At 40.6% G+C, this 144,179-nt stretch overlaps 1 long non-coding RNA gene across 1 annotated transcript; it reads left to right on the top strand.

Moving 5' to 3' along the window:
• LOC110259460 lies at nt 28,290-139,757 on the top strand. The gene is made up of 3 exons (XR_002341879.1): nt 28,290-28,582; nt 102,441-102,485; nt 138,431-139,757. It is a non-coding gene; the product is annotated as an uncharacterized LOC110259460 (long non-coding RNA).

Genomic DNA, 144,179 nt, shown 5'->3' with positions numbered 1-144,179 from the left:
TCAGTACAAAAGCTCTGTTTTCTAGAGATTATCATTTCAATATGTTTATGGAAACTTTATCAAAAAGTGTTAGTTTGATCCTGGAAAGTGGAATTCATCATGCTCAGGAAAAAGTTTTTTCCAGGTCTTAAACTAATGCAAAAACTCTTTTTTAGTTACTAAATCCTCCTTTAACCTTTGCCTTATTTTATTAGTAATAGCTAGCTCAGTTAAGCATCGTATGGCTGAGTTGTATGTATGTGCCTAAAGTATATAATTTTTAAAAATGCCTAATAAATATCTCTATAAAGTAAATACTAAAGCTATCCTCATTTTACAGATTAGGGTTAGGGTTAGGGTTAGGGAAATGATGTCTTTTCCAAGGACACACAGCTCAGTAGTGGCAGACTTGGGATTAGAATACCTATCTGCCTAAGCTCAGGGCAATGCTTTCTTCCACTACTCTTCCTGCCTCACTCTGAAGAAACTGACAAAAATATTGGACATTTAAGAATTGAATGGTCAAACAGAGTAGAAACCTATAATGAATGACTTTGGGTTCCAGATGTAATTGTTGATTTGATGGATTTCTATGTTAGGGTATGAAAGTGTATATACTTGGCAATGACAAAACTAGTGACAGGAAACCACTTCTTTTATGTGAAGAGATTTAGACAAATTTCTGCTTTATTTTACTACTAATAATACTACAATTATTATTGCTTCCTTTGTGTTCCATTTTAATTTTTTATTTTTTTATTAAAGTATAGTTGACAGACTATTTTAAATAGTAAAAGCATATTGTGATATATAGATTTCTCTAGTCACTAAACATAGATCAGGCTTTCATTCACCTGTTTCTTATTTGTGAAAAACTAATTTTCAGTCAGATGAGGTGCTTGTAACCATGCATCTGCTTAATGGTAAAGTCAGGATTGGAATGCTAGTTTCCCTGTGCCAACTCTAGTGATTTTGGCAACACATTTATGCTTTCCTTGTAAAGCAGTTTTGATGTAGCACATAATAATTTGGGGTCAATGTAGGCTTAATGGTCACCTCTTTTTTTTTTTTTAACTTGGAAATATGGTGATTTTAGAAGTACAGTTCATGTAAATCTCAATCTGTTGCAGGTTCTGCTAGGACAGTTCTCATTTTTTTTCTTCTGTAAAGGAATTTTTTCTGGAGCTATAGCTCTTGGTTGCTGGGATAATAAATATATTATTTATGAAAGTGAAGAATAATTTAGTTTTTCCAGAAACAGGCTTTTATGTCACTTTCCCAAGTCATCTTTTATCATCTCATTTGAATTTAATATTACCTACCCCCATGATTGCACACAAATTCGTGTCTCCCTAGGGGTGGCTGCACTATATTTCCTGTGCAAGACAGGCTAATGCACAGGTAAAAATTTCTTCTTGTAAGTTTAGAGGGAATGTGCCTAAACTTAAATTACTGTCCTAAAGAGCAAAGTAAAGGAATTTGGCAAAACTTATCCTGAGGCTAAATTATACCCTGACTAGTTCTTCAGAAACACTGGGCTGAAGAAAGTAATGTGAATACCAATGACCTAAATGGGCCTATTAAGCATCAGGAAAAATAAATACAAATTAAACAGTAACTACTTATTACTGGTTTATGTTATTATCCTATGTTATTTTTCCAACTTTAAAAAAAACTTGCCTTCAGCTTTTCTCTTTCACTATTCAAGTATGTGTGGAATCAATAGATCCAGTTGAATCTAGTAAAGCATACTTCTGACTCAAGGCACAAAGACCTTTCTCACATGTACCAGTAATATGGAGCCTATAAAAACATAGCTTCATAGGTTGTGATCATGACATGCTGGGGAAAAATTGCAATGATAAAGGCAATAGAAAGTGAAATGGACTGTATAAAGATCAAATTCAAGAGTGAATTGGAAATTCTAGTGGTGTGTCTAGAAATCAGATTAATTAATTAGTTAATATAGTTGTTTGTTTATAAACTGCCTACTGCAGGCAAGCTATGCTACATATAACACACCTGCAGTGGTGCTAAGAATATTTTGGATTTGGCAGCTATCTCATTCTTCCTATCCAATTCTGTGAGCTTCTCTTAAGTTGCACAGGAGGATAGAAAAGGAAGTATCTCCTAAACATTCCATAGCCCTGAGCTTACCCTCCCTCTGTGACCTGTCTATCTTTGGTGTTGGGGGTCACAGATGCTCTAGAATGCGTTTCTCTGCAGAAGGAGCTACAATCAGGAAATGTCAGCGTCCTGATGTCCTCCTGTATGATGGCAAAGACTGAATGGGTTAATGATCTGCAACTAGTAACTAGCTCTTTTAATTCTTATTGGCAAGAAAGGCAATAATCAAATGCCTCCTATGGGAATGAATTATAATGATGTTAGCAACAAGCCTTCAAGTGAATTGTACTAATTAATTTCTGTAGGTCAGCATTATCCATCACCTCCATCATAAAAGACGAGGAAGCCTCAATCCAGAAAAACAAAGTTGCATTTCAAAAGCTTTTTGGAGTGGGCATCCGGGGATTGGAATTTGGAGCTTTGAATTCCAAAGGGATATTGAGTTGAGAGAGCCAGGATTGTGCCCAGGGGTGGGGGGTGGTGAGAGTGGGGTTAACCTTCTTTCTTTGATATAGAGGTTGTGCACAGGGAAGATGAGGAGCAAGTATTTGGAGGACTCAGTAGGGATGCTCTTAGTGCCGTCTTGGCAGTGCTTGTGCTGCAAATAAACAAACTTCAGCCCCAAAGACTCTCCAGTGTGTAACTCTGAAGGCATGAAATGCACACACACGCAATGGTGATTCAATAGCCTACTGCCCAGTAGGACTTCTCTTTAAAAATTAAAATAAGATTGAGTTTTCTATAAGAGGAAGCAGCTCTGCCCTAGAAATTGGCTCTATTTGGCTCTCCGAATAAGAGCTAATGTAAGTCTTTTTTGTGGCTATATTTTCTGGAATGTACTCTTACGTTAGTGCAAATGAGTAGAAAAGCAGACTGCCTAGGAGAAGAAAATGAGAGAGTTTGTTCTTAAAGTGGTAAAACATCAACCATTCAGTGCTTGCTAATTCAAGACAGAATGTACAGCCACCATAACAACTTTTCTGCCATTTTAAAGGGCATACATGCTAATGAATATTATTTGAACAAGATGGAAAATTGTTAATGCTTGAAGACTTTTATGTCACATTAGCCCAGGAATTCAACTTCCAGCTATGCTGGGTCTATCACAGGTATACTTGCGACCACAACAGTGTAATGTATTTAAAATGTTGCACAATTTCCAAACTGGAGGAAGCTATGTTTTGATTTTTTTTTTTTTATACCAAGTGCATTTGTGAAACACTTTGCTATGAATAGTGTAAGTGTACATGTTGAAATCTTGTTCCTTGCTGCTAGGCATTCTAAGCTTTTGGAGTTTGGTAGCATTTTATAGTTTCTTCAGTGAGTGTCAGCTTTATGTGGAGAATAATACATGATGTCACAACTTACAATCAATTATAAGGAAAAGGCAGCTAATTCATGACTAAGTCAACTCTCCATTGTGATAATATGGCTCATGTGGACAGGTGGCATGAACTTTTACATATTCTATTCAGATTGAAACAGGTATTTCCTTTTAGGTAAAACTTTCATCAACTATCTGAGGCATTGATCAATTTTAGCATGTTTCTGTCTCTTTAGAACTGTAGTATTTTTGGACTGCTGCCAAAGTTGGCTCTACTGCAATCCTAGGAGCTGTATTCAGGGTCATGTGACTGTTTACTGCTTCAATAAAATGCATCTTATAAATACAAAATGCTATTCACTATTTATTCATCTCATGTATTCATGTGATGCTTGTTGGCTTGCTGTGGTGGCTGCTTGATATGTATTCTACAGCATACCTTCTATTTCTGCAAAATTGCGTATTATATCATTTTTGCATCCGACACTGACTTTGTTCTAGAGGGGTGCTCTAATAACAAAGGGCAAAAGAAAATAGCCCAGTGAGGATCTATCCAACCCTTGCAGATTTGCCTAACTTGCTGAAAAGGCAGGGAGATTTTAGAGGGCACACTGACCTTGCATTCATGAGCAATTCCGCAGTGAAAGGTGTTAAACTACAGTTCATTCCCGGATCTTATCAGTGTACTTCCTAGTTTGCTTGTTTAAGTTCCTTATGATCCAACAGAGAGATGTCATGGTTTACATGAAACCCTAAACAATCTCATGCGGAAACCCAACATATTTATTCTGCTTTCCATCATGAGGAATTGAGAACAATGATTTTAAGATTACTTCCTTCTCTTCTCTTTGGAAGACTTTGGATTTGAAGTTTAAATGGTGAGGTCTCTAAATTCAACAGTTTTAGAACTGCATTTGGGACCGTTTTGCTCCTTTATTCACATAATCGAACTGCATAGATTTGAAGCTCTTATCTTAACCCAAGTTTCAGTCTAAAATTTGGGACAAACCAGATCTTGGTTTGAGTCAGGCTCCCCCGACTCCTGAGTTCTATGAAGTTAACAAATCATTATCCTCTGTAAATATATTTCCTCAACTGTGAAATGCAGATAAAAATGCCCACCTTGAAAGTTTGCTGTCTGACTTTGTGTGTGTGTGTATATACATATGTAAGTTTGCTGTCTATGTGTATATATCTGTATATGACAGAGATTCATTAAATGGTGGTTCTCTATGCATTTTGCTCTTAGGATAAAGTAACTTTTTTTTTTTTTTAATGTTCACTCACATCTTTAAAGTAGAGTTAGTTGTAATGATGTCTGTTGAAAGTATTAGGTAGAAAAGTAATGATAGTATCTTTTTCCAAAATTAATGACAGTCCACCCAGTGGTCACATTCAACAGACATAACGTATCCTGAAGTATGTTGACTCCAGGAGACCAAAACTCTAGGACTTAGGTCCTTCCCACTTTAACAGGCTGACTTTAACCTCTCCAAGTTTTAATTTCCTTCACCATAAAATTGAGATTATAAGAAGAAAAATTCTAGTAACAACACCCATGAGAGTTGTAAAGATCAAATGAGGTAATGTGGCTATCGAGGATTGGAATGTTTTGCACACAGCAGGGGCTCAACCACACTCTCTACAGAGTGTACCTAGAAGATTCAAGGCCAGGGTCCTCTGTTGGATTACAGCCTTGAAGTTCACACTCAGAGACTCAGCCATTCAGTCACACGGTCGCAGTGTTGATAAAGATGTGGCCAAGGCCAGCAGTGGCTTTAGTTAGCATTTTTCCTTAAGTTTATGCCACTTTTGTTTTTAATACAACCTCCCTGCTTGAGGATATATGATGGAGACCATGACATCAGTCTGGGTGGCTCTACTTAATGCTTAATGAACCTAAACTAAAATTATTCTTAGTGTTCTCAGAGTGAGGGCATAAGATTTGTTTTCTCTATCAATTGCTCGAAGATGAAACACAGTTTACCAGTGACATCGGTGTTTTTTTATAATTTTGTTATCATCCCCAGAACCTTTCGTTTGAACATCTCAAGGGGAAAAACAGCCTTGGCCTCTCCGGGAAGCTTCTATTGATGACGTCCAGGGACACAGGGCAGGTGTGAGTATAACAGCAAAGACCCGGGGGCTAACGGTGGAAGGCAAACCTGTGCTACGCTCTAAGCATGACTTATCTCTGCAGGTAAATATTGCTTAGAGCTGAAAGAAGGCCTCTCATAAGTTCATGTACAGCAGGGGACAGAGCGGTGACAGGTGCACTGAGATTGGGGGAGAAAGAATCCCACGTCGTTCCTTACACAATGGGCTGCCAGAGTGCAGATTTTTAACCATTTCCAGATGCGAGCAGCAAAGTCACATGGGGGATTTATTTCTTTTACAGCAGAAGTCAATTGGGCATGACACTAATGTATTGTTTCAAGAAAAGTCTAACTCCACTAAATCTAGACGCAGTAGGAAATTTAAAGAGAAGCAATTTCTGTTATCGGTTTTAATGAATACCATTAAGTGATAACCAAAAAAAGAGAAGGAAAGAAGATTAGGGATTGCTCAGAAAACATCCTTCCCTCTCTTCTAAATTATCATGACAACACAATCTTTAGCTGTGAAGTTAATTTCCTCCGTAATTACTTTCTATTTAGAGGTGCGATTGCTTAGAAATACCCTCCTGGCGAAAAACCTTTTGGATTCTGGCAGGGATGAGGAAGAAGGGGTCCCCAGCACTGCACAGCAAGTTGTTATTTTCCCTGCTTCCTCGTAGGCACTTTACCCATCGGGGGGCCTCAGGAGTCCCTCCCATCCCAGTGGCTGCCTCTCATCCTGAGAGCCGTGGGCTGGAGCATTCACTCTTGAGAGCTTCTCAGGACAAAGCTTCATTGGCTGGATGTGAATGGCACTTGCATTGAATTCTAGGGGCTCTCTGAAAGCACTTAGCTCTCCTGCTGTCCCCAGGATGGAAAGAAGGTGGCTTAAATGGGCCCTGGTCAGCTCTGTAGGTAAGGAGGTTGTGTACTAAAAAGGGAGATATTTTAAAGGACAGGATGAATCTCTTTAGGCAGGAATGCGTGTATTTTAACATTTCCATCCCCCAAATCCTTATTTACAACCATCTCTCTTCCGAGTCATTGGGTGGAGGGCGGGATGGGTGTGGGGGAACAAAAACAGGAAGAAGTCACAGCTCAGACTTGCTGTCTTTGAGTTGGTTTTGAGGTCTTCACCCTGAGTCTGTGAAAACTAGGGCATGTTACTTTGTTATGATGTAGGCCAATTTCCTCTTTTCAAACCACCAGGAAAAAAAAAAAAAAAAAAAAAAGTGAGGCCAAAGGATTCTGGTGAATGATTCTCAGAGATGAATCCCAAGATTTTTTCATGTTTTACGGAAATCAGAGAATGTTCACGACTGGGTCCAGCTTGTGGAGGCTCTAATTCTATTACCGCCTCATCCAGGCACATTATTTTTGCTCATTAACAAGATGGCATCATAATGGAGCTTGCAGCAGCCAGAGTGATTAGCAAAGCGCCTCCTTCCATTCTTCAAAATGTCATCAACACACTGGTCAGGAAACAAACTCATTTTCTGACTCTGCCGTGATTTGCAGTGTTTCAGGCACTGATGATAGCTTGTCTGCTTGGTTTAAAAGAGCTCCTGATATAACAGAACCTGACACTGTTTACTTCAGCCTATTATGCCTGCTGCATTCACTGAATGCTTCACTGGAGAAGAAAAATCGAAAGAAGGCTATTCATTGTAATGCCAGCTGCTTTTTAAAAAAGGAAATCAATTTTTGCTTGAGCTCAGAATGTACTCCGCAGGTCCAGAGTGACCTACCACTTTTGATGTCAACAACAAAAGGATCGGCCTGAATTTTCCACAACAATCACCCAAAAGCTCAAAGAACATTGAAAATCCTAGATTAGTTTCATTTTAGTTTATGTTCAAATTGGTAGCCACTCATTCCAACAATATCACAAAATAGAAAGCCGTGGGTGACAGAGCCCTCGAAGGCCACGCAGTTGGAGAGCCTGGGCTCTGCCATCTACGCTGGGTTTTGTTATAAATTACTTGGCAGGACCATTTTATGACGGAAATAATTAGTTATGTTTAGTATTTATAGCTAGTATCATGATGCCTTTCTGCACTGCTAATTAATTATTTTATGGCCAGCATGTTTCAAATGCAATTAGTTAGGTATGGCAATGATCATAATATTTTGCATATTCATGACAACATTCTGCCTATTTACAGCAAAACTTGGGTGTCAAAATCAGTTATTTGCCTTTTGTTATTAGGCAGAATAATTACAGGAAACAATAACAATGATCTCTTGCATGTGAATAACATTTTACAACCGAGTACCTCCATTCATGTCACCCATGCCTGTGGCCCCGTGGTTTCTCACAGGGGAGTGGAAACTCCATATGGTGACACGTCATGGCTGGGTCTTTAGCCAGCTTGGAGGTCACCAACGGAGGCTTTTGCTCTTTTTAATGCAGCTGGAACCTCATTTAGCCCCCGGGGATCGGCCGGTTTTTAAAGAAAGGGTATTGGGAAAGAGACTTTTGGGGGGCTGAATAGGAAAACAAGTCAGCTTGCAATGGGTTGTTTAGAACAAAGCCCCAAACTCTTCATTAGTCGGGGCTGAGTAACAAATAACTTCACTAATAGTAACTATTCTTCTTTTAAAATAGTAGGAATGGGGAGTTCCCTTTGTGGCTCAGCAGTTAACGAACCTGACTAGGATCCATGAGGTTGCAGGGTTCGATCCCTGGCCTTGCTCAGTGGGTTAAGGATCCAGCCTTGCCGTGAGCTGTAGGGGTAGGTCACAGATGCGGCTTGGATCCTGCATTGAGGTAACTTTGGTGTAGGCCTGGATCCTGCATTGAGGTAACTTTGGTGTAGGCCAGAGGCTCCAGCTCCAATTCGACCCCTGGCCTGGGAACCTCCATAGGCCACAGTTGCGGCCTTAAAGAGCAAAAAAAAAAAAACCCTAAAAAATCAGAAAACCAAAAAAACCCCCTAAAGTAGTAGGTATGGAGTTGCCTCTAAACTGAAGAAAAGCTTCCTTAGGTTTTTCTGTGCTGGGGGGCTCAGAAGACAGATTGAATTATTGCTAAACAAGACTCTGTGTCCAGCAGGCACACTGCCTTAAGTTGAACTATTGAGTGCGTCTTAAATCCTGCGAGTCTGGACAGAGCATTGCCTTGTGAAGCCTGGGAATGTTCTCAATTAGCTTGTGGACAAGATCAATGACACAGGCTCGCTTCCAGATCTGCGCCTATTTCTCTTTACTTTAAGCCTCTCCGACTAGCTGTAATCCTTCATTTCCTTTTCCCCACATGTGCACTGCAAAGTGCTGAAAATAGTAAAAATCAAGAAAAATATTGTCAACTGAGAACGGAGATTGAGCCATGAATTTCCTTTTATGGAATATTTGTAAGATTGGGCTGTAGTGGCCGGGAGGACTGGCATGGGGTAAGGAAATGAAACAATTACATATTTCTAGTTTTAATCCTCGAAGTCGAGGCTACCGGGGGAGGGGGGGGGACATTTAAAGAAAGCTGTCAATGCATTTAGATTTTTTAGAGAAATGGGTGGTATGTTCCCTTGTTAAAAACGATGTACAGATATAGATGTCTTGATCAGATTGCCATGCTCTTTCCTCTGAAGGACAAGAAACTCTTTTTCCACCACCAGATTCTCTCCTGTTTTTAATTCCAGCCCATTTTCATTCATGGGGTTTGTTGCAGACATGAAGAGCAAATAGCCTTTGAAGTTAATAATCATTATTTTCTCATTTCTTGGGATAAAGGCAGAAAGAATCCCTTTAGCTTTCCCTCCGAAACCATTCTTTATCCCTTTAATCATCTTTGTCACTTCTCTGAACTTACTCCAGTTTCACCGCATCTGCACATTACAAGCTTGAGTTCTCAGTGTTCTTTTTTTGGTGTTTTGTCCTTTTATGGCCACACCCACAGCATATGGAGGTTCCCAGGCTAGGGGTCTAATCAGAACTGTAGCTGCCGGCCTACGCCAGAGCCATAGCAACGCAGGATCCGAGCCACATCTGCAACCTACACCACAGCTCAGGGCAATGCTGGATCCTTAACCCACTGAGCAAGGCCAGGGATCAAACCCGCAACCTCATGGTTCCTAGTCGGATTTTTTTCCGCTGTGCCATGATGGGAGCTCCATGAGTTCTCAGTGTTCTTAAACAGACCCCCAACTCCGTTCTCTAAGACATCTGTCAGCACTTGAGGCCACCTCTAGAATTAAACTTTCTGTTTAACAGCTCTGGTATCGGTCACAGGCTAGCTGTTTGTGTTGCCTTTCCAAAAAAAAAAAAAAAAAAAAAAGAACAAAAAAACAAAAAACAAGCCAGCTCACAGAGGAGAGAGATTTTTAAGGTGAGTGGCCCACTTGAGGAAGGGCAACCTTCCCTTGTGACCACAAAGGCTGCTTCCCAATTTGAGCCTCAAGGTTCCTAGGTCAAGGCACAAGGTCTAGAGATGGGCAAAGCAATGGAGAGTACTGTGGTTCCTGAGGCCCAGTGGGGAGGCTGGATCATTTTGGAGAAAACTCTAAGAGTTCTGTTTCATTCTAGGGCAGGCTAGGTAGGGGGCCTGAGACTCCTATATTGGATTTAGCCCTGCATGAGATCTTTATTGCCACAATCCTAGCAAGTATTGTTTTGGGGTTTTCTTCTGCATCTCATCGACAAGCCATGCTGCAAAGGCACAGAATGAATGGAACAAGAATTGTCACAAGATATAGGTGTTACATGTCTGTATTGAGGCAAGTGCAATGAATCAGTCTTCAATGATGAATAATGATTGATTTACAGATTCTGCTCCAGTTCATACTTCTATTCCTACTTTTTGTGTCTAAGTCCCCAGTGGATCCCCCCCACCCCCAACAACTGCTGTCCACCTGACCCTTACCCAACTTCTCCCCTCTAATACCATGGCAACCCCATAGTTTGGGCTTTTTTTTTTAACCCTGCTCTGGCATTTAGATAAATTAAAAGGATGGCCCTAGGAGATGGAATCATGGTTCCTTTTCCATATCAACTCCTCCTCTTTCTTTTTATTTTATTTTTTTAAAGGCCCATCCCCATGGCATATGGAAGTTCCCAGGCAAGGGGTTGCATCAGAGCTGTAGCTGCCAGCCTATACCACAGTCACGGCAATGCCAGATCCAGGCCACATCTGCAACCTAAACTGCAGCTCAGGGCAACCCCGGATCCTTCACCTGCTGAGCGAGGCCAGGGATTGAACCCGAGTCCTCATGGATACCAGTCAGGTTCATTACCACTGAGCCACGATGGGAACTCTAGCTCGTTCTCTTCCTATAACCCCAACCATAGCTGCAGATGTTCCCTTATGAGAGAACTTCGAAATACAAACATATTGTAGTCCTGATGAGCTATTCATGCTTTTTGTCATCAAAGAGTAGCATAGAAAGAATAATGCAGGCGATGTGCTTTTAGTAATTGAGAGCATAATCAATTCCACATTGTAATTGCCCCTGTCATCTGTTTATACACCTTTCATCAGTTTACAATCGAGCTCTTAAAAGGCAGGTCTGCCCAAGCCCTGCAGGTTGGGAAACATCTGTCTTCCTGCTCTCTGAACACAGCATAAAGGTTATGTTGAAAGAGAAACATCAATAACATTTTACAAACTGATTTTTTATTCATTTAATTCATAATTGTGAAATATTAGTGTTGGGTGTCACTTTCAGCCAAAACAGAGAGCTTTCTCGTGCTTGATTTGTATTAAAAAGTTGATGTATTTAGATAACTTGACAGATTTTAATATGTGTATTATTAGTTTACATTAGGCTAATATAGTCTTGGAAAATTCTGCAGGCCAGTTATTGTCATCAAAGCTGAATAATTTTACACATCCCAAGCTAAGCCTAATTTTTTTTTAAAGGTTTCTTTTTTCCAATTATAATTTTCACACCTCTTATAGTTCTAGAAGCTTCACAGGCATTGCTAATATATTTCCATGAAGATTGACTTGTAGCAGCCTTCTATAGGGATTAGAGCTGACATCTGTGTAACAGAGCCAGAGAGAAAAAAATATTAATATAGTTCCTGCTATATGATGATCGGCATTAGGATGTTATTAACAAACCAATTTCTGAAATAGAAGCTGACACTATGTTGGGCATTCTGACCTTGGGCTTGACCCAGCAATATGATCAGGAACCAGGACAAGACTGCTGAGGAACTATAAACAACCCATGCAAGGACCCTTATTTTTTCTTTAAACTTATGGGAGTTCCCATTGTGGCACAGCAGAAGTGGATCCAACTAGTATGCATGAAGATGCAGGTTTGATCCCTGGCCTTGCTCAGTGGGTTGGGGATGCGGTGTTGGTGTGAGCTGTGTTGTAGGTCACAGACTCGGCCTGGATCCCACATTGCTGTGGCTGTGGCATAGGCTGACAGCTACAGCTCCGATTCCCCTCGCCAGGGAACTTCCATGTGCTGAGAGTGTGGCCCTAAAAAGCCAAAATAAATAAATCAATACATGTTTTAAGGCACATGATGTGAATGAACTTAGAGAATGCAGTGTGTGGCTTTTCTGGTTTTCTTGCTCTAACTTCTTTTTGCACAGTGCTCCTCCCCACTGCATATATTCCATTTTTCTTAGGAAAAGATGGGTAAAAGCAGAAAACTCACCATGCAATTTTATATTTGTTTCTCTGAAATGTGACTGCAATGCATATAGAGGTAGCAAACTCAAGTGGAGCCAAGGAGCTAGTCTTCTTTGTCCTTGGGTCCTGCAGGTGCTCCTAGAGAGGACCCCCTCAGGGCAGCTCTCTGCATCTCTGCCCAGTGTCACATGTTCTGTCAACATGGAGCGTCTTCAACTTGGACAAGGGCCAGGCCACACGGTTTACCTTACAGTTCCTCTGCCGATGTTCCCTGAACCCTTTAGAACTTTGTATACTCACACGTCATGTCATTTTAATGACTCCACTGACTTTCGACTTTGCCTTTATAAATTTAATTTAGCCACTTTTCAGTCAACAGTTATGCGTTAAGTATTTGTTCCTTGGCTCTGGTTACCAGCATTGCTGCTGCACACCCTTACCCCTTCACATTGTGGAGTCTTAGTTACATAACTCAACCTATATAATAAATAGAAATAGTTATACATATATATTATAAATATAAATGGTTGTAAATATATTTATAATATATAATAAATCTGGTTATAATTGTTATAAAATATAGTTACCCAGTTTTCTCTAGATTAGTGTCTGTTTTTTTAAAAATTCCATATTTTATTACCATAAAGTTGTTTGCTTAGTGTGAGAGAAGAACCACATTTTGATCTCATCTGTAAAAGTGAAAGCTTAAAGAGATGCAGTGAACACCTCTGAAGGAGATAAAGTGGCTGTCATGTCCCCCATTTCATGGTAGGGAAGTTGAGCACAAAAAGCCCCCTGGGTGAAAGCTCTGAGATCTACGACTGGGTACAAGTAAAGTGAAGTCTCTGAGCATAGGGTTATTTTCCTTCTCCTCAAGGTTTAGCCAGATCCAAACATTCCAGGGGTGATTATTCGCAGATCATGCTAAGGGTACCCATGCTGTTCCCAGCATTGTGCTTTTACTGTAGGGTACAAACAGATGGGCTGTGGTTCAGAGAACCAGCTGAATGCTTCAATCTGTCCACTTCAGCCAATGGGGTGAGCAGCCCATCTCTAATGCACACTGCAGGCCAGAGCATCATGGCAGCTCCATCATTTCCGATTTGGGCAGTTGCAGAAAAAGTACCTTTCTCTGCCTTTGTTTGTCTGCTTAGACGATACTGCGAACATCAGAGTAGGAAAGTGTCATCTTGGTTCTTTTCATTGTCCATGTCAACAGAGAATTCATTTTCATAAAAGGATTGTGTAACTGTTCTTTTGTCTTGAGCCAATTCTTCGAGATGCATTTCCTTTGTTTTCATGCCACAGCAGCTTGACCTAAGAGTGCCTTTGCTCTTTATGTGCCTATCATGGAGTTGTAAAAACTGTACAAGCCCATATTGATATCTCTCCCAACACCCTAGAGGAATCCATCCAGTTTGGAGTGGTTTGGTTTGGAACGGATTTAATTGCTACAAACTGTATTTGTCAACTAGGGTTTTCCACCACATGTGACAATTTCATGAAGTAATTGTTAACAGAAACAAAATCTGGATTTATTAATGTTTATTGTCTTCCAGCTGAAATTAATTTTCAGAGCATACTTCTGAGTGCCATTTACATTCAAAAATAAAGATAGCAGATGTGGTATTAGGCCAGCTTCGGGATATTCTAGGAGACCTAAAGTGCCGACATTGACTGCATCAAGGCGAATGAGCAAACCTCCAAAGTGATTAGCTCCATGGAACGAATGTTTTATCTAATCCACTGCCTTGAATCAGACATGAATAGATTTCTGCTTCGCTGTGATACTAGCAGTTAGCAAAGTCTCCCTCTGTCTAGTGTTCTAGTTAGATTTAGAATAAAGTAAATAACATATTCATGATGTGGCCACTTCTGCTATATTCCTGTGGCTTTTAAATTGAAAGAATGAATTAAAACAAGCTGATGCATATAGCAATCATCATAGATGCTTCTCCAAATAGGATTAAAAAAAAAATTGAATGCTCCCTATATCTAAGTCTTAGACTAAATAATATTCACAGTAGGGCTGCATGATAGTGCTTTTCAAAAGCCTCAAGAACAACCATGTATATTTTTAGCTACAGAGGACCCATGTGTACTGATATAATTTTGTCTTGTTTCCTGGCTTCTCTGAATGGAAAAGGACCTGTTAGAAGTTGCCCTGCCTTTGCTTCTCTTCTGTGTATTTCTAAAAATAAATGGACATCTTGTTACAAGATGACAAAATGACTGCTGTATTGCAAAAGTCTTCCTTTTCACATAGAAAATGGATGTAGACATAGGTTCTCAAATTGCCAGCCTTCCTCAATGGAAGAAAGGTGACAGGGTGAATTAGTTCTCCTTCCTTCAGAAAAATGCTTTCCACATATCATCCTCTGCCATGATTGGGCTCCACCTCCCTGGGCAGCAGGTTATTCTCTATGACAAGGGAGACATCTGTAATACCTCCACACAACCAGAGATGTCCAGCTTCATAAAGTCCCAAATGCATTGAGATGTGGCTTTTCTTGCTGCCTCTGTTTTGAGCAGAACCTACAAATGGAAGAAAGAATCTCCTGGTATCAAATATTCCAGGAAGCTCTTTGATCTTCTGTCTTGGAAGATGATGAGGTTTAAGAAATACATTTTTATGATGGCAAAGACCTTTTCTGGGGCAAATAATGAGTGTTAAGTTGAGGAGTGATTAGGATGTTTGTTTGGCAAATTTGCATCCCCCTTTCCTTCTGATGGCCTATAGTGGGATGTTTTGCACCGTAGTGGTTTTTAAATGTTCATGTTATTCCCTAGCATGTATTCAAAGTTGGATTTATTATTTTTTTTCCTAACTAAAGATTATAATGTTCATACGAAATCCCTACTCTTGGAAAAGTTAGTGTTTCTTGATATAGAAGAGTAATTGTTGAGTGTCTGTTGGCTCCGTGGTGGTGTCACCCTGAGGCCCTGGCTTCATTGGCTGCTTCATCTAGGCCTTGGCACCTGGCTGGGAAATGTAGGAAAGTTGGGCAGAGGAAAGAGTCTATTTTATGAGGCTCCCCTGAGGATCTGGATTACTCTATTGCCCTTACCCCATCTTTTAAGACAATGGCAAAAACAAGGCTCTTTCAATTGGAGACTTTATGTGGACCTCCTAAAAAGTAATCATGTCTGTGTCCTTCAACCTTCTTAGCTATAAAATGTGCTAATACCTGCTGAGTTGTTGTAAAAGATAAATATAAATTGAAAACTAAAACTGCATAATACATAGTTGGTATTAGCTTAATTTTAGCTGATAATAAACTACAAAATCTTACAAAAACACTTAAGTGGGTAATTTGATATTGTTAAAGTTACATGATATTATTTGTATGCCTCTGGCAACTCTCTGTGATGAACATTCTAAATATTGAGTATTACTGTCTTTACCTTTGAAATGGAAGAAAAAAACCAGGAAAAAATGTAAAAGTCTAAATGAGACTATGTTGTCATAAACAGACAAAACAGCTGAGAACATATTTATTTTGTTTTGAACTCCTTTTGAATCAGAAAGGCAGAAGCAAGTAAGCTGGGTTTTTTTTTTGTTGTCTTTTTTTTTTGTTTTTGTCTTTTTGCCATTTCTTGGGCTGCTCCCATGGCATATGGAGGTTCCCAGGTTAGGGGTCGAATCAGAGCTGTAGCCGCCAGTCTAGGCCAGAGCCACAGCAACGTGGGATCTGAGCTGTGTCTGCAACCTACACCACAGCTCACAGCAACGCCAGATCCTTAACCCACTGAGCAAGGCCAGGGATTGAACCTGCAACCTCATGGTTCCTTATCAGATTCGTTAACCACTGCGCCATGATGGGAACTCCGCAAGTAAGCTGCTTTTTTTAAAGGCTTGCAGTAGCCCAAGGCATTGACTTTTGTTTAATTTTTCAAATAATTTAAGACTAAGTTTTTTATCTTTGTAATGTTCTACATCAGTGGTTTGCAAAATGGGGTCTTCATATATGTGGGAGTTCCCAAGACCATTTGAGAAGGTTGTGAGATCAAACATTTTTTATGCTAATACCTTATTTGCCCTTTTCACTGTGTTGATATTTGTTCTGATGTTGGAAAAGCAATGATGGCTAGAAGTGCCTTAGTATCAGTCCTAATAATGGCACCAAACTGTGATAGTAGTTATTCTTCACCACCACCTACTTTTAGTTTAAAAAAAGATCTAAAAAAAAAAAGCTCCACTTTCTCTTGATAGTGTCCTTGATGAAGCAGTACAATGACTACTTTTATTAACTTTTGACTCTGAGTGCATATCTTTTAATATTCTGTGTGACAAAACTATGCATAAAGCACTTGTAAACTAGTTGGAAGTACAGTGATTGTCTTGAGGAAAAGCACTCATGTGATTGTCTGAGTTGTGAGCTGAAGTATCTGCTTTTTCCCTGGAGCATTATTTTTACTCTTGAGAATGAGTGACAGATAAACTATGGTTATTTAGACTTAGGCTTTTGGCAGACATTTTCTCAAAAAAGAGCAGAATGAGCTTGTTACTTCAGGAAAAATGACTGACAGTATTTTTTGCCAATGATAAAATTTGAGCTTTCAGGAAAAAGCAGAATTTTGAAAAATGTGAGCTTGACAGCTTCCTTATTCTTAAGGGGGTTTTAAGAGCTCAGTAGTAATATGAATTAATGTGATTATCTGATGTTGTGTAATGAGATTAAGTTAGCCTTTGGAAGATCTGCATACCTCAGTGGCAAAGCATTTCCAAATGACCAATGCATATTACAAAACTATGAATGGGTTAAAAATCCATTCAAAGTATAAGGTAGACCAGTGGATTTTGAAGAAGAGTGTAAAAAGTTCACTCATATTGTTTCAGGTTGCTTATTGCAATGAATTTTTAAGTATTATTTGTTGAGTTTTGGTGTAGTATTAAAGAATATTTATAATTTTCTGAAAAAGCCATTAAAACACTCCTATGTTTTCCAACTAAATATCTACATGAAGCCAGATTTCCTTCATGTTCAACCAAAAATCATATTGCAACGGACTGAAGCAGAAACAGACATCAAGTCACAGCTGTCTTCTATTAAACCAGACATGAAAGAGATTTGCAAAAAGGTAAAACAGTGCCACTCTTACTGTTTTTGAAAATATAGCTATTTTCACTTAAAAATACTGACATGTAAGGGGGTGGATTTCATTTCCAATAGGGTAAGTATTGACAGATATAACTCATATGAGCAAAAGCTCTCTAGGGTCCTTAATAATTTTTGGAGTGTAAAGGATTCTGAGACCAAAAGTATTGAAAGCTGCTATGTTAGATGACATAGAAAGGAGTTGAGAAAGTCAACAGAAGTATTTGTGTTTGGCAGGTATCCTTTCCATCCCATGGTCTGATCTATCCTGGGCAAAGGCATTAATTCCTAAGAATGCATGTGAACTGAGAAATGTCATACTCTATCTTGTCCAGTATTCATCCTTAATTCCTCGCCATCCTTGAAGTTACAAAAGCATGTTAATATCCTGAAGACCAAGACCATAAGAAAGAAACGTCTGAAGCTCTGTTCACCGTTTCTTTTCTCTCTCTCTCTTTTTTTTTTTTTTTGGTCCTTTTAGGGCCGCACTAGTGGCATACATAGGTTCCCACGCTAGGGGTCAAATCAAAGCTGTAGCCGCCGGCCCAGCTCACAGCAACCCCAGATCCAAGTGAGTCTGCAAATTACCACTGTTCATGGTAATGCTGGATCCTTAATCCACTGAGCGAGGCCAGGGGTTGAGCCTGCATCCTCATGGCTACCAGCTGGGTTCGTTTCCACTGAGCCATGATAGGAACTCCTGCTCACCCTTCTTTTTACGACTTATTAGGTGAGAGACTGCTATTCTGCTTAATGATCCTTGAGCCATGATGTCTTAAGGAAGTATTTTGGGTTTTCCTCAAATGTAATGTTAGTTCTGTATCTTATTGTTGTTGTAATTTGCATTATTGTCTGGATGTATATTACTTTGTTTTTCCTCAAATGTTTTATTTTTAATTTTGAATATTTTGAAAATTCAGTAAAGTCCAGAAAATAATGGTAAACTCTATGAACACGCCATGCAGGGTTCATAGCAGTTAAGTTATAACAATTGTCTTAGATCTTACTCTTCCGGGTAGAAAAGAAGGTGGGGGAAAGGGAATGCAGATGTAAACTTATGAACTTTTTTTTTTTCATTCTGTATGTTTTTGAGAATTAACCATGTTGAAACATGCAGAAACTCCCCTAACTTAGTGCTTTTAATTGTAATCTTTAGCATATATCATTATGTATATTAGAGGGGAAAAAATATTGAATCTAATAGAATTCTAAATCTGCGTTGCTGTTCCTGAGAGAAATAGATAGTGTTTGGGTGAGGATTATGCAGTTGGTGTCGATACCTGTTGTGGACTGGATGTTTTTGTCTTCCTCCCGTCCCTCCAATTCATAGGCTGAAGCCCTAACCCCTTAGTGTGACAGTATTTGGTGTGCAGATGATAAAGGTTAAACGAGGTCACAGCTGATAGGGCTGGTGCCCTTATGAGAAGAGGAAGCAGACCAGAGCCTCTCTTTCCACCATGAGAAGACACAATGAGGAAGCAGCCATGTGCAAGCCAGCAAAGGAACACTCATGGGAACATAAGGCATCAGCACCTTGAACTTGGACCTCCAGAACTATAAGAAAATAAATGTCGGTTGTTTATGCCAACCCAGTCCGTGGTATTTGGCTATGACTCACCGAGCTGACTGATATAATAACCTTGGTATTTTAACATCTGTGAGGGCATTGTCATTTTAAGGAATTACCAAAACAAGCATCTTCCTGTGTTTTGTTTTGTGTCTCCGTGTCAGTGAAGCAAAGAATTCAATCCTGGATGGATCTGCCACTTGCTGACCAGTTCTTGCAGCTTGATCAGTGCATTTGCTATCCTTACCCTAAGTGTTGATGAGTAAATTGATCACTGCACATTGTCATCATTACTGTCTTGAAGATGGGGAAATTGACTTGCCAAGAGTCACACAGTTAAGCTTGAGCTACAAATCCAGTGCTCTCTGTACCACACTGCCTTTCAGTTTCAGAGTTCCATCCTGAGTCATTTCAACATTGGTATGAGTTGCATCACCCTAAAAAGAGCTCTGATCTCAGGGAAGCTTTGTGCAAAGAAAGGGAACCATAGGAGCCGAATGACATTTGATCAGCCCAGAAACTTCTGAAAATTCCCAAAGTGATGTGATACGGAGTTATGTGCCACTTAGAGGAATCAGCTTCTAGCAAGTAGCTTACCAAGACTAAGCAGGAAGTGAAAGATAACTGCTGGAAGGGAGAAAGTGGCTTGAGTGGTATTTTTATTTTTTATCTCTTTTATTTTTATTTATGTGTTTTTTTTGGCCATGCCTTTGGCACATGGAAGTTCCTGGGTCAGGGATCAAACCCAAGCCACAGCAGTGACCTGAGCCATAGCAGTAACAACACCAGATCCCTAAGCCACTGAGCCACTAGGGAGTAACTTGGGCAGTGTTTTTAGATTACAGTCTATTAATCAAGGTGCTGGCAAGAACGTTACTCTCAGGCTGGTTGTTTGGTGAGAATTTCTAGGAGGTCTTGGACAGGGTTTTGCAAGAGCCCTGAGGATGGGGACAGCCTCTCCCAGGCCTGAAGGGGAGAATGAATCCTATGGGCTTTCCTCCTAATGGGAGCTTTAACCTTTGGTGGTGTGGCACAGCCTGTCCATGGTGACCTTCGTTCTCCTCCACCCTCTGCTCTCAGTAAACTAGGGGAGGTAGCAGTGGCTTAACCCAAACAGACACCAAAGGGCAAGGGAGGTCTGCCTGCCAACATGCATGCACCCATGGTGCAAAAAGGGGGTGAGAACCTCTGGTCAGCCCTTCCTAATTGTGGCTTGCCAGTACCCTCCGGTCTGGCCTGTACCTGCCTTCCAGTTATCTCCACATACTGCTTACTTTGCTCAGCCACAGTGACTTCAGGCCATTGGCTATTTGTGCTGGTAAAAGGAAATTATTCAGTGAAGCTTGTTCAAGTTGATAGGCCTTCTTTATTCAGGACCATCGTGCTAGGTATAGGGCTGACTACAGTGGGATTTTACAGTGGGGGGTAAGAGATGGGGCCTGAGCAAATGGGAATGTACAGCCAAGGACCAGAGTGGGGTTCCCAGCGTGGAAAATTCCTCAGATGAAACACTGGGGGAAAGGGCAATTCTGGCTAAACCCACCTCACAGGATTCTTTCCTGAAAACAGGCCAGGGTCATCAGACATCCCCTGGGGCCTGGTGCTCGATAAGGAACTGATACTGAGGACATCAGCTGTCAGGGATGGGGATGGGGTTTTAGTTAAACTGACTTTGCAGTCTTCTTGCTAAAACCAGATGTGACAACAAGGATGTGCACAGGTGAGCCCCACTCAAGGCTGAATCCTTTTCTTTTTTTTCTTTTTTTAGAGTGTAGTTGATTTACAATTGTGTCAATTTCTGATGTGCAGCATAGTGACCCAGTTGTGCATATATATATACACACGCATTGTTTTTTCCATACCATCTTCCATCACGTTCTATCCCAAGAGACTGGATATAGTTTTGTGTGCTTTACGGTGGGACCTCATTGCTTATCCATTCTAAAAGTAATAGCTTGTGTCTGCTAACCCCAAACTTCCAGTTCATCGCACTTTCTCCGTCTACCACTTGGCAACCACAAGTCTGTTCTTCACGTCTGTGAATCTCTGTTCTGTAGATGGTTTCGTTGTGTCCTATTTTAGATTCCATATGTATGTCGTATGGTATTTGCCTTTCTCTTTCTGACTTCATTTGGTTCGAGAATCTCTAGTTGCATTTGTGTTGCTGCAAATGGCATTATTTGGTTCTTTTTAAATGGCTGAGTCCTACCCTATTGTGTATACGTACCACATCTTCTCAATCCATTCCTCTGTCCATGGATGTTTCGGTTGTTTCCATGTCTTGGCTGTTGTGAATAGTGCTGCAATCTTAGGTGGCGTGAGCTCTGTCTGGCATTGTTCTGCCTCGGGTCAAACGTGGCCTGTTCAGAGGTCACCTGCTGGTATCCCTGCTTCTGCTCTACCTCCGTCCCCAGTTCTCCTCCCCACAGGGCCCCACCCACCCCTTTCTCTTGTTACCTTGTTTTACTTTTTTCATGTTCCTCAGAGTTTCTTAGGTTGTTGCCATACTTACTCTTATCATCCCCATGAGGCAAAGCTCTGTCAGAGCAGGGCCTTGTCTGTTTTATTTCCCGATGGAACCCCAGCCTCTGGAACAGTGCTCGGCATAGTTTAGACTCCTGAGACATTTTCTGAATCAGTGAGTGAGGGAGTGAACGAATCAATGAGTGGAGTGATTGGGCTCTGAGTGTGAAGCATAACCTCAGAACCAGAGGCTGGAATGTGGCAAATAGATGAGGCAGCTGCTGTGCTGGCCGAGAGCATCACATTATGTCTTCACGCCATCTCAGCCAAATTTACTGGCCCCAGGATGACACTGAACACAGTCATTGTTGAAGGCAGCATCTCACCAGTGCTGCCCTCACTGCTTGTTAGGAAGTCTAAACGGGAGGTCTTGATAAATGGCACCAAATGCTCTTGTTTTTAGTGAGAGTCTTGGAAACCTCAGGGACAAAGTCAATTTCATGCTTTTTTGGGAAAAATCATACAGTCTAGGTGATGCAGTTATAGTTTCTTCAATGCTACACTCTTGAACTCTCCAGACTATGTTCAAGATTTATAGTCTTAGTTCTTTTAACCAAGATTTTAAATATTTTTATTAAATTAAATTTCCTGCCCACTTTGCAGGTGAAGAGGATGGAGTACGCCCCTTTTGCTGATAGAAGCAATGACCACAAATTCTATTTTTTATGCTGAGCTAAACTTTGCACCACAATTTACGTTTCTCTTTGTCCAGGGACTTTTTTTTTCTTTTTTGGTCTTTTTTAGGGCTGCACCCGTGGCATATGGAATTTCCTAGGCTAGGGGTTGAGTCAGAGCTGTAGCCACCAGCTTACCCCACAGCCACAGCAATGGGGAATCTGAGCCATGTCTGCAACTAACACTACAGCTTGCAGCAAAGCTGGATCTTTAACCCACTGAGCAAAGCCAAGGATCGAACCTGTGTCCTCATGGATCCTAGTTGAATTTGTTACTGCTGAGCCATGAAGGGAACTCCCTGTCCAGGGACATTTTTTTTTTTCTTCCCCTTTTATTTTGAGTTCTTGCAGGGATGAGTAATTCTAAATGTCTTGTAAATCACAATAATCACTTTCCCTTTTAGAAACAATTGAACCTGAAAATTTGGGATTCCTGCCTCATTTAAGATACTTAAAAAAACTAAAATGAGTGTATTCATGAATTAAGATTTACTGAGGGGCTCGACTCTGCTGGGTACTGTCCTTGACACTGGCCTTTTCATAAGGATTGAGAGAAACCTGGTTCAGGGTTCATGGGGACTCTTGGGGTTGTGGGGAAAGGAACAAGAAAATGGAAAGTAAATTAAGTTGTTGTAAGTTGGATAAGGTATCCACAGGAGCCTTACTTGAGTAGGGTGTCGAAGGGGACCCTTTCTCAGGAGTGATCTGAGGGTGAGCAGGAGGCAGCCAGGTGTGTGGGTCCCTCCAGACAGGGAAGAGGGGGGCCCTGGTGCATCTCTGGTGGTGAAAGAGGGCCAGCAGTGGGGAGGAGAGGGAGGTAGGGAAGAGTGGCTTGTAATGGAGTTGGGGAGACATGCAGGCCCCTGGAAGACATGGTAAGGATATTAAGGATATCAGATTTCCATCTAACTGCAGTGGGATGCCTTGGATTTTTTTTTTTTTTAATTGAAGTGTAGGTGATTACAGTATTGTATTAATTTCTGCTGTACAGCAAAGTGATTCAGTTATACATACATACTCTTTAAAAAATATATTCTTTCCCACTCTGTTTTATCCTAGGACATGGAATATAGTTCTCTGTATTATACAGTCGGATCTTGTTTCTCTCTTCCATGTGTAGCAGCTTACATCTGCTAACCCCAACCTCCCAATCTATCCCTTTCCTAACTCTCTCCCCCTTGGGAACCGTAAGTCTGTTCTCCTTATCTCTGAGCCTGTTTCTATTTCATAGATAAGTTCATTTGTACCATATTTAGATTCCACATATAAGTGATATCATATGGTGTTTGTCTTTCTCTTTCTGACTTGCTTCACTTGGTATGAGAATCTCGAGTTGCATCCACGTTGCCTTGAATGGCACTACTTCATTCTTTTTAATAGCTGAGTAGTATTCTATTGTACGTATGTACCACATCTTTTTAATCCTTTCCCTTTAATGGTTTTTAAACTGGGGAATGATATGATCTTTCTCTTTTTAAGATGTATTTGCTCATCCATGGTGAGTGGCTCAGAGTAGAAAAAGTGGCTGAGGGTTAACGAGTTAGGAAGTTGTAACTGTGGGCCACATGGGACCAAAAAGGTAGTTGAGGATGTGCAGAGAAGTGGGAAGATCTGTGGTATACTTCAGAGCTAGAGTTAACCAGGCCTGCTGATAACATAGATGTCAGAGGTGTGGAAAAGACTCATCCATAAAACTCAGCTTTCTAGGGAGAGGACACTATAACTTACTGCTTAAGAACATTGGCCCTTGGGCTGGAATGCCTAGTTCCTAATCCCTTCTGAGATTCTTATTAGCTGTTTCACCTTGGCACAGTTAACCTCTCTTTGCCTTGGTTTTCTCCTTTCTAAAACAGGAATAATAAAAACGTCTACCCCTTAGGAATGTGAGGAGCATTAAAGGAGGTTGTATGGTAGCTGACTTGCTTATTGGTGCATAGCATCTGTTGAATAAATGTCAGCTATTGTTAATACTGAAATAGGAAGACTGGTTAGAGGAATAGGATACAGTTTCAGGGGAAACTGTCAGGACTTCTGTTATTCACAAAGTTTAAATTTTCCATTGGAAATACAAATGGAGACATCAATCAGACACACATCTGGAGCTCAGAGGAGACATCACCACTGAAGATATCAAGTGGCAGGTCATCAGCCTGAAGATTTTGAAACAGGTGTAGATTGATATCATCTGAGGGAGAGAGGTAAGATCAAGGCTGATCCTACAGTTCAGCCAGAGGAGGAGAAGCCAGGACAAGAGGCTGAGAGGAAGCATCTGGTGTGGCAGGAGGGAAACCTTGAGAAAACAGAAGGCCGAAGGAGGCAAGAATGAGTATTTGCAGTGCTGCTGAAAGGTCTAGAGAGGCATCTGTTGAGTTTGGTGACCTGGGATTCCTTGGACCCCTTGGCAGGGAGAACTTTGGTGGGGGTGAGATGAGGAAGACACAGTGGTGTGTTGAGAATATGCTGGGGATGAGGACATGGAGCCAGCACTCACAGATCACTCTTGAGAGGACTTACTTGGAAGGGCTGCAATGGGGCTGGGCAGGCATGTGAGGAGGAGATGTTTGGTATTTCTTGTTTTATTTCAATGGGGAATCAATTTGAATGGGGATTTTCCATTAGAAAGAGGGAGGTTGATAATGCAGGAGAGGTAGAAAGTGACTGAAGGAGAGGAATCCTGGAGAAGTGGTAAGGGAAGGGTCAGAACAAAGAGGCTGGGATTTAGTGAGAGGTTTTTGTGCTCAGGAGGAAAGAATGACGAAGTGGTATTGTGGGCTTGGGGTGGTAAGATGGAGCATTTGTGTTTCATTTGTTTCCCTTCCTTCTACCCCCCTCCCTCTGTCCCTTATCCCTCTCTCTCTTTCCCTCTCTCTTTCTCTTTCTCCCTTCCTCTCCCTTTCTTTTTCTTTATTCCTTCTCTTGCCTTTCTCTCTTTCAGCTGCCCCCATGGCATATGGAAGTTCCTGGGCTAGGGACTGAATCTGAGCTGCAGCTGCCAGCCTATGCTGATCCTGTAACCTGCTGAGCTGGACTGGGGATCGAACCTGTGCCTTGCAGCCCCCTGAGCTGCTGCAGTTGGATTCTTAGCCCATTTACCACAATGGGAACTCCTCATTTCTGTTTTCTTAATGAAGTAGGCTATAAAACCGTTAGCTGAATGTGATGGCCAAGGAGCTATGGGAAGCCTGAGGCAAGAACTATGGAGTCCCCATTTGAGGTTTGGAAACCTGAATTTAAAATCTGACCACTGTATTTAATTGCTGTATTCAGTTGTTGGAAATCTTAAACTATTAAATTTAAGGATATTCTTGTAGACTTTAAGCTTAGGGACTGAATTAGAAGTAAGACTCTATTAGACTCATGGTAGTTGTATTAATGGAAGCTACTCTTAAAATTTAAGAACCACCGATTGTCCTTTGGTCATGTCCCGCTGCTATACAAATGAGCCACTGGCAAAATGAAATGGACATCAGGCGGGGACTGGAGACAAAGTGTCTATCTGTAACTTACCCTGAGGAAATAGAAAGCTGGACCCACAATTGGCCCTTGGGGGAGGAAGGTACCATTCTAAGGAAGCATTGTGCTCCCAGACTCATCACTGAAATTGTCTGACTGTTCCAAAGGAAGTCAGCATGATGCTATGGAGATGGCAGGGAGAAATATCCTAAATCAGTTATCTCCATGCTAGTTTTTTTAACAGACTGAAAATCTCAGTTAGTTGGGGCAAATGCCTGACATTGCTTTTCATTTTCTTGACATCTCCTTACCACTTTTAGTTTTATTAGAATGTGTGTGTGAAAGTATATTAGGTATGCACACATCTGTGTGAGAGTGTGTGGGGTGGGGTGGTAGTTTTCACTCTGGGAAAATTAAAGCATCCGTTCCCAGCCTTAGTTCTTTCCATCGTTGCAGGCAAACAGAAAGACCTCGATGGTTCTTAGAAGAGTTGAGTGTTTCTAAGTACTCTATCTTCTCAGGTTACCTGTTGAGAAAGCTTTTCGACACCAGAGCTGTGTGATCTTATTCTGAATACATTCTAATCCTCTCCACCATGGCAGGTACACCCAGGCTCCTGAGAACGTGTGTGCTGTGAGGGGCCTTTATTTGATCCAAAAGCCATAATAAGAAGTGGCTTTAAAATGGGATCCCTAATCATCTAAAATGGACTAGAGCAATGATTCCTACCTTTGGGGGAAAGTAACATCTTACTTTGCTGAAGGAAAGGTTTTTACAGAGAGGTTCTGTTACTCAAATTGAAATCTGAGCTAAAATTAATTTTGTTTTGGAGATCTTTATGATATGCAATGACCAAGCTGTAAACACCCAGGCGGTGGGTTGTTAATAATTTAGACCATGAGGGCAGGGCTAACGCTTCTCCTGACATGAACATTGTGTGTGCAGAGGGCTGTAAGACACATCCGTGAAGAGGTTTCTTCACTGGAGCTCTGTCTTAGTCTATTTTGGCTGCTTCAGGAAAATAAGACAGTGGCTTTTAAACACAGAGTTCTAATTCTCACAGTTCTGGAGACTGGAAGTTTGAGATCAGGGTGCCTGCATGGTCTGCCAAGGGGCCTTTTGCTCTGTCACAGACTTCTTTTTGTGTCCCATGGGGCAGAGGGGGCTGGGAAGCCCCCGTGAGGCCTCTTTTGTAAGATCGTTAATCGCATGGATTCCTGCTGTGGCATGGCACAGTGGGTTAAGAATCTGACTACAACAGCTCAGGTTGCTGTGGAGGTAAGGGTTTGATCCCTGGTCTGATGCAGTGGGTTAAAGGATCTGATGTTGACACAGCTATGGCGTAGGTTGCAGCTGCATCTCGGATTTATTCTCTGGCCTGGCAACTTCCATATGCTGCAGGTGTGGCCATAAATTAAAAAAAAAGATCATTATTCCATTCACAAGGACTCCACTCTCACAACAATTTTACCTCCTGGAGGCCCCACCTACTAATAACCACTACCTTTGAGGGTTGGTATTTCAACATATAAATTTGAGGGAACTCAAGTATTTGGACTATAGTGGCTCTGAGTACCTGCGGGCAGAAAGGGCAGGAAAAAGTCCATATCCTCTCCCTTCTTCATAGAAAAGCATATCCTCTTGTCCTAATAACCACTGGCTCTGAGTTACATGGAAAACTATTTAACTATTGTGAAAATCAGTAGATGTGGATTCGGAACCCGGCTCCACCATTTCAGAGCTGTGAGACCTTGAGTTTAATTCCACTGGAAGTTTGGAGGCTTGTTGTAAAACTTAAATAAGCCTAGCAGACTAAGATATAAAATTTGGCAATGTCACTTGAGTCTTTCAATGCTTTTCAGAAACGTTACTTGTCTCTCCTTGGCTTGATCTTTTGCTTCCCTTACCAGCGTCTCTCCTCAAATGTCTAATTCCAGAAACTCCTACTTCATAAATACATATATTGAGAGTGAACTCCCCTAACTTCCTAACTTATGCCCACAAAATAGTTTCATGAAGTCTCTTCCGTGGCCCCCCTATTGCCCTGGGGTGTGAGCCCGGCGTGTCCCCCTCACATGCTCGTCTGTACTTCCTGGTCTCCCTCTCACATTTATCCCTGTGGTTCCTGGATCAACATTTCTGTTTGTCTTCTCCCTCTTCCAAGGTATCCAGCACAAGTCCCTTCTGCTTATAAAACAGGCCTTCTCTGAGATGTAAGTCTCTTAGTTTCACAAGCCTGAGATGGACAAACATTCTCAATAGTTTTCTCTCTCTCATTCCCAATTTGGTTCATCCGTCAGGGCTCACTCTCTTTTCTCTCTCTATTCCTCCAGCCAGTTTCTTAATGTGGACACTTTTCGTTTCTTTGAGGACCATAGCTCTCATCTCTACAATAGTGTTCTTTCTTGCCTCTGCTGTGGCCTTTAAATCCACACGCCGCAGAACGAGGAGAAGACGGGGTCGGGTGGTTTTCTAAAGCAGTGGTTCTCAGCCTGTGCTCTGGTGGGACCAGCAGCATCAACATCACCTGGAACTTGGTAGAAATGCAAATTATCATGGACTTCCCTTGTGGCTCCCAACATAGAAATGCAAATTATCAGAGTTCCCAGCCTGGCTCCATGGTAGTGAATCCGACTAATATCCATGAGGATGCGAGTTTGATCCCTAGCCTTGATCAGTGGATTAAAGGATCCCACATTGCTGTGGCAGGCAGCTGTAGCTCCGACTAGACCCCTAGACTGGGACCTTCCATAGTATACTGGTGTGGCCCTAAAAAGACAACAAAAAGAAAGAAAGAAAGAAAGAAAGAAAAAATAGAAGGAAAGAAATGCCAATTATCTAGGCCCACCCCAGGCCTACTGGAGGGAGTGTGCTGGGGGGGTGGGCTTATCAAGGTGCATGACGAAGTCCTTCAGATGATTCTCATCTCATCGTTAGGCCAGTCCTCAAATATAATCAAGAAGCTACTAACCAAAGATGGGAGACGGCTGCTGGAAGGAAAAGCCATGCCCACAACGGGGTTTTATTCTACTGTAAGCACCCCAAAGGCCTGGATTTCAGTGCTGCGTCCCTAGGTGCTCACAACCGGGCACACACGGGTTCTCGAATGAACTCCTGACTGCGCTCCCTGCTTGGTGGTCACGGTGGCAGAACCCAGGTTAGTTTCTTCTCTTTCTTAGTCGGCTTCAGTGGGTTTCAGAGGTTTGTTTTCGCTTGGAAGCAGCAGGCTATGGCATCCTGAGAACAAGTGACCTTTTGGCGGGGGAGCCGAGTCATCTCCCTAAAGCTTTATGACAGCGCAAGTCCCTGGTACAGTGACCTTTGTGCCCCAGCCTTCTGTGGCTCTGTCCCTTGTCTCAGTTAATTCCGACCTCACTGGGGAGATGGCATTGGAGTGGGACCTGTGGGTTAAGAAGGAATTTGGTAAGTGAAGGATGAAGGGAAGGAACTTTCGGGCTGAAGGAATCTTATAAACAAAGACAAGACATGGTATGTGACCAACCCTAAGTTGCTTGGTTGGGCTGAGAGGAAGAAATGAGATGGAGTAAGTCCCTTATCTTCTATCCTAAAGAGCCCCCGAAGGAGTTGACTTTATTTGAGCGACATGGAGTGGTTAAAGAAGAGGCTTAGTGTCAGAAATATTCTAGCCCAGGTTGGTATCTCTTTGCCGTTTTATTTCCTGGCCAAAGATATGGCACGGCCTGCCGTTTGTGTCTAGATAGATTCTGAGCTGCAGGTGTCTGACTGTTCTTGCCTTACTGACTTAGGTGTTGACACTGGCCATCTAGGTGCTGAGAGTCTTCAGAGGTGACACACCAACTCAGGGGCAGGGGAGCCGAAGGTGGCCATACGGTTGTGATAAAGCATCTAAAAGGGGCTGGTTCTTTCCTGAACCCTGTCTCCCCGCTGCCTGCATTCAGCCACCTTCACATCTCTTCCTCAGGGAATGATTTTGATCTTGCAGGGTGACGGCTGTGACTTTCTAAAGAAAACAACTACTTGCTTCCTGTGCCATGACCGGAACGGGCACTGAGACCTTTTCCATCAGATGGGGGAGCGTTAACCTTCTTAAGTGGCTGAAAAGCTAACTGTCCCTGTAGGTGATCAGTGAGCTCCTCAGTCATTAGTTTAGCCTCTGGCTGCTTTGATTTCAGAATGATAATAGAGAAACTTGGTGGAGAAGGCACTGTACCCCCTGCTCCAGCCCACTGAAGAGTTTCCCAGGCCTGTCTCTGGTTAAAATAGATTTATTTGATCAGGTTAAAAGACTTACTGGCCAGCCCTGCTTTCAAAGTCTAAGACAAAGACTTAACAACGAGGAGAAACAGGAGAAAGTGGTGTGAATTAAAAAAAAAAAAATAAATTAACGGCAGGGTTTTTGTTGTCGATTTTTTCCCTTCATTCTATGTTGGGAGATTACAGGGGAAAAAAAAAAAAAAAAAAAAGCAAGTTATGTCTTGACTTCTATGGCAAGACATTTCTGCCTCAACTGATTTAAAAAAAAGAGAGAGCGAGCTGAATGAAAAGAAGCCCCAGAAACGCAGCTCCATCACTCCCCACAATTACTGTGTCTTATTGATAACTTGCAGCTCTATCCAGCAAATGCCATCTCTGGAACAAAGCCTGTCACAGATCAGACTGAAGCCATTAAAAAGCTTTGATTAACATGTCCCTGGGGTGTGCTGTGGAAACTTTTTACGCCAAATGACAGCCTATTGCTGCTGCTTCGGAATTGTCCTCCTGAAATACTCTTGTGTTTTAATCTAGTGCACAGTTGAAATTAAAAAACGGCAATGACTTTGTGTGACCTAAATATAAGCCACTTCTATTCAGCCTGGAATTTATCAATGGCTTGCAGATTAAGCATTTAGAGAAGCCACAATTAACCCTACTGTGCGGTAGCTAATATTAATTGTATGTATGTTATACATAGGCTGTGTATATAAATCTATTGTTCTTTCTGTTCTTTAGCATGGCCCAGAGAAGGGGTCTTAGTTAATGTGCTTCATTTAGTGGATACAAAGCTTTGTGTTCATCCTTAGCGCAAAACAAATTTGTTTGTGTTTGCGGAATATAGCTATCCCTCTCCCTGGTGCTTTTTTTATTGGTCTCTGACGTAGATGCTGTAATGAACAGTAGCCTTTTGAAGCAAAGATAAAGCTCAGTGTTCTAACTGTGGAGTTGTTAGGGGCAGGGACCTGCCTGTCTGCACACAAAATATCTCACTTTCATCCTAGGGGAGAAATTCAATCTTGATCGACCCTGTCTGTACGGGTGTGTGTGTGTGTGTGTGTGTGTGTTTCTTTATTGTTACCATACACTCTCCTAAAATACAAGTGTTGAATGGTTACATTTCAAAACTGTCATGAACTGCATTATGCAATAAAAAATGATTCTCTTAGATGCCAGAAAAAGACACTATGAAAATTACCTACAGAAGGAGGTTACCTATCCTACTGCTTCTCTTCACAGTGTTTTTTGAGTCTCTGAAATTGGTGGAAGACAAAAACTGGCTTTTGTTGGCAAGATCCTTAGCAAGTAAACTTAAAAGGGAAAGAATAGCACCTATAGAATGGAGCAGCACTGGGAGTCCATATACGGCCTGCTTAGCTGTATAAGGATAGGCTTTTCTTTTCCAGCAGCCCAGGAATGAAGCCAGGCTCTCCGTTGAAGGCTGACGTCTTATCACTGAGTGGAAGCTAAGGGCACCTCTGTCTTTCATCACATGGTAATGCTGTGGAACTTCAGAGGAAAATCTAGGGTGAAGGAAATTTTTGATCATTAAAAAAAAAGGATTTTCTAATTAAGTTGAGATATACAGAAATGTAATGGCATGCTCTTGTGAAGTAGAGAGCTCCTAGCCACTGAAATATTGAAATAGGCTGGATGATGTATATCAGGAGAGAGCTAGAAGACATGATTTATGAGGCTGACAAGGTCTGAAATTTTTCTTTAATTGAAGTGTAATTGACATGCAACCTGACATTAGTTTCAGGTGTACAACACAATGATCTGGCATTTGCATCCAACGGGAAGCATCACCACAGCAAGTCGAGTTACTGTCTGTCTCCATATAGAGTTACAAAACTTTGTTTTCTTGTGATAAGAACTTTGAAGATTTCATTTCTTAGTAACTTGCAAATTTGCAACACAATATTATGCTTTTTTTTTTTTTTTAAGGGCCCCACCCATGACATATGGAAGTTCCCAGGGTAGGGGTCAAATTGGAGCTGTAACTGCCTGCCACAGTCACAGCCATAGCCACATGGGTTCTGAACCGTGTCTGCGGCCTACACCACAGCTCATGGCAATGGCGCATCCTTTAACCCACTGAGTGAGGCTAGGGATTGAACCCCAATCCTCATGGCTACTAGTCCGATTCATTTCTGCTGAGCCGCAATGAGAACTCCCAATACAATATTTTTGTTTTTTTTTTGTCTTTTTGCTATTTCTTGGGCCGCTCCCATGGCATATGGAGGTTCCCAGGCTAGGGGTCTAATTGGAGCTATAGCCACCGGCCTACGCCAGAGCCACAGCAACTCGGGATCCGAGCCGCGTCTGCAACCTACACCACAGCTCACGGCAACGCCGGATCGTTAACCCACTGAGCAAGGCCAGGGATCGAACCCGCAACCTCATGGTTCCTAGTCGGATTCGTTAACCACTGCGCCACGACGGGAACTCCCCAATACAGTATTTTTGAATATAGTCACCATGCTGTCCATTAAATCACCATAACTTACTTATTTCATAACTGGAATTTTGTACCTCTAGAGCCTCTTAACTCATTTTACCGACTGACCTACCTCTCCTCTGGTAACCACCAATCTGTTCTCTGTCCCTATAAAATGATTTTATTTTATTGTTTCATTTTTTAGATTGTACATATAAGTGAAATCATGCAGAATCTGTCTTTCCCCATCTGACTCATTTCACTTAACATAGATGGACTTTGAAAGTACTAGGCTGTCACCGTTGGCAGGATTTCATTTTTTTTAATGGCTGATTAATGATACTCCATTGTATAAATGGACATCAGATCTTCTTTATCCATTCATCCATTGATGGACACTTCAGTTGTTTCCATACCTAAGCTATTATAAATCTGCAGGGAATGCAGGGGTGCATGTATTTTTTATTTTTTAAATAAGTGCTTGTGTTTTCTTCAGTCAAATACCCAGAAGTAGGAGTTCCTGCAATGGCTCAGTGGAAATCAATCTGACTAGTGTCCATGAGGACCCAGGTTTGATCCCTGGACTTGCTCAGTGGGTTAAGTATCTGGTGTTGCCATGAGCTGTGGTGTAGGTCGCAGATGTGACTTGCATCTGGTGTGGCTGTGGTGTAGGATGGCAGCTACAGCTCTGATTATTCAACCCCTATTCCTGGGAACCTCCATATGCTGAGGGTTCATCCCTGAAAAGCAAAAACAAACAAGCAAATGAAAAACCCAGAAATAGAATTGCTGATTGGTATGGTGGTTCTATTTTTAATTTTTTGAGGAACCTCTGTACTGTTTTCCATAATGGGTGCACCAATTTACATTCTTATCAACAGTGTGTGAGGGTTCTTTTTCTCCCAACTCTTGTTATTTCTCATCCTTTTGATAATAGCTATTCTTACACGTATGAGATGATATTTCATTGTGGTTTTGATTTGCATTTTGCTGATAATTAATGTTGAGTATCTTTTCATGTATCCATTGCCCATTTGGATGTCTTTTATGGAAAATGTCTATTTAGATCCCCTGCACATTTTAAAAATTGAATTGTTTGTTTTTTGTGTTTGGGTTGTGTAAATTGTTTATACAGTTGGCCCTCCAAATCCATGGTTCCTCATCTCTGGAGATTCAGCCAACTGCAGATTGTGTAGTCCTGTAGTATATATTGATAGAAAAAAAAAAATCCATGTATAAGTGGACCCATGAAATTCAAACCTATGTTGTTCAAGGATCAGCTGTTTATTTTGCTGCCATTGCCTTTGGAGTCATATCCAAAAAAATGCATCTCTAAACCTATCTCAAGAAGCTTTCTTCTAGGTGTTTTATAGTTGCTGGTCTTATATTTGTTTTTAATCCATTGGAGTAAATTTTAATTTTATTTATTCTTTTGTGTGTATATGTGTGAGATACAAGTTTCCAAGGACTTTATTTATTATGTGCTAGGCAGAACAACCTCATAACAACCCTTTGAGGTAGGAAATATTATCATCAGTCTTATTTAACAGTTGAAACTGAGACACAGAAAGGTTAAGGAACTTGCCAAAGTCACATAGCTACAATAGCAGGAGCTGGGCTTCAAGCCCAGTCTGGCTCCAGAGGTCTTGGTCCCAACATCACACCACACTGTTTCCCCTTGAATGAGAGCAGTTGCCTTTGGGATCCATGAATAAAGTGGCTCAAAAGAGAAGATATTTTATTTTTTTTGTGGGAAGGGTGAAAGATGAGAGGTCATCTAAAATATTAAATGCTCTCCATAATAGCAGCACCAACCACTGCATTTATTGAGCCTCCACATTTGAGTGAATTTTTGTATGTGGTGTAAGATACTGCTCCAGTTTTATTCTTTTGCATGTGACTATTTAGTTTTCCTGACTTCATTTATTGAAGAGACTGTTCTTTCTTCATTTTATATTCTTCTTCTTCTTCTTTTTTTTTTTTTTTTTTTTGGCCATGCCCACAGCACGTGGAAGTTCTTGGGTCAGGGATCAAACCCATGCCACAGCAGTGACAACTCTGGGTCCTTAACCCTCTGTGCCACCAGGGACCTCTCCCCATTGTATATTCTTGTCTCCTCTGTTGTAGATTAAATGACCATATATGCATGGGTTTATTTGTAAGCTGTCTATTCTGTTCCATTGATCTATATGTCTCTTGTTATGCCAGTACCATACTGTTTGGATTACTACAGCTTTATTGTGCAGTTTAAAATTGGGATGCATGATACCTCTAGCTTTGTTCTTCTTTCTCAAGATTTTTTATGTGCTTCAAGATCTTTTGTGGTTCCACATAAACTTTAGAAATACTTGTTCTAGTTCTGTTTAAAAAAAATGCCATTTTTTTCATGAATGGGGTTTAATTTTGTCAAATGCTTTTTTGTATCTATTGAGATGATGTGATTTTTTAAATGTATTGTTTTGTTAATTCAGGGTATCATGTTGATTTTGGAATGTTTAACCCTTCCTTATCCCTGGAATAAATTCCACTTGATTGTGGTATATTATCCTTTTAATGTACTGCTTAGTTCAATTTGCTAATATTTTGCTGAGGATTTTTGCATCTATGTACATCAGAGATATTGGCCTGTAATTTTTTTGTGAGTGTGTGGTGTCCTTGTTTGGTTTTGGTATTAGGATAATGCTAACCTTCTAAAATCAGTTTGAGAGCATTTCCTCCTCTTCAGCTTTTTGGAAGAGTTTGAGAAGGATAGGTACTAAATCTTTGAATGCTTTGTAGAATTCACCAGTGAAAACTTCTGGTCCTGAACTTTCTTTGTTGGGAGTTTGTTCACTGTTTCTATTTCCATTACTAGTATTTAGCCCATTCAGATTTTCTATTTCTTGCTGATTCAGTCTTGGAAGATTGTATGTCTGTAGGAGTTTATCATTTCTTTCAGATTTTCCAATTTGTTGGCATTTAAGTGTTAATAATAATTTCTTGTGATCCTTTGTATTTGTTTAATATCAGTTATTTTTTTTAATGTCTGATCTTATCTGTCTTCTATTTTTAGCAAGTCTAGATAAAGATTTGTCAGTTTTGTTTCTCTTTTCATAGAAATAGCTTTTAGTTTTATTGACTTTGCTACTTCATTTTAGTCGGTATTTTATTCATTTCTGTGCCGATCTTCATTATTTCCTTCCTTCTACTAACTTTAAGTTTTGTTTGATCTTGTTTTTCTAGTTCCTTTTAAGTATTAAGTGAGATTATTTCAGATTTTTCTTGTTTCTTAAGGTAGGCCTATATTGCTATAATATTTGTAGGCCCTTGCAGAATTGCTTTTGCTGCATCTCATACATTTTTGTATGTTGTATTTTCTTTTTCATATGTCTCAGGAATTTTTTTCTTTGATTTGTTCATTGACCCATTGGTTGTTAACTAGCACATTGTTTAATCTCCACATTTTATAAATTTCCCAAGTTTTTTCTTGCAGCTGATAACTTGGAACTGATAACTTACCATTGTAGTAAGAAAAGATGCTTAATATAATTTCTGTTTTCTTAAATTTATTGAGTCTTGTTTTGTGAACCAGCATGCAATATATTCTGGAGAAATTTCTATATGCACTTTGAAAGAATGTGCATTCTGCTGTTTTGGAATAGAATGTCATGTAGATATCTATGAAGTTTATCTGGTCTAATGTTTTGTTGTAGGTCAGTGTTTCCTTCCTAATTTTCTACCTGGATGATCTACTTATTTATGTAAGTGGGATATTAAACCCCTACTATTTTGTATCACTGTTATTTTCTTCTTTTAGATGTGTTAATATTTGCTTTGTGTCTTTAGGTGCTCCTATGTTGGGTACATATATATTACAAATGTTATATCTTTTTGCTGAATTGATCCTTAAGTAATGCCCATTTCTTTTCTTATGCACTTTGTCTTAAAGTCTATTTTGTTTGACATAAATGTAGACACTGGCATTCTTTTAGTTGCCATTGCATAAGACGTCTTTTCCATCTCTTCACTTTGAGTCTGTGTGTGTCCTTACATCAGAAGTGAGTCTTTTAGGAAGCATGTATATGGGTCTTGTTTTTTTATTCTTTCAACCACTCTGTCTTTTTATTGGAGTGTTTAGTTTTTATTTACATTTAAAGTAATTATTGATAGCTTTGTACTTATTGCCATTTTGTTCATTGTATTATGGCTGTTTTATAGTTCTTCTTTGCCCCTTTACCTTTTACCCTTTATTTTATTTATTTATTTATTTATTTTGCTGCACCCAGGGCATTTGAAATTTCCTGGGCCAGGAATTGAATCTGAGCCATTGCATTGACTTATGCTGCAGCTGTGGCTTTATTCTTATCTTGCTTTCTTCCCTTACATTCTGATGACTTTCTATAGTATTGTTCTTGGATTCATTGGATTCATTTTGCATTTTTTTTTTTTTTTTTGGTTTGTGTATGTGTACCTACAATAGGGTCTTGCTTTGTGGTTACCATGAAGCTCACATATAACAGCCTATATATATATATACACATACTTTAAAAAGAATATAATATATATATTAGTCTTTTTAAAGTTGACAGCAAATTAAGTTTTAACACATTATAAAATTCTACATTTAAAAAATTCTCCCACATTTTATGTTTTTGATGTCACATTTTACTCTTTTTTTTGCATTTTTAGGGCCGTACCCACAGCATATGGAGGTTCCCAGGCTAAGGGTTGAATTGGAGCTGTAACTGCTGGCCTACACCACAGCCACTGCAACGTCAGATCTGAGCCATGTCTGAGAACTACACCACAGCTTACAGCAATGCCAGATCTTTAACTCACTGAGCAAGGCCAGAGATTGAACCTGTGTACTCATGGATGCTAGTCAGATTCGTTTCCACTGAGCCACGATGGGAACTCCACATTTTACATCGTCTTTGTGTATCATTTAACTCGTTATTGTAATTTTAGAAATTTATTACTTTTGTCTTCTAACCTTCCTATTAGCTTTATAAGTGATTAATTTGCTACCTTTACTATATATTTAACCAATCAGATTTTTACTTTAATATGTTTTCTCATTATTGATTAGTGCCATTTTCTGCTTAAGTTCCTATAACATTTTTTGTAAGTTCAGTTTAGTGGTGATGAACTTCTTTAGCTTTTGTTTGTTGGGAAAGCTCTTTTTCCCTCCTACAATTCTGAATGACAGACTTTCAGGGTAGAGTATTCTTGGCTGGAAATTATTTCCTCTTAGTACTTCAGATATATCATATCATGCCAGTCCCTTTTGGCTTGCAAAGTTTCTGCTGAGAAATATGCTAATAGTATTCTGGGTGCTTCCTTGTATGGAGCAAGTTGTTTTTCTCCTATTGCTTTTAAAATTCTTTTAACTCTTGATATTTTAAATATAATGTAACTTGGTATGAGTCTCTTGTATGCATAGTGTGGAACTCTCTGGACCTCCTGTATCTAGATGTCTGCTTCCATCCCTAGGTTAGGAAAGTTTTTAGCCCTTATTTCTTCAAATAAGTCTTCTGCCCCTTACTCTGTCTCTCTTTGTCTGGGACCCCTATAATGTGAATTGTGTTCTGATTGATAGGTCTTTTAAGCTTTTTTCACTTTTTAAAATTCTTTTACTGCTCTTTTTGGGTAAGTTATATTACTTTGTCCTCCAGATCACTGATTTTCTTTGCTTCATCTAGTAGGCTCTTGAATCCCTGTAGTGTATCTTCAGTGCAGTTACCTTGTATTGTGGAGGAAGTATCCAGCTAGTTTACATGTCTTTTTCAGAGAGAACTGATGCATATATAGCTATAGATTCATTACCTGAGTGGGAGGAAGTGAGGTCAGGATCTTCCAATGCTGCCATCCTGAACTGCCTCCAAGGTCTGACATTTAGAAAAGTAAACCAATTAGCTAACTATGCATCAACTTATTTGATGTTTCCTCTTGGGAATTAAAATTTTGTTTCTTTTGTTTCTTCACAATTCAGCCAAAGGTCAATGGAATATAAGCTTCATGAAGGTATGTATCTGGGTCTTTTGTTCTCAATCACATCTCTACTAAGAGAGAGTTTTTTGGCAGCCTAGGATAAACTGGAGTCAAAGTATAATGACTAGAAAGTGACTGTATCTTTTTAAGGAGGATTTCTTAGTCAGGTTGGTTTTTGATCTGGTTAACTCTGGACTGACCTCCTTCCCACTGATCTGGATTACCATGTACCTTGAAAAAGAATAGCATCTGATAGGAGCCAAGCCTGAGACTGGCTTGGAAAAACCCTTGTTGGAGAAAAATGGAAAAGTAGATGTGGAGCAGTGGCCATGTAGTTACAAAAGAAGATATCATTCTCAATGCCATAACTTGTCCAGAATCTCTAATATTCTAAAATGTTTTATGCCTAACTTTGAAAATTCTTCTCTCCCTTCCATGTCTATCCTTTAATCTGGTATTCCATTTCTATTGCTTCCAAGGCAAGAAAGTGGTCCAGAGATGAGAAAAATAAACTATACTGAAACAGTCAAAAAACATTCCTTATATTCTCTGGACATTCTTCAGTTTTCCTGTAGGAAAATCTTGAGAAAGCCTGACAACAGTTGTTTCCCAAGACCTTCAAAAACATTCTCATGATGCAGTAGATATTAGCATCACCACCTTACACATAGAGATACTGACCTTCAGAGAGATTAAATACATTCAAGGCAAAACTAGGAGGAAGAGCCACAGTGGGTATTTTAATGCAGAATTATTTGAAGCCAAAATCAAACCACACTCTCTCCATGGCATCAAAGAATTTAATATTCACTTGATTATTCCTTTTCCCTAAAGTTGCATAAAATTGCAATTTCAAAAATGTAGTTTAATATAATTGCATCAAATATTAGTGGATCATAGGTTAGCATTCATGTTACACTGACACTTGAGGCAAATAAAAAGTGCTGCTTATGAATTTAATTTCCAGTTGGGAGAAAAGGAAGGAAGTCAGTCTGTGTGGCAGATAAAAATCTCTCTCAGGCAGTTTGGGTTTGTGCAAATCCATTTTCTGGTGATTCTTGGGCTTTAGGGCACAGACTCATCTCTGAGTGGAGTAATACTGATAATTTAGATATTGTTGGAGTTCCTCTTGTGGCTCAGTGGTAACAAACCTGATTAGTATCCATGAGGTTGTAGGTTTGATCCCTGGCCTTGCTCAGTGAGTTGGGGATCTGATGTTGCCTCATATGAACCATGGTATAGGTTGCAGACTTGGCTCAGATCCGGTATGGCTGTGGCTGTTGTGTAGGCCAGCAACTGTAGCTCCAATTTAACCCCTAGCCTGGGAATCTCCATATGCTGTGGGTGCAACCCTAAAAAGAAAAAAAAAAAAAAAACCCCAAAAAAGTATAGATACTGTTGCTAACTTGGTATTGAGAAGTGAAAACCTTGTGATCCTTTAATCTTTTTTTCTAAATATTAGAGCTATCCAATTTGGACAGTTAACTCAAAAGTCTATATGTCCATAAATATTTCCTGTGAGTCCCACATTCATTCCTCTTTTCCTCTATTTCACTACCCATTAGTAGAAAAAGCACAGATTTTAGTGTCTTGGCTTTTTCTTAATAATGACAGTATCTTCAGTCATGAAAATCCTCTTCTTATATATCTAGTCATTTAATACATTGCTAACATAAACAAAGCCATTTCATTTTCTAATCAGTGTATCAAGACAGTGGCACTATTCTGGACATCCTAGGGAATCATAAAGGTTTATGTGTATTATATGACAGTGAGGTTTAGGGCACATTTGGGGCTACTCTGTACCTAGTTGTTTTGGTAGACCACTTGACTGGAAGGCTGAGTGGGCTATTGAGAAAAGCTTTGGCACTGATGTCAGCTGTTGATTCAGGTGCTGGCTCTGCGGCTGACGAGCAGCGTGATGCTAAGCATCTTACCTAATTTCTCACAACCTAGTTTTTCTCAGGTATAAAATGGGGATAACAGCTGCCTTCTGACGTTTAGAAATGTGTAACATGCAGATGAAGGACCTGCAGTGATGAATTCTGCTTATTATTCATGAGTAATGTTAGTAGAGGCTAGTACACTGATTGTCAAAGTGTGGTCCTCCAGACCAGCAGCATTAGCATTGCATATGAAAATGCAAATTCTTGGGCTAAACTCAGTGAGTCAGAAATACTGAAGGTGGGACTCAGTAATCTATGTTTTAAAAATCCCTCCAGGTGATTCTGAAGGGTGCTAAAGTTTGTGACCGACTGGGTGAGTGGTTAAGTGTGAAGATATCATCTGGAAAAATGGGATTAAAAATAACACCAATTTGGAGTTCCTGCTGTGGCACAGTGGATTAAGAATCCAACTGCAGTGGCTCAGGTAGCTGTAGAGGTGCGGGTTCAATTCCTGACCTGGTACAGTGAGTTAAAGGATCCAATGTTGCCACAGCTCCAGTGTAGGTTGGAGCTGCGGCTCATATTCAGTCCTTTGCCTGGGAAGTTACATATGCCGTGGATACAGCCAATAAGAACAAACAAAACCAACAAATAAAAAACAAAAAAACCCAAAAATCTTCTATCTCATAGGTTAGTCATAAAGCATTTATAGCTGTATTTGCACTTCATACACACTCGTTAAACGTCATCGCATCCGAGGGACAGAGAATTTATGTATTGGAAAAGATAAGTGAGTCAAATATTGTTAGGTAGGCAAAATAAAATAGCTGTTAGGTGGATGGATTTTGGACTAAAACAACCCACATACCAGCTCTGCCACATAGGAGCCAATGGCCTTGGGAAAGTCTTCTTACTTCTCAGTGTCTTCAGTGATAAAATGGGAATAATAATAGTATCTGCTTCAAGTAATTGCAATGGCACATGCTAGTTAGGTGTCTTAGATGAAAATGTTAGTTGTAAAGAGTTACTCTTCAAATAGGAATCATCTGATTGAATAACAAATGCTCATCCAATGACTTTTATGTCTTAAAGTTGTTATGGTTAATTAGCCTATCATAGATTCTAGTATACTTTTGTAGCTTCAATACATTTCTATAACTTTTTCTTTCTTTTTTTTTTTTTTTTAAGCTTTAGAAGAGTGAAATATCCCATGATTTTCAATGAAATTAATTTGGACATTTAATTTGGTGTTTCACTTTAAAAACAATATCAAGGTCTCTGATTATTCTTCAGAAGTAGGTATAACCAGCAGCTGCCAACCTCCATGAGAGAGTTCCTCCATCTGCCATGTCCTGATGAAGTCAGGGTAACACTAATACAGTACTATTTTGTGTAATGCCATACCCAGTTTCACAGTCTCAGATGAAGCTTTGTTCTTGAAAACCTCTCCCTTAGGTAGTCTGGGAAAATGTTCACGAAAGCCTCTGAATAGAGGATGTGCATGCTTAACAAACCTGCCTTTACTGGTCTCCATTACCTTCTTTCAGCAGGTGTAAATCTTTATACCCGATATTCCTTTCCATTGTAGCTGCCTGGCTCTAAGCCTCCTTTGTTTCCACCCAGATGCCAGCTTCTAGTTAACAATTCTTTTTTTTTTTTTTAAGCTACCAACCATCTGGAGGAAAACTGATTGGGGCTAGGGTCATTTTTGTACCTTTTAAAGTTGCCATGTAGGTAAAAGGATTTGTCAAACCAATGAATGACCTTTTTCAGATCTCAAAGGCACATCAGATTGGCAAAGGGCTTCTTCTGGAAGAAGGTGAGTCAAGCAGAGGTAGCAACAGAGGCAAAGGGGTGCCTGTGACAGCTACAGAATGGGCTGAGAAATATAGATCGGTCCAATTATAATTCAAACAAAAACAAGTGAGAAACTGTAGTCGGTTGAGACACTCTTGGCCGAGCATCTGGGCTTTGCATACATGCATGCATAATTAAGTTCAGGCAGCTGCAGGCTTCTACAGTGCAACAGGACAGGCAGGATATCAGAATACACAGTAGGTTGCATGTCAATGGAACTCTTTTTAAATTCACATGAAGCTGAAGATAAAAAGACATCAGCAAAAATTAAACAGCATCCAAAATAATAGTGAGTTAGTGATAGAGGCCACCAGGAAAACAATGGAAACCGACCTGGTTTCCCCTCATTGTTCTGGATCCTCCCAAGAAATAGATGAGAGCCACAGAACTGACTTGGTTTTAAAATACACACACTCCTTAGATCAAAGGGATCAATGCCCATTGAAGCAACTTTCAAAGCATCACAGGAAAGTGATCCGCTTTATTTTGAAAGACAACAGGGAAAATCACACACGTGCACTGGGGCCTTGTGATATGCAGATGGTGAGCTTTTGGGAGAATTCAATATTCATGGAAAATACAAATCTCTCCCATTATATTTTTAACGTATATGAGGCTTTGGGCTCAGTGTCCTCTGTGTTCACGGGATAGACAGACCTGTTCTCTGTACACTCAGCACGGCTGAGAAGTACAGCCTCAAGGAGACGCCGACTGCATTTTGTGATCTTTGCAATGTGGGGCTGGCGGGCCTTCCAGAGCTGGGCTGCGCCCTGGTAGCCGGTTACATCACTTGGAGAACTTTTGTTTCCTTGGAGGCAGTCTGTGGCCAGAGACCCTCAGCTGTGTTCTGTTTACTAATTGCCCCAAGCCTTCATTAAAACATGAGTGCCAGGGCCACCAGAAATCTTTCAGCCTCTCATAGGTCGAGGAGGTCTCTGAGGTACCTGGGCACACAATACAGCTGTATTTGCTTCACTTACTAACCCAGGTGCAAAGCCAGAGTCCGCCTGCTTTTTTTGTTGTTTGACTGCATAACTTTTTCTTTGACAGGGAATCAGAGAATAGTCTTGAAGACTGTTAATCTGATTAGCCACACAGGATGCTAACCTCTGGGGTGGAAATGCTTCAGGGCCAGGAGTTGTGATGGAGAGCGTGGGCTTTGCAGGTCTCTGAAACTCCACCCCTGTTTCTCCCACCAAACTCCTGCCTGGCCCCTCTTCCTGTCCCCTGTGCTAACGTTAAACACAAGGAACACGTGATTCCAGAGGGGCTTTTGTTTCAGAAGAAAGGTGAAAGACATGGATTTGCTCTTTGTTGGCTGCTGAAATAAAGCATTTATTAGCCTGAGATCAGTGAAATGAATGCGAGCGGCACCTGCTTACAGAAGGGCATTAAGAAGGTGGGGAAAATAAATATTCCTCTGGATTTCCACTTGATTCTGAATTGAGTTCATTTTAATCCAGTTAGGAAACTGCCTCTTTCTTCTCCATTGGAGTTGTCTACTCTTTGACTGTGTCATTTGGTCGTCTTGGCTTCTCCGTGCATTCTTTTTCCCTACTTTAAGACAAATCCTCTAGAGAAGCTGCATGATTAAAGGATGAATATGGCAGAATAGCTGTTTTCTTTTCTTGGCATTCAGGTCATTAGGTTTGCACAAGATTTGATTACTTCTAATGTGGGGTACTGGACCCTTGCCTTTTCTTCACTGCTACTGTTCTTGAATAAATGGCATCTTATTTCTATCTTAGCTTTTAAAATAATTGTTTTCTGGATGTTGTTTTTGTGTCCAGATTTTGAATGCAAGCATAAATGTACTTATTTTTCTGGACCCCCAAATATAAATAGATATGACACTCAGGGATCAGATTGAACCCTCACAACCCCTCTCCCCTCCCCCTTCCCCGGATCTGGGAACTGTGCTTGCAGTAAGAAGTAATGTTTCCATGATGGGAACTTTGGTTTTTTCCTTTTAAATATCCTCCAAAGCCCTGACTTAAACAGGATCCCCAATTCTTCTGCTGAGTTGAACATGGTACCAGTATATACATGTTAGCGATTCCATAGAAGACTGAAAAGCCACCCTCTCGCCCCTGGCATCACTAGGGGCCTCACGGATCTAGCATCCTCCTGGGCCTTGTTGCCCAGAGGCCTAGTGGTGAATGGGGGCTAGTGGTGGGGCTTCTCCACAGGGAGAGGCTCCATCAGGATCTGAAATTCATACACTCAACATCCCTGCACTGACTCATCAGGCCACAGTCAAGGTGGAGAAGGCAGTTGACTTATTCTTCCACAAGAGGAAATGGACTGTTTATTCCTTTGCCCAGTTGCTAGCAAAGCCTTGGTCCCTGGGGAGAGGAAGCAACCTTGCTGGCATTCTAATCGCGTGCCAACTCCTTTACAAGTGTGAAAATAGCACCATTAATTTTAGCAGCTCTTAAAAGAAACACCCCTCACCTTGCTCCCTGCTGCCCTCCCTCCCCGCCCACACACATCCTTTTGACAGCTCAGCTGCATGATGGGCTGATCTTTCTTACAAGGATGTTTCCAAAGAGATAAGTGGTAAGAATCAATGCACATCATCCTAATTGCCAAATACAGCTTATTTTATTGTAAGCCATTTATCTCCCAGTGGCCATAAGACAAATGCTTGGTCCTGCTGCTGAAGATTTACCTCCTTTTCTAAGTGGGGCAGAAATGTTTGTTGGATAATTCAAACATCCCTTAACCAGCTTTTTATTCATGATCCCCCTGAACTCTAAGAACTGCCTCAAAATTGAGTTTAATACATTGATTCTACTTATTTGAAAGGATCCTAGTATCTGCTGTGCATTTTCTTGCCTTTGTAGTACCAGAGGTGGTTATGGCACTGACTGTGGAAGTTTGGGATTCTCCTCAGTTTTTAGAAATATATTTTCAAGAAATTTTTGGGGTTTTTTTTTTAAATTGTGAATTAATACACCTCCACTCTAAAACGATAAAAAATATATAAATATAGGAAACGTAGATCTAGATCTAAATTCAGGTCTGGATGCCATGGGGTTAGACCTTTCTGAGTGCATGTGAGCTTCTGGGGACTGGGAAAGTCACCAGCCAGAGCTCCAGGGACCTTGCAGGAGGCTGGAGACCCATATAAGCATCGGATGTTCTTTTCACCCAAAAGGGAACTCTAGGGGCCATTTGCATCTTCTACATTGCAAGTTCTCCCTCTTTTGTATCTGAAATATTTAGGCTGCTTCCAATCTGTGCACTCTTGCCACCCTATGTTAACTGTCTTCTGATCTGGGAACCCTCAGATCCTTTTTGTGAGTAACCAGAAGCCAAATGTTGCCAACGCCCTACAAAATCCGTCAGTAACGCCGTGTGTTCTGCAGGATAAAGGTAGACGAGCTCTGTGTTTGGGTTCCTCCCTCCACTTCAGTCGCACCCTGAAGCCCACCCTGAGCATGCAGACGGGGATGTTTGTAGCTTCTGGGCTTTCCTCTGTGCTGTCTCTTCTGCCCTGCACACCCTTCTCCACACCTTTGCGCTTGTTCATACTCCTTTACTGATGCTCAGCTTAGGGATCACCTTGTCCTTGAAGCCGCCCTTCACTGGAATGGTGGACACAGATGCCCCTGCTTGTTTCTCATGATTCTCTGTGCCTTTCTTTCTGTCTCGCTGTCTGTCTGTCTCCTTCCTTCCTTCCTCCCTCCCTCCCTCTCTCTTTCTCTTTCTTTCTTTCTTTCTCTTTCTTTCTTTCTCTTTCTTTCTTTCTTTCTTTCTTTCTTTCTTTCTTTCTTTCTTTCTTTCTTTCTTTCTTTCTTTTTTTCTTTCTCTGTCTGCCTTTTAGGGCCACACCTGCGGTATATGGAGGTTCCCAGGCTAGGGGTACAATCGGAGCCGTAGCCGCCAGCCTACGACACAGCCACAGCAACTCAGCATCAGAACCACATCTGCGACCTACACCACAGCTCATGGCAATGCTGGATCCTTAACCCACTGAGTGAGGCCACGGATAGAACCTGTATCCTCATAGATGCTAGTCAGGTTCATTAAACCCTGAGCGCAACAGGCACTCCTGTGCACGTCTTTCATTTTTGTCTTTTTAGGGCTGCTCCTCTGGCATATGGAAGCTCCCAGTCTAGGGGTTGAATTGGAACTGCAGCTGCTGGGCTATGTCACAGCCGCAGCGATGTGGGATCCAAGCTACCTCTGTGACCTACGCCACAGCTCACATCAACCCAGATCCTTAACCCACTGAACAAGGCCAGGGATTGAACCCTCACTCTCATGCATATTAGTCCGGCTCTTAACCCTCTGAGGCACAACGGGAACTCCTCTTGTGTATTTCTCTATCATTGACCAAATAGTTGAAATTCCACCCAGAACTTCATTTAGGGGTATGGTCCCCGAAAGGGATGTTTCCTGGAGAGGCAATGCTTTGAGCTTTCCCAGTCATATTTTTACCTGCAAGAAGAAAGGGTAGCATTGGAAAGAGGAGTAAGGAGAGAATACATGAGGAAAGCAACAGGGCTTACTGAGAGCAAAGGAACCCAGGAAAAAGTAGAGCCTATAGAAGACTCACTTGACCCTCCATTTGAAGAAAGGAGGCAGGACGGAAAGCAAGATACTGATGTTAGTTCACTTTTGGCTGGAAAAATTTTTTTTCTTGGCTGAACCAGAAGCTTTTCTTAAGTTAACTTTTTTTTTTTTTTTTTTTTTAATGTTACTGCAAGTGTGAATGTGTTTTAAGACTCCATTGCACTAGTATTCTGCTGTCTTTCTCCACACTTGACTCTAAAGCAGCTGCCGTTGGAGACTAATAACAAACATGCTATCAGCTTCCTCTTTGGTAAAATGGGGATAAAAAAATAGCTACCTCTTAGGGTTTTGTGAAGGATTAAGTAGGTTAATAGTAAGTGCTCAATAATGTTTGCTGTTATTGTTGCTGTTGTCTATATCTCATGGCCAATTAACCAATATCGAAATCCAAATGAGTGCTGAGATAAAATCCAGTGCCATCACCAGGGCTGAAATCCAAATCCTAACCAAGGTTCTTTCCACAACTCTCTGATGTCCCACATCTACGCAGTTCTCCTGCACTTACTGTAAGATTCTAAAGGCATGGTTAAAAAGCATCTTCCTTTGCTTTAATCCCATGATTTCTTCATCAGGGCTATGTAGACAGCACCATATGCATTTGCCTATGTTTACCTGGCTGTCTCAACTATTTATTACTCTTCATTTCAACAGAAACACTACAGGAGGCCTTAGGCCAGTGAATCATTTGCAGGGTACAATCAGCCCCACTGATCTCCCTGGAAGACCTCATTTAAAATTTTTTTTTGTCTTTTTGCCATTTCTTGGGCCACTCCCTCAGCATATGGAGGTTCCCAGGCTAGGGGCTGAATTGGAGTTATAGCTGCCAGCCTACGCCAGAGCCACAGCAGCACGGGATCCGAGCCGCATCTGCGACCTATACCACACAGCTCATGGCAACGCCAGATCCTTAACCCACTGAGCAAGGCCAGGGATCGAACCTGCAACCTTATGGTTCCTAGTCGGATTCGTTAACCACTGTGCCACGACGGGAACTCCGGAAGACCTCACTTTAAAAAAAGGTAACCTTAAATTTGTAATTACTAAAGATGATGTACAGGGAGATCACTGAGAAACACCTCTCAGCACAGGCCCGAGCTCTGGGGCAGGGAACCACACAGGCCAGGACTCACTGTCCTGGACCAAGGCCCTCCATACTGTCTGCCTATCCTGGAGAGCCCCTGCTGAGACAGCAGCCCTCATTTGACATTCACCCTTGGGACAGGTGCTATAGGCACCAGGGCTCTCCAACCCAGTCTGACTGCAACTCTCATTGAAATCAGAGCAACCATGGCCCAGGAAGCTAGTCCAGCTTGGGAATAAGAATGAATTATGCCTAATGGGAGGTATGGGTCCCCAGCCTGATTCTTGTCAGCCCTAGGTACCACCTCAAACTTTGTGAACATACTTGTTGGGTTATCTGGAATAATCTGATTTACACCTGTTGTTCTGACACAATCATAAGTAGGACCTTCATTCACTCTCAGAAGTACCATCCTGGAGTTCGCTGGTGGCCTGTGGATTAAGGATCTGGTGTTGTTACTGCTGTGGCTTGGGTTTGATTCCTGGCTAGGGAAATTCTGCATTCCTGGCTAGGGAAATTCAACCCTTCCCCCACACCATTCAGTGAACAAAAAATTAAAAATGAAGAAGTACCATCCCAACTCATCCAAGGGGCAAGGCCATACTCACCCTCCCTGATCTTGCATCCTTTAGAATTTGTGTTTTATCCCTTTACTTATTGGCACTTTTTGTACACTTCCAAATTTATATTTTGGCCCCCTTTCCCCCTTACTCTCTCTCTCCTCTGGCCTCTGCTTTCACTCCACTGTGAAACAACTCTCCTACACTTTGAACTTCTAGAGAATGTATCTTAGGTTCCTGAGGCAGCAACTTTTCTTTTTTTTTTTTTTTTTTTTTTTTTTTTTTTTTTTTTTAAACTATGTACTATTTTATTAACCCGAAAGAAATCCTATTCTTTTTTTTTTTTTTTTTTTTTTTTTGCCTTTTGTTGTTGTTGTTGTTGTTGTTATTGTTGTTGTTGTTGTTGCTATTTCTTGGGCCGCTCCCGCGGCATATGGAGGTTCCCAGGCTAAGGGTTGAATCGGAGCTGTAGCCACCGGCCTGCGCCAGAGCCACAGCAACGCAGGATCCGAGCCGCGTCTGCAACCTACACCACAGCTCACGGCAACGCCGGATCGTTAACCCACTGAGCAAGGGCAGGGACCGAACCCGCAACCTCATGGTTCCTAGTCGGATTCGTTAACCACTGCGCCACGACGGGAACTCCGCAACTTTTCTGATGCCTATACTTCTGCAGTGCCTGTGCTGAGAGCTGCTCACCTTTGAGGCAGCAACTGGAACCAACTGTCCCCTCTGGTAACTTAGGTGCTGTCTTCAGTGGATCTCAGCATTCTACCCATTCTAGCCTCTCCTCGAGTGGTGCCTGAGAGTGGAGGGGGCTTGTTCATTGTTGTAAAGACCCTGTTAGTCTCATGGAGTTTGCATAGCAAAGAATTTGGCCTTGCCTAAGAAGAGATCTGGCCTTGCCAGTTTTGGGGAGATAATCTATATCATACCTGATGGGAGTGTCTTTGCTTAGGGCAGAGGCTGATCACATCAAATTTTAGACTGGGGTCAGCCTCACCAAGTAGGCATAGGGTGGCCACACCAGCAAGGCCAACCCTGATGTTTAGAGTGGAGGCTTTGGATCTTGTGGTATTAGTCAGCTGTCAGCCTGGTGACTGAGATCAACCATGTGGATATTTGATCAATCTGTCAAGCCTGCATAATGAAACCCCAATGAAAACACTGGACACAAAAGCTCGAGTGAGCTTTCCTGGTTTTTCCTGGTTGGCAGTTCTCTGTGTTTATTGCCACACATTGATGTCAGGAGGGTAAAATGTTCTGACTCTACAAGGATGGGGCAAAATAAGCTTCATGGTGGAGACCCTTCCCTCTTACTCCTGACTCTGTCCATGTGCTTCTTCCCTTGGCTGATTTTGATCAGTATTCGTTCCCTGAATAAACTGTAACCATGAGTATAACGGCCCTTGGTGAGTTCTGTTAGTCTTTCTAGTGAATTTTTGGACATGAAGGTGGTTTTGAGAATCTTCTGAACTTGCAGTTGATGTCAGAAGTGAAATGATATTGAGTGGAGACTGTGTCCTCTAACGTTTGCAGCTTAGTAACTCCAGATCAGGTCCATTGTAGTATCTTTGCGTTTTCATGGGGGTGGGGTGTGGGGATGGAAAGGACAAATTCCAAGCCCTTTTCTCTAAAGAAACTTTGGACTCCTTGCCTGGGGAGAGTTGTCACAGGAAGGATGCTAACTCCTCTAGTATCAATGCAGTGCCTCACATCTTGGCCAACAAGGTCTGAGTCTCATTTATCATGTCCACCCAAATGCATCTTTTACTTCTGTGCCTGTCTAGCAAAATCATTGAACCACTTTCATAATTGACACTAGAAATTACAGGCTTTTTACAGGCTTTATGAAACACACCTTGATAAGCCTGTACTAAGACATTAGTAGACAGAGAAGATGATCTGTATAAGACAAGAGGAATAACTGATTATTTTCACTTCTTAGGGAGGGGTTGATGAGTGAGAAGGAGGAAGGGGAGGGAGGGGAGCCCTTTGAAGGAGGAGACAAGGCCAGGATGAAAGAAAGCAGCAGTTAGTGGAAATCCCAACTGGTGGTTGGCCTGGGGCACAGTAAGGACTGACACTCTGGCTTTCCTGGGTGTCACTCAGCTGTCTTGATCTGCAGCTCCTCCAGGGGCATGGTACTCCTGCCCCCTTTTAGAGGCTCACTGCTGCTTTGAGAGAGGGAGCCTGAGCTTCTCAGCTGGACTGACTCAGAGCTATGCTGGGAAGCAGATGCACTGGAGGCACCAGTGGCCTCAAGACCAATCTGTTGTGGAAATTTGCATAAGTCTTTGTGAGAACTTTGGACACCAGACAATGGGCTTGGGTGCCTTGAGTTAATTGTACTTTAAATCTTTAGGGTGGATGACATTTTTGTTAGGTATGTATTTTCTATCAGCATTTCCTGAGAGCTGGCTCTGTGTTAACCATACTTAGTGACTTGCTCCTTATTTCTTCTCCACTGTGCTATAGGGTGGGTCCTTGTACCTCCATTTTGCACTTGAGGAACCTGCAACACAAATTCCCAGCTTGTCAACAGTGCATTGATTCTGGCTCCTGCTTAACTGCACCCAATGACTCCCCAGGACTTAAATGTTCAATTCCAGGCTTCTTACTTTTCCCCCACCCCAGGCTCAGGGGATCTGACCCTGCTGGGCCCTGAGGCCTGACTTTTTATCCCAGCCTTTGAATACTAGTGTTGAGTGAAACTGACTCATGTTCATTTCCATCTCTGGATCCTAGAGCCATTGTCTTCTCTTCCCAGTCCATTTTTTCCCTTCCTCTTGGCCTGATTGACCCCAGTGGCTTCACCTTCAGGTGCCATCACCATCTCCTTAATGCATTCAGTGCTACCACCATGTTTTATGTACACATCAGTCCTAGGGGTCACCTCAGGGTGCTGAGACCCTGTGCAGTTGGGAGGGAAGAGCATGCTGTGAATGGTTAAGTGTGCTGCATGCGTACCTGTATCATAATGATGAGGAAGGGTGGTGAGAGGAAGACACCTTGATTTTCTCGGTCGAGCTATGAGGAAGGTGGTATTAGAAAGTTAGCGTTGAGTGTATTCTCTCTCTGTGAGTCAACGATGTAGTTATAGGAGGAATGAGCAAATGTGAGGAATCATGAGGTGGAACTCAGCTTCTGCTTTCACTCCCAAACATGGGATAGATTTTTAGATTCTTTACTTATGGCCTTCGTAAGTGTGGTAGAAAGGACAATGCTCCTACCCTCACCCCAAAGATGTCCCCATCCTTATCCCTGGAACCTGTAAATACATTGGGTTATGTGGCACATTGGAAACTAAGGCTGCTCATCAGCTGAGCTTCAAACAGGGAGATTATCCTGGATTTTCCTGATGGGCCTAATGCAATCACAAGGGTTTTTCCAAGTGGAAGAGGGAGACAGAGGAGGTCAGAATTAGAGGGAGATGTGACTAGGGAAGAAGAATGAGAGAGATGCAATGTTGTGTCATGTAAGCAGCTAAGTTTGTGGTAGTTTGTTTACAGCATCAGTAGAGAATGAACACAGTGACGCTACAAAAATGTCTTTGGAAAATTCCTTTATTTAATTCCTCTGTTTGACCCCAAGGGGGTCCAATCTTAGCTCCTAAGATGTTGATTTAAGGCACTCCCTTCATGTTAACATAAGAATTAAGTGAGTTAATACATCTGAAGTGCTGAAATTGGTACCACTAAACCTCTGGTATATTGTTGCTCTGAATTTTATTTTTCTATTCTGCTCTATCCAGGGCTAGTTCTCATGTGCAAAAAAAGAGCCCTTGTATTTAGTAAACATCAGTTTCATGTATACATAGAAAAATGTACAACTCAGTAGCCTAGTTTGAAGATGTGGATTCAAACCCTAGCTTGGCATAAAAGCCTTATTAGCAATGGTACATTAAAAAGGGCTCTGTCTCTGTGGAAAAAATTTCGAGCTAAGCACATAGCTTTAAGATTCCATGCAGGGAGCTGTGCATATAGATGAGAGGGAGCCTGGTACTTTACACAATTAGCCATTTGCCAGTGGGCAAAACAGGTTTTGATTTTTCTTATTTGAATTGCTGGGAGGGTAGCCTTGGAATACCACGTTAAGTAATGGTGTTCTTGAGCCGGTTCATGAAATTATGACAGGGCAAAGAGTTTGTTTAGAAACATACTGTAAAGTAGGGATGGATGTCAGATTGGGGATCTTTAGGAAGCTCATGTGTCTTTAAGAAAAAGAAAAAAGGCAAGGTATTTTTGCAGTGTCTAATTTGGAGCTTTTCAATATTCCTCTCTGTGGATTCAAGAATATTTGCATCTGTATACAGAGTGGCTTTATATTTTATTTGCAAGTCCAGCTGACAGTTTCCAATGCAAATCAAAGTATTTGTACTTGCAAAAGACACTCCCTCACCTGCAGTCTGAGGATGACCTGGTAGAAGGCGAGAGTTCAAATGTGTATCTATATTTGAATGACTATCTCCCATCCTATTTCACTCCTCTCCACTCCTGGCGGCCATTCTGTTATGAAAGCCCTGTTCCTATTTAAGCTGAAACACTCATGTCTTTGTCTCTCTAACCTCTATTACATTTCCTGGCTTCAGCTTTACCCTATTAGTAGCAGAATCCCCATAATTTCCACGTCTCATGTATGCCCGTCCTTTCTGTTCTCACTGCCCCTCCCTCACTACTCATGTTCAGTCAATGACCACAGCCTCCGGGCTATGCTGCCTTCACTTCCTCTTCTAGTGTGTTCCATATATGTAATTGTTTCCCTGAAGTGCAGTTGGTTATGTGGTCACTCCAATTTGTACAGCACCATGTACAACAAGGTACATTCAGTGCCTCTTGCCAGCTACTCAATTAAATATCTACCACCCTGTGTTTGGGCATCCAAGGACTGCTGGCTATGGCTGGTATGTTCTGAGGTTGCCTTCTCTACAGGCCCTGAGGCTGCTTCTTCCTTCTGAAATGGCTTTCTCACCTTCTACTTTGCCTGTTTGAGGTCCTACTTATTATTTAACCAAATTGTAAATAGTACCTCTTGGTGTGTCCTTGGTTACCTCTACACATATTTATTATGAGTCTTTAATGGAATTTTTATTTCACAGGCATGTGTGAAATACTTGTATTTCCCCCAAGTATAAGTTTTTGGAGGACAGGGACTATGAGTGTTGCCTGTCTAGGAATATCTCCTACAATTGACATATGACCTGAACATGGTGATGATCTAGAGATGTTTTCTAAATTGTTCTATCCTTTGTGAAGCTACCACTTTCTCTCTTAAATGCAGATAAAGTACATGAAGTATGAAGTACACATTCTAATGTGAGAGTCTGTAAAAATGGATAAATATGGCATGTCTTGAGGTCACTGTGCTAAATTCTGCATTGTGGGGTAGAACAGACTTTTAGTTGAATGGACCCCTCTTCCTCCCCACCCTAGGTAATTATTTGGGCTTGAAATGAAATGCATGAGTTTATTTATAGAGAGGCTTCAAGGTCAAAGGATCCAGTCAAGCAGCTTAAGATCACCCTATGCAATAGTTCCTATTGCTACGTAATAAGTTAACCCACAACTCAGTGGCTGAAATCAATAAACAGTTTCTGCAGATCAGGAGTGGCTTAGTTGGGTGGTACTGGCTCAGGGTCTCTCAGGAGGTTGCAATCTAGATAGCAGCTGAGATTCCTGTCAGCAAACTGAGACAGGAGGGTCAGGAAACTCACGTGGTAAATTAGTGATGGTTGTGTCCTGGGTTCTGGTTCCTCACCACATGGCTTCTGCATTGGACACCTTGAGTGTTTACTGAGTCTGTGGTTGATTTCCCCAGAATGAGCGATACTGGACAGAACAGCAAGAAGGCGGCAATGCCTTTTATGCCTTGGGAAGGCAGACACTGTCATTTCCACAACATCCCATGGGATACACAGTAGGCCTCATTCACAGTGGAAGTGGGCTCTACAAGGTCATGGATATTTGGAAGGGACAACCAATGGGACCATCTTGGCGGATGACTACCATACCCTAGTATTTAATGTTCACGTAGATCTTTGGGACCCCAGGAGAAAGAGAAGATTGTTCTTTCTCTTTAATTCCATGGGGTGTAAGTCTCAAAGGATACCCTCTTCAGCTATAGAATTACAAGCTTGGCTTCTGAGAGGCCACCTTGCTCTCTTCCCCCACGCCATGCAAATATAGCTGGGGGAGGGGAGTTTGATTCCTGGGCCTCTCAACCACATTTGAAGGAATGCAGCAGCCTCATGGGAAGTCCACGGCCATCAGAGGTATTTGGACAAGGATATGGTTGAACATTGTAAAATAAGTCCTGATGTTGCCAGAATGCCCTGGGTACTTGTGATTTTTTTGTTAGGGCTAAAATGAAGGGCTGATTTCTTCCAAAAGGAAGGTATTTCTCCCTCCCTTTGGAAACAAATTCATTTAATAAGGATCTAGATTGACTTCGCTTATTTACTCGGCACTCTCTCAGCTGCAAGTTGATGATTAGATACATTCCAGTCTGGTGACACACACGTTAGAGAGGATTCATGCTTCTAATCATAAAAAAAGATAGTTTTTTTTTTCCCCCCTTTCTTAACATCTGGAGCCTAATGAATAATTACTATAATTAAACAAGAGGCCATTGTATATTTGGGTATTTTTTTTAAAGCTTCAAATGCCTCTCTGTGTGCAGGATGCACATTGCAGGCCCTTTGTTCTCAAGCATTGTGCTGTGCAGTGCTCACAGTCTACTGGGGAGCCTTAGAGACTGGTGTCAAAGTAGGTCATTATGGCCTCATCTTCACGGCTCCCTTCTTCTGCATCTCCAGAAGCCTTAATAAGTAAACCCACTGCTTCACTGCCCCCCTACACCTCATAACACTGGAAAGGCAGGAGGAGGACTGGTTGTCTGAGGAGGGTGTTACCTCCTCCCCTTCTAACAGGACTGATTTAATGACATCATCTTGATAGGCAATGCCACGCTACTTGTTGCTACAACTAGTAGAGATAGATTTTAGATGAACCAATGTGAATTAAGCAATTGAAACAGTCAATGGTCAGATTTGTAGTGAAAGAGCGGCATCTTAATTTTTTAGATACCTATTTTTGTGCAAAATTATGCCAGGCCTCTTAACATGCTATCACCTGATCTCAGTCCCATGTTTACTTCCCTTGTTATTAGAACATGTTTACTCTTTTGCTGAACCCTGGTGCTTTGTGAGGCAGGCTGGCCTTGGCACAGAGTTTACTATCCAAGGAATTGTATCTGCAGATGGACTTGGTATCCAGCGTTGTGATACAGCCATGGAAGTAAACCTAATTACCTAGAACTCAAAGGGACTTTGGAAAGGCCTGAACTCCTCACTTCTCTTTATGTTCACCATTTGTGAGACCTTGTGGATATTAATTATTTTTAATAAGGTAAGAAATTACAAAGAATTCTGGGTGCTCTTAGAAATTGCTTTATACTTTATAGTATTTATTAAGCACCTTATGCATGGTAGAGGCTCAATAAATTCTTACCAAAATTTATTCTATAATAACTTCTGAATACACTGTTGTTTGATATGTATGTTTGGCCTATCGAATCATGATTCTAGAGACAAAGAGAACTAGGACAGGTTTGGTATCAAGTAAAGCTGGGCCCAATATATAAAATGTTGGGAGGTGGATCATTATAAAAAATCCTTTATAAATATCTACTAGTATTTAAATAAATATTCACTATTCTATAGAATACAATGTTGAGCTTATTGCAAGAAAATAAATGACATGAGCATTTGTCTGACGTAGAAACATTCTGCCTGCCTATGGCATCTTGAAGAATTTAAGGTACAGTCACATTCAGGAATTTAAGCTAATGGGCATCTTCTCTTCTCATCACTCTGAAAAGGTTTTATGAAAGTCATAACATGGACATTCAACATTTAAAATATTTGGAAGTTCCCATTGTGGCTCAGTGGGTTAAGAGCCTGACATAGTGTCCATGATGATGTGGGTTTGATACCTGGCCTTGCTCAGTGGATGAAAGAGCTGGCATTGTTGAAAGATCTGGCATTGCTACAAGCTGTGGCATAGGTAGCAGATGAGGCTCAGGTCTGATATATTGGCTGCAGTGTAGACTGGCAGCTGCAGCTCTGATTCATCCTCTAGCCTGGGAACTTCCATATGCTGCAGGTGTGGCTATAAAAAGAAAACAAAAAACAAAAAAACAAAAAATAACAAGGAAACATTAAAGATGTTGGAATGAAATGTGCTTTATTATTTTGCGTTTTGTTTTTTATAAAATAATCCAAGTGAGGGTAATTAATGCATACGCTCAGCCTAATCAAAAGAAATCTGCTGGGATAATAAACATTTAGGCAACTATTACAAAAGAGTACTTCTGGGGTTCCTGTTGTGGCTCAGTGGAAACAAATCTGACTAGTATCCATAAAGACACAGGTTTGATCCCTGGCCTCACTCAGAAGATTAAAGGATCCAGCATTGCCGTGAGGTATGGTATAAGTCGCAGATGTGGCTTGGATTTGACATGGCTGTGGCTGTGGTGTAGGCCAGTGGCTACAGCTCCGATCCAACCCCTAGCCTGGGAACCTCTGTATGACACAGGTGCATTCCTTAAAAAAAAAAAAAAAAAAAAAAAGAAAAAAAATCATATCAAATGTATGAAAACTGCATAAATGTGCATATTATATACATACAGATTTATAGCTATGGCTCATATACCATGTTGGAGAAAAAGTGAAAATTATTCTTTGTAAAAAGGTACTGGTATCGAGTGGTAGAATACCAAGTGAGTGGAATTCCCAACAATGTATCAGATGACTTAACTTAAAAATTAGGGTCGGTATAAGCCTAGTTCTAATTCGCAAATTTCAGTGAGCCACACTGTTAGACTCAATGAGCCCATCAGGATAGATTAAAGACCAAACCTAAAGGCATTGTGAAATATGTGATTTTAATATGTTAATTCATATTGGAGCAACTCTTTTAATGATTTTTATCGTGGAACTTCATGTGTTTGCCTTACAAATAAGAAGGCTGTCTAAAAGATTTTCTTGTGCCATAGCTTCTAACACCATCGTACCTGACTTAATTTGGTAAAACTGGCTGAAGTGATGCTATTCTGGCCCCACCCATGATGAAAGCAGAGATGACATGGGTGAGTCCTGTAGCCGAATTCCACCTGCCACTGGGACAGTGATAATGTCAAGGGCTAAACTCTAGGCTTGAGCCCCCATCATAACACCATTCTGGTTTATAACCATCTCCACCTATTTCCTTTTCAAGCTTCTAATCAAAAACCACCACCTAGGGTTTACAGGAACAAAATCAGATTCCTGCAGTGAAACAACCTAGTGTTTTCTGTAAATAAAACAAACCAAAACTAAACAACCAAAAACAAAAACAACCTAATCAGATCCTTAGAGTGAAATAAACTTAGTAGGGAAACTTAACAAAGCACCTTCTTTCAGAATTAGTGATCTTATTTATAACAGGAAGAAACCTTTCAGCTCTTACCACCAATGGGTTAATCTATGCCCATCAAGAACAGTGCCTCGCAAGAACAACTTATCATTTACAAAAATAAGGTATCATTCAACCTTCAACATATTTCTATTTTTCTCTTACTTCCTCCTCAGAAATGAGGAAGCATTCAGAAACAGCTGATTTGAAATTCCCTGCATTTTCCACTGTGCTTGGATTAGGTTCATTTTTGGAGTTATCATTTACAAATACTGAGAGAAAAGTGCTCGGATGTTGTCAGAATAGCAACAAGACAAATAGCTAACCTCATAGGTGATGGTTTCTTGGACAGTCTTGCTTAATAGTATTCTTTATCGGGAGTTGATATTTTGGCGGTATTTTTTTTGACCACGAGATAATGAAAAACAAAACAGCTCAGTATCCTCAAAGCCAACTGTGTGTACTATCTTTTTCCCTAGTGGGGAAAGTATATAACAGTGGAGGCAAGCCTCTTCAGACCCAGGGCTTGGGTACCATCATTCCAGGGCAGTGGAGACAAACCATGCTGTGAGGGAGATGTAGGGAAGGAAATAGCTGAGCTGAAAGTGTTGTCTTCTTTATTAACAATCACTTCACACATTGAAAAACATGGTGAGGAGTTCCCATCATGGCGCAGTGGTTAACAAATCCGACTAGGAACCATGAGGTTGCGGGTTCGCTCCCTGCCCTTGCTCAGTGGGTTAACGATCCAGCGTTGCCATGAGCTGTGGTGTAGGTTGCAGATGTGGCTTGGATCCTGCGTTGCTGTGGCTCAAGCGTAGGCCAGTGTCTGGCTACAGCTCTGATTGGACCCCTAGCCTGGGAACCTCCATATGCTGCAGGTTCGGCCCTAACAAAGCAAAACAACAACAGCCACAAACCCCATGTTCTTTAAATATATATATTTACTTCGAAGAGACACTGAATTCTGTGTAGGCGAAATAGGGAGGAGGAATGGAGGTGACCACTGCCATGTCTCAGGCTGGTCAGCTCCACCAGAATTGACTAAGGCACAGAAGCAGAGCTACACTTGCAGCTGTCTGGCTCCCTCTTCTTGGAAGTCAGACCCGGATAATGCGTCTCAGGGTCACAGACCTGCCCTAGGTGTTTCATCCAAACACAGTACTTCTTTCTCCATAAGAAGCATTGTGGTAAATTCAAGTTTCTTCATCTCATGACACTTCTGTGACTCTCAGCACCGCTTTCAGAGCACCAGCCTGCTTGGTCTGCCCTCAACTCAGCTCTGTTTCTGATGGAGCTCTTTGAGAGAAAAGAGAATCTTGCAACATCAGGTGTTTCCTCTTGCCAGTACCAAGAAATCATTATTTGATTACATATATATATTAGTAAGGGGAGAGAAGGAAAATGATCCAGAGGTTTTTTTTTTTTTTTTTAACTGCTTTAGTTTGTCAATTAAGAAAGGAATGGTTTTCAATGTTCTCTTTTCTTTTCAAAAATTTACTTTTATCTCTCCCTTTAAAATCTCTCTCCCATCTATTTTGCTTCCTGTAGGACATAGCTTCCCACATACTAAAACACTTAAATAGGAATAGCGTCTTAGGGGAGAATTACTACTTGGGGAAAAGAAGATAATAATACACTTTTATTTCACAATCCACTATAGGGAATAGGTGAACCTCATCTATTGGATATATGATTTCTAGCTACATATTAACCTCAATAACATTTTAATGTTGGTAATTTTTTTTTAAAATCAGGCATTTGTAATGAGGAGATTTTGCTTATATTAATTTTATTTCTAATGAACTTAAATTGATTCTGTAACATTTAAAATTGTTCAGCAGAAATTCTTCCAACCTCTGTTATAGTAATATTCGAACTTATTTTTAGTGGCCAAAATCTTTTTGTTAATTTCAGTTTTGAAGATTATTCTACTTGATTGTTAAATGAAAAAATTGGGAAAAAATATTTGTTAAATATTGGTTACAACTATAAGTTTTTGTGTTACTCTCTGTGCTTCTTTTAAGGGTGTTAAACAACTTTCATAATAATTAAATGATAACAAGAGAAAGAAAAAGTAGTATAAGCATCAATGAAATTTATTTCTCTTTAGATGGAAAAGCATCAGAAAAAAATACTCTCAGTAAAAACTCTTAAATTTTACTTTAAGTAGAAATCATTTTCACATATGCTTTCATAATTTTATATAATTGTTTTTCACATTTTTTATGTAGCTGATAAAATGGTTCATAAACCGACATAAGCATTTACCTCCGTGGTGAGCTACTGAAGCACTTCACTCCAAATTTTGAGAGATGCACATATGTAAAAATTTTGGTCAACTTTTGTTTTGTTTCTGGTCAGGGAGAACAGTGCTCAGTTTCTCTGTGAATCTCCCACTGCTGGGCTCCTGGCCCTGGATTTTGGGTTGTCCAGGGAAGCTACCTCGCTAAGAAGACCCTTCAAGGGTGGGCAGCCCCTGAGGGAGACCGACCAGTTAGGAACCTACTGCAAGGGAAATACGGGTTATTTACTCTGGGTCCCGCCAATGTTCTAGGTACTGGGTACAGAGGTGAATAATACACCAATGTTCTCCATTGCACAGTTTATCTTAGCAGTAAAAAAAAAAAGAAACAATGGCAGTAATCCTTGCTATGAGAAACAAAACTGGGGCCTGTCATGGGGACTGAGACATGATGGAAGGTCCTGTGCGCGTGCGTGTGCGTGCGTGTTTGTGTTTATTTTGGATAAAACAAATCACGGCCTAACCTTAAAGCGGGGGGTGGGGAACAGGAAAGAAGAGGGAAGGAGTGTTTTCCATTTTCTTTATTATTTTTGCTTTCCCAAACAACTGGAACCGATCTAGGATGCAAACATGCATTCCTGTTGAAATCTTGGGTCCAGGTGCAGGGTGGTGAGTGAAAAAGGGGCCGGGGGAGAGAAATAGGGTGAATCTTCCTATGTAGTTATTTTTCATTCCTGTTGCAAATTGACTTTCTAAAAAATCTCGGTTATACCCATCTTCAAGTTATCAAAATGAATTCTTATGGCAGAAGTGCCTTTGATAGCGAGCATAGATACTGCATATATGTACTCTCCTTGACGAATAAATATTAAAATAATTCATCTAACTGGAGTTTTCTCTATAGTTAAAATAAGAAGTGAAAATACACAAGGGAATGGGAATAATTAAAAAGGATTTTTAAAAAAGGCTAAGTCTATGAAAAGTGGTTAAATTATAGTAGCTACCTAAAATAAGAATTGTTTTTTGACTTTTTAACTCCTTAGTGGAAACCAGTCAGCTCCTCTGGCAGGATTGCCTAGGATTGGCCTTATTGTTACAGTCAGAGGTGTACATGGCACCTTCCCAGAGTTCCATGCAGCAAGGCCCACCAGGGAAGGAGAGATTAATTCAGGGCAGTGGCCAGACTGCAGGTCATTACTGCAATTAGGCTTGTCCTCATCAGGTCCTAGTTGGAAGGGATTAATGTTTTAATGTTTATAAGTGATTACTGTGATTGTGATGTGGGCTTGGAGCCAGAAGTTTTACTAAAAACTATTCACAGGTTCAGAGAACAAACTGATGGTTAATGGGGGTGGGGGTGGGGGTGGGGGTGGGGGTGGGGGTGCAGATTAAGAGGTACAAACTATTGTGTAAGGTAAGCTACAAGGACATATTTGTACAACATGGAGAATAGAGTTCATATTTTGTAATAACTGTAAATGAGTGTAACTTAGAAAATCAGAGTTCCTGTTGAATCTGACTAGCATCCATGAGGATGCAGGGTTGATCTCTGGCTTGCTCAGTGGGTTAAGGATCCAGTGCTGCCATAAGCTGTGGTGTAGGTTGCAGACATGGCTTGGATCAGGTGCTGCTGTGGCTGAGGTGTAGGCCGGCAGCTGTAGCTCCAATTCGACCCCTAGCCTGGGAACCTCCTTATGCCATGGGGGCAGCCATAAAAAGACACGCACACACACACACACACCAAAATATTCTTGTTCGACTAAAATCAAGAGATGAAATAGCAACAGCAGTGCTCTTGGCTCAAGGCTCAGACTAGCCTGGGGAGAGTGTATTATTGGCAGCTAGGTCACCTGGTCAAAGTGCTTGCACAAGTACACATCCAGGGCAAACCAGGACCCACAGAAGGTTCTGCCGAAATCCCTGACTCCCCTCCACAGAAGGGCGAGTGGAGACAATGATGACAGGCTAGGTGTGCATGGAAGGAATGTGACAAGCAGCTTGGTTTTGTTTACAGTCTCTAGTGGCTTAGAAACAGCAGTGTTTCTCTGAGACTCAAACAAAGAAACTGAGAAACCGCAATAGCTTTAGAGGTTGACTGTGACTATGTGGGTTTCTCCTTCCTCACATGAGAAGGTTCACGTGGTTTAACCTGAAAACTCAATAGTCCTTGTACGTTTTTCAAAACAAAGTTCTTCTTACACCTGGGTCCTTAATAGAGGTCAGATAAAACTCCTTTACCCTCTAGGAGATGACCTAATCTGGGATTACAGATAAAACCTAAATAAACACACCCAAACAGCTCACTGAGATTTTAATACATGTCTCATGTTCACCCAGCTATAGTTCCTTACAAGAGAAGAAAATGTACCAGGTGCCCAGCCCTGAGCTAAATTAGGAGATCAAGGAAGTTTGTTTTTGGCGTCTTTCAGGTTTCGACGTGGGTGCTTCCCCCGCCTTCTCTCTCTCCTGGCTCCCTGCCACCCAGGTGAACACGCCCTCTTCTCATCCAACCCCTTTGCCTCTGTTGACTTCTTCTCAACTTGCTGCTGCCAACGCTGCTCAGTTATGAAGTAATAATTCACCTTTGACTAGAGGAGGGAGGGACCTGGAGGGACTCCCCTGAGGGGTGATATTTGAGACTCAGAGGAAGGAGGAGAGTAGGGAGGGATGGGCAGGTCAGTTGAGGGAAGTGTAGCTGAGAAGGAACCTATGGGGCCTTCGCAGGACAGGACCCTCTCCACCCCCCACCCCCCTACACACAACAGCGTCCTCTGCTTGCCTTTTGTCTGTAGAAAACCTTTAGTCAAAGCATAAATTTAATCAGAGAAATGAGAAAACACAGAAAGGAAGGAGAACAGTCAAGCATGACAAGATAATAATAGTTGAACCATGAAACAAAGTGGAGGATCTTTAGTTCCTTCTCAAGGACTGTAGGTAACATTCTGAGCCATATCCTTGGAGCTATTTTGCAGATAGTGAAACCCCTACCAGGGAGCAGAATTTGACTGTATGCTGCCCACAGGCATGTAGACCCCAAATGGTTGGAACCACAAAGTTGATGATATTGGCTTCTTATTACCTCATTCTGAAGCAGTCAGAAGAATGTCCACAAGCTGATCACATACATGCCACCCCCCTCCCACACCCTGCCCCAGAAACCTTTCCCTGAAAGCCTGTAGGGAGTTTAGGCCTTTGAAGCACTAGTGGCCTGGACTCCTTGCTTGGTGCCCTGCAATAAACGCTGCACATTCCTTCACCACAAGCCAGTGCCAGTAGATTGGCCTGACTGTACCCAGGTGAGCAGACTCAAGTTTGGGTAGGTAATAGAAGTTTGCTCCATCTGCTGCCCTCTCACACCCTCCTAAGGCTCGTCAGCCTGGCACCGGTCTCGTCCCTGCCATTGCTTTGGCTGACCCAGGGCACTAGGTTTTCCTTCTTAACTTTGTTTATCTCATTTTTGTTGCAAGGAAATACAAATCTGGATAACAGGAAATAATTATTTTTAAAAAAGGGCCTTGCTATTCCATGCATGTTTTGTGGGGCCGTAGTATCAACATCCACCTGGGAGCTTATTGGAAATGCAGGCTTGGGCCGAGGCCATACCCACTGTGTCAGAATAGAGGGGGTGTCCAGGAGATTCATAAATATACTGAAGTCTGAGAAGGGCTCCTCTGGCCCTTGAAACCCACCTGTTAAGGATTTGAATTACAGACTCTTCTTTGATCAAGGAAAATGACTCAGTGACATGGAGACTGCTTTTCACACTTAAAAGAGTGATTCGGGAAAGAAATATGAACAACGAGTGTTCATACGGAAGAGAGTTCTGATGGCAAAGAGGTATGGCATCACCAGAGTGTTAGAGTACATGATTTGGAGGAAAGAAGGTGGGATGTGAGCAAAAGATTAATTTCAAACCAGAAGAATTTTTAGAGTTTGGAGGCAAGGAACCTTGGCATGTTGTAGGATATAGACGAAGAGAAAAAAGCAAGAATTGTTTAGAAGTCCAGGTATGGGACTACATATCCTCTTTATGATGTTAGAGAAGTCCAAGGAAATGATGTGAGTTATTTTAGAAGTACATTTTGATTGGTGGATGATGTTTTTCGATGGCAGCACCGAGCCTGGATCTGACTACATAAAGTCATACTTTCAATAGGATTATGAAGGATTATTTTTCAGAAGCACTCTTATCAGATTCGAGTCTATGTTACTGTTTAAATTGTGTGAAATATACCATCAGGGAACATTATGTTTTAGGTACTGCTTATCTGTTGACAGCAAACTGAACAGTGATGGAGATGGTAGGGTCTAAGACCGTGCTTTCATGGACTCTGTTACCCTTGGTCTAATACTGGCTAGAATCTAAAGAAGGACCCACCTGTGCTTTGATCATTTGCTAGTTGTGTTATGTTATCCCAGTATCTCCAGGACAAATATTTCTTGTTTTATAAGATACCTAATAGTAAAATACGTAAGTGTACTTACCCTGTTCTGTTCATCACTAAGCATATTTATTATTTTTGGAATGCATAATTTATAACTTGCAAACATAGATTATTTAAAATATAACATTTTTAAAGCATGCGTGGTTTAGAAACGATGCAAAAATGGTAGTTGAATAGTTACCTGGGGCTCTGTGTTACTGGGTAGAGAAATGGCAGGATCCAGAAAGTCCTTTTCCCTTCAAGAAAAAAAGAATCTACTCTTGTAGCCCATTGTGTTTTTTAAGGTTGGCCACAAACTCGTTTTACATCTCACATGCTTTTCCTACCACCCGACTTTGACATTCTTTCCAACAGAAGTTGAGGTCTGTGTTGCATCCTCTTGGCATTTGGCAGGATTGGGTGACTGTTTCCACCCATGAGATGGTGGAAATTGTCCAAACGCATTCTGAGGCCAGGCCATACCAGGAAATTTGAATTCTGTCTTGCTTGCTGGAATGCTTCACCTTTAAACTTTCAGACTTAAGCAAGCAGTCCTACCTTGGGGAATTCCAAGTCAGCCCAGATGAAGTACTGGAAGGGCCTCAGTTCTACTCAAAGAGAAAGTGTCAGCCATAATGGAAAAAAATAAAAATCATTATATAAAAAAGAAAAAAAAGAAAGAGAAAGCACCTCTGGATAGCCCAGCTCCCCAGTATTCCAAACCAACTGCATCAGTGTCCTTGAGTGAGAACACTCCGTAGAAATCTTAAACCACAGAAACCCTGAGAAAGATGAAATAATTGTATTTCTCTGAACTATCTTATTGGCTACAATTTATTGGTTCTTGGCCTTAGTTTTCTGTGGGCCTTTGACATTTTGGGCTTTCATGTCAGTTTTCTGTGGTGATAACTAAATCTGAGATATAATTACCGCTGTAACAGTAATACCATCTGTGGGGTGGTGTTGTCTAAGTGGAAGGAAACCCTTGAAAGAAGGGCAAGACCGAAAAACAAAGGATGTTGGATACCATCTGAGTAAGGGGGGAATGGCTTGAGCATGGCAGCAAAAGCGAAAATGGAAGTCATTTGTGTAGGAAGTACTTTGGTTGGGCCAGATAGAGAGCAAGGAGGATTAGGTTACAGCAGAAAGCTGGGGCCTGATTATGGGAGTTGTTAAATGACAAGTTGAGTTTTGACTTTCATCTGTGGACAAGGAGAACTGATTGAATTGAATGTGTGTGTGTGTGTGTGTGTGTGTTGCCGGCAGGATAATGGGGCTTACCCAACTGCACTGTAGCACAGTTCCAACCGGCATAACATGAAATGTGTGTAATGAACTTCCATCACGAATCCCATCTGAATACAATACCAAAATCTGCCTTGCATGCTTGGTCTTCATAATTTGTTTTTCATGTGTCGAGGGTGCCTGCTCACACTTTATAAAAACAGAGGGAATATTGCTCACAGCTGTATTTGGACCGCTCTTAGACTCCAGAGATTTCACTCCTTTTTTCTATTTTTATAACCATCTTTGTCACTTTCACTTTTTTCCCCCCTCTTTTTGATTCAGTGGCAGCCGTATCCAATAAAACACAGTGACAGATAGATGGATCTTACAGAAAATCTGCTGATTGCTCTCTCTGTAAGACTCAAAAGTAAACAATAGGAGGACATTTGTTTCCATGTCATGTTTCTTTTAGTTCATAAAGATGAAGAACCAAATCAATGTTAGGAAAAGAGAAAAAACGAATATGCTATAGTTGTCTCCTTGTCGACGTTTTGGTAGCCATTCTCCCTTAAAATGGGCTTTTATATTGTGCCTATTTCACTGGGAACAAAAGAATATCTCTTCTTCTAACTTTCAAATTCCTTAGGAGATTCTTGAGAAAGAAACCAAAATCTTACTTATTAAGAATTACTGTCTTTTTTTGTTCTGATTCTATGAAGTCCTTTAGCCAGGATATGGATCAGGATAGCATCTCCAAAATTATTATATGCGGCATATAGAAGAATATGCTAAGTACTTGGTTTAAGAAAAACCTAAAAGTGGAGTTCTCTGGTGGCTCAGTGGGTTAAGGATCTAGCATTTCTCTGGTTTCTCCTATTGTGTGCGTCCCATCCCTGGCCTGGAAACTTCCGCATGCCAAGGATGCAGCCAAAAAAAAAAAAGAAAAAGGTAAGAAAGATCTAAATGTGATATATTTTGTTATTTTGAAAATGTGAGAATATTAGCAAAATAAGGCTCACTTCTCCACCCCTCCTTTCCATTTCCCTTTTGATATCTCTCCCCAGCTCCCAACTAATAATTGAGATTAATGTTGAAAAGAGCTTTAAGTTCAGCACACAATGGATTATTTGTCGGTTCAGTTTTGGTTGTATTGATGAATGCTTTGCCTTGATAAACATCAGCTAGTTCTACCAGGACATCACTGTTTCTTCCGCTTCTAAATATAGCCTTCGTGTGTGTACTTTTCACAGCTGGAAAATGTATTCCTTGGTCAATAATGTGAGGCGCAGAAATTACGCCTTTGTGGTCAATAGCAGGTGAGTGACTCTGGTCCCTGGTGAAGTCAGATGGACAAGGCTCCAAACAGCAATACAGATGGATAATTTCTGCACCATGTGGTCCCTTGGGGTTTGTACTGCTGGAAAACATTTTCAGCCCCATGTAATAAAAATGACAGACAGTCTCTCAGCCTACATGGAATTGTATCCTGTCATCTTTACTCAGGAAAATCTCCCTCTGAAGTCAGTGGGGGTTTTAGACTGAGAACTGTCCATAGAATAGGCCCCTTTAAGTAAACACAATAGAATTAATGTTGAGCTGAACAATTCAGAACACATTTCAGTGACGTGCATGAGAAATTAGGGAGATCTCACAATTTCTCTTGTAAGTGCATCATCACATTATTAGGTATCATGGTAGCCACCAATTTGTCTCCAAGGATGGATTTAACTGGCTTATTCATAGAATTCCCCAGGGAAAATTGCTTTTCTTTTCTTCTCCAAAAGTCTATTAAGAATCTCATTCTATCACTGAATTCTGAATAGTTGATATCAGCATGAAGTACCTGATGGGGATTTAAAAATAAATCCTTTACTTAATTCTCTGCAGATTTTTGCATAGAGTTGATATGGCAATGATCATGGTGGCTAGAACTCAGATGTTATTTCTGTGGAGAACAGAGGAAACTAGAACAATAACTGGTGAGTCACTGAAGAGCCTCAGAGCCACACCTAGGTGCCTGGTTTGTGGTCTAAACAGGGGAAGAGGCCATCTCGATTCTTCCTTCCCCTGACACACAGGCACAATAGCATCCTTCAAATGGTGGTAGTGTGAGCTGTGTAGGCAGAATTAAAATAGTGCATAACACTATTACTTATCTTCGTAATATAGTTACTCTTTTAAAGTTAAATTTCTCCTTAAATTTCCATGGTTTCTTTTGGCAGTTTTTTTTCAGACGATTACTGCTTCTGGTAGTTTTAAGAGGATTGATTGTAATCCCCTCAATAATCTTAAATTTTTAGGACTCATATACATGTATGTACATGTAAAACATATGTATTTTACACCCTGCAATGGCTAACATGTTTATACTTTAGAATGAATGTGGTTTTTTTTGTATTTTTGGAGACTGTAAGATTGATAAAGGATTGATAGGTAAGTTGCATGGACTATGGAGGTGGCAGGGACTCTTTATTGGATTCTTCAGGTTTGAATGCCAGGTTGTTGGTGACATTTGAAAAATTAAAATAAAATTGCTGTCTGCAATCATTGAGAAATGTAGCTTAGATGCAATTGTCCTCTTGTAGAACTTCTACCATGACTAATATTGCTTTTTTCTTTCCTTGAAATTCTCTTCTGGTTTTCCCCTGGGCGCATTTTCTTTTTTTGATCAATGTTTGGTTACTTTTCCACTAGAGCTTGGTTAGTTGGGCAATGGGCACAGGTAAGTGTCTGCTCTTCTCTCCACTCTGTCATACTCATGGAAAGTGCATTTTTGGATGCCAGCTCTTTGTACCAGATAGATGAACCAGTACACGTGCACGAGGACACAGTACACATGACAGTTGAGTGTACTTCACTGTGGCGAATGGTCGCTATCTCCCTTCATCCTTCTTCTCAACCTGCAGATGGTATCACAGGATTCTGATGAGTTGGGTTGATGTTTCCCTCAAGTTTTTCTCCTTTTCCTTTTGTCAGATTCATTCTGGTCCTGCAAAGTCCTTTGTCAAAGTGCCAGCAATCCATGAATCTTCCTGGAAAATTTTGTTGACATGATAGGTACCATCTTGCTTGCATCAGATTAACATTGTAGTGGATTTGCACAACCAAGAGGCAGTGAGCAAGTGAAACAGATGGCTAGCCTGGTGCCAGCCAATAGGCTGTAGCCACTGACACTACCTTCAACTGAAACTACAAAGTTTGGGGATTAAATAGCAAGAGATTTCTCTGCCTCTCTTTCACCTGCTGCCTAATGACAGTTTGTCCAGTTTTTGTTTGAAAATGAATGACCCCTAGGTAAATGTCTTGACATTATTCCCTAATGCATTTCTGATCCTGGCGACTTCCATTCCTGTTAGAACCCAAGTATAAAAACAAAGCCCATAAAACAGATAGCTCTGCTCCTCAGTTGTTGCTTTGAGAAGTAGAGTGAGGGTTGCCGACACTAGACAGTACTGTACCAGTGCCACCGGCCGCTCCTTTCCCTGCCAGCACACGGTAATTAGAGAAGAGAGACTTCACGGTGGCACCCGAGCTGAGGTGCTGTCCAGTTGAAAAGGTCACCGCTGCAAATGAGCAATTACCGCTCCCTGCGGCCGCCAACGTTTTGGCTGCAGAGAGCACGGCGGGAACACAATGCCTGGATAAACCAGCTTTGTAATCTGCTTGTCACAAGTCCAGTCGTCAGGGGTCTGCCTGGAATCAGAAAGGATAATGCCGTCCGGAATGGGAAAAGTCAGATTTTACAAATGCAGCTGTCAACAGAACAGGGCAGAGGAAGATTTCATCTCTCGGTGCCGAGGATGTGGTGGACCTGGCTGCAGGGCTGTGGCTTTGAAGCCTCATTATAAACCTTAAATACTTGAGAGCTGCTTTCTTGGGCAGCCGCAGAGCTTGGTAGCCAAGCTTTGTTGCTTTCTAAATGGGGATTTGAAAAAAATGATTCTGAATGCCAGGGTTAAATTGCCTGTGTTATTAGTACTGTCTCTTAGAGTCAGCTTCTTTTTTGCAGGATTGTTCTTAAGATTGTTTCATTTAAAACCCGAGCCCTCTGCTTTGCTTGAATAGGGATGGGAAAGTGAAGCAGTGAGAGGAACCAGGGAGGGCTTGGTGGTGGTGGTGGTGGTGGTGGTGGCAGCTGAGTGGCAAGTGGAAATGTCTCCCATGTGCTCACGGCTCCTGAACCCCCACTTTGTCCAGAGATCCCTCCCACTCCCCACACCCCAGGATGATTCAAGCAGAGAAGCCTTTTGTGAGCCTCTCTGGAGCTGATGTTGGTGGGAGGGGTTTGACCTCAAAGGCAGGTGCCCCCCCCCCCCACCAAGCAGCTTGATAGAAACTTCATTTCTTTGCCCACTTCAGTCAAATCCAGAGAAAGAATCAAGACAGTTCTCATCTTACCAGCCCCAAAGGCAAGATTTTGTTTGATATTACAGACAAAGCCCTAAAATTGCATTTGACAAGAGAGGCCCCAAATAGTGAATCATCTAAGGTTTTGACACATAAATCAGGATTTTCCCCTTTGTGTTGTAAGGTAAGCTTTCAAATTGTAAGGTAAGCCGATCAAGCTCTCCGGGTTTCATAAAGAGGAGGGAGGCAGCTGCCTCTCCCACCCTCTCCTCCTCAGGGTGTCTCCTCCAATACATAATAGGCCCTGTGTTTATAGAGACTCAGCCTTTGATTTTACATTGCAAGGTCGTGGATCTTCTGACGGCTGCTTAGAACTATAAATACATGCCTCTAAGATTACACAGTTCTTCATAGTCATACAGGAGGTTCTTAGGAAAAAAGTATTTTAATTGTTCGCTTGTCTCCTTTTCTGCAGAAACTTGTTTGAAATTCTGCCTAGACTCTGTCCACATTTTTATATGAGCAGATCTGTAATGCTCACTCAGTAATACCTTGTGTTCTCTCTCGTCTTTGTTGGCATGAGGAAGCCTTGCGTTGGCAGGATTGTTTCATTTCCCTGATGGTGGTCAGGAGAGTGAGAAGTCCACAGAGAAGGGCCCAACCAGCCAGGAGACAAGGTGTGAACAGAATGGGTAACTCAATAACTCAGGGCACGCCAGGGGCTAGAGCATCAAGAGGCGGGGCTACGAAGTAACTCCTTTATTTCCAGCAGGACAGTTTCCCTTGCCTCGCCTTTTCCTCTCTGTGTCTCTGATGGGGATTAAGTTAGAGGGCTCCACCACTTGCCTGGCCTTCTGCACTTTCAACAGAACATTTTCCTAACTATGGCTTTTCAAATTCCATTTATCTCCTTACGCAGCTTGTCTGAGACTCATGGAGGTTGAGATGGCAGTTGGTGCTAACTTCTTGGCACTCAAAGCTGCTTTTCTTCCCAGAGGCCTTCGTATTTCATGGAGCCATGTTGTTGTCAGGCCCTGAGGTGACAGCATGGAGTTACTATCACTCTTGCAACCGAAACGAAGTTCATAAGCTTGTCATTAGTGTTTAATGTTTAAATATTTGCAGAGCTTTACAAAGCTCAAAATACTCTGTGAAAAGAAAGGGAAAAGAAGCAAAATAAAACAAAACAAAACAAAAAAACCCCATTAGAATGAAGGCATGAAATGATAAGAAATCATGTAAAATCTAAATGCCACATCTATATCTATACCTATACATAGGCACCCTTCCTTCTGAATAATTTATGGAAGTTTTTAGATGACCCTTGAGAAATTCCTGGGGCATATTCTTAGTGTTTTTAATTCAGAAATCAATCTTATTACTCTAGCATTAGCACCATTCAATGCTTTTTTGGGTCCAGGCAAGGGTACTTTTAGCCACAGATTCTAGTGTATTTCTAGGGGAGGAAAAATAATTTTCTTTCTACTCTTCTAAATTCTTTGCTATAACCTCCTGTGATGAAAGATGGATTAACGAGAGAAAAACAATTTATTAGAATGTGAACATCTTGTATATAAAAGAGTTACCCAGAGAAAATGAGTAATCTCTTAGGTGGCATAAGCCACCAGCTTAGATGCCATCTTTAGGTAAAGACTAAAGGGGAGGGTGTGTGTGTGTGTGTGTGTGTGTGTGTGTGTGTAGGGACAGTTAATGGGAGAGTACCAGGAAAAGCAAGGATAAACAAGGGCAAGAAGGATAAACAAGGGTCAATCTGTCCTGCAGATTTAAGTTGGTGTCCTTTTCCAATGATGATTCTCTTGTGATACTGAGTCAGTCTCTTTTTCTTTCTTTTTTTTTTTTTAGTCTCTTTCTTAAAAATACATAAAATAAATAACAAAGTCCTACTGTATAGCACAGGGAACTGTGTTCAGTATGCTGTCATAAACCATAATGGAAAAGAATCTGAAAAAAAGTATATGTATAACTGAATCACTGTGCTCTACACCAGAAACTAACACAACACTGTAAATCAACTATACTTCAGTAAAACTAAAGGAAATATTTAAAAAAGGAGGCTTCCTTTATAAATGTAAATGTCTCTTAAAAAATGTGTCTTTGAGTCTGTTTTAAGTAACTCTCCTGTTTCTCACAATAATCACCTGAAGAATAATCACTAAGCTAAAGAGGCATATTTTCGGTCTGTGTATTTTGCTGCCCTTCCTATTCAACAGGCTGCCTTCTGCTCAGAACTTTGTCTCTTTCTCATTTTCCTCTTTGTTTTTTCTTCTCCCTATCCTTCCTGTGTGCTTTATTTCTCTTTATTCAGTGCATTTTAATATTTAAGTTCATACTAATACAAAAATATTATCTAATAGAAGAGTACTGATAAAGGCAAAAATCCCCTGTCTTATCCCTAATGCGAATTCCCTTTACCCTCAAAATTACTTTTTCCAGTTTCATGTCTCTCCTTCAGGATCGCTTTCTTATCATACATATGGGTGTGTCCATGTGTGATAGTGTGTGCACAAAAAGAATATATTCATGAGTTTTCAAAAGAATCATAACAATAGCTAACATTCCTTGAGTGCATACTATGTGCCTGGTACTGTTCAACCATGTTCAATTTAATCCCCACAGCAATTCTATGAGGTTAAGTATTATTTGTAACCCTCTTTTAATTATAAGAAAACTAGGAATCAAAAGAGGTTAAACAACTTGCCTAGGGTTCCACAGTCAACAAATAACAGTGTTACCAAACTCAGTTTTTTCTGCTCACCATCCAAAAGCCAATCCTGGAGAGGCAAGTGTTGGCTGGAAAAGAAAGCTTGCTTTATTCAGGAGGCCAGCAACCTGGGGAGAAGGCAGACTCATGTCCAAAAGCCAACTCCAAGGGTTCTACTCAACCATGAATGTTTTTAAAAGAAGGAAGGGGAGTACTTATCGTGGCTCAGTGGAAACATATCTGACTAGTATCCATGAGGATGCAGGTTTGATCCCTGGCTTCTCTCAGTGGGTTAAGGATCTGGTGTTGCCATGAGCTGTGGTGTAGGTTGCAGACACATATCTCAGATCTGGCATTGCTATGGCTGTGGCATAGGCCAGCATCTACAGCTCCAATTCTAACCCTAGCCTGGGAGCCTCCATATGCCATGGGTGTGGCTCTAAAAAGACAAAAAACTAAAAAACTAAAAAAATAAAAGAAGGAGGGGAAAGTGAATTACATTTAATCATGTGGGTAGGGGATCAGAGTCTTTGTTACTTCCACTGTGTACAGGCTTCTTCTGATTGGTTGATGGCAAGGTAACAGGGCAATTTGCCAGGAATGTTGTGCTCAGCCTGAAGGTTACTATCCTCCACCTGGGTGGGGGCCTTAGATCCATAGAAAAACTCAAAGGTTTTGTTTTGTATGTTCTTTGAGGAGGAAGCAGGACCCTTTCCCCAAGGCCACACTATTGTTTCTTGAGTGCTTCTCCCTTGTTTGTACATTCCTTCCCTTCCCAGATAAACAACTGTTCCCTGATAAGCAACTGAATCTGCCCTTTGGAACTTAGGAAAGGTCAAGGAGATTGAGGAAGCCAATTTCCTACAAATATGAAATGGGGACATGGAAAGGATTTGTACTGGGGTTGGTGATGGGGGTAGGGGGAGGGAGGAGTGTCCCACAGGGTCTTGCTCTGTTTCAGCAGGGCTACGATTCATATCCAGGTTGATATATCTAACCTCTGTGCTCTTTTTTTTTTTCTCTGACATAAATAATATTCTATGTGGGGAGTACCTGTTGTGGCTCAGTGGAAACAAAACTGACTAGCATCCATGAGGCTGTGGGTTCAATTCCTGGCCCTGCTTAGTGGATTAAGGATCTGGCATTGCTGCATGCTGTGGTGTAGGTCTCAGACATGGCTTGGGTCTGGTGTTGCTCTGGCTGTAGCTGGCAGCTATAGCTCCAATTAGACCTCTAACCGGGGAACTTTCATATGTCACACCCATGGCCCTAAAAAAAAAAAAAAAATCTATGTCAAAATTGTACTCTATATAAGAACCAACATACTAGGAAGGTTTTTCTATACAGATGCATTCTAGATAACTTTATTTTTAAAATTTTTTTATAGTTCTCCATTTGAGAGATGGACCACATTTAATTTAGCCATTCCCCATTGGTCAACATTTTGGTTGTTAACTGATTTTTCATTGTGAAGTATGTGTTACAAAGCCAAGCCTTGTCTTTGTATTTTCATGACTATATATGCATGCATTTCTCAATAAGAGGAGAGAAATGGAAATTTCTACCTTTCTATAATATATATTGTCAGGTTGCCTTCAAATGTTGCACTCATTTCCTTTTCATCTTGTCAACACTTGATGTTATTGATGTTTAAAATATTGCCACTTAGATAAAAGAAATTTAATACTCCATTGTTTATATCTGCATTCCTTTATATATGCTGATCATATTTCCCCACTTCCATTTTATCTTTATATTTTGTGAGCAGGGAGTCTAGATATATTTCATTGTAACTAGGATTTTCCCAGCTCATTCCAGCTGGAGGTGTAGATGAAGTCACTTTAACAGCAGTAACCCACTCCCAGCACAAAGCCTAGAACCTAAGTACTCAATAAATAACAATTGAATAGATAATCTAAATTTCACTGACTTCTAACTCTACCTATTTCTTGAGGACCTTTAACCTCCTAAAAACAAACTCTCCCCAAGTCTCTCTGGGAGGTCTTAGGGTCAATTTCACACATGGTCACAGACATTCTTGTTAAGCAGACTGTGCTAGAGCTCTATTGGGCATTGTAACTTCTAGTTGTCACATTGCCATTTTGTGCCACTCTCCAATTCCAGGCCCCACAGTGTTTCCTGCTCCTCTACAAAGCATGAGGTTCCCTCCCAGTGTCATTACTGATCATGGGGACCATCACATTGGGTGCCTTTGTTGTCAAACCCAAGTTCATGTGCCTCATGCCCCATGAGGCCAAACAAATAAAATGTGAGTTTGGAGCAGAGAAAGATTTATGGCAAGGGCCAAGCAAGGAGAACGGGCAACTTGCCCTTGTAACTGCCTGATGGTTTTTTGGCAAGGGTTTTTAAAGACATTGTTATGGGAGAGGATTGTAGGATATGTCATCAGCTCATGGACCTTCTTCTGATGAATTGGTGGTGAGGTAACAGGATGATGTCTCTGGAGTCGCAAACTTTTGGTGCCAGCCAGCCTGATGTGTGCATGCTTGTGGTCAGCATGTACTCACCAACCTCCACCATCTGGGTGGGGATCTTAATTTCTGCAGAACGGCTCAAAGATACATGTTGCATTGTTGTGTTTATCCCTTCAAGAGGAACTAGGGGTCCTGTGATTCCATTGTCCTATTCGTTAATTGCTTGAGCCTACTCTTTGGAACTCAGGGAAGGTTTAGGAGACTAAAGCCTTTTACTTTTTCTCTATAAACAAGAATCTGGGGATATAGAGGGGCTTTTGACCCAGGAGGGCCCTACAGGGTCCTGCTCAGTTTTGCTCTGAGGGGCCAGGACTGTGTGGTAGTCTAAGGCAGCAGGAGAGGACATATGTCTAACACTTCCTCATGTTTCATTTTGTTAGGACTCTCAAAGCAGCATCTCTTGCATCCTACTTTTTATTTATTTTTTTTAATGTCCACACCTATGGCACATGGAAGTTCCCAGGCTAGGGGTTGAATCAGAGCTACAGCTGCTGGCCTACATCACAGCTGCAGCAACTTGGGAACTCACCTGCATCTGTGACCCTTGTCACAGCTTGCAGCAATTCCAGATCCTTAGCCCACTGAGTGAGCCCAGGGATGGAACCCATATCCTCATGATGACTAGTTGGGTTCTTAATCCACTGAGTCCCAGTGGGAACTTCCTGTATCCTACTTCTTTAAAAATTCTTTTTTTACTGTTTGAGCAACTAGGCAGTGGTGTGCTCCTAAGTCTTACTATCTCCCCAACTCCCTAAAATCTCATGCTTTAAGTTGTTAGAAAATATATTTATTAATAAAATTAAGTATTTAATAGAGGAAAAGATGAGGAACCAAGGCAATATTTTAGAAAATTTGTATAATGAATTTTTAGGTAACTGTTTTAAAAGAAGATTTCCATATGAAAGATGTCTTCATTTATTTTGCAAACAGGCACTTGATGCCTACAATGGTGGTGCAGAGATATAAACACACAACCTTATCTTCAAAGGGATGATATAAAACTAAAAAAATATGTGTAACCAACCAAGCATAGCATGTACTCATGTACTCTGATAGTCTGGAGAGGATAGGCAGGGACAACAAAGAAGAGTGGGGGGAATTCTATCACAGGGATCCAGGAATCTCTCACTGTCAAGGTGATGCTTCAGCTAACAGGATCTTTTTTTTGTCTTTTTGTCTTTTTGTCTTTTCTAGGGCTGTTCCCGTGGCACATGGAGGTTCCCAGGCTAGGGGTCTAATTGGAGCTGTAGCTGCTAGCCCACGCCAGAGCCACAGCAACTTGGGATCTGAGCCTTGTCTGTGACCTACACTACAGCTCAGGGCACTGTGGGATCCTTAACCCACTGAGCAAGGCCAGGGATCGAACCCGCAACCTCATGGTTCCTAGTCAGATTCGTTAACCCCTGAGCCACGCCAGGAACTCCCAGGATCCTTTTTTTAAGATGTAAGTGGCTGAGGAGTTCCCATTGTGGTGCAGCAGAAACGAATCTGACCAGTATGCATGAAGATGCAGGTTCAATCTCTGGCCTTGCTCGGGAGTGGGGATCGGGGATCCGGCATTGCCATGAGCTGCGGTGTAGGTTGCAGATGGGGCTTGGATCCCATGTTGTGGCTGTGGTGTATGCCAGCAGATGTAGCTACGACTTGACACCTAGTCTGGGAATTTCCATGTAGCACTGGTGTGGCCCTAAAAAGCAAAAAAACAAACAAATAAACAAACAAAAAACCCCAAAAAAACCCACATGAGTGGCTGAAGTTAAGATAATTTTGATATTGTCAAACTTCAACAATGATGACTGGTGGTAGCTCGGATCTGACCGTCTAAACTGAAACTTAGCGTAGAACTAAACCCGACCACTTCCAATAAGTAACACAAGTTCGTGAATATTATTCCCAAATGCTCTGCCATAACAGGAAATATTGGGATAATGTAAAATAAGATGGACTTTGGAAAGGCCTTCAGAAACTTGTAATTACAGGTTACTTTGAGAGATATCCAGTCATCATGTTAAGAGCCAATCGGTTCCATTTGTCTAGCATAGGAGTTGTTCTGTTTTTATATTTTCATGTTCTAGATCTTTATATATTTTTTATCATTGTATTTATATTCTATCTTTATAAATGGGCTTTAAAGTCAGTAGAAAGTAATTTAGATGAATTGAAGACTTTTTAATGCTTTATGTCTCAAGCTCCTAATAAAATACACATCTTTTAAAGAGATAATTATAAATGGAGGGTGAAAACAAGGAGATTGCTAACATGTTTGTGGTGGTTCTTGTTTTATTTTCACTGTCAGAGGATGACATGTCTATTCCTGAAATTCTTGAAAAATAGCTTAAAACCTACAGTGTTCTCTAATATTAGATGTTCCCAAATGAATCCAGAAATAAGGAGGGTGAAGATGGGAGGGTAAGATGAGAGCATCAGTCCCTAGAGAGCTACAAGTTTATAGAACATGTTCATTATTCAGACAACAGAGGTGAGATACTGGTTATCAATGTGCAAGGGGTAAAGCCTGAAAACATAATATAATTTTTTTCTTCTTAAACAATTTAAGTATACCCCAGTAGATAAAACCTAAATGTATGATTATTATGTGATGGAAAAAGCACCCTTTTCTGGGCTAATCTTTTGCTAAACTAGAACTCTAGACAAAACATATGCTATAGGGGCTTAAAAGTGGGCATTATTGACCTCACACTGCAGAGTCAGAGAGACTTCACAGAGCAGGTGATGTTTCATGTATTAGAAATATATATATATATAAAGGGAGTGGGGGGGATCGGGAGCTTCGGGTTAACAGATGCAAACTATTGCTCTTGAAATGGATTTACAATGAGATCCTGCTGTGTAGCACTGAGAACTATGTCTAGATACTTACACTGCAACATGACATTATGGGAGGAAAAAGTATGTATACATGTATGTGTAACTTGGTCCCCATGTTGTACAGTGGAAAAAAAAGGACCTCTTCTCCACTTTGATACTAAAAAAAATAGTATATAAGTTTTTTTTTTTCCTGTTAAAAAAAAAAGGCAATTATAAAACCCAGGAAAGAATAAAGCAAAAGTAATACAAAAATATTACAAGAGAGTAATGGTCCAAATAAGGAACAAACTCAAAAATGTAATGATTTCTTATAATTAATGATTTTTTAATGAAAAGGTCATTCATTTGATTGAGTGCTTAGTTCATGTGTTTCTCCTCCTTTGAATGGCACAAAAGTCGTGGCTTTGGACCTACAAGGACAGAAATAGAATTCTGGCACCCTGCTCAGCCCTGCAGTGAACCAGTGAACCAAAATGGTGCAGTGCTCTATTTTACCTGTGAGATTAATCCATATACTCTGGTTGCTGTTCAGTCTTCACTCAGCTAAAAACTCAACCTCAGGTTGAAAGAGAATGTCCATAGAAAATCAATAATTTCAGTGTAACATATTATTTAGGGTTAATTAAATAAAAGCAGTAAGATTAAGGTGGCTGTCTTTGGGAGGCAGGTCCTCAGGATGGAGCAGAATGGAGATGAGGTCAATTTTTTTTTACAATGTAAAATCACTTCTGGAGTGCTTGCCTTTAAAACAAAAATGGTGTGTATATACTACTGTGTTGTTTTTTTAAAAGACTCATTAAAACTCTAAGATAAAGAGTTTATGAAATTAGTTCAGTGCAGAGATTTATAATTATTCAAAATGACCTTCTTAGCAGTATGAAACCTGCAGATCCAATGAGTGCTTTCATGTCTACTCCTTATTTCTAATAGTACTATATATAGTACTTGTCATCCTCAGTCCAGTGGGACATTTACCATGCCATGTGGTTTTGTGTTTAGAGTTACATTATACTCCTTCAGTCCCCCATTCCGCTTTTTTCCTACTAAACCGAGACAGGTTGAAGGGAAGGAATTAAAAAAATATGGTTCAGTAGCTGTTCCTCCAGAAGATAAATGGTTACAAGGGCTTTTGCCGTTAAATTATGCTAATCCACTCTGTAATCCAATCACTATTTTCTAAATGACAAGGGACCCTAGTGCCAAAGGAACTGTAGTCAATTTTTTCCTTTGTCCCAATAGGTCAATTATTCTTTTTTTCCTGAGGTAAAAGAATAACTTTGTTTCCCTGGAACTTGTGAGGGCTCTGAAATGCACACTACCCACAGGATCTGCCAAACTATTATCGCTCCATTAGAATTGGCTGAGATCATAATTACCTAGGAAATACCATTTTTCAACTCTCCGTTCCAGGATGTCAGTGACTCCAGGCACCTCAGCTCATTCAAGAGTCAAGGTTCATATATCCTGCCCTTTATTTTCCCTCTGGACTTGAGTGATTCGCAGGCTAAAGCACCCACCGAGCCTTGCCTTAGCATTAGTTAATGGCAGAGAAAACCCAACCATTTGGAACCAACTCATATATCTATTGCAGAATCTTTAAGAAAGATGGCATGAAACGTGCTGATTTTTAAGAAGCGTGGAAATTCCTCACACTTTGGTTCCTGAAATAACACCATATACACAGCAAATTAGAAGGGGCTATGGATGGGAGATTTCTCATCATTTGGATCGTTGGCAGTTGTAAAGATCTAGGAATATAACACAAATAGAAGGCATGCGCTCTATAACATGGGTGAGTCTCAGAGTTGCAACCACTATGGAATGGGAAGTCAGTAAGAGACTTGGCTAAGCCTTTCCCCAAAGAACTGACTTTAAGAATTTTTTTCTTTTTCTTTTTCTCCTTGTTTCTACCTTAGAACACTATTGCTTTGCCTTGTATGAAAGGCTTTGGGGTGTGAGTCTGTGAATGTGTGTGTGGGTGTTTAGGGGAAGTAGTGTCTTAATTAGCTTTGAAACGTCCTTCTTGCATAATCAGTACCCTTCTGGCAAGGGCTGGCTCTAGCATCCAGGTCTTATTGTTAGGTCGGCTTTATCAGGCATTTTCCTCATCTCTGAACATTCAAAGGAATGTGACCAGTGATTTTTTCATCATCCAAGGGTATGTTGGAATTGGATAGACTGTCAAAATGTATTTGGAGCCAAGCCTAATGAAGAGGTGGGTGGGTAATGAATCTGGGAAAGAGAGTATTTAGAGAAGTGATGAAAAACAAATGATCCCCAAACTTTTTTTTTCTTTTCTTTTCTCCTTTCTTTTGTTCTTTCTTTCTCTTTCTTTCCTTCCTTCCTTCCTTCCTTCTTTCTTTCTAGCAATGTACATTTGAGAACAAATAGAGTGTATTACACCCCAGGGTGACTCAAAACAGGACTTAAATTTGTTCTCTGTAGAACCTAGAAAGAAGCTATCTGCCTCTCTGAGAAAATGCCAGGTGGGTGGCAGTGTTATTTATATAGACAAATAACTTGGAAACTTCCACAATGCTCTCGTCAGATAAATGGAGCATATTATTCCTGAGATATGGCTTCTGGCTCCGTGTCTCCATTTCCCCATTCTCTAGTAATCTCCTGGCCATCACAGCAAATGTCATTAACCTGGGGAAGGGAAAAAGGAAATTTGATCTACTTCAGCATCTTCAATAGAGCCTGTCAGCTGTGTAGACAGAAAGCTATGGAAAAGGTCAAAGAAAGCAAATACACTGGGGACACTAACTCTTTCCCTCCCTTCCACCCCAAATAGAGTAGGATTTACTTATGCTCCAAGGACATATATGTACTCTGTAAGCATTATGTGTGAAACTTTTTTTTTTAATGAAGTCAAGCAAGAATGCTGCAAAAGAATGTATTCTTTACAATAATGTAATATTTTCCTTTCAGCAGAGACCTCTCAAGGAAAAGTAAAATAGTTTATTGACATTTCACCCATCCCTCCTCCCCCAAATCCTGTGCTACAGATTAGTCTCTTGATTTTCCAAAACACTTTGTTTGTCTTGGCCATATTTGGTATACATTTCAAGAAGAGTTGTTATCCATAGGAAGATTAATCGAATCATGTCATTGCCCTGCAACAGAGTGTAATGTATTTAAAAAAAGAAAAAATCCACTAGCAAATCACCAAGCTAGTAGAAGATAATTGGTAAATGGAGGCAGATATAAAAGAGGTAATCAGATTTGACCTGCAATCCTAGCATTGAACTTGGTGCTATACAACCATGATCCTGTTTACTACAGATGTGCATCTTGGAATAAGAAGAACAGTTGCATGGATCTCTCTGTCTCTGTTTTTTTTTTTTTTTTTTTCTTCTTATTTAGGGCTGCACCCAGGGCATCTTGAAAGTCCCAGGCTAGGGCTTGAATTAGAGCTGTAGCCTCCAGCCTCCATTAACGCTGAGCCACGATGGGAACTCCTGGTGGACTCTTTTCATAGATGTTTAGAGACATTTCTATTGGCATATAATTAGGAGGTTGTTAAAATTTATAGAAAATTTTTGCCTGCTTTTCTGCTTTACTGCGTGTATTCTGCTTACTGGTCACTTTTAAATTTTACTTATATTTTAGAGGCATAGAGATTTTCGTTTTGGCTTGGTAAGTCAATTTTGTAGAAATTAAGAGCACATCAAATCAAACCAAGAGAACAAACTGTGGAGTCAGTGAGTTTACCTACCTGGGAACGATACCAATGGGGTCACGTGTTCTAATTTGTGTAGGTACATATATTAAGGGGGATTTTTTTCCCCCCACATTTTCTCTGGTGTAAAAGAATATCTGATTTCACACTAGGGGACTCAGAAGAAAAATTTGCTCAGCAGATTTTCTGTATAAGGTCATGAAATGTCTATTATTTATAAAATAGATTTTGTCTAGATGGTGTTACATTCTATAATAAAAGGACCTAGAATAAATGTTGACAGGGAGTAGATGTTGACAAGCAGAAATTTTTTATATAAAGAAGAAATGTTAATGCCTGCATGAATTCAGCAGGTTCATGAACTTGTTCCTGTCATGTTTATTTTTTCAGTGCTTCTATTTCAGGCATTTTCAGGAAAGGTTCTCTCATCTAAGATGAGAAATACTGTAGGATTGATTGTATACCAGGTGATAGCAGGAACTCAGTTTTTCTTATTTATTTTTTTTCACTTTTCTGAAAGAAAGATGTATTCCAAGACAAGAGCTTAAGGGTGGTACTAAGCCTCGAAGTGCTAAGTTTACAGTTAGTCATGGTGTTGTGGGGGGAGGAGCAGGGGCTCAGGTGTTTTCTTGGAGTGGTTTCTCGTTGCTGTGATTCTAGACTGTATTATTTACCTTTGGCACCAAATATTACCAAGGATCTGAAATGTGACTTCAGACAAGTTGTTTAGTAATTTTATTTTATTTATTAGCGATTTTAAAGTCCAAAGAATATCACTGGCTTTAGACAAATCTTGTACTGATCAGTTACGTTACACTGATACTTTAAATTTAGTCCTTTTATGTACAAAGAAAAAAGTCTGGAATTCTTTGCCATTAAGTCAAGGAATAGTTATTGCCCCTGTGTGGCCTATTTTCAGATGCTTCTTGATTAGTGTTAGTTCCCTTTTGTAAAAGAGGCATGTTTATTTTTGTTTTCAGGAAGCCATTTCCTTCTACACAGAGATGATGGACTTAGGTACCTCTCCTCTAAAAGGCAACAATTATAGGTGACATCAGAGCCAATTTGCCATTACTTCCAATCTTTCTGAATGTAAATATGTCACCGTCTTGCCATCTGGCTCCATTACCATTGCGGCAGTATATTAAAGAATGTTTTTACGTCGCAATCCCTGTGCACGCAAAGGGGAATTTTAAAGGAGGCCTGTGATATTAGTCACATGTATGCTGGTAAAAGAGTGTGGGTGTTTCCAATTAACTTGTCTTCCTTTTGCTGCCTTATGGAGAACAAATGAGGAACACATCTCACTGCGGTGAAGCACAAAGAATGGTGGCTGTAAAGCCCAAAATCTTGGGCTTGGAGGCACGTCCTTTCTAAGAGATTGGACCAGTTGTCTAAGCTCCCTTTGTCTAGGTTTTGCTTTTTTTTTTTTTTTCCCCCCTCTGTAAATTGGTGAGAATACATAATATCTGTTCTACTAATGTCAGAGGGCTGTGGGAATGAAAAGGGTGTGTAGATAAACAAGAGCCTTGTAAACTCTAGTCGTTGTATGAATGCCGGTGTTAAATATCTTTGGTGATAAGCCATAAAATGAATCCTGGCTAACTAGATCTAAAAGGAACTTACTAGAAGGCTATCAGAGGCTTCATAAATTGCCAGGATCCTAGAAGACCATCATGGTGATGTGGCAAGAAATAACACAGCTCCAGAGGCAAAGAAGCTGGACACTCTAGAGGCCCCCGGGGGAACCATCCATGGGGATGGAGTGTATTCTAGTCATTTCCAGACCCTTTGGCCCTCTTCTTAGTTATAAATATTGAGGAAGGGCCATCTAGTTGGCTCAGTCTGCATCATGAGCTGGTCCCTTGGGTAGAAAAAGCCTGACCCCTAATTCTTATCCTACTAGACTTGGTCCAAAGGGGAAGAAGTCCTTTCTCAAAAGCAATCAGTGTGTTAATAGTAACTGAATGGATATAGGGCAGCCCAATATCAACAAATATGAAATCTATATTCCTTACTTACCAGTTTTAGATGTAAAATTTAAACATTTAAATTCAATGATTCTGAGCTCCTATTCCTTGCACCAGAGGGCATGCCATTGTCCCATCCATTAATTCTACCTGACATCTTCCAGGCACAGTAGTGACTTCTTAGATCAAAGGGTCAATCCTGACTACCATGGCCTCAAGCAGAGAAAAGAAAACATGAGATCTGGCTCAGCCTTCTGAAGAGTCTTCATCTGGTCTTGATATTGCTGCATGTTGTTATCCTGTTGAGATCCAGATGGTCCAGCTTCTCTGGACCTGGCCTTCTTGTCCCCTGCTTGAAGTTGGCAGCTGGCTGGGTACCCACGCTAACTTATCTACTAAAGAAATAGACTGTTTACTCTCTGGAGCTGCTGTTCAGTTGCTGTCCTTCTTTGTGTATGGAGGTTAAAGAGGGCATCTCCCTGTCCCCCAAACCCCTCACAGCTTGGCCATGATGCAGGTGGCTGGGTCCAGAGGATTTCTTATCTCAATCATATGCTATGCCTGGACTACTTCTTTCTTCTGATCTTCGAGAACTTGTTCTGGAAGTAGAGGAAGTCCCTCCCCTTTTTTGTCCTGAGGCCCAGCCCCACATACTATTCCAGCAAAAACAATTTTTTTTTTAAATTAGAAAATACAGTTTTTTAGGGGTGTTATTTACTGCCTTTATGATCTTTCTTGAAGACTCAGAGGGAAATCCACAAATAGTATGCTTCTGCTAATATGTCTAACCACGCCTTTGGAAGAAATAACACCTCGGTTTTGAATGCAAACTGAATCAGAAAATTAGGCCCTTAAAATAAGGACTCACCTGTAGCTAAGGAAGTGTGACTGATCAGTTTGTGGGGGCAAGAGCTATGTGTCTTCTTGCTCTCCTTCTCCCACCCCAATCTGAGTTCCTCCCATCCTTTCACAGGGTTTTCCCACTTTGTTCAAATGAAGATGGAAAGCCTCTCTTTCCATGAGTCCCTGGGGGTACACAGGTTGGTATAACCAAATAAAGAAGAAAAGTGATAGTGCCTGAGTTGGTAGTGGAAGGATAGTAGTTGGGGGTAGGTGAATTTGGTGTAAAAGACTGGTGGACATTAGAGAAAGCATATATGGAGGCTGGCCTCTCAAGCTGCTGACGTGAAGCCAAGAGAAAATTTTAGTGAAGAAATACTCTTAGGCTCTTCTCTTCCTCCCATACCAGGACAATCTAGAGTGGTTTTTGTGCAGAGACAAGGATAGGACATGAAAGACTTATTTTCTTTTTATGTTTGTTGGTCTTTTGAACTGATCAATATCAAGTCACTTGCAAATGTCAGGTCACTTGGAAAGAAAATGGAAGCTCTGCATTCAGATGAGCCCTATGAGACATTCAGGAAGGAGGGAAACAGATCAGAGCTGCTGGATCCCACTGTGTGTTAGGTTAAGCTGCCCTGTATCAGGACTTCTTGTAGGGGTCAAATGGTTACCATTCTGGGTGCCAGCTAGCAGTGTAGATTAAGGTCTAAGCATATTTCCTGACTCAAGATTTCTTTTCATCAAAAAGCTCAGTGAATATAAATTTCAGTTGAGGATGATACCAAGCCTTCCCTTAATACGTAACCATCTGGAACCGTTTCCAAGGATGCTACAAATGGGTTGTTTGGGAAACATCCTCCCTAAATGTCAACTGGATCAGGGTTTGCTATGAAATCAGAATGAATGAGAGTAATCAGGTCTGTTAGGAAGACGATAGTTTGGAATTCGCACTTTCCAAAACATTTCACAATTTCCATCGTGCTTTTCCCCCGAGAACACTATATTGTAAGGTATCTCTATCTAGTTACAGATGCCTCCAGGCTATATTCTACAGCTCAGTCAGCATGCTGTCCAACAAAAGTTATGTTCATTTATAATACATCTCAGCTGTTTGGCAGGAACTTATCAATATGCTTTGGTTTATCAAACAGAAAGATTAACATCTAGTTTGTGCACTTGCTTTTTTCTCTAACACAGATGTATTTTTTAAAAAATCTAGACATCTTGTTCAAATATTTTTGCTCAACTTTGGATGTTGTTCCAGAAAAGGTATGAAAGAGGCTCTGTGAAATATTTTTGGTGTGATCTAATGAGTCATATAAAGAGCTGCATATAGAAATACCTTGGAGTTTTTCAACACATCAAAAGTGTTTTTGGAGCATTAAAGAAAGAGAACTTGAAACATACCACACCTAAGTTATGTTTTTTAGCCAATTTTGGCAGTAGCCATGATTGTTTACATGGGGGAACATGAGTCAATCTAATTTAACATGATGTCAATGTGTTTTGGAAAAATGTGTAGCATATATCATGATATTCTGGCTCTAGAATCAAATAATGTCAGAGCTGAAAGACATGAGAGAGTACTCAGATTAATACTGATTTAAATATTAGGAAAATTGGGTCCAAACTTGTGAAATGACTTGCCCAAGATCAAATAGCTAGTAATTTGCAGAGCTCATTTGAATCTGATCTTACAATTTTTTTGTCTACTGTTCTTTCTACCTTTCCATAAAGATGGTGATATGTTCTCTCTATGGATCTTTTCCTCATATTTAAAAGACTACTTTGGAGAATACTTCTATTGAGTAGATCAAAGTATATCAGAACATCTTTCAGAATGAAAGACTGAAAATTAAAATCATTCAGTCATTACCCAGGTAATAGAACCTCTGCATCTCTTCCATTAGCCTAAAAAATTAAAACAACTCTTTAGGAAAAATTATATATATTTTCTTTTAAGTTTACATCATGATTCTTGACTGAATGTGGCCTGACTCATAACTGATTTCTCTAACAGGGAAATAGACTAAGGGAGGAGAAAATTGTAGGTAAGGGAGAAGGCATTAAAACCTTCCAAAGGGGAAGCTTAATCTCTTGGTTAAAAATACTCAAAGGAAACCATTTGTTTGCATCCTGATACACTGAGGAGTGGCAAAGAGAGAAATTTGCACATGAGCTTTGGTCATAGCAAGCAAGATTATTTTCTCACATCTTTAGGGCCAGCAGTAGGTGTCAGACTACCCTGGGTCTAAACCTGAATCTGTCACACAAACTCTGCTTTTAAGCTTGGATCTCAATTTCCTTACCTGAAAAATGGCTAAGACAATTATTGACCTCATGGTGTTGCACTAAACTCATGACAACAATCAGTTATATTTACATACACTAACAAAAAACTATTGGAAAGAAAAATTAAGAAAACACTCCCATTTACAATAGCATCAAAAAGAATAAATGCTTAGGAATATATTTAACCAAGGAGCTGAAGATCTATATATTGAAAACTATAAAACACTAATTAAAGAAATTTAAGAAGACACAAGTAAATGGAATGATGTTGTGTGTTCATGGATTGGCAGAATTAATATTGGAAAAATGTCCATAGTCTCTAAAGTGATTTATAGATTCATTGCAATCCCTGTCAAAATTTCAATGGCATTTTGTTTCAAAAAAGTAGACAAAAACAACCCCAAAAATGTGTATGGAACTACAAAAGAACTTGAATATCTAAAGGAAATTTGAGAAGAAAGAACAAAGCTGGAGGCATTTTACTTTCTTATTTCAAACTATATTACAAAGATACAGTAATAAAAACCATATGGTATTGTTATAAAAACAGACATAGAGATCCGTGGAATAAAATAGACCAGAAATAAATGGTCATATATGGTCAACTATGGCATATATGGTCAACAAATTTTCAGTGGAGAAGCCAAGAATCTAGAATGGCAAAAGCAGAGTCTCTTCAACAAATGGTGTTAGGAAAACTGGACAGCCATATGCAAAAGAATGACACTAGACCCCTATTTTACACCACACACAAAGACAATTCAAAATGGATTAAATGTTTGAATGTAAGATGTAAAACCACAGAACTCCAGAAAAAAACATGAGGTAAGCTTCTTGACATTGTTCTTAACAATAATTTTTTTGGATTTGACACTCGAAGTAAAGGCAACAAAAGCAAAAACTGAACACTTCTGCACTGTTGGTGAGAATGTAAACTGATGCAGCCACTATGGAAAACAATGTGGAAGTTCCTCAAATAATTAAAAGTAGAACTGGTGCATATCCAGAGGAAATCAAATCCCTATTTTGAAGAGATATCTGTACTTCCATGTTTATTACAGCATTACTCACAGTAGCCAAAGTGTGAAAACAATCCATTGACTGATGAATGGAGGAAGACATATAGTATGGAATACTCACTCTTGTGAAAGAAAATCCTGATGTTTGCATCAACATGGAGGAAACTGGAGAACACTGTGCTAAGTGAAATCAAGCAGATTGAGAAAGATAAATTCTGTGTGATTTCATTTATATGTAAAAATCTAAAAATGGTGAACTTGTGGAACCAGAGAGCAGGGACTAGACGGTGGGGAAAATGGGGAGCAGTTGGTAAGAGGGTACATATTTTCAGTTATAAGATGAATAACTTCAGAGGGTGTAATGTACAGCCTGGTGACTATAGTTAAAAATACTCTATTGAATGAAATTTGCTAAGAGATTAGATCTGGTTTGCTCACTACACCAAAATAAGATTTAAAGAGTAAATAACTGTGAGAAAAGAAACCCTCAAGGTGATAACACTTCAATTTCATTATGACGGCCACAGTCAAAAGGACAGATAATAACAAATGTAAGGCAAATGTGGAAAAATTAGAACCTTCTGTATTACTGCTGTAGACTTTGAAAAACAGCTTGGCATTTTCTTAAAAATCTCAGAGTTACTGTGTAACCCCAAAATTTCACATTTAGACATATACTTAAGAGAATTGAAATATGTTCATGCAAAATCTTGTACAGGAATATTCACAGCAGCATTGTCATAACAGTCAAAAAAGTGGAAACAACCCAAATGTTGATCAACCGGTAAGTGGATAAATAAAAGTGGTATATCCATATGGTGGAGTGTAATAAAATGGAATGAAGTACTAATATATGCTACTACATGGATGAATCTGGGGGCCCTGGGGTGGGAGAGTCTGGGCATGAGCCATTTAAGAGCCATTCCTCATATTGGGGTAGCCTTGTGGGTCTCGGGGATGTGACCCTTATTGGTTTTTAAAGCTAGATGTTTTGGGGGCCCATCTCTCAAGTGGAGGTCTCAAAAGTTGGGGGTGCCTGATGTGGGCTTCAAACCCTTCATTTCTCAGGGGGCAGATCCAGGTTTTGAGTTCTGCCTTGACTGTTGTTTGCTGTGCCCAGGGTTGGGGTTTATAGTGAAGGGGTGTCCCAGTTTCCCTCCCCCACTTTTATTTGGGCCTTCCATCCTTTGCCTGCAGACATAGGAATTACTCAGCCAGCCCCCCGCCCCCTGCCACCACCCCAGAAGACATTGTTCCATAGGTAGCTGTAGATTTAGTATGTTTGCAGGATGATGTGAGTTCACGGTCTCCTTTCCATCACCATCTTCAACCAGAACCCTAGTTGGTGGGTTTTTTTTGTTTTTGTTTTTGCTTTTTTTTTTGTCTTTTTGCCTTTTCTAGGGCCAATCCTGTGGCATATGGAGGTTCCCAGGCTAGGGGTCTAATCGGAGCTGTAGCCACCGGCCTACACCACAGCCACAGCAACGCGGAATCCAAGCCATGTCTGCAACCTACACCACAGCTCACAACAACACCAGATCCTTAACCCACTGAGCAAGGCCAGGGATCAAACCCGCCACCTCATGGTTCCTAGTCGGATTCGTTAACCACCGTGCCACCACGGGAACTCCTCTAGTCGGTGTTCTTGACAGCAGTTTTCTCACATTAATTAAGAAATGGGCTCCTTCCTGGGAGGAAGTGGATCAGAGAAAGGGGAGAAGGTTCTTTTTCTTCTGATCAGCTACTATGCTTAACATTTCAGCCTATCCTTTTAATTCTCTTCATCACTCTTAAGATAGGTATTATTATTTGCTATTGAGAGTTGTGTAAATTGAGGCTAAAAAAGAGCAACAGGTGGTTGGTCCCTAAGCTCACAAGGGGTGGCGCCAGAATACTGGCACACCTTGGAGATACTATGGATTTGGTTCCCCATCACCACAATGAAGTATCACAGTGAGTTTTGAGGTTTTCCAGTATATTTGAAAATTATGTTTACACTACACTATAGCCTAAGAAGTGTGCAATGGCATGTCTCGAAAAGGCATATTCCTTAAATGTAAAATACTTTATTGCTAAAAATGCTGCTCGTTATCTGATGACACAGAATTGCCACAAACCTTCAGGTTGTAAAACGGCTGTGTCTGTGAAGCGAGGTAAAGTGAAGCAAAATAAAACTAGGTATGCTTGTATACAATCATATCTGCTTCTTGCCCAAACTTGCTACTTTCCTGCTTCAGTGTCCATTAGCCTGATTCACAATTCCTGATTTGGCAAAACATAGGAAGTTGACGAACTCAAGTTTGGAGCTTCCAGAACTGAGAACCGACAAAACAGCCATACAGGAATTCGACACAGTGATGCTCCTGGTGTTAGTCAGGTTTAAGGAATGGTACACACATTTGATGAAGGGGATGTAGTCCCCCTCTGTTGCCTGGAGACAGGGACTGGAGGGGATCCTGCTGACCAGCACCCCACCTTCACTTGCTGATCTCCCCTGACTGTCCTCCTTTGCCAATGGCCAAAGCACTAGCCCTTACAACTAGCTACCCCCTTGCTTCTCCATGTCCGCTTTGTGTGACAGGGCTCCAGGCAGCTGCTGTGAGCTTGGATGTCAGGCAATGAAGGCTCAGGACTTGAGGACACCTGCCTCTTGCACGGAAAGACAGAATAAATGACAACAGTTGTCGCCTTGGATCTGAGCAGCCCAGGCAGCTTGTGTGAGGGCCTCACAAGCCTGCTTTCTTCGTGAGCATGGGTCCCTCTTTTCATATCTGGAGCAGGGAACAGATGTTTCATCAAAAGACACATTTAAAATAAAGATAATTATGCAGTAAGAGGCTTAATTACATCAGCTTATTCAGGTCCACTTAATTGCCTGACAGCCCGCGTGCCTCCCACTTATTTGCAGCAGAGGCTCTCGTGTTTTGCTGGTTTATCAAATCCTTTGATGGCTCGAGGAAGATGTTATTGACTTAGCCATTTGGAAAATATCAATTCCTTGTATACAGCTGCTAGAGGAAAATGTAAATATTTTTAACAAGCAATAAAGAGTCATCATTTTCCTAGAGGTGGCTTATGGTGTCCTATACATGATTAATACCTAGAATGACTCAGAGAAGTAAGCCTGAATTAGATATTTCATCTTTAGCTGTCTCTTGGTCATATTTGAAATCTTTCTGTCAAATTAAAATCCCAGGGAGAAGGTGATTTGCTAATTTAAGGAGGCCATTTGAATCATGTGACAATGAGGCAATTGACCAAAAAAAGCACTTTTATGGAGCTATTTCCATCTCTCCCTAACTTTAAAGGAATAGATTAGTTCTGCTTCAGACTGATGTCCTATCTTTTTTCTCCCTAGACCACCAGCCTTTTTGATATCATATTTTTTACTCACCTTCTCTGCTTTCTTTGTTCATTTCTTCCACCAAACCTTATATCCTGACTCCTGCCCACACCAATCTTCTGAAAACAAATGTCAAACTCTGCTTCTTTTGAGTCCTTATCCCAAGGTGTTGTTCGGAGCATTTATGTAAGTCCTTCTACCCTAGGTTCCTAAATACTGCAGCCTCCTAGATATGCCTTTGAATAATTCTGAATGCCAGCAGGAAAGTTGAAGAGGGTGTAATCTGGGGGTTCTTTAGAATTTTGGGGTAACTGACAAGGGGTGGGTGGTGTGACTACCACTAGGGGCAAGAGACGAGAAGAGCCAAGTGACTGCATGGACAGGATCCACCCAACAGAGATGTGGACCTTAGAGAAAAAGGTAGCTCCCCTGAGACCACCTAGTAGGGAGTGATCTAGAGGAATAAATACCCCAACATCATGCTTTTCCTGGCATGGGATCTGTGCCAGTGCTTCCTATTGCCAAATCTGACCCTCCAGAGGACAAGGGAGCCAACGGAAGCTGCACCCACAGGTTAGCATCTGTAGGCAGAGAGCTGTGTAGAAAGTGGATCTGGAAGGAGCAGGAGAAAATGTCCACACTGCCCCCATCTGTCTTATGCTTCTTCTTCTTCTTCTTCTTCTTCTTTTTTTTTTTTTTTTTTTTTTTTTGGTCTTTTTAGGGCCGCACTCACGTCATATGGAAGGTCCCAGGCTAGGGGTCGAATTGGAACTATAGTTGCCAGTCTACACCACAGCCACAGCAATGCGGGATCTGAGCTGTGTCTGCAACCTACACCACAGCTCATGGCCCAATCCTTAACCCACTGAGCGAGGCCAGGGATCGAACCTGCATCCTTGAGGATACAAATGGGATTCATTTCAGCTATGCCACAACAGGAACACCCTCTTATGCTTCCTTTAAGTCTCACTGTTGACACTTCTTCCATCACCATTTCTGTTAAGTTTAGTGCTCTTGAGGGTGCTATAACCCTCTTCTCCTTGCCCTTGCTATTCTACTTCATTCTTGGCTTCAAAGAACTTGCTTTGTTGTTGATTTCCAAGTCCCCATTCCTAGTTCTTTTCTCCCAAGTCCACTTGTTGGATGTATGTATATTACATGACTTGTCAGTTCCTCCTTTTTAACATGTCTGAATGGAACATCATTCTCTTCATTCACTTCTCCCTGAACTCTCTCCTGGGTTAATGTTCTTCTCCCAGAGACTTAGGCTAGCATCATCACACTCACCTTTGTTTCCTCACTCTTATCCAGCCAAATGGCTCCTAAATTCTGTGGATTCTCTCCAATATTCCTTCCTTCCTTTCTGTCACTATGGGCAAGATGTAGTCATACTCTTATTTTGTCTTATGTGCACTTTTCTATAATTACGTCCTTGTTTCTAGCTTTAATTTTTATACCGTGTCTGCCACACTGCTTTGGAAGTTATCTTTGTAAAGCTCTTTGCAGTTGGGTAAAGTCTTAAGTGAAAGCCTTTATTGTCTTAACATTATCTTAAGAAACATCTCAGTAACTTAAAGTTTTCATATATAGTTCTATCCTAGTCCCAACCCATCTCTCTATCCTCATAGGTTAGCATATGTCCTTTTAAGTAATTTGCAATTCATACCTTCCTTCCTCTTATCATGCTACTCTCTTTGTCTTTTCTCTTCCTGTAAATTAAGGTATGCAAATGCAAATGTAAAGGAGGGAGGTGGTCCATAGAACATGACAAGGAGTGGAGAAGGTTGGGGTGATTGGAGAGTATATGCCAGTGTAAAGAAGTAGTTTTTATTCAGATCCTGCAGATTGTTGCCATGTGGGAATGTGGGTCCTTTGTTTGGAGATGTTTATTTTTCTAGAGAATCTGAAAACTGGAATTTTTATGTGAAGCTCCCATGGGTGTATCTGCAAGGGCTAATAAGCATGTGAGTGTACTGCATGTCCAGGATCTACTTGGGTTAGAGCCTCTCTGACAGTTTCAGTACAAGCAAATCCTTAAGAGGCACATCAGACATCCCTGGCAGAGAGCAACCTGTACAAGCTTCCAGGTCCAGCTGCTCATTACCCAGTGGGGATCAGTGGTCACATCCTCCTTAGGAAATACTGCACTGTGGTCAAAAATAGGGAGCACGACAGCTTCCTGATGATTCTCAAATGTTGGAAGTTGAAACCTGCTCACATTTCTGCCTCCTGAGACATTTTGGGGGAATCCATCAATTTTCTCAACATATGACAGCAAAAGCAGCTAGCTACCCGAGGAGACCCAGGTTCGGTGATGAAGGGAGATTGCCATAAAGTGCTGTTTTTCTGAAGTGGTGGCATGATGGTGATTTGCATCTTCCAGTAGGGTGACCCTGGATGCTGGGCCGACCCCAGATTTCTGACCTTAGGATGGCCATGTTTGACAGCTTTATTAGCTAGGATGTGGCAAATGCTGTGAATGAACTCTTTGAAGGATAGGTTTTGCGGGCTTCCATACACCAAAGTCTGCAGTCTCACCTGGTCACCTGAATAGAATGGGTTAATATCTTAGTGAGAAGACCAGAGGATGTCTTAGGAAAGTGCATGATGAGTTGTCCAGAGCTTTAGAATCCTCTGATTTCTTGGAATTCATAGACTTCTACATGGCTAGAATTTTGCCAAAACTCCCGCTGTAGCACCTAACCCTCATACTGGAGGGAAGATATGTAATGAGCTCACATAAGCAGCAGCTTGCTGGGTCTCTCATAGGTATTTGAAAACTACATGTATCCTTCAGTAGGGGGACAGTGCCAGGGATGCGATAGTATCAGGGGCTTAGTGCTTTGGTCACCAGCCGAGGGATGGCAAGCAGAACAGTAGAAAAATAACTAAGACCCCTGGTGGGGTCTTCCTCCTTACCCCTGTACGCCTTTGGACAGTCTAAAGGTGGACTTTATTTCAGCTATTATGTCTTATAACGTTCTGTAGTCATAAGGATGGACACACTTCCTTAGATGGCACACTTTGTTCCATGAATGTTGTCATTGTCGCTCCATTCTCTCCACATTCATGATCTCTGCAGCCCCTGTCATGGAAGGAAGCTTTTCACCTCCTTGAAGTACCAGTTTTCTGGATTGCAGATACTCGGTCCATGTTGATATCTTAGATTTTGAGAGCACTGTTCAAATTCCTTCATGTCCGCCGACATGGTCAGCATCACTTCCTACAGACTGATGGCCCAATGGAACAATTCAGCCACTTCTGTGGGAAATGCCCTATTCCCACTCACCCCACACAGATCATAACTTCTCGAGATACTTCAGAATCTGCACAGAACCACTCACCTCCTCTTTCACCCACAGTGTACCCACTCTAGCCACTGACTCTTCCCTCATCTCAGGTAGTTAACCACCACCTGCAGAAGTTATGGTCCATTCAGAAGGACTTACAAGACATGCTATAGTAATCCTAAGAACCATGTAAAACATAATGTGCCTGTCACTAAACCTTAGGAGAACTCAATTGACTGAGATATGGTATCTGAGTTTGTTCTCAAGGAGTATCTGTGCATTCTTATAACTTCAGGATTGGTCACTGGAGCTTAATATCCTCTTGCGTGACTGCCTTCTACAAATAGCCTTTCAAGCCCTACATCTCTGCTCCAGGAATCTGGGAATTACTTTACTTCTGCATAAATAGAACAATGGTGCTTCCTACCCCATGATGGGAACACATGAAAACAAGTGATGAACAGTGGTGCCTGATCCAGGCTAGCTCTCTGCTAACCCTCTGGAGATGATATCCACCAAACTTAGCCCCATAAAACTCTCATCAAATGGACTGACTCAAAACATAATTTCCCCAAACAGAAGACCCTACAGCTTAGATAGCCCCACGTCCTTTCTTTGTCCATTGTAATCCTTTTTACTCATCTCAGCTCAGTTCAAATGATCACTTGCTTTTGTCAAGTGTTCCCTGCTCACCAGGCCAGAATTAATGGATCTCTGAGCTGCCATAAACTTTGACTGTAGGGGAGGCAAAGAATAGCTGCCAAACTATAGAGGCTTAACCACGTGATGGGTCTTGTACAAATAAGGAATATTGTGTTGTTTAATCCTCACAACCACACTGTGAGATAGTATCTTTAGCTCCATTTATAGGCTCAGTTATTACAACTCACTTAAAATCACATAGATATTAAGGCTCTTTCACATTAAAAGGATTCATATATGTGTGTCTTTCACATTATACATCCATGTTTCTCTCTACATCACAGTTTTCCACTTCATTTCTTATGTAATATATTTAGTGTTTTACTTTAAAGCTGCAAGGTCAATTACTTGGGAGGGATGGTCAGGTGGATAATATAATTATAGGGAGTGGTCAAATGTAAATGAGCAAAGAAGGAGTTGGATGCCCAGCTTAAAACATTCAAATTAGACAAGCCAACAAAACCAGGTTTGCCTACAGCCCACGTATTTGCAAATATCTGATTCCAGGGCTAAAGTAAGATCTTCAGGGCTGTGCCTGAAAACTACTCATTTTAGCAAATCCTCAGTGTTTTGGCCAGGCCTCTTCCCAAAGCAGACACACAATAGCTGTCCACACAATTAAATGAAAAAATAAAAATCTTGCCTTTCATCTTCAAATTGATAGTCATATTGTTTTTATAGAGTCTATCCACACCAAGATAATTTAAAACTATGAAAATGGTTTGGTTAAAATCTACCTCCTGTCAACTACCCATCTAGAATCTTGAGGTGAGAGATGAGATACCAAGGCCAGAAAGTACAGATTGGTCTGCTTTTTTTTTGGCCTCAAAAAATCACAAAACAGATGCTTGGTTCCCAGGGGCCCTGGGAATGGGGCCTGCTGAACAGATCAGAGTGGTTTTTCTCACCAAGATGCATTTTATGATCCACAAGCTCTGCTGAAATGAGGGTATTACACAGTGAAGGCTTGAATGAAGCTTAGGTGTTTCCTTGTGAGAATGCCTGTGGGAACGATGGCTCCGGCCAGTTGCTTATTCTATAGGTTACCCATCCCCACTGGCCAATACATCAATTTCATGGGCCTCGAGGAGAATGTGGTTTTCAGAAAATGAAAGAGAATTGCTTCAAGGAAAGTGAGATCTGGAAAACTCTGTCACTTACTGTTGGTTTTCTGACAAGGAAGATTTATGGGTAATCTTATTTTATAAAAATTATAAAGCCTCTGAGCTAAAAATAAGTACCTGCTCCAAACTAGAGGTTGAAGAGATAATTTCGTCACTCAGGAATGTGCTCTCTTTCATGTTCTTGTGTTGTAGACTTTGTATACATTTATACATACTAATTTTCTCAGTATAAGTTCAAAGTTATTCTTAAAATAGAAGGCCCTACTTAAAGCAAAATTTCCAAATTTATCCTAAAGGAGAAGGATAATTGTCCTGTAATGATTTTAAAACCCATGTTCATGGGCAGAGTCATTTCAAGCAAATACTGAGACATTTTGGAAAACTTCCCAATAAACTTTGAGGTTTTGACATCATTTATTATCATCCTGTGGCTACATTAACTACTCTTTTTAAGGGCAGCCACAAAGATTGACCATGTGCAACTGGAAATCTTAAAATTCTTTCCTTATGTTTATTTAAATGTGATTTCCCACATGTTTTGAATTAAACTTTGTACTACTTTGCCCAGATTTCTTCCAATAAACTTAGACAAATACTGCATGCTAATATAATATATGGGACAAAATAAGTCTGTAACATTAACTGCTTGGTTTGAAATCCTTGCTTTTTAGTTTGCACCATGGGAATTTCTCAGTAGGTCGAAGACTCGTTTCAGTTCCTACTAGCAGTACTAGAGCTGCTTTGAGTTCTCTCTTAACCTTGAGATTTTTGATTTTCCAAATTCGACCCTATTGCCCAATCCAAAAACATGCATCCTCCTGTGCTTTATTTTCTCATTATATTGTGTTACATATTTTATTGCTAAATTAATACTCAGTATTTGGATTATTATGACCATGTAAACATGTAAGTAGGTAAATATAAAAAGATGACCATTCACACAATGAACTCTATATTATACTATATTTAATATATAGGGAATCCTTTTTATTTTCCATGAAATGGATAATTTCAACGTTTTAAGATGAGTATGCATTCTGTACCTCATTCTTGGCTAATTTCATTTGGTCACTTTGCGGAATTATTTTACCCACCTGACCCTAAAGGAATTGTTTTCTTTTACTTTTTTTTTAGGGCTGCAACTGTTGCATATGGAAGTTCTTGGGTCATATCGGAGCTGCAACTGCAGGCCTGTGCCACAGCCACAGTAACATCGGATATGAGCTGCTGGTCATGGCAATGCCAGATCCTTAACCCACTTAGCAAAGCCAGGGATTTAACCCACATCCTCACAAACAATATGTTGGGTTCTTAACCTACTGAGCTACAATGAGAACTCTAGGAATTGTTTTTGGTGATCCTATAATCCGTACTAGTACTTTCTGAAAGAACTCTAAAACTTCTTTCAATCTAGTCTAACACATCAGGTTGTCTATTAGTTCCTTTTTTTTGGTCTTAGAAATTCCCTCCTGGAACACTCCAACCTCCCTCTCTGATGTGTACTGGTTGTTCTCTACCGGTGCCCTGGGACATCTCCTCTAGAAAATGGTAGATGACAAAACTACCCAGGATCCTTGACTCTTTGCTCAATCCCAGTTCCTCACAGTATGTCCTTGCCACTTCTCCCTACAGGCAATGAAATTTGTTTCCCTGTTCTCGGAAATCTTGGTTGGTTTCCTGACTTTCTTGAGCCAGTAGAATGCACTGGAAGTGACAGTGTGTCTTTTTCTCTAGGCTTGCTTCTTCTTCCACTCTTGGAAACTTGCTTCCACCATGACAACAATTCCAACCTAAGATGAGCAACCATGTGGAGCCAAGATGACCCACCCCTCTGAGGCTTTCCTCTATGAGATAGTCCCTAGTTGATCCAGAATTTGATGCAGTCACATGAAACCACCTAAGATCAGAAGAACCACTCAGCTAAGCCTAGATCAACTGGTCAAACTGCAAAATCTCAAGCTAAATAAATAGTTGTTCTTGTAAGCCCCCTAAGTTTTAGAGAAATTATGCCAAATCTAATAGAACTTCTGTAAAGGGAAGGTGCCAGATGAATTTATGGAGGAAGCAGAGACTGCATCTTAAGGGTGTAGTAATGGAGTAATATTACAGTGGTCCTCACCAATCCCAAAATTTGATATATCAGTAACAGTTCTGGTTCAAGAATATGTTGAATATATTTAAAAAAAAATTGAGGGAGTTCCCACTGTGGCTAAGTAGTAATGAACCTGACTAGTATCCATGAGGATATGGGTTCAATCCCTGGCCTCACTCAGTGGGTTAAGTATCTGGCATTGCTGTGAGCTATGGTGTAGGTCACAGATGTGGCTATTAAACAGGCTGGCACCTGCAGTGCCAATTCAACTGCTGGCCTGGGAACTTCCATGTGCTGTAGATGCAGCCCTAAAAAAAGCAAAAACAAAAATAACAACAACAAAAAAACCTCCACAAAATCGAGAGGAGTTCCCTGGTTGCCTAGTGGTTAGGTATCTGGCATTATCACTGCTGTGGCTTGGGTTACTGCTGTGGCATGGTTTCAGCCCCTGGCCTGGAAACGTCTGCTGGTGCAATCAAATGAAAAATTGAGGAAGAATTCACATACCATAAAATTCATGCATTTAAAGTAGAAAGTGCAGTAGATTTCTGTATATTCATAGGTCGTCTACCTATCACATCTATCTAATGCCACAGCACATTTATCAGCCCTGAAAGAAACCCCGTACCATCTGTAGTCACTCTTCAGTCCCCTCTCCCTCAGCCCCTAGCAACCAGTAATCTAATTCTGTCTCCATGGACTTGCCTATGCTGGACATTTTATATAAATGGGGTTACATGATATGTAGCCTTCTGTGTTTGGTTTTATTCAATTAGTATATAATTTTAGCTCTTAGGTTTAGATCTTTGATCCATTTTGAGTCAATTACAGTATATAGTGTGAGGTGGGGGGTCCAGCTTCATTCTCTGCAAGTGGATGTCCAGTTGTGAGTGCTTTTCTAGCTGAATGTATTCAGTGTGGGGGCGAAGTTCTTCCCTCAGCAATTCTAACACATGAGGCAATAGTAGCAGCATAAATTCAGGAGGACTTTCTCATAAGAAAATGTACAGTCTGTATTACCAGAAAGACCTCACCCTCAGGCAGCACCAAAGTTCTAGAAATGCAGAAGGCAAAAAGGCAAGTGAAACTAGTATAATACCTCAGATGGAAAAGATGGGCAGTGCACATAATTCCTGGTGTTCCCATCATTTCAAATTTCTAAACTTTGTAAAGAGGCAGCAATATCTCCCAGGCCCTCCGAGAAATGAGATAGTAAGTTTAGAGAGAGCACCACCGAAAGGATGAATGCAGAGTGCCAACACTGACATTTTGCTGGGAGATTTCACCCAGTTGATTTTAAATTGTTTGTAGATTCTAGATGACAGGCATCAACTGATTGCATGTGGAGATGCTGAACCAAGAGTTTTCCCATCTATTCTGTTTCCCTCAGATGTCATTGGATTTTTGCTATATGGTCTTTAGCAACTCTTAGAACGGGTTTCCAGAGTACACTTTTTCTAGCAGTAAATGTTGATAGAGGCTGGGGAGCACCTTGTTTCCTCAATTTGATGGTTTTGAGCCCAGGCTATAATAATCTTGTGTGCCATGTGAAGTCTTTAGGATCTTAGAAAAGGGACTGCGGTATCACAATTGACAATGAGAAATATGTATTTGATCTTTGTCCTGTTTCTGGCACAGAGCTCTTAAACCCCTTGGACTTTGCTAAAAGTTGAGATGATAAGGGTGTCTTTTGTTATGTTAATGAGATAAAAAGCACTTAAGGATAGGGGCTGGTTGCCAGTAGAGCTAACTGTGTGATTTAGAGAACTGCCACTTTCAATTCTACCCCCTCCTGAAATCTGGGAAGGGAAGAAGAATTGGAGATTGAGTTCAACCAGCAATGGCTGATGATTTAATCAGTTATATCTGTGTAATGAAGCCTCCATAAAAACCCAAAAGGATGGGATTCAGAGAGTTGCTTTGGTGGTGAAAACAGAGATGTGGGGAGAGTGGTGCTCCTGTAGTGCAAGGAAACTCCCAGTCCTTCCCCTGGCTTGCCCTATGCATCCCTCCCATCTGCCTATCCCTGAGTTATATCTTTTAATATCCTTTGTAATAAACTGGTAATCTAGTGAGAAAACATGTTTGTTGAGTTGAAAAAGCCACTCTGGCAAATTAATCAAACCCAAAGAGGGGGTCAAGGGAACCTCTGATTTAGAGCCAGTAGGGCAGGTAACAACCTCAACTTGGCTTTGGCCTCTGAAGTGTAGGACAGTCTTGTGGGACTGTGTCCTTAACCTGTGGAGTCTGACACTATCTCCCAGTAAGTGTCTGAGTTGAATTGTAAGATACCTGGCTGGCATCTGAGAATTGCTTGTGGTATGGAAATTCCTACACGTAACGGAATTGAGTTCAGCATCTGAGGGGGGCATCCTGAGAACTGGCACTGAACTAAATGCCACTCTTGCTGTCAAGAAGGAACTCTATCCATCCCAAGAAAAGATAACCCAGAATGAAGCTGCTGAAGGAACAATAACTTTCCTGAGGCATCAAGAACTCCTTTATCTGAAAGATGAAAGAATAGTAAATTAAGGAAAATGTATTTTGAACTTGAGAATTTCTGACATAGGACCATTAACTCATTCCACCATTAGTAGTCAAAAGAAACTGATTTTTAACTTTAATACCTTTGGACTATAACTTGCAAAAACTTTTACTCAGAGGGGCAATATAATTTGATTTGGACTTTAAAATGCAGTGCTTTTGAATTTTCATATGATAATGGGAGCATTATATTAAAATCTGAGTCTTCACTTCATTGTTGACATTTTACTATTGAACTATCTTTATGGATTTTTAAATTGGGTATTTTCATGTGGTCACTTAATCTCATTACCAACTCTCTCATATGTTATGTCAGACAATGTGCCTGGACATTATTTAGAGTGAAAAATAAAATAGTGAACAGGTTTCCAGACTTGGATGCAGAAGGGCTTTGAAGTTAATGTACTTTAGTGGATCATTCAAATCAATTTTTAGAGCATCCTGGGAAGAAAAGTCAATGTTTGTCTCCAATGATCTCAGGAGGATCCTCAAAGAGAAAGTCATGGGAATGACGTCCTCAAGGGCTTGTCTCATAGGTGTCTACTTTCATCCCGTTGTGATGGCCATCCTTCCCTCATCCCCAGCTGACCATGTACTTCATGATTAAGCTCAAATGTGCTAAGGGACAAAGCCCGAAGTAAGGGAATTTGGGGAGAAATACTTCTAATCCAGATATGGTGAGATCTCATGCAATAGAATTCCTGCCCTCTTTCTCCCTTTTTGTTGATTCCACAGGGAGGTGGGGGGTTGGAGGGGGGGGACCCAGGCTTCTCAGGACAGGCTGCTCAGTTTTTCAAAAAGCAGTGTTCCAAAAGTAAGCATCTAAGCTTCTCAGGCAAAAGCTGCAAGGCTTGTGATAAAGTAACCTCAGTGGTCCCAGAATGTCATGTCCATTATCCTTTGGTCATTAAACAAGTCAGTAAAGCCAGCTTGGTTTCCAGGGGAGGGGAATTAGATTGTACCTTTTGATGTGAGGAGCAGCAGGCTTGTCCATGCAAGGTAGGATTGATGGTGGCCTTCTCTGGAGATTATCTGCCATGCATGGTATACTTTTTCCCACCCTTTTACCCTGCCTCTGTTTCGTAGTTAAAATATGTTTCTTAGAATAAACTTGGGTCTTGATTTTTTTTTTATCCAACCTAATAATTTCTGCTTTTTAATGTAATGTTTAGTGCATTTACATTTAATATAATTATTGATATAGTTTCATTTAAGTCTCTCATGCTATTGTTTGTTTTATTAATCCATTTGTCCTTTGTTCTACTTGTTCTCCTTTCCTATTTTCTGAGTGAATTGCACTTGCTTTAGTACTGCATTTTCTTTTACATATTATCTTCATAATTCTTTGCGTTAAATGTGTTTTTAGTAATTGCTGTCAAGTGTATAGTATGAATTACTAAATTGTCATCTACTTTAATGAACAGAGTAAATACCCTAAAATGGAATCACTCCCTTCTCACACACTTGGTGTTCTTATTATTTTATACTTTATTGCTATGTATGTTATAAATATCATGTTAAGTTTTATATTTTTGTTTTGGTTGAAAAATTTTAGAATATTAAGTTTATTTGTAAATATCACCTGTAGTATCATATATTATAAAAGAAGTCATATATGTGTATACAATGCATATGGTAATTATAAAATGAATATATATGTGTGTGTAGACATACAAATCTGTGATGGATAGATAGATAGATGGGTAAATATTGACACCATCTCCAGGGACTTCTCTCTCAGGTCTCCTCTCCCTCTTTTCTTTAGGTCTACACTTCCAAGCACTCTGTGAAGGTCCGTGGAAAAGACACGGTGAGTGATTGGAGACTTGCTTTGTGGCTGGCTGAGGCTTCTTAGAATTGTAATCCGTCATGCTTCCCACATGAAGCTATTAAAAGGTCATTGAATTTTGGCTGCTGAGTCTATGATGGATTCCTCCTACTGCTGCAGTTCTGCCAGGTATGAGACCTGTGCTGAGTCATTTTTCACCTATAGAGGGTTCTTCACTCTCTAGAGTCTAGTTCCTTTGGGGTTTTTTGTGTCCTTTTCTGATGGGTTTTTAAAAACTGATTCTGTAGCTTCTCTGTTGTTTTAGGTTTTTGTTCCTTTCTGCATATGAATTAGAGCAGAATTTTCCATATTCTTTAGAATTACAGGAGTCCATCTTTAGGGTTCTTTCATCATCCAAAGTTTTTTAACTCTTGAAGTGGTCTTACTATATTTGCCTCTCAAGTTTCAGCTTAAATATCATTTCCTGATGAGAGACTTCCTCTAATAATCCCTTTTTTCTTTCCTAACGATAAATCATTTTCTTTGTGAGAGTCTCAGTTGTTGTCATAGTGATGGGGCTAATACTGTGTGATTAATGTGGCTATTTTAACAAAACATAGGCACAGATGGGGGAGAGGTGATTTTCTTGATAGTGGTTGCGTTTCTGTCTGCCTTGCTTTCTTTTTGTTATCTTTAATGATCAGTGGCCCCCATTCCTTTGGACAAATATTTCTTCCATGTTCTCTAGAGACTTTTTAGGGACTGATATTTCATGGTGCCACCCAGTTATACCTCTCTCCTCTTTTAGGTAGAGAAGTGATGGAGGCTGAACCAACCAGAGACCCCTACTCCTAGTACCATTACTCCTTGTTTGCAAGGCACCGTGTCCCAACTTAGGCTTGGCCAATACAGGCAATTCATTTATTTATGTTCCTGAAAAGTACAAGGTGTTTGTTTCAAAAATTGAATCACAAGCATTTTTTTTCCAACATGTGAATTTCATTTAACAATGAAAATGATAAATGTTAACTTCCTGTTGTATTATTTTAGACATTACATTATCTACTAGGTTTCCAATAGGCATGTAGGCCATTGGATTTGGTTTCATTACTAATTTTTTAACACTTGGTCAATATTCTGCAGTTAAACTGCTATAAACTTTCTTTGGGGGGATAGGAATCTTTATGCAAAATGGGAAATACCAAAACCACTGCAACTGATTAAAAAAAAATCAGGTTATTATGGAGAAAGCATATCTGTGGCAATAATAGTTTCTTTCATTAATTTCAAATGGTTCAGTGTTAGGGATTTAGCATCGACATAATGCAGACTGTCGTAGGAGCTATCTACCTTTCTCTTTTTCTCACTTCTCCTTTCTTGAGCTCACCTCTGTTTTCTCTCCCTTATTTCTCACTCTCCTTTGCTTTCTTCTTATCTGCATCTTCCCTCATTTCCATTACATATATGCCATTTCACTTTTATTAGAATACATATAAAGGAGACAATAAAACTTAGTAAAAGGGCATTTACTAGGACAGGATAGGCCAACGAAAAATCTCTGAAATGTAACAGCCTCTCCTGAGTGTGGGCCAGTTTCTATTAATGTCATTTAGTGAAAGAGAATTTCCCAGGATATAGACTTGGCTAAGCCTGAGGGGCTCTGGGGCAGGGTTCCTGTCTCTCCAGGGATCTCCAGTTGGTGGGTTGTGATGATAAAACCAGCTCTGAGTACAGGAGATTTTCATTTGATGAGTGGTCTGAACATCTACTTAGTGGTTATAAAATATTTGCTGCTGAAAGCCACAGAGCATTGATAAACAGATCCTGGACAGCTGAGTTATTGCAATCTACTTAACATGGGGAGAACAATTTATGAGTCAAATATTCCCGTTTAATAACCCTACTCAGGGCAGAGGGCTGCTCAAGGCCGACATTAACCCTGCAGGCACTGTGCCTGGCCAAGGTCCTGGCAAGGGCTTCATGGAATGCAAGCGATTCAGGTGGGTTTGCCATTAGGTACTAAGCTACACAGACAGAAATTTTTAAAAGGCTCATCTGGTAAAGGAAATGAACAATTTGTAAAACTGCTGTATGGCATTGAATACACTGCCTAGACACCTTCTGTGGTTTGCATTTCATCTTCCTTATATTACATGTGTTTAGGCTTATTAAATCCTGTCTTCAGCACAATACTGTATGCTTTTATGCAGTTGGGGGAAGGGAAGGAATATTCATCTGTTCTCTATTAGTCATTTGAACCCAGGTCAGTCATCTTGGCCCAAATACTATGAATGCTCTCCTTGAAATCTGACTCCTTTTCTGTACTACCAAGATGATGCTTTTCTTTAACGTGGGCAGAAAGGAATGGCTTCATCTCGCTCTTGGGAAACAGACTAGGAATATGTTTCTTGTGAATGTTTTAAAAAGTCAGTGAATCTAGAACAGTGTTTATTACTTAACTGGCTTCCAAGCCTGCATTTGGGGATATGTGTGGAAGGTACATACATACTGAGGGCGAGTGAACATATTGTGAGTTGGCAGTGAGCCAGCCGGTGTTGCTGCCCGTGACCTGAATGCTGTTGTGAGGATTTTGCTTAATCAGGGCTAAAGGGTTGGTATTTGAGCCTTGGCCAGGTTGGGGCATCACGTCTCTGTCCTTCATCTCCACTTCATTCACTGGCGCCCTGCATACCACGTGCACCTCCTCCAGCAAAAGGCACACGTGCGAGTGTGCAAAGACACACACACCCACACAGGGCTATGCTCCAAACTCGGGCTTGGGCTCTGACTGTTCTGAAGCTTTTACTTCTCAAGCCATTTTCGTTCTTTACTTGATCCTCAAGCCTGGAATTACTGTTAGAAATCTACCTGCAGAATCCAGACACTCTGCAGACAAAGAATTGGAAATAAGTGTATGCAAAATACACCTTTTAAAAAAAGTGCACTAAACCACATTAAGCCACCCGGTATTTTTCTCTCTCTTGGCATACACCCAACGGTTCCAAATTGGTTTGCCTGAGCCAAGAATTTCTTTAAATGAAATGCTCTGTGCTAGCAAGGCTTTGAAGACCTGTTCACCTTAGAGTGCAAACCTAGAAAGCAAAGTCCAGATTTGGCATGCCACTTAAACCATGGTTAGTAGAGCGTATCAGCCTGCTAGAAATAGCTGCATTTGCGAACCTCATGTTCTCCAGCTCTTGACTGCTAGCCAAGCCCCAAATCAATCCCAAAGAATGAAAAATAAGATAATAATGAGAAAATGGACTTTTCAAGCCAAAACCAAGGAAAGCATCTTATTCCCCAAATGCTGTCTCTGGGCCACATAAAACAAGGAGCTGTGACCCTGTCCTCTCCTCTGGACATTTTGCTGTGTCACTGTTTGGTGATATACCTTCCTTTCCCTTTAGGTCTAAGTTTCCTTACTGGTACACTGGGCACCAATTTTGCCAGCTTTCTCCTTTGAAATATACTACGTTCCTTATGTCTAACTACCTGGTGCTTCCCATCCACCGGGATCTTTTGAGGGGGCAGTTTTTCTAGAAGGGCCAGACATGAAGCTTAATTCCTCTTCTGAGTTAGCATTAGGCAGACTCATTCTCTCTTCCTGCTGAAATATGTACCATGCCTTCCTTGACCAGCTTTTGGAACATGTTTATAGAGATCTCTTGTTTTGGGTCTGAATCTGAGCTGGGTGGCAATGGGGCCCACTTTTAACTTCCCCTCCCTACATAGCTTGGTGGGTGGTCACTGCCACTATTTGTTAGGGAGAATCAGCCATAAATCAGTGCTCTTTTTCCATTTTCTTCTTATTGATGGAATGGCTGTAGGAAAACAACTTGTCTCTCAAGCTCACAGAGCCCTGCAGGATGAAAGCTGCATACAATAAAAGTTGTTTTGACAGAAAACTGACCAAACATGACAATGGGCAGAGGGGGGTGTGATGAAAGGGAGGGGGAGAGAGGGTACATGCTTGTCTGTTTCGAACCGAGGTGTGCTCTCTCTTTTTTTCTTTGTTAAATTACTTTTTCATATGAAGGACACAAAGGGAACGGCCCCTACTGACAGCCAGAAGGCAGAAAACAAACCCTTTGAAATTTCTAATTTGTTTATAGATGGTCCTCCAGGAGCCGGCTGGAAAATAATTTTGTCTGCCAGAGACAGTGAACAGCTACCCGAGGGTGTTGTGGTGAAAAAAAAAAATGACTCTCTGGTTTTGGTCCTTGAATGTCTCATTGTTCAGCACTCAGTGGTTGTTCTGAAATGACTCATCTGGCTGGGAAAGAAAATGAAAGAAAAATCCTTCCTCTGCTCTCCGGCCTGAGTTTCTAGGAAAGTGACTTTCTCAAAAAGATTTCTTTTTTTTTTTCCCCCCTGATTTGGCTTTAAACTGTGTGTCAGTTAATTTTAGGGTTACACAAAGGTTTGTTAAATCCTGTCGGCTCATATGTCTTCTCTCTGAGGGGGATGATTTTTTTTGTGGCTGCTTCCCAGTCACTTCACTTAGTTCCGGTGACACGGTTTTCTCTCTGGGACGTTCTAACAGTTGAACTGCTTTTCTAGATAATATCACAGATTCTATAGACCTCTCCTGGGCAAGACTAATCTGGGGGTGTTTCTGAATGTGGGTTAGAACATTCTTTAGGGAGTCTGAGGGAGACCTTCGTTGACAGCTTCTGTTTTCTCTGTGAAATAGAGTAGGGTCAATTAGAGGTTGGTGGTAAGGGATCTCTGTTCTTAAGTCTAAGAGAGTTTCTAGAAATTTCCCCCTCGGTTTTGTTTATGAAATGAGCAATAGGGTCACTTTTCCCGCATTTATGGTGAGGTTGTGGAGATCCCCTCGTACTTGGTATGGGTGAGCAGTAATGTTTTCCCAGAAACTTAGGTCACTGACTTGGAAGAGAATGCCTCCAGCCATTCTTTTATTGTAGAGATGAGAAGATGGAGACCCACTGACTTGATGAAGGAGGTGTAGCTGTTTAGGGCGGAGTTAGAACTCAGGTCTCAACTATTAGCTTCCGCTACGTCTCCCCTTCTCCTGGCTTTGGTGGTGGAAATAATTTTAGGTAATTTGTTGATTGCACATGACTCTCTCTAAATCCTCAGATGTGACCCCTCCCTGTTATCCCAGGAGAGGGCCAGCTCTTTGGCTTCCGATGCTGGAAGAGTGACCCAAGTGGGTGCATCCCGTTGCCTGTCTCTTCATCCCTGAGTCTGGGATTGTGAAAACTGCTAAAAGAATGTGACTGGGAGGACTGGTCCAGCCCCAGCTTCGAGAGCCCCAGCTTCTCCCAGGCACTCGGTGTTTCCAGGTGGTCCTTCTCTGCTTGCCTAACGTGCTCCTTGCTCTCAGGCCTCCGACCTCCCTCACGTTGTGACCGCCCCACCCTTCATCCCAGCTCCTGCTAATTCCCATTCCACGACCCTACTCTACCTCACAGAGACAATGGAAGCTGTCAACGAAGGTCTCCCTCAGACTCCCTCAACCTCCACTTTCAAAAGAACGCGTGTAATGTCACCTACACGCTTACACCTCTCCTCATCTTGCTCTCCTTCATATTTCTGTGAAATATATGTCCCTTCTCCCAAGTAAGTGTCCCCTCTCTACTGCGTTCTTGGTTCCTGTTTTTTGTGCTTTTTTCCCAGAGCTCAGTTTATTCTTTCTTCCTTTTATCTTTAACTTTACTCTTTTACACTTTTTGTATACTTCCACTGAACCTATATCTCCTTTGGCTCCTGACTTTCACTTTTTCTCATAGTAAATCCTTCTGAAAAAAGAAGTCTCTATTACTGCTTCCCTTTTTTTACCTCCCACTTATTCTTCAACCTCAAGTATCTGAGTGGAGTTCCCACTGTGGCTCAGTGGGTTAAGAAGCTGACATAGTATCCGTGAAGATATGGGTTCAATACCTGGGCATCGCTGAGTGGGTTAAGGATCTGGTGTGACTGCAAGCTGTGGCACAGGTCACAGATGTGGCTTAGATCTGGCATTGCTATGACTGTGGTGTAGGCTGGCAGCGGCAACTCCGATTTGACCCCAGACCGGGGACTTTATGTGCTATGGGTGTGGCTGTAAAAAGAAAAGGGGGGAGGAGTTCCCGCCATGGCTCAGTGGTTAACAAATCCGACTAGGAACCATGAGGTTGCGGGTTCGATCCCTGGCCTTGCTCAGTGGGTTAAGGATCCGGCGTTGCCATGAGCTGTGGTGTAGGTTGCAGATGTGGCTCTGATCCCGTCTTGCTTTGGCTCTGGCGTAGGCCGGCGGCTGCAGCTCTGATTGGTCCCCTAGCCTGGGAACCTCCAGTGGCCCAAGAAATGGAAAAAAGACAAAAAAGAAAAGAAAAGGGGGAAAAAAGTAAAGTATCTGAATTTACTTCTGCTATGTTTCTGAATCTACTCTTGTAACTCATAAGAGATGAGCTTGTTGCAAAATTCATTGGATATTCACTTTCTTGGCATAACCATATTTAACCCATGGGCATTATTTGATACCAGTGATAATTTTGTTTATCTTAAAACAATTGCCTTATGGACTACATGGAATCATATACTCATGGCTTTCCCCACCACCCTCTGGCTATTTCACTTCAGATTTCTTTTCATCTGCATTTTCATCTGCCCAGGTCATTAGTTTTGATGCTGGTCAGATTCTCTTCTACATGTACGATTCTTTCCATTTCACTGTGTTTAATTTTCCATCCATATTCTGGTGACTTTCGAATCTTCATTTCCAACATGTTTTCTTTTCTGAATTTCAGAGGCAGCTATCCAAATGCCTACAAGACATCTCTCTTTGAGTGATCTTCAGGCATCTCCAACTCAACACAGAACAAACCATCCTTGGTTCCAAACTTGCTCTTTCTCTCATGTTACTTATCACCATGAATAGTTGACCCAGTTGCTCAGACCAGTAACTTGAGGTTCATCCTTGACCCCTTTTCTTAGCACAGCTTCTCATTCAATGTCTCCAAGATATTTTCCCACAACCCTAAATATCAATTCCATCCATTTTCCCACATAGTTTAATTATAGTCATTGTCCTCCCTTGCTTGGATTACTCCATAGACTTCTAATTACTCCTTTTATCTTCTATATTGTTCCTGATTCACTATCTATATCGCAGTCAAAGTGATATTACTAAAACAAAAATCTACCCAAGTCATTGTCTTGCTTCTTGAATAGCTCCCCTTCAACCAGATGCAATACTTTGAGTCCGTTTATTTGAGTTACATGATCTGGACTCTTTTTTTTTTTTTTTTTTTAGTTGTATATAATGACCTTTTTTTTTTTTTTTTTTCTATTCCAGGGTCTAATACAGGATAATGCAGTACATTTTGTTTCATATCTCCTTAGGCCTCTTTTGGCTTTGATAGTTTCTCAAACTTTCCTTGTGTTTTTTTTTTTGTCTTTTTGCTATTTCTTGTACCACTCCCTCAGCATATGGAGGTTCCCAGGCTAGGGGTGAATCAGAGCTGTAGCCACCAGCCTATGTCAGAGCCACAGCAATGCGGGATCCGAGTCGCGTCTGCAACCTACACCACAGCTCATGTCAACGCCGGATCCTTAACCCACTGAGCAAGGGCAGGGACTGAACCCGCAACCTCATGGTTCCTAGTCGGATTCGTTAACCACTGCGCCACGACGGGAACTCCTATTTTTTTGTTTTTTTTTATGGGAGGCCAACACCCACGGCTTATGGAGGTTCCCAGGCTGCGGGTCGAATCAAGAGTTATACCTGCCAGCCCATGCCACAGCCAAAGCAACTCAGGGTCCAAGTACCTCTGTGACCTATACCATAGCTCACAGCAACACTGGATTCCTTAACCTACTGAGCGAGGTTTGGGATTGACCCTGTGTCATTGTCCTCATGGATACTAGTCAGATTTATTTCTGGTAAGCCACAACAGCAACTCCGATCTGGACTCCATTTATCAATTCTACTTCATATCGCCTGTCTTCCCTACATGTACTCTTTGGTGGACTAAACATTTTATTTCCTCCATATGCCATGCTTTTCTTATCTCTTGCCATCAACAAGGGTTTACTGAGCATTTACTCTATGCTAAGCACAGTGTAAGATACTCACTTGTAAGCTTTTTTGTATTACCTCCAGTATCTCCTCTGCCTTCACTCTTTCTTTCACCTCCTTTTAATGGAGCTAAATCTCACTCCTTTTCTTGAACTTTGCCTGGGGAGTCTTTCCTAATACCCTTCACGCTGAGGGTTCCCACTGTCTATACTTCTCATGGTAGCATCAGTGTCTCCTATGGCTGTGCTTCCTGTTTTCTTTTATAATTGCTTATTTAATTACCAACCAGTCTTCCCCACAAATTGGAAGGGCACAGAATATTACCTGCCTTGTTCACAACTGGATCCCTCTTGTTTAGCACAAAGGAGAGGCTTAGTAAATATTTATGGAATGAACAAATAACTGAATATTTTAAAAGTTTGGAAAGAGAATGTGCATTATATTTCAGTAGTTTCACCACTCAACTGATACTAATAAGATGGTCTGCTTCTCACTCAAGGAGCTCAGAAAAGCTGTGTTTACATTTTCTCCTTTTATTCTGGAGATCTTTAGAACATTCTCAGAAAGACTAGCATAAGGGAAGGATGCGATGAGAAAATCTGTTGACCTGACACATTTATAAACCTCTTCTCTGGGCCCAAAATTAGCCCCACATTGACATAGTCCAGGGAGAGGTGATGGTCTTTTATCCCCTGGTCCCCAAAGATGGAGACTCAGGGGACACTTACGTCCATCAAGTCCATGTCCAGCCTGTCCCTCAGGTACGTGGGGGAACAGAAAGAATGACAAAGGAAAAGAGAAAAGTAGGGAGGGAGTGCAGATATGGAGTGATTGTAGAAGTTTTGCCAGCTGGATGTTTTTACTCTTGACGGCTTAATTTCAAAGCCTGATGGGCAGTGCGATGCAAGATCAAGCAACCTTCATGGCAAGATTGCCAAATGCAAGGAGTTCGTATTAGTATAAAAACATGTAAAGGAGCAAGAACAAGAAGTGACAGAGACTAACTTTATAACAGTACAGAGTTAATGAGCACAGGAATAAAGGGCCCAAGGCTAAAAGGCAAAACTTAATATTTGTGTAAGGGATAGCGTGGTGATCATTAATAAGACCGATAGTACATCGTTAATGGGATCAGAGCTAGCAAAGGAGCCAAGATTCCAACGTGATTATTCTATTAGCTTATTTATAATGTGTGGTGGTTGTAAAAAGTCCCCAGGAAATATTCACATATCAAATCTAATGGCAGATCAGATTTAATAAAAGCTCTCCTGTTTATTGAGTTTCATCATATGGCATAAACCGTGCTAAGACCTTATAAACATTATTGGATTTAGTCTTCATGTCAACCTTGAAGTAGATATTATTATTCCCATTTCGCATACTGACTAGTCAGCGTGTAGGGTGGGAATTCCGACTCCACAGCCCGCCCGTCTTCTGAAGGGCTGTGCTTTCCAGATATTCTCCTAATTGATGTACATCTTATTCTTAAACTATGGATCTCACAGTACATTTCAAACGTAGGGTTCACGCTTCAGTGAATTAAAACCATCTAGACTGTGGGAAAGTCCTTTTTTTCAATGCGACATATGTAGGGTGGACATTATGGGGTGAATGTAAGGGTGAAGAAAGAGACTGAAAGTAAACTCTCTTTTCTTTCCCACCCTAAGTCCATGAGTCCCCAGTTGGAGTGATTTAATGTGCTCTGATGAATCACTTATTCTAATTTATTATCTGCAGTTTATACCATGACTAAAAAATTGGGCCATATTACGAGATCCCTGTTAGTATGTCTTGAGTGGATTATACTGTACTAGCAATTAAAAAACACTAATTGAGAGAACTCTATGTGTCTCATGTTCAGATAGACATTGCAGTGTTGTATAAAGCAATATTGATTGTGGCAAGACGTATAAACATAGGTGCTGAACATAAAGACAAAATAAAGCACAAGGAAATAAGTATCATGCTTGATATTGTAGTGAGGGTTGACTAAGCTGGCCCTCTTACCATCCCTTCCTCTTTCTCTGGTGACAGTTTCTCTTTCTTGTATCTATTTTGTCCATGACCTTGAGGTTATTAACGTCAAATATGAGTTCAAGATGGAGACTCAGCCAATCAGAGAGAAAGTTCCCTGTTTTCACATCACTCACCTCATCCTGGATTCACTCAGGAATGGGCATGTGTCCCAAGCCAAACCAGTCCCATTCTCTTTCTCATGCATTTGAGTTGGGAGCTGAGTGTCACAGGACAACACTCTGGAGAGATGACATTACTGTCTACCATCAAGATTTGTGTAATGACCCTGTTTTTGGCCTTCCTGAGGCCTGATTTGCCCAATTCCTCCTACAAGGCTGTGAGACTTTTGAGTTTGTTGCTTAATTTCTCTTGTGCAATTGTATCTTTCCCCCTCTTTGGGTTGTTATTTTTTATTTTTATTTATTTATTTTTTTTTAGCAAGAGCTGCATTTGTTGCTTATAACCAGAAGACCCTTACTAATAGAGAAATGAGTATCAGGATTCAGGTATAGCAGATGACCAAAACTAAAAGATAAAACTGGCTGAATCATGGCAGGGTGGGGGCCGTGAGGATTCTCCCAGTTCTGACTGAGATGTTGGCGAGGCTCATTATGTGGCAGCAAAACAGGTTTGTTATGATGCCATTGTTTGTCCCTGGGTGCAGAAACGTACCAACTGAAACTGAAATTTTGGAAGGTTTTGTGGGAAAATGTAAGACTCCTTGATTTACTGGTTGCTTTTTAAAATTAACAAACTACAACAAAACAAAAGAAAACAAACAAAAAAAAGGAGTTCCCATCATGGCGCAGTGGTTAACGAATCCGACTAGGAATCATGAGGTTGAGGGTTCGGTCCCTGCCCTTGCTCAGTGGGTTAAGGATCTGGCGTTGCCGTGAGCTGTGGTGTAGGTTGCAGATGTGGCTTAGAACCCAAGTTGCTATGGCTCTGACGTAGGCCAGTGGCTACAGCTCCGATTCGACCCCTCACCTGGGAACCTCCATATACTGCGGGAGTGGCCCTAGAAAAGGCAAAAAGACAAAAAACAACAAAACAAAACAAATAAAATTAGCAAACTTAATTAATGTACTTTTTAGAGCACTTTTAGGTCCAGAGCACTGTTGAATGGCGAGTACAGGAAGTTCCCCTTGTGCTTCAAAACATACAGCCTCCCCCTATTGATTCCTTTTAAAGATGTTCAATAAAGTGTTATAAGAAAGATACCAACTAGAGTCTCAACAAGACCATCAGAAAGCAGAGAGGAGAGGACAGAGGCCTGTTGGAGAGAGCTCTTTGCATTGAGGGTTGTGAGGATGGACTGTCGTGATGGCCACTCCCTGAGGGAAGTAGAAAAAGGAACTCTAACCCAGATTCAGAACCCATGCCTAGACAAATTCTCTAAGTTCAATGGCTAGTCTGTGGATTTTTCTAGAAAGTTAATGGTGCAGTGGCCAAGTGACGTTTTAAGGTGTTTATTATGCAAGATCTAGGTCTGGATAAATTTCCATTCCTCCCAAATTTAATAAATAAGAATTGGACTGCTATGGCAATGGAGTCTCTGGGAAAGGCACAGTCTTTGATAGTTCTCTGCTATTTTTATGACCACGAGAAGCGATGGACATGATGGTCTTTGCAGAAGACAGAATCAAGGAAGTTATATTAAGTGACCTAGGAAGCCTCTTTACTGCCTGGATAGGGCATCTTTACAATTCTTGTCTGGCAGTATATGGTGTATGTTTGGAAGCAGTAACCACTGTAGACGGTTTCTCGGTGGTATTTGTTGGTATATTTATCTTGCTTTACATTCACCACTCTGTATGGAGTGTGTTGGGTGGTTCATTTCACAGCTGGCTACAGCATTAAGAATTTTACTTGCTTGACTGAGACCAGAAGGGCTGAATGTGGGGCTAGAAATGGTAATTGGACAAAATGGTCATTAGATTGTCTGTTTTGAATAGTGTGTTTTTGGTTGTTAGTGGAAGAGTTCATAGTGAAATTGTTTTGAAAAGTGTTTTTCTCATGATATGTATACGAAAAACAGTGACATAAATGTTAACTAGACTAGGGGTAGAATACAATGGATATCTGTGGTTTTTTCAGCATCCTTTACTCTTGAAAGAAAGAATCTGGTTTTTGTGGAGCAAGCATTACTTTAGTGCAGACTGCCTATTACATCTTCTCCCAGCACTTTCTCCACAAATGGGTTGGGTCTGTGACACAGACCATTCAATAAGAAATTTCTCCTTTGCTCTAGTCACAATAACTGTTGTAGGTTTGGACATGTGATCTAAGCTAGGCTCATTAGAGCCCTCTCTGTGATGTGTCTGCTGGCACTGTTGAAAAAAAAAAATGCTTTCTTTTTATTAGAGTTTCTAAACCAATAGGATAGGACTCTTTAGCTGCCCACAGGCACTGACCTGCCATGTGGAAGGAAGCTTTTTGGGACTGGAGAGAGAGAGAGTGAATGACTAAGCTGAAATACTACTTACATATTTTGAGTCCTGGGATGGCTAAAGCCATCATTTTCTCCTAAGCTAGTTTGCATACCATCAGACACATTACAAAGTACCATGGAGCAAAGAAATATTAATACTTATCTCCCTGGGGACAGTTGCAAAGAAGAGAAGACTTTAGAGATGGGTTCTGAAGGATGAGCAAGGGATTTCCAGTCACAGAGCATGAATGAAAGGCATTCATGCTGAAGGAACAGCTTGATGGAAGGTAGAACTGCAAGGGTACACATTCTACCAAGGGAATGGGCATTCCCTCTATGGTATGCAGTGTGGAGCGATGGAGGGTGATTCTAGAATGGTGGTGTGGAGGCTGGATTATGAATTGTCCCTTTGCTGTCTTTGGTGGTTCCAGCTTCATCACATAGTCTTTGAGGCTATTTAAGGAGCAGAGCAACATGATGCTACTGGAAGGGAAAGGCAGGGGAGCTGGGGTGGAGGGAAGAACAGAGGCTCACAGGCCAAAATGCCTGGAAGCAAATCCTGGCTCTGTCACTCATTCTCCATATGACTTTGGGTGTATTCTTTAAACTTTTAGTGCCTCGGTTCCTTCATTTGTAAAATGTGGCTGATGTTAATAGCATTAATAGCATTTACAGGTTTGTTATGAAGATTGTTTAAGTCCTTGTAAACACCTGTGCAACTGTTTGACAGGCCAACTATTTAATAGAGGTATTATTATTTGTGATTGAGAAATAAAATTCTGGGGAGAGAATTGAGGATTTGTAGGTGGGAAGTAGAGTTTGCCAGTGTTGTCCCTTTCACTGGATTAGTTTCACAGCCTAGACAACTGTCCCCTAACAGACAGAGAGGTCCCAGGAGAATACCCTGGCAGGACTAGCCTGTTTGGGTAGGAGAACAGGAAAGGGTAAAAGATCAGTTTCAGAGCATGCGATGCCACCCAGAAGATGGACTTGTTTGCAGTGCTCAAGTTGAAGGGCTTGGGTGGTCGCGGAATGGCCTGAAATCCCTGAGGAACTGGGAGAAATGGCTTTAGTTAGGGACAGAGACTCCATGGTCCAGCAACCACTGGGGAAGCTTTGCCTAGAGGTGGCCTTGACTGTGGCAGATCACTTTGAAGGGTCTTTGAAGATGCGAAGGAGAGCTCTGCAAGGGTCTACAGGAGGCCAGGGCAGTAGCTCAGAGGGCAAGGGGCCAGATGGTTTCGTTAACACCACAGTGAGAACTTCCACAAGGTCCTTAATAATCACAACTAGTCAGAGATTCCACTCAGAACACAGAGTTAGCAAATGCATTCACCATAATTGTCAGCAGCAGGAGAGGCAAAGCTCTTAAGGGCCACCACCAGGCTCAAGGCTAAGGCGGAGAATAATTTAAAGGTACAGAAAGATAAAGACAAAGCAAAAGAGGGAACGGGATGTGTAAGGGTGTGGAAAACTGACCTCAAATCCAAGCTCTGATGATTCCTAGCTGTTTAATCCTAAACAAGCTGCTTATTTAACTGCATCTTAGAACCAGTCTGTCTGATCATGACTACATTCTCACTGCCTAGAACAGAACGTGGTGTATTGCAAGCATGCAATAACTGTTGAATCATTATAACTGTAAAATGGAATCTTGTAAAAATTAAAGGAGCAAACAGTCATAGTTAATGTTTTTGAAGGCTTGCTATGCACCAGGCAATATAATGTGTTTTATATTTGCTAATTCATTGAATTCTCAGGAAATACCATGAGGTAGGAAAGATCATCATCTTCATTTCCTAGATGGGCAGACTGGGGGCAAAGAGAGATTAAAAACACTGTGCAGAATCACAAAGCTAGACACAAACAGGGATAACTGTTTTTCCTAGAGTCTAGCTCTAGAACCCAAGCTCTTAACCACAATGGTGTAGTGACCCTCAGTGCAGCTATTTTAATTGCCTGCCAATGTCCCTTTCTCCTATCTTTTGATAACTACCCCAGTTTTTATTCAGTTACTTAAATCTCTCTCATGTGAATTCCATGTGCTTTGGTAAAGGCAGCAAACGGGTCAAGTCTAAACTAATACACATTCCTTGCATGTGATGAACAGTTTAGAGTCAACGCATGACTCAATGTAGGCCAGTGATACTGGAGCGGATAGTTTCTTGGGGTTTCCAGAAAAGAGGCTTCTTAACCTTGTGATTCTTGCTTGAGAGCTTCTGGAACCAATGCCTACCCCCTACTCCTCCTCCCTGCCCTTCTCTCTCTGTGCAGCCATTTGGTGGCCATGAAAGGGTGTCTGACTTAGAATGAAGTTGACGTAGGGAAAGGTAGAGTCTTCAGAGAGAACTGAATCTTTAATGACATCACTGAGCTGCCAAGCCAAACCCCAACTTTTGTTTTCGCTAAATACAGTACAAAAACCTTTTTTATTCCTCAACCATTTGTAAATTACCAACATGATGTCAAATGAATACTTCAGAATTTGTTTTGTACAAATGAGGGTATTCTCATGAATAAGCCAGATAGAACTGTCAAAATTGGTATATTAGCATTCATTTATTACTTTTGTCTTATCCTCAAATCACACTGAAGTGTCCCAATGATAACATTCCTCAAAATAATCCAGTCCGGAATTATGCATTGCAATTTGTTCTCATGTCTCTCTGCCTGCTTCAGTCTAGATCCATCCCTCAGTCATTCTTTATTCTCATGCTCTTGACACTTTTATAAAATTGTATGCCAGTGATTTTGTAGACCGTCCCTCAATTTGAGTTTGATGTTTTTGCATGATTAGACTTAGGTTGTGCACCTTTGGTGAGAACCTCACAGAGGTGAGGCTGCGTACTTACCATGGCATTCCCTTAGTGGTACATGACACCCACATAGATGCCCTCCTAACCTTGATCAGATGCCACCCTGCACATCAGCTCATTCCACCCCACTCTTGCAATGCAGTAGCATCCTATGGTCCCTCCTCCACCATGTCCTCCTCCTGTCTTTTGTCTATGGAAAAACTTTAGCCAAAAAATAAGCTTAATCTGAAATGAGAAAATACAGCAGCAAAGGAAAAGGATCAAGCAGGACAAAACTATAATAGTTTATTCAGTAAGCAAAGTCAAGGACTTTATTTCCCCGTCAAGGGCTATCGATAATATTCTGAGCCAGGTCAAGTGAGCTGTCTTGTAGATACTGAAACCTCCATCAGGTGGAAGAAGTTAACTACTTGATGACCAGACTGCAGCCATGACATAAGCTGCCACAATTCTGAGAACTGGCCTCAAGGAAATGGGAACACACTGACCCTGAAACTGAAGATTAACTGTATTTAAAATAATCACGATCGCACTGGTTAGACCATCACGTGGCCAATTTCAAGATGATTGTCAGAGCTGATTGTACTCTTTCTACATGTAGCCTCCTTCCTCTGCCTACGAAAGCTCTTGCCCACTGATTGTCAGTGAAGAGGGAGTTGGCCTTTGAACAGGAGTCTGCCCCTCACCCTCCATCCCCTTGCCAGCATTTGAAATAAAGCAAACTTCCTTTTCTACCCACCTTGCCTCTTTATTGGCTTTACAGTGGTCAGCTTTCAGTAGCACTTTAAATACCCTCTTTACCTACTCAGGCTGACGCTCTTCTGGGCTGCCTCAACGTCCCTCTCTCCTCCCAACACAAATGCCTATTTTGCTTAGGTCCTGCCTATTGGCTTTCAGACTGAATCATTTCAGAACAGAAAGGAAGGGAAAGAAAGGGTAGGGACAGAAAAGAGAAAATGATAAAGAGGAAGTATCAAACCCAAGCTTTGAAACTCACCGTATCTCTTGATTTTCCATTATAATAGCCAAATGATCCTCTTTATAGTTTAAGCCAGTGCAAGTACTTTTGTTCGTTCCTTTCTTTTGTTTTGTTTTAAAAATTTTTTTAATAATAATTTTTATTTTTTCCATTATAGTTGGTTTACAGTGTTCTGTCAATTTTCTGCTATACAGCAAGGTGACCCAGTCACACATACATGTATACATTTTTTTTCTCACATTATCATGCTCTATCATAAGTGACTGGATATAGTTTCCAGTGCTATACAGCAGGATCTCATTGCTAATCCATTCCAAAGGCAATAGTTCGCATCTATTAATCCCAAATTCCCAATCCATCCCACTCCCTCCCCCTCCCCCTTTGCAATCACAAGTCTGTTCTCCGTGTCCATGATTTTCTTTTCTGTGGAAAGGTTCATTTGTGCCATATATTAGATTCCAGATAAAAGTGATATATATCATATGCTATTTGTCTTTCTCTTTCTGACTTAGTTCACTTCATATGAGAGTCTCTAGTTCCATCCATGTTGCTGCAAGTGGCATTATTTTGTTCTTTTTTTATAGCTGATTAGTATTCCATTGTGTATATGTACCACATCTTCTTAATCCATTCATATGTCGATGCACATGTAGGTTGTTTCCATGTCTTGGCTATTGTGAGTAGTGCTGAAATGAATGCAGGGGTGCATGTATCTTTTTAACTGAAAGTTTTGTCTGGATAGATGCCCAGGAGTGGAATTGCTGGATCATATATTAATTCTGTATTTAGTTTTCTGAGCTACCTCCATACTGTTTTCCATAGTGATTGTACCAATTTACATTTCCACTGACAGTATAAGAGGGTCCCCTTTTCACCACACCTTCTCTAGCATTTGTTATTTGTAGCTTATTGATGATGGCCATTCTGACTGATGTGAAGTGGTACCTCATCATAGTTTTGATTTGCATTTCTCTAATAATTAGTGATGTTGAGCATTTTTTCATGTGCCTGTTGGCCATCTGTATGTCTTCTTTGAAGAAATGTCTATTAGGTCTTCTGCCCATTTTTCTGTTGGGTTGTTTGGTTTTTTTTGCTGTTGAGTTGTTTTTATATTTTGAAGATAAAGCCCTTGTTGGTTGCATAGTTTGAAACTATTTTCTCCCATTCTGTAGGTTGTCTTTTCGATTTTTTTTTTTTCATGGTTTCCTTTACTGTGCAAATGCTTGTCAGTTTGATAGGACCCATTGGTTTATTTTGGTTTTTATTTCTGTTGCTTTGGGAGACTGACCTGAGAAAACATTTGTAAGGTTGATATCAGAGAATGTTTTGTCCATGTTCTCTTCTAGGAGTTTGATGGTGTCTTGTTTTACATTTGAATTATTAAGCCATTTTGAGTTTATTTTTGTGCATGGTGTGAGGGTGTGCTCCAGTTTTGTTGATTTAGATGCAGCTGTCCAGTTTTCCTAGCACCAAGTACTGAAAAGACCGTCTTTTCCCCATTTTATATTCTTGCCTCCTTTGTCAAAGATTGACTGTAGGTGTCTGGGTTTATTTCTGGGTTCTCTATTCTGTTCCATTGGTCTGTATGTCTGTTTTGGTACCACATTGTCTCACACTGTCTTGATTACTATGGCTTTGTAATATTACCTGAAGTCTGGGAGAGTTATGCTTCCAGCTTGGTTTTTGTTCTTCGGAATTGCTTTGGCAATTCTGGGTCTTTTGTGGTTCCATATAAATTTTTGGATTTTTTGTTCTAGTTCTGTGAAAAATGTCATGGATAATTTGATGGGGATTGCATTGAATCTATAGATTGCTTTGGGTAGTATAGCCATTTTTACAATATTAATTTTTCCAACCCAGGAGCATGGAATATCTTTCCATTTCTTTACATCTTCTTTAATTTCCTTGATTAATGTTTTATAGTTCTCAGCATATAAGTCCTTTATACCCTTGGTCAGGTGTATTCTGAGGTATTTGATTTTTGGGGTTGCAATTTTGAAAGGTATTGTATTTTTGTATTTCTTTCCTAATATTTCATTGTTAGCATACAGAAATATGACCGATTTCTGAATGTTAATCTTATATCCGGCTATTTTGCTGAATTTTTTGATCAGTTCAAGTAGTTTTTGGGTTGTTCTTAGGGTTTTTTATATATAGTATCATGTCATCTGCATACAGTGACAGTTTTACCTCTTCTTTTCCTATTTGGATGTCTTTTATTTCTTTTGTTTGTCTGATTGCTGTGGCTAGGACTTCCAATACTATGTTGAATAAAAGTGGTGAGAGTGGGTATCCTTGTCTTGTTCCAGATTTTAGAAGGAAGGCTTTCACTTTCTCCACTGAGTATTATATTTGCTGTGAGTTTGTTGTAAATGGCTTTTATTATGTTAATGTATGTTTCCTCTATACCGACTTTATTAAGAGTTTTTTTAAATCATGAATGGATGTTGGACTTTGTCAAATGCTTTTTCTGCATCTATTTAGATGATCATGTGGTTTTTGACTTTTCTTTTGTTAATGTGGTGTATGACATTGATTGACTTAAGTATGTTGAACCATCCTTGTGAACCTGGGACGAATCCCATTTGAAAGTGGTGTATGATCTTTTTTTTATGTTGCTGGATTCAGTTGGCTAAAGTTATGTTGAGAATTTTTGTGTCTATATTCATCAAATGTTTTGGCTTATAGTTTCCTTTTTTGGTAGTATCTTTGTCTGATTTTGGTAGTAGGGTGATGGTGGCATCATAGAATGTCTTTGGAAGTGTTCTTTCTTCCTCAACCTTTTGGAAAAGTTTAAGGAGGATGGGTATAAGTTCCTTTTTATATGTTTGATAGACTTTGCCTGTGAAGCCATCTGGTCTTGGACTTGTGTTTGTAGGGAGTGTTTTTATAACATACTCAATTTTATTTCTAGTGATTGGTCTGTTCAGTTGATTTATTTCTTCTTGATTCAGTTTTGGCAGGATGTAAATCTCTAGAAAGTTGTCCCTTTCTTCTAGGTTGTCAACTTTGTTGGCATACATTTGTTCATAGTATTCTCTCATGGTTTTTTGTATTTCTGTAGTATCAATTGTGACTTCTCCCTTTTCATTTCTTGTTTTGTTTATTTGGGATTTTTTCTCTCCTCTTCTTGGTGAGTCTAGCCAGAGGTTTGTCAATTTTGCTTACCTTTTCAAAGAACCAGCTCTTGGTTTTATTGTTTTTTTTCTATTTTTTTTTTTGAATCTCTATTTTATTGATTTCCTCTTTGATCTTTATGATTTCCTTCCTTCTGCTGACTTTAGGTTTTGTTTGTTCTTCTTTGTCTAATTCATTTAGGTGTTGGGTTAAGTTGTTGATTTGAGATTTTTCTTCTTTTTTGAAGAAGGCCTGTATTGCTATGAATTTCCCTCTGAGCACTGCTTTTGCAGCATCCCATAGATTTTGAGTGGTTGTGTCTTCATTATCATTTATCTTGAAGTATTTTTTAATTTCCTTCTTGATTTCCTTATTGACCAATTGGTTTTTAGGTAGCATGTTGTTTAATCTCCATGTAGTTAGTTTTTTCTCATTTCTTTTCCTGTGGTTGATTTCTACTTTCATGCCATTGTGGTCAGAGAAGATACTTGAAATAATTTCTATACTCTTAAATTTATTGAGGTTAGCATTGTGCCTCAGTATGTGATTGATCCTTGAGAATGCTCCATGTGCACTTGAGAAGAATATATATTCTGATTTTTTTAAATGTAATGTCCTAAAAATGTCGATTAAGTGTAAATTTTCTATTGTGTCATTTAGGATCTCTGTTGCTTTATTGATTTTCTGTCTAGAGGATCTGTCCATTGATGTGAGTGGGGTGTTAGTGTCTCCTACTATTGTTGTATTCCCATCAATATCTTCTTTTATGTCTGTTAGTATTTGTCATAGATGTCTGGGTGCTCCTATATTATGGGCATATATATTGATGATTGTAATATCATCATTTTGAATGGATCCTTTAACCATTCAATAGTGTCCTTCTTTGTCTTTCTTTACAGCCTTCATTTTAAAGCCTATTTTGTCTGATATGAGTATTGCAACTCCTGCTTTCCTGTCTTGTCCATTGGCATAAAATATCTGGTCCCATTCCCTCACTTTTGATCTATGTGTCCTTTGGTGAGTCTCTTGTAGACAGCAGATTGAAGGTTTTTGCTTTTTTATCCAATCTGCCACTCTGTGTCTTTTGATTGGAGCATTCAGTCCATTGACATTTAAGGTAATTATTGATAGATATGTATTTATTGAAAGTTTAAACCTTGTTTTCCAGTTGATTCTATGTTTCTCCTTTCTTCCTTTTTTTTTTGTTGGATCGTTTGCATTTATTTTATGCTTGAGTACTTTTGTTTTTAGTTTTTTGAATGTAATGTTTGGTTTTGATTTGCGGTTGCCCTATTTTTTAAGTACGTTAACTCCTTCCTACATCTGCTTGCTTTAGCCTGATGATGATGTAGGCTTGAACACATTATTAAAAAGAAATTCTGTATTTTCTTTCTTTCCTTCCCCACATTTTATGATTTTTAAGTCCTTTTTTAACATCTTCATGTTTGCCCTTTTTGCTATTTCTTGTGTTTATCATCGCTTTTACAGTAGTTTTTTTTTTCCTCTTTTAGATCTGTGTGCTGGCTTATTTAAGTGATTGCTTTCCAATTGTGGCTTCCTCCATCCTATTTCTTCTTACTTCTTTTTTTAATTTAGAGAAATCCTTTCAGTATTTCTTTTAGAATGGGTTTAGTGTTGCTGTACTCTTTTAGCTTTTGATTGTTGGAGAAATTCTTTATTTCCCCTTCTATTTTAAATGATATTCTTGCTGAATAGAGTATTCTAGGCTGCAAATTTTTTCCTTTCAGCACTTTAAATATATCTTGCCACTCCCTCTGGCCTGTAGTGTTTCTATAGAGAAATCAGCTGATAGCCTTATGAGGGTTCCCTTATAATTAAGGCTTTGCTTTTCTTTTGCTGCCTTTACAATCCTCTCTTTATCTTTAATTTTGCCATTTTTTTAATAACATATCTTGCTGTGGGCCTCTTTGGGTTCAACTTGTTTGGGGCTCTCTGTGCTTGCTGTATCTTGATGTCAGTTTCCTTTAGATTTGGAATGTTTTCAGACATAATTTCTTCAAATACACTTTCAATCCCCTTTTCTTTTTCTTCTCCTTCTGGAATTCCTATTATGCCTAGATTGGCCTGCTTTATATTATCCCAGAGATCTCTTATATTGCTCTCATGTTTTTTCATTTGGTTTTCTGTCTGCTGTCCTGATTGGGTGATTTCCATTATTCTATCTTCCAAGTCACTAATTCGTTCCTCTGCATTATTCATTTTGCTCTTTAGTGCCTTTAGCTCAGTTCACATCTCTGAAATGAATGTTATAATTTTTCTATGTTCATCCTTACATTTTCTAGTTACTTTCTAAAGGAATCTGCATTACTGTTCATATCCGCTCTTAATTCCTTGATGTTCAGCCTTAATTCCTTCAGTATTTTCACTATCTACCTTTTGAGCTCAATGTCTGTAAGACTGCAGAGGTCTGTTTCATTGTTTGCTGCTTCATGTTAATTCTCCTATTCTTTTCACTGGGAATGGTTTCTGAGCTTCTTCACCTTGCTTATGTTTTTATTTTTCTCTGAGTTTAGGGAAGCCAACCTGTAGTCTTGGAGGGCTACTTCTATGCAAGTGCACCCCTTTGTATTTTGTAGGAGTTTACTATTCATTTTTAGCATGGGAGTTTGAATATTTGCTGTCTCTTTCTTTGGTGTGAGCAGGCTGTTATGCCCAGGTTGCTGCGTGTGTTTCCAGGGAAAAGGAGGCCAGTAGTCAGTGCCTGCTTGCTGGGCTCTTAACAGCAGCAAGAACCTGCAGGAAGGTGGCGCAGGCTACTCCTTGTTACAGGGCCCTGGGAAGTGGTAATGAGCCTTGAGCAGAGTTAAAAAGTTCCTGGAGCATTTGGCAGTGGCAGTAGCAGGGTGTGTGGGTTACCAGGAATCTGAGAGCAACAACAGGTAGTGTTTGATTGCACTGCACTGCCCTCCTCTGAGGTGATTGGAGCTGCAAGTGGTGCCTGTTCAAGGACCCCTAGTGGTAGCAGGCCATGCCCACCTCTGGAGTCACTGGTAAGTGCAGTAGTTTGCCCCCACCACATGCAGACCATGTAAGAAGCACCCCATCTCACTTATCCCACACAGGAGGTGCTGCACAGACTGTTCCTAGTTGCAGGATCCTGGGAAGTGCATATATCAAGCACGTGGGCACTGCCTGAAGGGTTTGGCAGTGGCAGCAACAGGGCCAGTGTGTTCCCAGGGGTGTGAGAGCAACAACAGGTGGTGTTCAGTCACAACGCCTTCCTCTGTGGTGTCCTTGAGGTGACTGGGGCCACAAGTGGTGCCTGTTCCTGGACCCCTAGTGGTGGCGGGCAATGCCCACCTCTGGAGTCAGAGATAACTGTGGTGGTTTGCCCCTGCCACCTGCAGACCATGTAAGAAACACCTTGTCCCACTTAGCCCACAGAGGAGGTGCTGCACCAGCTGCTCCTAGTTGCAGGATCCTGGGAAGGGTCAGTGATCAAGTGTCTGTGTGGTGCCCAGAGCATTTGGCAGTTGCAGCTGCAGGGTGGTTGTGTTCCCAGAGGAGTGAGAGCAATAACATGTGGTGCTTGGTTGCAGTGTCCTCTTTTTCTTTTTTGCCATCCCCTGAGGTGACTGGGGCCTCAGGTGGATCCCACTCACAGGCCCCCAGTGGTGACAGGCCACACCTCCCTCTGGCCTCCAAGAAGACGTACATGGTCAGTCCCTGCTGTCTGTAGATCATGTAAGAGGCACCATGTTGCACATAGCCCCATGCTGCCCTTAGCCCACACAAGAGGTGTCCAGCCACCCGTAGCCTGCACAAGAGGCGCCTGGTCTCCCTTAGCCCGAGCAAGTGGCTTCTCACCACCCAGAGCCTGCACAGGGCGCCCCAGCCTCTGAGAACACATGGGCACTGGCCACGCAGGGAGATTCCTATGGCCATCCACCCCTCCTCCTCTCACCCTCTCCAACAATGGCGCCTTGCTTCTGCCGCGCCTTATTCAAGTCCCAGGTTCCTTACACATAACCTGTGGATAGTAATTCCTACTTTGTGACCTCCTCCCAGCCTGCCTCTGCTGAGCCGTTCCAGTCTCCAGCCCATAGCACACTGCTCTTTAGCCTCTCAGGCTGTCCCCACATAGCCAATCCTAGTCCTCTCCCCAGAACTTTCCTCTGGAGCCTAAGTCTCAGAGCCTAGCCCCTGCCTGAGCATCTCAGGCTGTGGTGTCGGAGTGGTGGTTCAGATGATCTGTGTGGCTCTCACTCTGCTCTGCCCTCCTCAGTCCAGTGCCACACTTTTCTTAGCGACTTTGAGGTCCCTCCATCTCATCTGATCTCCTCTTGGTTAGGTGGCTTCCCAGGATGTGGGTTCCTTTTCTCCTTCACAGCTCCCTCTCAGGAATGCTAGTCCCATCCTGATTCCTTCTCTCTCTCTTTCTCTTTTTTTCTTTTGTCCTACCCAGTTGTATCATTTTTGGAGGTTTAAGTTCTTCTGCCAGCATTCAGTTGATGTTCTGTGTGATGTGTTTGTAGGAGAAGGTGAGCGTGACATCTTACTCCTCTGCCATTTGATCCCCTCCCTCTTTTGTTTCTGGTACACCAAAACCTAGTGACTGATAGGGAAAGTTGATGTTAAATAGTAGGTAAACAATAAGCAGAAGCTATTGATGTGGTAGGGAGGCAGTTGCAAAAGACATTCAGCTTGGAACCATGATACATACCTGAGTTTAACCCAAGATTAGCTGTGTCACATTGGAGAAGACACCTTATTCAAGTCCTAGGTTCCTTACACATAACTTGTGGATAGTAATTCCTACTTTATGAATTGCTTGTTAAACTGCTGTTAGGGGTTGAAATGTCTCTCCCCACCAAACATGTTGACATCTGTCCCCAGTACTTCAGAATGTGACTTGATTGGAATATAGGGTCATCACGAATATAATTAGTTGAGATGAGGTCATATTGGCGTGAGGTGCATCCCTGATCTGGTAAGACTAATGTTCTTTTAAGAAGGGGACCAGGTGTGAACATGGAAATACAGGGTGGATGTACTGAACTTGGGGACGGAGAGTGGAGTGCTGAGTCTGTCAGCTGAGGAATGCCAAGTATTTCTGGTCACCACCGGTCGTCATCCGATGGGAGAGGGGCATGAGCAGATCCACCTCAGAAAGAACCACTCCTGCTGATACCTTGATCTGGGAATCTAGATGCCAGAACTGTGAGACAAAAAATTTCTGATGTTTTGAGCATCCCAGTCTGTGGTACTTTGTCACAACAGCCCTTGGAAAGTAATGCATACGCTTTATAATTTTAAAAGAGATACTGAAATACAAATGATTTTTATGTCTTTCTAACTTTGCTGTTAAACATAAGTCAATGAAAAAATGCATTCCTTTCCAAAACTTTGTGTGTCTGTGTATGTTTTGCATATATAAATGCTGTGAGAGCACAGAGGATTGTGAGCAGCCAAGAAGATGACCTCATTTTTGTATTTAGCCTGTGACACAAAATCATAGCTTCTCAACCTGTCATACACAAATGACTGATTTGCCTTTAAGATGGCTCCAGTCTCAGGGGATTTTACCCAGACAAGACTGAACTTAGGAGTAGGGATATACACTTTTCCTAAATCACAGGAGTATCTTTTGTGATTTCTGAATAAAAGGAAGAGCACACTTTTATCACACAGTTTGTATCAGATGCTAATCCAACCACTTTGTGGTATTCCTTTTAGTTTTTACAACAATCTCAAAAGGCAGGCATTATTATTCTTATTTTCTAGTTTTAGAAACTGATACACAGAGAAATTAAGTAATATATCTCAAGTTACACAACCTCAAGTTGTTAGGAGGTGGTGAGGCTGGATCTCAAATCCAGGAATTAGACTCCATAGCATGTCTATAAACCATCACACTCTGATGCCATTTGTCACCTTTCTAAAAAAAAAAATCAGCTTTATATACAAATGTGGAATTGTATATAAATTGGTTTATATGGTTTAATTCCACAATTATATATATATATATATATATATATATATATATATATATATGTATATGTAAAATTATATTAAATAGCAATTTGGAGATGGTAGCATATTACATATCTTTAAAACTTCCATAGCTTAAAAATTGTTTTTGTTAAAGTATAGTTGATTTACAATGTTATACCAATTTATGCCATACAACAAAGTGACCCAGTCATACATGTATATACATTCCCTTTCTTATGTTATCTTCCATCATGTTTTATCCCAAGAGACTGGACAGCGCCTTGTGCTTTGCTGTAGGAAGTCATTGCCTATCCTTTCTAAGTGTAATAGTTTGTATCTACTAACCCAAAACTCCCAGTCCATCCCATGCAATTTACAGATCTCTCTATATGTTATATATTAGTGAGTAGAGCTATAGACATGCTGTGCATTCACGAGTAAAGATATACATATGTGTGGACAAACACATTGCAAATATTTATCAAAGATAATACATTGCTTAGAGTAGTATACTCTTGCAAGTTACTTTAAAAATTAACATATGACCATGTAACTGTTTAATATTGTAAGGTATAAAAGAGGAGACAAGTATGTTATTATACTAATATTCTAATATGGATGGAAGTGTGTAAGATGGATTATCAGCAAGGAAAGCTGCAGGAAGAGGAGTCGTATATCCTTATTCCCTTGGGAGGGTATGGATGTGTCTCTGAGGAGATAGGAGGGCCCAGCGGGTTTCAGATTTGGAAAGAGGAGGAATCAGAGTGTGTATATTTATCAGCTTTGGCCTTGGGGCCATCTCAGCATATCCCAATGAGAATAGATGGCAATCACCAAAGGCCACTAGAGACTGCACTTCTTGGTTAAAGCCAGTGTGGACAGTGGCCCATGACCACAGGAGGGATACCTCTTTTCTGGTGAGCTTCTCTTGCAAAGGAAAGATAAAGAGGTGAGTGGGACAAATTCTTGAATTTATCTATATGCTCAAAAAAGAAAAAAATCTGGAAATGATTATCTCGAATTGTCAATATTATGTCTCCTGCCATTTGCCAGAGTGGAAGATAAAGAGCAAAGAGAAGTTGAGTTATAGACAATCAATTTACACTTCTGCCCGTCAGAGTTTATGGAGAGGAGATTTGTTCCTGCTACATTTTTAACCACCTGAATGTTCTTCAGCAACTTCGTTTTTTCTGAGCATCATCTGTGCCTTGTTTTTGTTCATTGAATGTCAGAGTTTACTTTTGTTAGATTACCTTCCTGATTCTAGTTGAGATTTATTATGGAAGACAAGCCATCTGAAGCAGTCAACTGGCATTTCTCTACCAAGAATGTAAAGCTTGGAAGATATTAGCTTAGCAACATCTTGGCTGGAATGGACCTTCCTTGTCTGCCCCAGTCATCTTCTAACCCTCCTGTTCTGTTGCTTCTACACTTCACCCTCTAACCATCCCTCTACTCAAGCTACACCATTCATATACACAGCATTTCATAAATGCACACGGCATTTCATGAATATAGGCTGTAATCTCCTGCATGTCCCCTGCATTTGTTTCAACCCCTATGCCACTGCTCCTTCATCGTTATTCTCATGGGTGATTTGTCTTTAAAGTGCATATTTCTGGTTATACAACTTTACATGAGCATTTCCTCTGCATAGGTCAAAGAATGCCTCTAACCTGGGTGCTCTAAAATTTAGCTTGTGTTTTTGTTAGAGGCAGATTACACTGAGGGCAGTTGCTCTTCAACGTCTTCCTTAGTACCTCTCTGGTGAAAGAAAGTCCTTTTATTACTGGATGAATTTATTCACAATAATTATGTTTCTTTGCCTCAGGGCTGAACTACTCCAGTTACCCAATTTTCCTTTCTAAGTTGCTTCTGGTGGTTTCTTTGGCCATTCTTTCTCTCTTTTGCCCCACAAAATCTTTTCTTTTGAGATGCAAAGCTTAGTCCTTCAGCTTGTTAGTTCTGGTAGCTAAAAAAGAAAGCCTCTTTCTTTTGTCTGCCAATCATAGGGAGATAATTGTCCATGATGAGAATTTGCAGTTATTTTTCCTCAATGGGATACAATGTTTTAAGTACAGACTTCATAGTACCTGTACATTTGGTTTCTTGTGACAGTATCTTATGGCTCAAGTGCTTTGGAAACATCTTCAATTGTAGAAATCAGAAAGGCTATGTCTCTTACAACAGAGAATACATCTAATAAAGGTCAGTGTTGTCAAGCAGAGAACAATACTGCTTTTAGTCATATAATCGTATAATTGATTTCTTCCACCAATATAAAACAAACTATCTGTTTTAGTCGTGGAATTTTATCTAATTTGGTAAAGTCATTGGTACCTACTAGGTACTTATCATGTATTAGGTATTTGTCTAAGTGCCAGTGTTAATTTACTTTGTACAGACCTAGGTCACAGGAGATATGAGTCCTATCCTACCGTGATGATCTGAGGCTAATAGAGGTTAAATCTGTTATCTAAGTTCTAGGAATAGGTGACAGAGATAGGATTTAAACCCGAGTAGTCTATCTCCAAGCCATTTCTTTAAGCACTGCATAAAAACTGAACTGTGTAACTGCTTTCAAAAACTATGGATTGATTTCTAGGCATTGCATCAGATTTTTTCCTTGTCCAAGCTTAGTTACTTTTTGAAGGCACATTTTGCTTAGCATTGATTTCAGATGCATTATACCTAGCTCCATGAAACTTTTCAATTGAATTGATTTAGAATTAAGCAGTTCATCTTTCAGAAAAATTTTAGGCAATGAACTTTATCTGAGCATGTTTCTCAGCATTTGGTTTAAATTTTAGCAATAGAGTTGCATTCTAACTCCACTTAATAGAAATTATTTTGATCTGAAAGTTGGCTCTATTGCTAGACTGATATAAATTGGCTGGTCCATATATTTTATCCATCTTCACTCTTGTTATTAAGTCTAATAGTAAATGAAGCTGCACCAGTTTTCCTGATAACAAAAAGAGATGGGACAGGACATACAAACAAAACCACCCAAGGGCAAGACAAATTCTATACCAGCAAGCTCTTAAATTTAACACATCTTTGGTACTTAATATACCTACAGAAAGTTTTTATTGCCTAAAACTCTAACCTGTTTTCTGGTATTTTTCAATGCTATAAATAGTATGTTTACAATTTGGAAAGACTTAAGAATATTTTTGGTTTGTTTCTCCAGTGATTCAAGTTCAAAGAGGACCCAGCTTTAAGTTATAAGGTTAAGGTGAGAAATAAAAGACAAGTAACTACAGATGGAATAATGAGTCTATATGATTTTACCCCTATGTTTGACTCATGACTCCTTGGCAAAAATACATCATTAAGAAAACAACAAAGGAAAAACTACCTAGATTTGAGATGGTGGTATAGGGGAAAAAAGGCATTTAACTAAAGAATAGTGATCTGATACTTTGCAAAACTACCACTCTACTTTTCCATTGTTTTTTTCACTGTCCTGTCTGGAGCTAGGTATGAAGTGAACTCAGTGCAGTTAGATAATAAGGAAAGTCATCCATGAACGGTGGTGTATCCTTGGAGACTAAGTAAACCCTTACCCTTCCGAGCTCTGTCTCAGGTATGACTGGACCGTGGAGAAGTCAAGGTGAATGGGCCAAAAGCATATTCTGCTTTTATTGCCTGCTGTCCCAAAGAAAGAAATCCTAGAATTTGACCTTAATTATTGAATATATAGCTCTAATTCTTGCAAAGGAAATCACAGTGCTGGATAGCCTCCTGCGTATAATAAGAACTAACAGCAACCAATGCTGTTCAGCTCTTTTTTTTTTTAGCAATTTTAAAATCTGCCGTCCTCCATCTTTTAATACCCACATGCACATACACACACACTACTGAGTCAAAAAGATGACCAAAAATTTATTAAGCAATTCCTACGAAGTAAGGTTTTCACTTTAATCCAACATGGTTGTATGTGTGCCCAAGCACATATGTTTGTCTGATGGTGGAGCTAGCCATAGAGAAACTGAATTTTCTACCAAAGCAGTGAGAAATCTGCTGTTTAAAAAAGTATAACATCAACCAGAATGTGGCTTCTCAAAAATTCTTGCTGCCTTGCTGCATCACAACAGCAAGTCCCTTCAGGGTGCACTGGGGCAAATCACATCATTGTCATTGTGTCTTGGATCCTAATGAAGCACAGAGGCTGATTGAATCAACAGGCCTCAATGCTAATCTCCATGCCAGACAGGAGGCTTGAGACGTTTTCTGACAGAGAGAAAGGGGAAGAGCTTGAAAGTTGACATTAACAACGAAAGCAAAATGAACCCCATAGGTAAAATTATTTCAGTAGTGACATGTCTCATAGCCAAAGTTTTGATGATTAATAAACTGAATGGAACAGGTCAGAAATTCCCTGGCTGCCTCAGGTTAGAGGGGAAGGGTCAATCACTGCACAGTGGGATTGCCTGCTGCCTGGGGGCCAGGCCAGAATCCACCAACTAGAGATGCAAGGTGAAGCGGGAAAATACAGGTCACTGGAAAGGAAAGGGTTCTTTTTTAACCCCTTAAAGTTATAAAAAGAAGCAATATATGCAGCTTTTGTTCATGTCCTATATATTTTTTTAAATTTAAGAAAGACCTCAAAGAGCATGTTACTTTTTAAAAATGTACAGAAGGGTAGTTTTAAAAAGAAGATAAAGACTTGTGAGTCTATACAAAAAGTCCCACCAGCCAATCACCATAATAAGTTAGTTTAAAGGACTTTATGTCTGTTCATTTTTTTCCCCTCATTGTAAAAGTCATGCATATTCATTGTAGAAAAAAAAATTTAAATTTAGAAAAACATATAGAGGAAGGGAAGAAACTCCTGATAGTTCTGCTACCCGTAATAACTATTACCGATATTTCCAATGTTTTTCCACACATACAGATTTTTTCCATAGTTAAAGCTATAGCATACATATGTCTTTATATCCTGACTTATTTAACTCAATCACATGCACTTTTGCCATTAAAATTAATTACAGGCATTTTTAACAACACCATTAAGTCTCACCTTACTTACAGACTATAATGCATTTATCTATTCTCATGTTGGTGGTTTTATTTCCCTCTCTTTTTTTGTTACTGTTATTAATCTGTGATGGAGATCTTTGAACTAGGATCTTTGTTCACATTTCTGGCTATTTCTAAATGATTGCTGCTAAGGATTTTTCTCAACTTAAACTCCTATTTGGGGGGCCATAGGGCCTCAAATAAGCATATGCAGTATATTCCAGAGGTGAAGCCTTCCATGGGAAAATTCTCCACCCTATTTCTCACTGTAAGTGTGTGAGTCACCACTGAATGTATCAAATACATATTTGTGTGTAATTCCTAAAAAGCATTCTTGCTCCATCTTCGTCTACCACACATAGGCAGCACAGAGCGCATCTGATGGTCCATGTGAAGCCTTGTGGGGTTTGCTTACTGCGATGGGAGATTCATTGCTTTGGGTGTTGCAGAAATGCAGCCCTTTAAGGCTGAGTAACTCTTTCCACAGACACAACTGCAGCTAGATAAATGATGCCCCGGGAAAGTTATAAATTTCTATCACTTGATTTCAACTGGAGAATGTTATACCACAATGCTGACTCCTCCGTCCTCATCAGATCACAAACAATGATAGACTTTCCATCTGATTTGACATGGCAGCTGAATCTACTGTATCCATTTCTGACTCCACGAGACTGTCAATCTCAGCACTGAATAATATAAAACCCGCATTTGCCAAGTCTATGGCTTACACGCCAGATGGAGGAAAACTGCCACCATATCTAATTTGTAAGCTTGAGTTTCTGATCAGAGGGAAAAAAAAATCATTATGCCTGTGACCAAAACGAGAAAGAACCATATCATGATCCACAAAGGATGAATTTATGGATGAAGAAAAAAAGAGGAATGTGTAAACTGACAACACAATCCACCTATTGCTAGACAAGGTTAATGCTTATTCATGTAAACATAGAAAAGTTACATTTTAACAAAGCTGGGCAGTGCTCTAGAAAGTGCTTCTTTTCAACATTGCAAAATTGCCCTAGCCCTAAAACCCTTTGATAAATGAGCTTTTCGAGGATATGCTGAAATAGGGGGTCAAAGAGAGGTAAAATATACTATAGATGAGAGATACAACCGAATCAGAGTATAAATATTTTAGCTAATCAGAGTGTAAATCTGCATGGGGCAAGACCATGCTCATTTTGATCTCTATTTAAATCTGGCATAGATTTATATTTATTTAGGTGCTGTTTTTACTGAGGGTTAATATTATGATTGATGGAACAGTAATATACCTTAAATTTTTGTCGTACCTTATAGACAATACAGTTGCAGGGTAGCAGAATATGCCACTCCAATCTATGCCACTTTGGCATAAGGATTATTTTGAGCTGAAGCCAATTGAGAAGAAGCAGATACAGGAAAAGCTCTCTGCCCTCCTCTATTTGCCTAAAAGCAGGATATAAATTTTTTGTGTGTGTGTCTTTTGTCTTTTAAGGGCCGCACCCGTGGCATATGGAGGTTCCCAGGCTAGGGGTCTAATTGGAGCTGTTGCTGCTGGCCTACACCAGAGCCACAGCAACACCAGATCCGAGCCGTGTCTGCGACCTAACACCACAGCTCACGGCAACGCTGGATCCTTAACCCACTGAGCGAGGACAGGGATCGAACCCGCAAACTCATGGTTCCTAGTCGGGTTCGTTTCTGCTGTGCCACGATGGGAACTCCAGGATATTAATTTGTAAAGGTGCTCCCCACTCCCTTCTACCAGGAAGAGCAGAAGTTAATCACCAGAGACAACTTTAGACCCTTATCAGCCCAGAGACAACACCACAGGAATCTCCATAACAAACCTTGCTAAGACTAGCTGTTAGCTACCACATTTCCACATTTGTCTTCCCAGTTTGCTGCCTAGAAGCTCAAAGTCCTTTTCCTTTGTCTGCCCTTCTCTAAACACGTATTGTTCTCTCCTTAAGATGTGATGTAAGTCCAAGCTTTAACCACCCTTTTGAGTTACTCATCACTAGGTACTCCCAAGTGCATGTGTGATGCACATGTTAATAAACTTTGTTTTTCTCTTGTTACTCTGTCTCTTGTTATTCTAAGTGACAGGGCCCCAGCCAGACAACCTAAAATGGGGAGATGAAAAAGATTTTTTTCTGTCTTTACGAAGTGCTCAAGTCCATTATTTTTTTGGATACACACACACTGATACAAATCACAAACCTCAAAGGTGAATAGACATGTTATTTATACACGAGGAAACTGAGACTCAGATAAAATCCATGTACAGCATTTCACAGCCACTGAGAGATGACTCTGGGACTGATACCAGAATTTTCTCCTTTCATGTCTTTCTGCCATACTTTTGTATACAAGACAAAAATCTTCTCTTCAGCATCAAGGAACTCGATTTGGACTCTCATACAAGGGCCTTAAGGGTGGAGCTTGAAGAGGTGGGGGCAGAAGTGCTCCATCCAACCAGAGAAGGCCTAAATGAGCCTTGATGTGGTTCATCGGGAGAATAAACAATTCTGAAACGGTTCCCAGAGGAACTTTGTGGGTCGAGTCCTTTAACCTTTGTAGTATTTCCTGTCCTGGCATTCCCTTCATTAAACCTTCAATGTTTATTTTCTACTTAGTTTGCTTTTCCCTGACGGTCATAGTGAATGAAAATGTCACCCAATACCAAAGCAGATGATGTGGTAGGAAAGCAACAAGGACTTTGGGATGTAAGCACTCTATTTGGGTTTTTAGTAATTTGGCATACATCCACCAAGAGGGACGTTGTTAAAGATTAATGGAATAATGCATGCGGAAGTGTGTTGAAATGAGAGGGTGCATGATTTTTTATGTGATACAAGAATGCTATTTTAGAGTAAGCATCTGTAGGTGTATTTGTGTCTGGGTGTGTATGGGTGTGTGTATGGGTGTAATGCCTTTGTGTATATGTGTGTTTCATATATGTACATGTGTGTTTGTACAGTGCATGTGTGTATGTGTGGATATGTGGTAATTGACAAGAAAACATTGGGACAATTAGTTAGAACTATGAACTGATGGGCTGAACTGTTCTCCCGCTTTTTATTTTTTGCACCAGAAACCTCTCTAGTAGCACTTGACATTGTGAGTAGAATTAATATTTGCACATAAACTGAAGGTAAATGATGAATAACTTCCTGAGACTTCTGGTCTTCTTTGAAGCCAAAATAAGAGGGAGGATCTTAGGTAACTTATTTGCATTTGAAGATATTCTAGGTCTGGTTTAGTTGCTGACTCGCTGGTGGTCCTTCTGCAGAGCTTGGGTAAAGGCTGTAGGCCTGGCTCCTCAGTTCTCCAGAGTCAGTGCATGGCCAGCACAGTAGTCTGTGTTTCTGGTTTTTGTTTGTTTTGGTTCTGTTTTGCTTTTGGTCTTCCCTTCTTCTTAATATACTAGCAAGAAGTTTGGAGAGTACATTCTAGATTTCTCTCCCTTCCCTGATTTTCATGGTTTATAGAGTGGAAAGACTGCAGACTGCCCTCCAATATGTTCCCGTGTGTCTGACATTTGGAAGAAACTCCCCAAATTCCCTTTTACTATTCCTTGCCACCATGAGTGTCACTCTTTGCTGTCATGTTTCACTGCTACACTCTCTGCGCTATAAGGACAGGGGCTGTCATATTTGTGCCTGGTGCCAGATACATGACCACCAACTAAATACTGGCCTCAAGGCACAAATGAATCAATAGCAGGTAACTGGGGAAAGCGCCCAGAATCTAATGCAAATGCTGAGTATAAAGAATTAGTCTTGGACGTGGAATCTTGCTCCTCTGCTGACGAGGCAAACAAAGCCCACTTTTGGAATAACTACATTGTAAATAACACTAGTGGCAGATTTTACAGGGGCAATGAGACAGCCCATGTTAAAAAGAATTTTTTTTTCTCTGGGTGACTTTTCAGCTTATTTTGCTGAGTGTAAAATTCTTTTATATACTTTTACAAGAAGGAAGGAGGCATGCTTTATTATATCAGCATAAATGCAAGACGAGGAACTTTGAAAAAGGAAAACAATTGAAATTCTGCACAGAAAATGTTTTAAAAGACTAATGCAGGCACACTGTTGTATATTCAGAAGTAAAGTGACCATGGAAGGGAAAGAAAGGAGGCAGAAAAACTCTTTCCTATTTGTACCAATAAAGGATAAATGCTTGTTATTTCCCTTTGAACATCATCATATTGGATTTGGAGAGCACTATTTTCCAGAATTTAAAATGCAACAATCCATAGAGAGGAACTGTTCCTCTGGCAGCCAAACCTTGAAAAACAAATTTAGGATTAAAAGCAAATACATCTGAACCAAAAAAAATTTAAATCAAACCAATTTTATTTCAAATTATGAGCAAGAAATGCCCTGCCTGTTTACCACCTGCATTTTCCCAATAATTTATAATTAGAACCCAGCAGTAAGTATTGATTTCCAATTGATGGATATCATCTGTGCCCTAATAAACTGACAGACCTTCAGAAATCTATCCAGGGAGACCTTTAGAATACATGACATGAGTTAAACATATTTTATTTAACACCAGAGAAAATTTGCATTTCATCTCTCAGGCTTTTACGAAACTGCTGTAAATGATTCAGCCCAGCGTTTAGATTTCAGAGTCATTTCATTTCAATTTGGGTGCACTCTTGTATAATTCTTAGCTTTTGTTCAACCAAATGTAGACGACCGACATTTAGCATGTGGAATAACATGTCAAAAATATGGGATGCTTCAATTCACGGTTTGTGGATTTAGTAAAGATGTGAAATAAAGCCTTTGATGCGTGTAAAAATCACAGTAAAATGTAAGTGAAACCTAATTGTAAAATGTAAATGAGGTCTAATTGTTTACCATGCTCTTGTAACTGGAATCCTGCTGGGTAATACACCACAGCATCCTCTAGAAAGTGGTGATGCAGGGTCATTGAAGTCCAGAGAGGCTTAGCTCCTACAAACGCTGTCCTTGTTTATGAGAAATGACTGGGGCATTTCTTCCAGGCTTGAGATCCTGTTTTGTGTAGTTGGCAGCCTGTTCAAGTTATAACCACCGAAGACAGGGTATTCACACAGAAAATGCAAAGAATCAGTGTCCTTAAAAGATTACTCTGAACAAACTAAGGATCCTAGACTAAAGCCTTATTTTATTAGCAGTATTTTTATTATTTATTATTTTTATAATATGAGAAAAAATAAAGCAGAGAAGGGCTCATACTTTGCCTTACTAATGTGTCCATTTACCATAAATTCCATTTAGATTTTTGTAGCAGAATGAATTTGTTTTTTTTTTTTTTTTTTTTTTTCAGTCTTGTTTTGTTTTTAGGAAGACAGCAACAACATGCAGGTTCAATAAGAAGTGGGGCCCTCCGGCATTTCTATGTGGATGTTGTTTGTTTTCTGGGGAAAAAAAAGATCCTATTAGCAGGTTCATTTGTATAATAATCATTCATTAAAATAGACTCCATGGCAATGAAATACTGTACTTGAATTCCAGCACAAAGCCTTTAAAAAGCTAAAATGTCAAAACAATAAAACTAATTAAGGCAACAAAATAGCTTTTTCCAGCTTAATGACAAGCTGGTCCAAAAACACACTTCAATGATTTTTCTCTCCCCCAGAGACACTTTAAGTAAAGCAAGGATAGAATTTTCTGCAATCGTTATCTAGCCCAACATCATCGAGGAACCTGGCCCATCTGAACTGTCTGGCAAAGGAGGTAACATGTCTACCTTTGGCTAGCTTCCCTCCCTCCCTTTCTGCCTCCCCTCCTGTCTTCCACAAACATTTATGAGGGTTTGCTCTGCTGCAGGCACTGGTGCTGTGGGGAGGGATGGGGAACAAACTGAGCCAGCTGTGGATCCAGAAGTCAAACAGCTGATGGGCTAGAAAGGGAGGCAACAGGTAAATAACTGTAATCCAGGGGAGAAAAATAATGCATTTCAAAATTAAACAAAACTTGTGAGAATAATACACATACCCCGTGCCCAGAGATTGGGTTCCAATTTTGCCAATTGGTCCAGCAATGACCTTCATAGTAAAGGATCCAGTCTGGCATCATGGGTTGCACATGGTTGTCACCTCTTTTTAGTCTCTTTAATCTGAAACAATTCTTCAGTGTTTCATTGATTTTTATGATCTTACCAATTTTAAAGGTTATGGGTCAGCCGTTGTATAGAATGTCTCCTGATTTGGGATTGTTTGATGTTCCCTTATGATTAGATCCTGGTAATATGTTTTTGGCTAGAATATCGCAGATACTGTGCTCAAATTTTGTTATATCCTCTTGGGGGGGGGTGCATGAGTGATTTTTCCTGCTAACGGTGGTGTTTACATTCATCATTTGATTTGCATAATGTTTTCCAAGTTTGGCCGCTACAAGTTACTTTTTAAGAAAATGGGGATTAATACTTTGTGGGCAGAGACTTCAAGACCATGTGAAATTCTGTTTCCCACTTCATGTTCATTCACTAATTTCAACATCTTTGATGTTTCCTGCCTGAATTAATTATTACTCTAGTAATAATTAGTGTTGTGTGCCAATCACAACATTGTAAATTCAACTATACTCAATAAAACTATAAAAAAATGAAAAAAATTGCCAAAAAAAGGTTTTCTAATGCCATTTTCTCCCTTGTATTTAGTATGCATTTTTATTAGTATTATTTTTATTATTATGACTTTTTGTTATAAGGAATAGCTTTCTCTCCTTATTTATGTGACTTTTAATGTTTTTAGTTATATCAGTATTGACACATAGATTCTTAATTCCTAAAAACTCTTATTATTTACTTGGTTATGATCCATTCCTGTAATTATTTATTTTGATGTTCAGTTTTCCCCCGACTTGGCAAGTGAGAGCTCCTTCAAGTTTGCTTCCATGTCTTTTTGGTATGACCTCATTATTCTTTGACCATTTCCATGCTTCCTGGTGTCATATGACATTTCAGCCTCCTCTTGTGCCATAACCAAGGGTGCTTCAACAATCATTCATGTTTTCAAAGAGCTCTGGTGCATTTAGCGTTGTCTTTGGAAACCAAGATCTGGGCTACTAGAGTGTCACTGCTTTTTCACCCTTTCCGTGGAAAGAATTGGGATTTACATACATGTGCACATTTATCAGTGTGTTTATTTTATATCCATCGATGTATCTCTTTGTTTATCTAGATTGAAAACTTTGAATTTACACTGATGTCTCCAGCTCCAAGCCAACGAGAGATTTGTTCTAGGCTCTTCCTTTCCATGCTTGCATCATTTTTCCAACTGGGAGAAACCTGGTTCCCTTTACTTTAATATTCCTACATTTAGCCTGTCCATCTGCCCACCCCCACCCCAACACTCCTGCTGGCCTCAGTCCTGGCTCAGGCCTGCCTATGCCTTTTTGATGAAGGAAGGAAGAAGGGAGGGACGGAGGAACTTTTTTTTTTTTTTTTAAAGAAATGAAGGAATGGGAAGAGGACTGGATATTTGTTTTTGACATGTTTTAATTTTAAAAACAAATGATTTTGGTTTGATAGCTATGCTGGTTGTTTTTCATGCAAGTTCGGTATTGGTTTACCAAGCAGTCGCTTGACTCCACTTGGGTGTTTCTCCCCATGTGTCCTCATAGTAGCCATCAGGCCTTCATTCAGGAGCTCATGGAACATCTAGACCTTTATTCTCTTCATGCCTAGTCTAGCATATTAATGATATTCCTTGGAGAGTAAAAAGGTTAATTTCATTTTCCTAATATGTTCTATCATTTTCTCATCTGAGTAATATTACCCATGAAAACAATTCTTAAATATGAAATACAAACTGAAGTTTTTGTTATAGTAAACGCCCCATGAATCAATAGTTTGTCTCATGTTCAGTGTCGAATAGAAATTTGGAGGAAGAATTTATTAGTGAAGTTTGCGCTGGGGCTTGAGGAGGAGGTCAGACTTAGAGCGTTGTTTCTTCCAGTTTATTCCCTGGAGTATTTGTTATGTAATATGAACTTCAAAAAAATACTCCTAGTCTATTAAATTTGGTAACTATATTATAGCAGTTCCTTCCCTTAAAAAAAAAAAAAATCTCAAAAGACCCTGAGAAGTCCTTGAGTAAAGAAATTTGTTAAACCTTATTTTACTCAGTTTTTCCTATACTTTTTTAGCAGTAATTTTCTGTGTATGACAATCAGGAAAAGTTGGGTTAGGCACAGAGGGAAAAGATTATTTAAAACAGAAGATAGGAAAGTGGCGAGGACCTGAGTACTCCAGGTTGGCATTAAAATGTGATGGGTCGTAGTGGTACACACAGTGAAGAACCTTTTTTTTTTTTTTAGGGCCGCACCTGATACATATGGAGGTTCCCAGTCTAGGAGTCCAGTCGGAGCTGTAGCCGCCAGCTGTGCCACAGCCAGAGCAATGCCAATTCAGAGCCGCATCTGCAACCTACACCACAGCTCACAGCAATATCGGATCCGTAACCCACTGAGTGAGGCCAGGGATCAAACCGGCCACCTCATGGTTACTAGTTGCATTTGTTTCCGTGAGCCACCACGGGAACTCCATGGTTAAGAATCTTGGATGCCGTCTCAATAATTTGAAGTTTATCAAATCACTAGGCAATTATGATATTTTCTGCACCCACTGTTTATAGATTTTAGAAGAAATCACATTTGATGAATATTCCCTACATCTCAGCTACATACACACACATACACACGCACCCAAGACTTAAACTAACCTCATAGAACTTACTTGCTACATTAGTAGAGCATGACTTTCTGTTGTCTTAAGTAACATAAGTTTATGATTCCAGGAGACTTTTGCACAGGCAGATAATTTGATCATTCATTATAAGAACTTTCCAAAAAAGACATCAATTCTTTAATGGAAAGCATTAGCATTTTACAAAGTTCCAAGATCCTTTGAATTCCTTGCCTCAAAGATCCTTGCTTTGCTGTTTCCTCTTGGAGAGATCAGATTAAGTAGCCCCAAAGTTCCGCATTATGGTGCAACGGGACCAGCAGTGTCTGGAGCTCTGGGAAGCAGGTTCAGATCCCCAGCTTCAGTGTAGGTTGCAAGAGCAGCTAGGATCTTATCCTTGGCCTGGGGACTCCATATACCCTGGGGAGGACAAAAAAGGAAAAAAAAAAATATATCACCTCAAATATGTCACTTTGGCATAACGATTATTTTATTTTTATTTTATGTCTTTTTTTTGGTTGCAACCATGACATATGGAAGTTCCCAGGCTAAGGGTCTAATCAGAGCAGCAGCTATACAGCCTATACCACAGCCACAGCACTGCAGGATCTGAGTTGCATCTGCAACCTATCTCACAGCTCATGGCAACACTGGATCCTTAACCCACTGAATGGGGCTAGGGATCAAACCTACTTCCTCATGGATACTCGTCAGCTTCGTTACTGCTGAGCCACAGTAGGAACTCCCATAATGATATTTTAAGCTGAGGACAATTGAGAATCGACACGAGTAGAGAGAAACCCTCGCAGAATTTCCCTTATCTGACCAAAAGCAACAACTTTTGGAAAATAAGGCTGCCATAAATTCCTTCCTCTGGGTAATTTTACTCTCAGAAGGGAGAATCCAAATGTGAATAAAACCTACCCCAAATCCCCTGTCTGGGGGAACTTTATGGCCTTGAAGGAGAAGGAAAGAATCATCTTACTATATAGATAAACATTATAAAATTTCTTATCTCCTGATTGTTCTCCTAAAAACCCATGTGTCTTTCTTAAAGAAACCTATTTATTCTTCCCGCAAGAAGCCTTTTCTCCCTTCTCCCCTTCCTCTACTAAGTTAGGTTCATAAGCCTTCACTTTGATCATTTAGTGAGCCAGTTACTTCTTCTGTTGGCTTCTACGTACAAAGTAATCTTTTTTAGTTAGTTTTATTTGCAGGTCTAGGTCCCTAATTTAGGTCCCTAAATTTAAGGGACTAGATGGAAAGTTTTTTCCTTTTCTACACACCAATCTCATACTGTGCTATCCTGATTCTTACCCAATCCTAATTGAGAAATCTAATGTAATACAAACTTCCAATTCTCAATATATTCTGGCTATGTCTTCCATCTCTGAGATGCCCCCAAAGCTCTGTTGAGGTGGAATTCTCCCTCACTGTGGTAAGAAGTTAACTCGGAGTTCCCGTTGTGGCGCAGTGGTTAACGAATCTGACTAGGAACCATGAGGTTGCGGGTTCGGTCCCTGCCCTTGCTAAGTGGGTTAGGGATGCGTAGTTGCCGTGAGCTGCGGCGTAGGTCGCAGACACGGCTCAGATCCTGCGTTGCTGTGGCTCTGGCGTAGGCCGGTGGCTACAGCTCCGATTCGACCTCTAGCCTGGGAATCTCCATATGCTGCGGGAGCGGCCCAAGAAAAGGCAAAAAGAAAAAAAAAAAAAAAAGGAAGTTAACTCTACTAAGTTGCATCACCAGAGCTTATGGGGGATAACCAAGGAGCCAAAACATGACATCCCTTCTGTCTGTCCTTTCTATCTATTTAAAACTTAAACAATTTTTTATTATTTATTTATTGTCTCTTTAGCATTTCTTGGGCCGCTCCCACGGCATATGGAGGTTCCCAGGTTAGGGGCTGAATCAGAGCCATAGCCGCCGGCTATGGCAGCGCATACGCAGAATCTGAGCTGCGTCTGCAACTTACACCACAGCTCATGGCAATGCCAAATCCTTAACCCACTGAGCAAGGCCAGGGATCGAACCCGCAACCTCATGGTTCCTAGTCAGATTCGTTAACCACTGAGCCACGATGGGAACTCCAACTTAAACCATTTTGAAACTGAAAACTCCCAACATTTTTAAGCTGTTAAACAAAGAGATTATTGTTGGAGAGGATCTTTTAGCACCATGTTGACAGAAAGAAAATGCACAACCTCAAAGTTGAGAGTCATGTTTTATTTGGTGGACAAAACTGAGGATGTAAGCCTGGGACACATCCTCTCAGATAGCTCTGAGAGATTGCTCCAAAGAGGTAAGGGAGGAGCAGGATATATAGGAGTTTTTACAACAAAGACAAGGGTGTTGGAACATCAGAAGATTACTTTTTGTTAAAGAAAACCAGACATCTCAATGAATTTAGCACTTTTCCTTGTATAGGAAGATGCTAGAGTCTGGGCTCAATGCAATCATTCCTTTGATATATACCTTAGCTGTCTATGTAGGGTCAGGATCCCATGTTTTCACATCCTGAGTCTCCTCAGGGTGCACTCTTGTTGAGGGTGGGTGGCTGCAGCTGATAGCTCATGATGGACATACTGTTTCCATTTGAGTTTCCTCAGGGCCAATGAAGGTGACTGTAATGTGATGGCTTGAGAGCTGCAACATTCTTTGTTTACTAATATCCTTTGTTTACTAATATGGCAGCAACTT

The sequence above is a fragment of the Sus scrofa genome, chromosome 2 (assembly GCF_000003025.6).
Source record: "Sus scrofa isolate TJ Tabasco breed Duroc chromosome 2, Sscrofa11.1, whole genome shotgun sequence".
NCBI lineage: Eukaryota > Metazoa > Chordata > Mammalia > Artiodactyla > Suidae > Sus > Sus scrofa.
The sequence above is the reverse complement of the archived record's forward strand: the minus strand, read 5'-3'. Positions and strand labels throughout refer to the sequence as shown.